This window comes from Rhinolophus hipposideros (genome assembly GCF_964194185.1).
Source record: "Rhinolophus hipposideros genome assembly, chromosome: 3".
NCBI classification, from domain to species: Eukaryota; Metazoa; Chordata; class Mammalia; order Chiroptera; family Rhinolophidae; genus Rhinolophus; species Rhinolophus hipposideros.
The window spans coordinates 73,990,333-74,112,228 of NC_138049.1; the positions used below are offsets into that span (position 1 = coordinate 73,990,333).

Consider the following 121,896-nt stretch of genomic DNA (forward strand, 5'->3'; position numbering starts at 1 on the left):
TAACTCGTGCCAGTTTCTCATCAGAACCACTTATTTCAAGGGAAAAAATGTCTCATGTTAAAAATAAAAGACTGCTTATCCAAAGTTCCCATTTAAATGACACAAATGAGATGGTGACAGGTCCTCAGTTCCTTCATTCATTTAAGAAATATTTACTAAGGGTACCACATGGTACATCCCCTGCTGGAGGCCACACATATCTATCCCAGGGGAACAGACAGGCACGCAGCCCAGTACAGAGTAAGGGTTAAGCAAGTGGCCGCCAGAATCAGACCACATTGGTTCTATCCTGAATCAGCCATAACTACCCCTGTCCTTGACCAAGTTATCTGATTCTCCAGGTTCAATTGTTTCATCCATAAAATGAGGATGCTAATAATCATACTAATCCCGTAAGGCAGTTGTAAGGAATAAGTATGTCAGTCGATGCCTGTGATGTGTATAGAACAGTGTCTGACACATAGGAAACATTTGATAAACGTGAAGCCATTATAGTGCCAGAAGGCTTGAAGAGTTATCCACTGAGGATGTCAGCATGCCTCTACAGCAATGCTCTTCGAGTTTTTGTGATGGAGCATAAATAAAATATTTAGTACACATTACCAGTGTCAACTTAAATTTACAAAGTCATACACATGAATTTTTGTAAACAAAATATTAAATATTAGAAAACCCCAATTTCTTAATTTTACTCAACAAAATTTTATAGAAGTAAAAGTTAGTGTGTTTCCTACCTATACCCTTATAAGTGGGCTTTATGCACTCTCAAATGGGTGCACACTTGCTATGAAGACCACTGCCCAAATAGGCCTCAATTAAATACCAATATGTTTTCAGAAGCAGCTAAACAATTCATCAAAATCACTTATCCTACCTAGCACAGATCACTTTATCCAATAACTGTCACCACAAGAAGCAAAGAGCAAGATTCTGAAGCAACAGGACATTGGACCAAAAGAGTTTTTGAAAAAGTGAAGAAGGAGGAACAATTAAACAAGGGCTGCAAGGTAAGGCAGGGAGCACACAGGAGGATTCAAGGGAAAGTGCCTAGAGAAAATGATGCCAGAGTCTAGGGTTGTAGGATAAGGAGAAATTAGCCCGGTGAGAAAGGAGAGGAAGAGTTTCCAGGCAGAGCAGCAGTAAATGCAAAGGAGTGGAAGTCAACGTGAGTCTCCCAAGGCAGAGAGCTGGATGGACCAGGCCAGAGGCAGGGAGAGGATAGCGGAGATGAGGACCAGGTCAGGAGAGGTGTTTTAGATATGTGAGCCCTCTCCAGGATTGCCCCAGGTTACACTGTTATCCTACTATCCTGATTTAGCATTTGTACTGGATCTTGATTTGTTTAGCAAAATATTAATATAAGACAGGTTTCATTTGCATAAGATTTAACTTTGAAATTTTGTAATTGTGCTTTGGAAATATTTCATCTTGTGCGAAGAAACTTCTACCCATTCTTATTTTTAATAGGATAGACACATTCTATGCTGAATAGAAGTGAAATTGAGAAACTCTATGATATTGCAGCAACTACACTTGGTGAAACATTCAAAAGAATCACAGAGACAATTTACTTGACAAGCATTGTCTTATAAAAATATTTGATGGGGCTGGCCTGGTGGCTCAGGCAGTTAGAGCTCCATGCTCCTAACTCCGAAGGCTGCCGGTTTGATTCCCACATGGACCAGGGGGCTCTCAACCACAAGGTTGCCAGTTCAATTCCTCGAGTCCCTCAAGGGATGGTGGGCTGCGCCCTCTGCAACTAAGATTGAACACGGCACCTTGAGCTGAGCTGCAGCGGAGCTGCCTCCCAGATGGCTCAGTAGGTTGGAACGCGGGCTCTCAACCACAAGGTTGCCGGTTCAATTCCTCAACACCCGTGAGGGATGATGGGCAGAGCCCCCTGTAACTAAAATTACGGCACCTTGAGCTGAGCTGCCGCTGAGCTCCCGGATGGCTCAGTTGGTTGGAGCGGGTCCTCTCAACCACAAGGTTGCCGGTTCGACTCCACCAAGGGATGGTGGGCTGCGCCCCCTGCAACTAGCAACGGCAACTGGACCTGGAGCTGAGCTGCACCCTCCACAACTAAGACTGAAAGGACAACAACTTGAAGCTGAACGGCACCCTCCACAACTAAGATTAAAAGGACAACTTGACTTGGAAAAAAAAAGTCCTGGAAGTACACACTGTTCCCCCAATAAAGTCCTGTTCCCCTTCCCCACCTAAAAAAAAAAAAAAAAAATTTGACAAAAAGAGGCATGGTACTCTGCAGGCAAAAAGAGAGACCCTGTGAAATATTTGGGCTGAAACGTTTAAAATTTCATTCTGAAAAAAGAATTGGAATTGAGACTATTTTCCATGTAGCAGAATTTTCTCTGATCTTACCAGATACCTGAACAATGTGGAGAAAGTGGTTCCTCAATTTAAATTATAATATTATGGTTACTATGTACCAACAATAAACAAGTGGAATTTGAATTTTAAAACAATACCATTTACCTTAGCGCCAACCCAAAAATGAAATACTTAGGTATAAGTGTAACTAAATATGTACAAAATCTATATAAGAAAAACTACAATACTCTGATAAACAAGTCAAAGGACTAAATAAATGAAGAACATATTCCATGTTCACAGATAGGAAGACTCAATATTGTCAAGTTCTCAGTTCTTCCAAACTTGATTTATAGATTCAATGAAATCCTAATTAAAATCCCAGAAAGTTATTTTGTGGATATTGACAAACTGATCCTAAAGTTGATATAGAGAGACAAAAGACCCAGAATAGCCAACTCAGTAGTGAAGGTAAAAAATAAAATTGGAAGAATGACGCTACCTGATGCAAAGACTTACTATAAAGCTCCAACAATCGAGAGTGTGGTATTGGAAAAAAACAGACAAATCGATCAGTGGAGGATAACAGAGAGCCTAGAAACAGATCGTCATAAATACAGTCAACTGATCTTTCATAAAGGTGATACAATGGAGCAAAGATAATCTCTTCAATAAATGGTCCTGGAACAACTGAATATCCACATGCAAAAAAAGGAACCTTACATCATTCACAAAAATTAACTCAAAATGGGTCATAGACATAAATGTAAACTGCAGTACTATAGAATTCCTAGAAGATAACATAGGGAGAAAACCTACATGACCTTGAATATGGTGATGCCTTTTTATATACAACACAAAAGACATGACCCATGAAGAAATAATTGATAAGCTAGACTTCATTACAGTTAAAAACTGGTCTGCAAAAGAAAATGTCAAGAGAATAAGAAGAAAATCTACAGACTGAGAGGAAATATTTGCAAAAGACACATCTGATAAAAGATTGTTATCCAAAATATACAAAGAACAGTTAAAACTCAACAATTAAAAAAAACAACTTGATTAAAAAATAAGCTAAAGATATTAACGACACCTCACCACAGGAGATATAGAAATGGCAAATAAGAATTATAAGAGATGCTCCACCTCTCAGGGAAACGCAAATTAAAACAACAATGAGATACCACTACCTACCTATTAGAATGGCCCGAATTCAAAACACTGATGATGCCAAATGCTGATCAGGATATAAAGCAATAGGAACTCTCAGACATTGCTGATGGAATGCAAAATGGTACAGCCACTTTGGAAGACAGTTTGGAAGTTTCTTACACAAATAAACATACTCTTACCATAAGATCCAGCACTCACATGCCTTGTATTTACTCAAAAAAGTTGGAAACTTATGTGCACACAAAAGTCTGCACATAGATGTTTATAGAAGCTTTACTGATAACTGCCAAAACTGGGAAGCAACCAAGATGCCCTTCAGTAGGTAAACTGTGCTACATCCAGACAATGGAATTTATTCAACATTAAAAAGAAATGAGCTATAAAGTCATTAAAAGATCTGAAGGAAACTTAAATGCATATTCCTAAGTGAAAGAAGCCAATCTGAAAAGTACATATACTGTACAATTCTAACTACATGACATTGTGGAAAAAACAAAACTATGGAGAAAGTAAAAGAATCACTGGTTGCCAGAGGGTGGCAGGAAGAGATGAACAGGCAGAGCACAGAGGATTTTTAGGGCAGTGAAAATACTCTGTATGATATTACAATAATGGGTAGATACATCATTATACATTCATCCCAACCTATAGAATGTGCACCACCAAGAGTGAACCCAAAGGACTTTGGGTAATTACAATGTACCTACATTGGTAGGTTCATCCTTGCTAAAAAAAAAAAAAAAAGACACAAAAAATCTGAAAACATTTATCCATAAAGACACGTGTGCTCCAATGTTCATTGCGGCTTTGTTTACGGTGGCCAAGACATGGAAACAACCAAAATGTCCTTTTATAGATGAATGGATATAAATGTGTGGTATATATACACAATGGAATACTATTCGGCCATAAGAAAAGATGATATAGGAACATTTGTGACAACATGGATGGATCTTGAGAGTATAATGCTAAGTGAAAAAAGTCAGACAGAAAAAGCAGAGAACCATATGATTTCACTGATATGTGGTATATAAACCAAAAACAACAAAAGAACAAGACAAACAAATGAGAAACAAAAACTCATAGACACAGACAATAGTTTAGTGGTTACCAGACGGTAAAGGGGGTGGGGAGTGGGAGATGAGGGTAAGAGGGATCAAATATATGGTGATGGAAGGAGAACTGACTCTGGGTGGTGAACACACAGTGGGATTTATAAATGATGTAAAACAGAATTGTACACCTGAAACCTATGTAAGTTTACTAACAATTGTCACCCCAATAAGTTTAAAAAAAAAAAAAAAAAGAAAAAGAAAAAAAAGTACCATTCTGGTGAGTGAGGTTGATAATGGGGGAATTTATACATATGTGGGGGCAGGGGTAATATGGAAAATCAGCAAAAAAAATAAAAGTCATATATATTAATATGACTATATATCTACATATATATATATAATGGTCAGACAACTTGAGCATTCAAATAAATAATGGATTACAAACTACTGAAAAAAACAACAGTCTATGAGTTCATATTGCTATGTAATTAAATAGATGACTAAATGAGGGAAAAGAAAAATTTCGTCTTAACCATATAATTCCAACTAATAAATATAAATGGAATTAGAAAATTTCACAACTATCATGGTAAAAAATGATTCTGCCGAAAATCATCAATCTTATGTATACAAGCTGAGTGAGTGAAACTCGTGAGAAATAATAAACCACTAAAAAATAATTAAGTCACAAAGTTTTGGGTTTGGTTCATTCACAGCAATAGATAACTGGAACACTTTTGAAATTAAAAAAAAATTAACTAGCAAACCTGTAAGCTGCACAGTTTGATACGGTAGTCTCTAGACAGAAGTAGCTCTTGAACAACTGAAATATGCTACAAGTGTAAAATACGCCCAATATTTCTAAGACTTAAAACAAAAAAAGAATGTAAACTATCTCATTAATAGTTTTTATAGTGGTTACATGTTGAACTGATAATATTTATGAATTATTGGGTTAAATAAAATATATTATTAAAATTAATTTCATCTGTGTCTTTTTGCCTCTCTAATGTGGTTATTAGAAAATGTTACAACACACAGGTTGTACCATTATACTTCTATTGACAGGGCTGATCTAAAGGAAGATGCTTAGAAGAAATAAAATGACTAACAGGTCTGCCTGCATATATATTTTTTTTAATTTGTGAATATAATAATAATAGATACTATTTAGGATGTTCTACAATAATTACATATATTAACTGGTTTAATACTCACCAGAATCCTATTAAGTATTATTATCTTTATTTTACAAATGAGAACACCGAGTCACAGACATGACTTGCCCAGGGTCACACAGACAAGAAGTAATGGAGCCAAAATTCTAACCCAGGCAGCCTGGCTCTTGGGTCCGATCTCTAAACCACTACTCTGCACTACCTGTCAGTACAAGAACGGAGTTGTACTTTTGTTCTTTTATTCACCTACTTTGATTATTGTAAAAGTTCCACAGCCTGGAGACCTTTGGTGTATGTTGATATCACCATTCCCTCAGTCACAGAGGTTCAAAATCTCAATCATCTCAGACTCCTTCCTCTCCTCAACTCTATACCAGTCATCACCAGAACCTATGGATTCTTCTTCCATAATGTTTCTCCCAACCCTTAGAGTTATACTATAAGTACTGCAGTAGTGGAGATGATTTTAAAATCATTCATGTTATGTAACAACTTCTGAAAAGGATACAAAAACTAGGAATTTTCCCAACTTTTATATCAGTTCTTCACACTACATAGTTCTGATATTTGAAGTTAATTTCAAGATCTGAAAAAGCTCTCTTCAAAAGAAAGTAAAACAATAACTACATGTATTCCAACTCTGAGATGATTCAAGAGCAAGAGGTTTTGTAGGGAGTGCTCTTGGAATCAGCACCTGGAAAAGAGAAGGGAAGGAGACTGGGAGAGGAAGAGGAAGGGGAAGGGGAAAAGGAAAAGGGAGGGGGAGAAGGATGCAATGCAGACTCAAGAGTTGTCCACAAGGGACACTCAGAAGCAGTGATGACCCTCAAGAGTTGTCTAGAGTTGGCTGAACCTCCACCCAAGGAGGGGTGGACCCCAACCCAAGAAAGGGTGCTCCTCAGGCACGGCACTCTCTTTAGCGGATGCAATCGGGCTGGCTCTGAGGGCAATCTGTGGCCACACTCCCAGAGCCTGAGGGAATGAGTCCTTCATCTGAGAAGGACTGTACCTGGGCAGTACAGTGGGGTATCCACCTCTATATCCCACATTGGAAGAAAACCAAAAAATAAAACTGCAGTGAGTTAAGCCCCAACAAACCACCAGCCTCGATTATTGAGTTACCTATTTTTCATTACTTTAGAATAAACCATGCAGATTGACAACTTTGTCAGCCTAATGACTGGAGGAAACAATATGCTTCCTTTCTATCATGGCCTGACACGCGGTCTACCTCCCATTGCTGGCAAATTTACAAAGACTAAGTGGGGGGAGGAAGGAAGGCATAATTTATGTTTAACTAAGTGACAACACGAAAGGAGAAAGTAAAAAACAGCTGTGAGTTTACAATCCAAATAAATCTAGTAGGTTGATTAACCAGAAGGCAAGCATTTTAGCAATTCAAAATCAGCTACCCAGATTTGAAGTGCAGGAGATCCTGTTTCATAGAATTTTTTTTTAATGTAGCTCTTAATAGAGTCAAACCTTTGAGGGATTTTCTCATTAGAGAGAAATTGGAAGAGGAAGTTGACTACATGCCTGGGTCCCACTGCTCTGACACGTGACCATGTCCATTCATAGACCCAGGGAAGACACAGAGCCAGAAACAAAAGCTGCACCCAAAAGCTAGAGCGTAGAGGTAGGGATGCCGCACACCCCTAATTCTTCTGGATTCAGGGAGTGAATTTCAGGCCCACTCATTGGTCTCATGCGTCCTTATTAAAAGGTCAACTTTAAGGACTGGATATTTTTTTTTTACTTCCCTTTAAATTTACAAATACAGCTTAGAATTTCCTAGGCACTTATTAAGTTTTATTTAAAAGTCTTAACATTCTAGCAATATTTTACACCACCAAAACCTAAAATTGGGGGTGGGGTGATGGGAGTGTAAATGAGGAATAGTAATCTCTTTCTCCACTGTTGCTAGGTTGAAGACAAAATAGATAGTATTTACAAGTTGTAAACATTTTTTCTCCCTTTTGGCAAGGCTCCACTCAGACACAGGAAATAGTCACCACCTCATGAACTGCATGGCACTCTTTTAAATCACTGAGTAAAGATACACTCCATTATGTAAAGTCCTTCCTAACCTATTGTAGATGACTCGGTTACACTCAGATCATTTTTGTGTATAACCAGAGAAAGTCCATCAATCTTAAAATTATCTGGTGCTTTCTCCTTCCCAATGCTGCTAAGCCACTCAAAAGGAACCTTGTTTTAAGGCTTCACGCTTGGCAACGGCCTGAGAGCTGGCCTTCTGATTTACAAATAGAGTCAAAGCTATTTTTAAATTGTATAATAAGCATACACAAAAACTAACCTTTCCTTAACTTTTTAAACACACTCTATAACACCATATGCTGCCTCTACTGACATCTGTGCTTACCAAATAGCTCTGTAGAGAATCATTGAAAGGAAAGAGCAGTATGTAATTGGAAATCCACTAGGTCCAGAAATATTCTCTACAGGAAGAAAAAAACAGATTTTCCCCAATATATATGTCTGACTTAGTATTTACTGCTTAATTATTTCTGGCAGCATTCTGCTATTCAGTAATATACCATACAGTAATAAACTTAGGTATATCACTTTTTATCTGAAAATTTTGACCTCTTTACCAAGTTACTAAATATTCTCTCATTATTCAGCAATTTCTTCAATTGTGGATGGACGAAGTAAAAAATTAGGATTTTCCACCAAAATCCATGGAAGACAAAACCTGAAAATATAATGTTTCTGCTCCACAGTTGAATGTCACTTTAAAGCTAAGTAACTCTTCAGTGAATTCAATCTATACAGGAAACACAAGCATTTCAAGCAAAACAAAACAAAACAAAAAAATCTCCTTTAGTCCCTTACATACTCCTTTCATTTTTTTTCTCTCTTGCCTCTCCTTGCTTACACACATCTCAAGAGAGTTTCATAAATAACGTTTTGTTCCATTTAGACTGCTGAGTGTAAATTAGGTCAAACGAAAACCCACTAAATGCAAAATAAATAAAATGGTACAGTATAAACTAGATGTTAGGTTCAATACAAATGCAAAACCAAGAGTCAGACAAGGTTCTGGGCTGCTAAATGCACAGGGCATTTATTATGGCAGGGGAGGCAATGTACAGCCCCTGGGCCAAATCTGGCCACTCCTTGTTTGTACAGTTCAGGAACTAAAAATGGTTTTGCATTTTTAAATAGCTGGAAAAAATAAAAAGAACAATATTGTGTGACACACGGAGGTTATATGAACTCCAAATTCAGGGTCCATAAATAAAGTCCTGATGGTACACAAGCACTCTCGTTTGTGGTACACTGTCTATGGCTGCTTTCGTGCCACAAAGGCAAAGCCCAACTAGCTGCCACAAAGACCGTAAGGCCAGCAAAATCTACAATGTTTACCATCTGCCCTTTTCCACTCTTATAATATGGTTCTCTTCTTAGGGAGACTTCCTCCTTCCTCAAGGAATAAGGTTGGAGGCCCACTCGACTCAGAATCAAACAGCCATCAACAGAGACAGCTGGCCTCATGCCACAGGCTTCTGCTCAGGAGGGAGGCATAGATGCTAATATCTTACACCAAGAACTGCTAGGTGCAACAAGCTGACATTCCCAAGTATTTACTATGTGCCAGACACTATGATAAACATTTTAAGGCAGTACACCTGAAAAAGGAAAAAAGAAATGAGTGAAGTTAATTTTAATAACATTTTATTTAACCCAACATATCCAAAATATTACCATTGAACATGTAATTGATATAAAAAAATGATTGCGTTGTGTTGCCTCTTTTGGTACTAAGTATTCAAAATCCAGGGTGTGTTTTATACTCACAGCCCATTTCAATTTGTACGAGCCACATTTCAAGTGCTCAAAAACCACATGTGGCTAATGGCTACCGCACTGGACAACGCAGTTCTAAAGCACTGTCTCATTTATATCTCACAACAATGTTCTGTGGTAGGTACTGTCTTGGCGTAGAATTAACTCCTGGTCATTCGCAGAATAAAAGAATTTACAAGACTCTAAAAGAGTAAGAAAAAAATTGTTAAAAGTCAAAGAGAGAGACAGTTCTGGCAAAGGGAAGTTTTGCCAGGACAGAGCCCGATAGGGACAGCTGCTCCAAAGAGAAGGAATGCTGGGATTTTTTATTTTTCCATGCAGTATGTAGGATGCTTGTCAGCTTGCAGGAAGACTGCCATTACAATTGTCTTCTCGTGGGAACTGTCCTGTTCCCATCTATGATGGATGTCAGTTTGTAGGGGGTTGCTGTTGCAATTGGGAACTATTCTGTTCCCATCTATGATGAGTGTTAGTTTGCAGGGGGTTGCCGTTGCAATTGGAAACTGTTCTGTTCCTACCTATGATGGATGTAAGGTGCTTGTCAGCTTGCAGGTGCAGTGCTAGCCAGGGGATTCAGAGCCAAGAGGTTAATGTTTAAACTTGTTCCTGTTAGCCCACAAGTTCGCTCCTGTTAACTCTGCCTGTCCCATCCTACCAGCTCACAAACCCGCTCCTGCTAACTCTTTACTTGTCTTATCAGGTACTATTATTATTACTTTTACAGAAATAAAGAAACTGAGACAAACTGAGATGAAATGACATGCCCCGAGGTCATATAGACAGTAAAAGTAGTGCTAAGGGTTCAATTCCAACATGTCTCCAGAGCCCCCAATCTGATCCACTGTGTCTCCCAAACTGTGTAAGACAGACCCAGCTATTCCTTCCAAAATATTAGTCCAAACAAAGTCTCATAATTCCTTCCTGTAGCTTAGTATACCCTCATGTTAGTATTTGGACACACCCACTCTTCCATCTTTTCTATCTTATCCATATTGTTATTACCTTAAGCCCCTATGTAGCCCTGTAAGCAATCATCCTTCTTCAACCTAATAGGCTCATTTGCAGACTTCATACCACATTCCCCATTCCCGTGCCCATGACAAACACAGCTAATATATCTACTCCCTATTCTAGTAAACCCAGACTTGATCTTGAAACCAAACTGCCATCAACTAAAGTTGGCACATGAAATGAAACCTACGTCGCTTCCCTACAAGGAGCATAGTGTCAAGAACTTTGTGTGGTTACCAAATATTTATGCCACCCAATATTGTGCCATATATAATTTGGTGCCTAATAAATGTTCAAGATTCTCAAAATAGTAAATGCCTCGTCCTAACTATATTCCTGAGGAGATTTAACACATATGTCAATGAAATTTAAATTTATAATACTAAATCATTTCTGCCAGCTATATTTTCATAAATGTAAATTCCTAACATTGTTCTTCCAAAAGGAAGCTACTAGGTGCTCTTAAAAGAAAGTCCTCTCCATTCATTTCCAAGCTCTTTACCACTCTGCTTTTCAGATTTTGCTTCATGAATCATTTCTTCAGAACTAAGGACCCACAGACCTCCTTACTACCTCCCTATTTGACTCACTCCATTAAATCTTTGACCGATTTCACCCTCTCCTTTGCAAGTAAAGAAAGTCAAGACATGGAATTTGCCTAGGGCAGTAAAAAGTAAAAGAGAAAAAGCAAGACCAGGACCCACCAATAATTACTTCCTTCTCAAGCTTTGTCACTGCACCTCTTGTCTGATGGTCATCTTAGCTCAGACCAAGAGATGATGAGTTACAATTCTACTTCTTACTCATAATGACAGCCATGGCAATAATAATATACCTCTACCCCATCCCCTCAAGCTTCAAGTGAGGCATACTACTGAAGGGAAGCATAATTTGCCACCCAAAATATGCCATTTGGGATATTGATTATTTTAAGCTGGTTATTTTTAAGAAACAAGACTCAGATAGAAACTTTAACCTTCCCATAAATGCCTAAAAAATTTAGATAGAGGACCTGCTCCAGAAAGGAAGCTATCATCATGGATAACTATATTTTAATATGAACTAGTGTGTGATAGACAAGGAGGAACTGAGCAAGGCCCATCTGATCAAAATTCTCTCTGCCCCATTGTTAAGATGGCCCAGCAAACATTTGTTTACCAAACATTTGCTTTTCCATCTCCACGTGAATTTCCTTCCTGCCCGTTGACAACCCTCTACCACACTTCTTAGCTCAAGATGATGTGTAAGCCTTACCCGCCCAATCTGTCCTCAGTCTGATATTCTTATGGAACCCTCATATGAACGTATGTAATAAATTTGGTTATTTTCTCCTGTTAATCTGTCTCATGTCAATTGGACTATTTGTCCAGCCAGAAGAACTTAGAAAGACAGGAAAGAAAATTATTTTTCCTCCTCCACGCTACCACCACAAACAGCCCCTTTCTCTTCTCTCTTCTCCTGTGTTCCCTTCCCATACAAGTATCAGCCTTTGCACTCCAAAATCCTACAATCCAACAGTGACCCAGGTTAGGGTACCACCAGGGAATATCTCCAATTTGTGCTTCTCTTTTAAAGTTTATTCCCACTTCCAATAAAGAGATGACCAATCTGTACAATTTAGAGGCAGGTAGATTAACTATGGCAAAGTTTTCCTAAAAGCCATATGATTATATTTTTCACCACCCATTTATTACTTAAAACTTGGCTTTTGCTCCCAACACTCAAAACCATTCACTTAAGGATCACCAATGCCTTTTTTTTGGGGGGGGGTCCTCATCTTCTCTTATCTTCTCTGACCTCCTGGCACTATTTAAGGTTGTCTGGCTTAAAAATGTGTGTTAGACTTTGGTCTCCAGTACATAAAACCTTTTCTATGTCCAAGTACTAAAGTCACTCTTAAAACTTGAATTAGCCATATTGTACAGGCCCGGTATGAACTTTTTTCCTGGCACCTTTGAACTCTTTCTTCCTTTGGTTTCTGAGATATCTCACCATCTTCAAACTATCCCTGTCTCTGGCTGCTCACTGTCTATCCATTTCATTGATTTATTGTCCTCTTCCCAAACATTTGTCATTAGTCTTGTTCTCTCTATAAGCACTGTCTCTCTTTTGTCTCTCATGCACTCCCAACAAGACTTCAAATATTGTCCGCCTCTATGAAAACAATGCCTTAAACTCTCTCCCTAGCTATAATTTCAAAGTTATCTGTGGATATCTCCACCTGGATGTCTCCCAAAATTTACATCTAAAGCAGAGTAGAGTGTAACATCTTTTCAAAAAACACACACACAAACCTTTATTTTCTTCTCGACTGCCACTCCCAGCCATCGGCTCTTTCCTCCGGCACACCCTTCCCTTTTCTAATATGTGAAGTAACTGTTCCCACTAAATGCCAAATATGTCAGCAGAGGTGGAACATTTATGAATGGACATTTGTGTAGCTCTGGATGTAAAAGGTGACAGTACCAGGAACAGGGTCACACACAAGAAGCACTATTTACAAACCACATTGAATTTTTAATACAAACAAGAAATAAAAACTCTCCAGTCTTCTGCACTTCTAATATTACATGTTATCTTTCTGATACCTCTGAACCTCCTTTAATGCCATTCTTCTTCTTATTCTTCCACCCCCTCATTCATTCATGTTTCACATATACTAGCAAACAATCAATAAATAATAAATCAATGGGAAGAATGTCATTGAGGAAACAACTAGTTTCAGCATTGCAAATTCGTTAACAACGTAAAGGATCAAACAGTAACTCAGCCCAAATTCTTAGGATCTGATGTGTTTCCACCACAACCCCTAAGTGAGTCACAGTGACTCACTCCATGTTAGAAAAGAAGCTGCAGATGTTTAACTTGGAGTTTAAAGAATCAGTATGTTCATTTTCAACTTCACTCAATCACCGATTCATAATCAAACCCCAACACATGAAAATTAACCCCAATGCTTAGGGTTAGGGGCTGCTTGAAAGGCAAACACAGAAGTCTGGGAGGAGCCTTCTCTCAGCTGCCATGAATCATCATAGACCTGAAAAGGCACGCCTCTCACTCTTAGGCTTTCCGGTACTAGCTCAAGAACAATTCCTGAGATACAGAAGGGCAGTTGTTCTCATTTTAAGGTGTCTAAGAATCACTTGTGGTGATTGCTTAAAATAAAGTTTAGATTCCCAGACTTTACCTATGTCTAGAGGCGGTGGCCATGAATCTGCATTTTTAATAATTATGACTCACACTTTGAGAAACACAGCTACAGAATTTAGTTTTAGAAACATCTATGAAGCTCCTAGCGTTCCCCCACTGCATGGAGAACCATTAGTTCATAAAGAGAAACTCCACCTTGAGCTGAAATGAGAAACTTGCACAAAAATGCAGATAAGCATTTTTAAGCTCCTTAGTTAGTTTTATTTTCTTCCATATTAAAAAAAAAAATCAACAATGGCAAATATATTCTCCATCTCATACACAGTTTTTCATGTTAGGAAAGTTTCCTATAGTACAATGGAAATAGCACAGAACTCAAACTTGGGGACCTGCAATCTGTTTCCAGCTTCCCCACCAACAAGCAGTTTCACCTTAAGGAAGTCACCAAACACGGCTCAGACTCCTCAGCCATAATTAGGTGATTGAATTTGCTTATCTCTGAGACCCTGCTCAGCTCTATGAAGCTCAAAATAAATTATGATAAAAGCTCAAAATTAGGAGGATTGCTCAAAACTCTATGAAGCTCAAAATAAATTAGGAGGAAAGCTAGCACTGCATCTTGTGATTCTTTAGATCCAGATTAGATTTCATTAGATCCAAGATTAAACTACCACCAGCAAACATGACAATGATTTTAGATGAAGATGACTGATACAACATTGTATTCATATCCCAAAGTCAAGCAAACAAAAAATATTTCATACTTTTCCAGGCAGTAGACAACCTTCAAATTCAGAACCAAATCTTGGCTATTGCGTAAAGTGCTGCAATAAACATAAAAGTGCATACTGATTTTTGAATTGGAGTTTTGATTTTTGAATTGGATTTCTCCGGGTAAATGCCTAGGAGTGGAAAAATGATGAACGCCTAAATATTACCTTGTCTTGTACACCTGAAACTAATAAATTAAAAAAAAAATCAGAACCAAAAGAAGTAACAGACCCAACTTCAAATTCAGGCTTTGCCATTTAGTGTGTTAACTCAGGAAAATTAATTGTTCTCTTAGCTCCAGTTTCCTCATCTCTAAAATGAGGATATTAGTGCCTTCTTTATAACGTCATTGAAGTTAAATATTGTGCAGGAAGTCCCTGGCACTATGGGGAAACTCAATATTTAACACATTAAGTCCCTTCCCTTCCTTCCTACTGATGTGCCTTTTATAGAGTTCCCCGTTCAAGATCATCCCAATAGGTGATTAATAATTGCCTCTGACATGATTGTTGCAATCCTCTTCCAATAACAACAGCTACCATTTTCTTGAATAATTCCTATGTATTAAGTGCTTTAAACATGTTACCTCATTTAATCCTCCCAATAACTATGTCATTGTATAGGGCAGGAGCCACCATTCTTCAGATGATAAAACTGCCTGGTGAGATCATGACTGCCCACAGCCACACAACCACTAATGGAGGGGCATTCAGGTAGCCTGGCTTCGGAGCCCAGGTATATCAGGATCACACTATAGTCCTTTAACCTCAGGCACCACCTACCTATCAATACATGTCAGACACAATAGCGAAGACACGTGAATGAAGAGTTCACTCCCTTGAAAAATAATTCTCAAGTAACTACAAGTTCCAACTGTGTTCTATTGGCAAAGCTGCCTGTGAAAACCTGCCCTAGGAGATCTGCCCAAACACTATACTCATTAATCTACTCTCATAAAAACCATGGGACTGATTTTGATCTGTGTGCCATGAAACACATGTTCAGGAGCTTTGTTTCTACCACAAAAACATCCAGACTGAATTGGATTTTTTTTAAGTTTTTCAGCTAATACCTCAAATTAAAGAAATATCAATTTCCCACCCTTACTGGATCAAGATGAAAAATAGCATAGCCCATAGTCAATGTGAGAAAGACAGAAAGACAACATAGAACAAAGAAGAATTTTTAATTCTTAGAAATAGAAGGTAAACACCCCATTAACTCTCCAAGATTTTAGGACAAAAAGAAAAGGCAAGCTATTAAAGAATATAGACACATTAATAAAGTACATCTCACCCCAATACCTTAATGGAAGATGGAGGTCGGCTTGGCACCATAAATACCCAGTGCTCCAGACCAGCAGGCACTCACCAGGAGATACCCTCTTCTTATATTTAATGGAATATAAGATTATGAACCTAATTCTATTCACTATAGAGATGATGATGGTGATAATGACAATGATGGTGATTGTGGTGGTGGTGGTGGTGGCGATAATGACAAGTACCCTGAAATGTCTGAATCTCACCACTAAAGAGGCACTAATACATCGTTAGAGAACTCCACCAAGTTTAGTAGAAACATTTTTTCTAAAGGGCTATTGTTAAAAACAAAACCATAATTGATCCCCAATAAATGTAGAATTAATTTATTTAAAAACGAATAAACTAACTATAATCAATGCTGCTAGCTTCAAGGATAAAGACGCAAACAAAATTTTCCCCATGTCTGTCAAACAAACAAATGAACTCTTCCTTCAGGCAAGCCCTACTTTTCTGCCTTTATTAAAGTATATTCTACAATTCAAATCCTTTAGCTATTACTATTTCCGACACAAATTAAGCTAGAAATTCGTTCGGTTTATAGTGAAATGCTGCCCTGCCCCGGAATTTCTAAGAAGACCAGGACTGCTAGAAACAGCCACTCAGAGACAGTAATTTAGTGGTTACCAGAGGGTAAGGGGGTGGGGGGTGGGTGATGAGGGTAAGGGGGTCAAATATATGGTGATGGAAGGAGAACTGACTCTGGGTGGTGAACACACAATGGGATTTATAGACGATGTGATACAGAATTGTACACCTGAAATCTATGTAAGTTTGCTAACAATTGTCACCCCAATAAATTTAATTAAAAAAAAAAAAAGAAACAGTCCCCTTCCTTACCTAACTCCGCTAGAAGATAAATCTTTATTAAAATCAACATTTTCTTGGAGGGCCTCATGAGAAAGTGATAAAATAATCAGACCTAAAATGTAATTATTTTTTTATGTTAATGTGGTTAAGATCAAAAATGAATTCTAGGAAGATCCAGAAGCCTCTGACTTAGAAGTCCTTTTTTATCTACATACAGTTACAACTGGAGAAGCCAGATGAAGCAAAGGATGTAAAGACGAGGAGGGAAAAATGTCTTGATCCGTAAGTCCTCACATTCCAGGAAGCATATGCTCTGAGAAATGACACACAGCCTCTGATAACAGAGTATAATTCTCCTTTGAAAGAGAGAGTGTGCTCCCAGCAATGGTATTTTCAATGAAACTATATGTCAACCAAGTCAAAAACAGCCCATGAAAGAAGTGTATTTCCTCTCTCTCTTTTCCAAAGATCTATTCTGCTCCCAGGATAGTGTTCTGGGACCCAGTCTTGAGCACTTTAGACTTCCCAGAGGTATGTGATGGACTCTCTTCCCAAGAGAAAAATCTAAGAATAAAGTTAAAAATCAAGCCACAATAAAATGCACCCCTAGTGTTGGGACTATTTGCAGGAAAAAAAAAAGGAGACTGATAAGGAAAATTGTGAAAAAGACAATGCAGGGAAAATTCTAGAATAAGAGTATGTCCAAGCAAAACCCAAATATTTATCAAAATCATCCATGTTATTCTGGACCTCTGCATTACAGTAAAACTCCCACACCTAGTGTAGAGCCAAAATAATAATTCTTAATAAACAATAACGAATGTGGAACTACCTTATTGTCTGTTGTGATTCAGTATTTCAATATTTTCTTTAGCCATTATCACAAGACCCAAATTCATTCATTTTCAGAAACAATGGTTCAATAATAAAAGCAGAGGTCCATCTCCATATAAAAAGAAAATGTTTCCTTCATCTTCTTCAGTATTATTACTATTTATAATATTAACAGCTGTTGTTTATTGAGTACTTAATAGGTTCTAGATATTGATTTTAACTTGATAACTGTCCTGGGAATTAAGTTTCATTATCCCCATATTACAGATGAGGAAACTGAGGATTAGAGCTATTAAGTTATCTGCCCAAGATCATACAAACTAGCAGTAAAACTCAATCTCAGATCTTAAGCACTAACCTACATTTCCTCTCCAGGAACACCTCCTTTTTTCCAGATATTACACCTATGAAAGATAAAGTGGCCTGGCCCCTATACACATTACCTCCTCTTGACTTCTATCCCAAACTTATGCACCCAGTCAACCAACTTCCAGTGGAGAAAGAACCATGGATGTAAATCAACTCTGATTTTATCTCATTTCATGATGGTGTTAATTTCTCTATGCTGGTAGAGTATAAACATTTATATAATGAACTGTTGTGGAATCCCATCCATCCTTCATTGCGTGCCTTTAAATGACTTTTTTTAAAGATAACTTTTAACATTATAGGAATTTGTGCCTCAACTTCTGGCCTTTAACTAAACATCTAAACATGCTTCTAGTTAACATTGTTTATACTTGGGTGGGTAGGATTATGGGTGATGTGAGTTTATTTCCTTTATTTCCAGTGTTTATGAGGTTGTAAACACTAAGCATATATTATTCTTTCAACTAGAAAAAAAGTACAATAAATGTTCATTTCAATGGAAAAAATATTTAACTATTTAAGTATTTACCAAAAAAATTACTTTTCCCTTAGTATTGTAAAAGAAAACATTCAATGACCCAATTTAACCTTGGGCCAGGTTGGAACCCAAACTTGAAACAGATATGTGGGTTTTTTTACAAATGGCTTTCACTTTTACATTATTTCTCTTTTTTTCTGTAACTTGAAATATTAAGAAATATTCCACAAAACAACATGTTAAGCGTTGTGCAGCTCTTCTTTTCCTTCTCACAGGCCTATTTAGTAAAATCTCCTGCATCCAATAAATAGTTTTGTGTCAAACTGTTAACTACACTCATTTCCTCTTGTGGGCACACAATGGCCTACATTCCCAGCCTCCTTTGCAGCAGAAGAGGAGCAGAAGTGATATGAACCACTTCTAGGTCTAACCCATAAAAAATTTTCACATGAGAAATTCTGTGCTCTTCCCCTGAAAACTTGGAAGCTATGTGTTGATGATGGTGATGGAACCAAAGAGTGGAAGGAACCTTGGTCTTTGAATCACCACCTGGAAGAGCACCTAAGAACACCATTTTGGAATTTACACGAGTAAGAATTAAAAGTTCTTTTAATTTTTTATGAAGAAGTGCTTTTAATTATTGCATAAGCCATTGCAAATGTGGGGTTTCTCTGTTACCATATGAAACACATGGCTTTATTAACATATGCCAATTATTACAGCAGAAGAGTAAAACTCTATGCTGTTTATCTTACCTCTTTCAAAGACTCCTTCTGCTTCCAGGACAGAGACAGTGAAGTTTGCTGCCATCTTGATCAACTCTGCTTTCACAGTGACCGGTGAGGGGCTATGTTCCAGGAGCTGCACCCCAATAGTCACATTTCCTCCAGGCCTGATGATTCCTGGGGCTGTCACCAGAAATCGGGGCCTAAAGAGTTCCCAACAAGGGAAAAACAAACTTTCTTATCCTCACATCTCTGTTATTTTGTGATCCTCAAATTCTATAAGTAATGAGACAGAATCCCTAAATTGTGCCAATTGCAATTGTTCCAATTAATATTGCCCCATGGCTCCATTTAACAATTGCACTGAAATGCTACTAAAATAACTCCCATAAATCAATTTTAATGCAGTAATTCATACACCACTGGAGTAGGACCTGTGTTATTACTTCCATTTTATCAACTACAAACAGGACAGGATGAGCCTCCATATAAATGGCTCACACTGGGGCAAGCAAAAGTTATTGGCAATGTACAAGCCTCTAAACTTCTCCTTTACAGATGACTTCATCCCAGTGTGATTTTTTTCTTGGCTTCAACACACACACACACACACACACGCACGCACGCACGCACGCACGCACGCTAGGATTTTGCCTGTTTCGTATTCAAATCTTTATGTTTGTGCATTTGCCGAGAAAACATCATCTAACCAATACCCTTGATTGAAATACACCATGAGAAATTAAACTAGTCAGTGATGAAATTTCCAGGTATAGCAGAACATAAAAGTCACTAAAACAGCACTTTTCTCTGCCCAAGCTAGGGGTTAGGGCTCAGCTGCAAAAACCTTTAGGATTGGGGCACTCCCCCATTATTTGGGTGCCTGGGTAGTTATCTTCCTACAATGTCTGCTCCTGAACCTACACTTCAGTCTCCTCGGCCACACTTTTGCCCATACCAAAGTGGAGACACCTTGTTTAGAAAGAATAGTATCGTATGTTCTGAGAGAAGAAGGCACATTATTTGAAAGCAAACAGTTGAGAAAAATGCAGAGGCAACGTGTACTAAAAATAAAATGACTCTCTTTAGAAAGTAGTTATGGCCAGAAAAACGCTTAAACAACTTCATCCGTGGAGAAAATAACTGTCTCATGGAGAACCAAGCTGAAGCGACACATGGTCAAAACTCCAGGCCAGTGCCGGGCTGGGGGCTGCCGCCGAGCGGCCGTTTCCCACCAGCTGCTGCACAGCCGCGGCCGCCCCCCGCAGCCCGGGCCCAGGCGGACAGCGCGGCCCCGCCTGCCTCGCGTGCCCGCCCGCCCAGCGCGCCCAGAGCGCCCCACGCGCCCCGCGCCTCGGCGCCCCTACCCGGGGGCTGCTGCCAGCGCTGCGGTCCACACGCAGACGAGGTGGGCAGCGGTCAGGAGCCGTGGGGTCCGCATCTCAGCGGCGTCTGCCTGGACGACCTTCGGCTCCTGGGGAAATTCGTGGGGTGTGGCTTTCTACCTCCTCCTTGATTTTTTTTTTTCCCCTGACTCTGGAGTTTAGCAGTCTGAAACGGGCGCGCCTAAAAGAGGAGTGAGAGATCTAAATTGAGACGGGACTTGGTGGCTCCACCCCTCCCACCCGCATCACAATGGCGCTTCTTGCTACTCTGACAAACATCGCAAATCCGGGGGGGGGGGGGGGGGTCAGCCCAACCTGGCCCCAGCATCCCTGCTACCGCGGAGAACACAGGGCTCCCACTTCCCCAGCCCACCCGGTTCCTCGGACTCTTTACCCTAGCGCTTTACCAACGATGCCCAGAGCTGAGTAAACAGGCCCATCCTCGTGAGGAGAAATTCATAGCAGCTACGTGAAGTGGAAAATAATTAATCAGTGTCCTCCAGACTGTGAGTCAGAATTTTAGAGAAGTAGCAAATACACACACACACACACACACACACACACACACACACACACACGCCAAACGGGAGTATTTATTGAGTAGTTGTTTTACTTTATATGCATGGGCACTGGAGAACTTTATTACTTTAAAACAAAAAGTCGAAGAATATTGTTTGCCTTGCCAGGAAAATGTAATTTCTCAGCTTAAAAAAGAAGAATTCTTGCGCATGCAAGAGTTAGGTGTTGTTGCTTGGAACTCTGAGAAACAATTGGGGAGATGCTTTATACTTTCGCCTGAATAACCACACTTGCTACAGAAAGTGCTCATTAGAACTGTAAAGCATGGAGCAGTTTGTATAAACACAATTAGGACTGGGGTAGCTCTCCTGTCCTAATGGTCAGTGGCCCTGGTGCCCAGCGTTACTGATCTCCAGCTCATCACAGTCCCAGCTTGTCAGCAGCTCCTTCCCCAGCTCTTTGGCACTGCCACCATCTTCAGATGACTCAGGTTTCACCATGACTACACCATAAAAGCAAGCAACTGCCAGAAACTGTTGAAAAACAGGCACATCCAGTCCCTGACAACTTAAAGTTTCTAATTCATGGAGAAAAGTCTTAGATGATGACTTTTTAACATGCGGCAAATGCAAAAGGAAAAGAGGTCGGTCAACAAAGGGATGTCTCATGACAAAGCTATGTGCTAAACGGGGAAAGTAGCACCTAGACATACTGTGGTTTGGGGAATTCAGGAGCTTTCTTTCCACCTTTTCCTGTTCCACCCTTTTTTACCCTGCTGAAGAAGTTGCAGAGGTCCCTTAGGTCCTTATGTCTCCTACAGGCAGCCTATCTTTAGTGGCTGACTTCCTGTGCAGGCAGGGCTTGGGGATGGTGAAATATATCTAAGTGGATCCTTGGGTACAGATCCTGTCCGACACAGCTGTTACTGCTAGTCTGGTCTCCTCACTTCTGCTGTTCAGAGAGGAGGAATAGGGTCAAGTGTGGGCCAAATATCCAGGTCTAAATCAATGCTTCTACCACTTTAACATGTATGACAATCACATTAAAATGCAAATGCTGATTTAGCAGGTCTGGGATTGGGACTGAGATTCTGCTTGCTCTACTTCAGTTTACAGTGGGCCACAGTGTATCTACAGGTAGAGGCAATTGGAGGCACTCTGATGAGAAAAGGAAGTTGGGAACATGGAGAAAATCCTTTTCAAGCTTCAATTCACAAGATGGATCAATAAATTCAGGTTTGCTCTAGAGGTAGGCAAACATAAGAGGTACTCCAAAGGATTCATTGATAATGTTGCATTCCAAAATGTCTTCTAGAAAGACTTAGAACCACCTCATTGTTTTGTAAAGTTAAATCTGTACAGATTTTAAATCAATGCATCCTCCCTGTTTATGCCTTCCTTCTCATAATACACACTTGTTGAAAAGCTTAACCATACAGAAATTTAGCCATGTATATTTGCACAGAGATGAAGCTATTACATGCCTGGCACAGAGTAGCTACTCAATAAAAATTTGTTAAAAGGATTAATGAAAAATGTTCATCTCAGTGTTGTTGTTTTTTAATTAAGAAAAACAAAATAGTCTGAGAGTAATAATAAGAAATTGGGTTAAATAATTATGGTATACTTACACAACAGGGTGCTGTGAAGTAATTAAAAAGTATATTCTTGAATTGGAGACTAATTAGAGATTAAAATATTCATGATATACTAGAGGGAATCTGCTTCATAAAACAGAATTTAAAGGTGATTGCATTTTTATAAAAATAAAGTATGTTTATGTGTATATATACATTATAGATATGTGCATTGAAGAAAGACTTGAAGGATATTCACCAAAATATTATCAGCATCCTGGTGATTATCTATAACTGCCAAGTTTTTTAATATATATGTATATGTATACATACATATATGTGTATGTGTGTGTGTGTGTGTTTTAAGAAAACAAAATAGTGTGATAAGAGATTGGGTTAAATAATTATGGTATACTTATGCAACAGTATGCTGTGAAGTAATTTAAAAGTATGTATATGTATATTATTTTTCTTTTAAGAAGGAAATAACAAAAATGGTATTGTTTTAATAAGTTAGTCCTTAAGAGAGCATCTTAGACTCTCTGGAATAAAATTCATGAATTTAGATATTGAAGAGATTATGTATATTCCTCCCATGAAAATTGTACAGCCTTTGGCTTAAAAATCCCACTCTGTTCCCATATCCCTTCTGATCTGGCTTTAGGGGTGTGGTTCAGTGAGAAAAGCAGAACCACTATGAAATGGATTCTATGCAATTATGGGAGCTGGTAGAGCAGTCATTGCCTCTGCATCTAGGGATGAGCCTAAGTCACTCTAAGTCAGCCAGGGGAGAAAAGCCAACCACAAACGAGAGCAAAGAAACATGAGAGAGAACTGGAACCCATGTCTCTATTACCACCTCCAGCTTTGAAGTTTTGGGTAACCTTCCAGAAAAGCTGATACCTTTCACCCAAAGCTGCGTGTACACTGGGCCCAGAACTCAGAAAAGCTCAAGGAGGAGATCCTCTGAGAACTGGAGGAGCTACGGGCCCCACTGCCACCGCATGTGGTGGGTACCAAGTCAGCTAGCAGATCAGTGACAATATTGGGCAAGCAGCCCTCCTGCCTCGTACCCTGCACTGACCTTCAGAGAGTGACAGATACAGCCCTGCTTCACTGCTGGCTTCCAAATTCACATAAAATGTCTCTTTCAGACAACACCTATTCAGAACCATATAGGGAGGGGAATTCTGAGAAATTCAGTTCCATCTTAGATAATCTGGCACTGTACAAAGCTACTAACTTGCCCTGTCAACTTGGCATCTGTATAAACCCCTTTAAGTCATACTTTACTTCGAAAAAAAGACAATAGAAAAACAATGCTTTCATTTAACATAATGCAGCTATCCCTCACACAACCAAAAACAACCTAACCCTCTCTCCAAGAGGATACAAAATCCCTTTAACCATCTTTGGATATTGTCCATGCCTCTTCTAGCTGAATCACATTTTCCTATGTTATCCTGTAACTTCAATACTGAGGTATAAAGTTAACTACTGTTAACACACGTTAGAGGGTAGAGGAATGAGAGGGAGAAGGAAAAATATTGCATAATATGTACACAAATATATCAAAACAAGAAGGAAATGCAAATAACTATTATAGTCCTTATTTCTGCTACTGGTTACGTGGTTATAGATGATATTTATAACTACCTTCTTCCACTACCTATTCCTCTGCCCTCAGTAAAGCACCTAACCTGGTCATGGTTCTTTGCACGGTGGGGTTACCAAACCTTCATTCCTGAAGGGTCTGAGCTATTAGCAGTTCTCCTGGTAGTATACTGTTGCTGCCTATTGATTTTAATCACAGGACCTGGAAGGAGTAAGAGATGCCCAGTGTATCTTCTGCATTCCAGATATACTCCTTTCTTCCTTTGCTTAGTGGTAACTCCTTGACAATCAGGATCATTCAATCACTCCAGCCAGCAGAGTAACTCTTTCTTTGGCTGCTGATTCACTAGCATGAGGAGCTGCAAGTACCAGGTGGCAATCTCAACTGCCAGTTTAAATGAACCATTGCAGTGTCCCCTAGTGGAAGAGTTCCTCTCTTGGGAACTGAGATCTCTAGACCAGCAGAGCCCAATGTTGCAGGGATGGGAAGCAAAAATTTCAGTAATGGATCACTAGAGGTAGTAGAGGAACCACACTTATTTCTACTGCATTATTCTCAGACCAGTGAAGCTGGCTTCGGGAGAAACATTAGTTTACTGAGTTATAGCACATATCACATTTTAGCTGTTGTTTGATTTTTACACATTCAGATTTTGTAACGTTTCAGAAATATTATGTATGAAATTAATATCTACTTACATTCATCATCTATTTGAGAACTATTTAGATAGATAGAATCTAACACAGAACACTCCCTGAGAATCTTTTCTACCTTACCCAAGCGCAGAGAAGGAAATCCCTGTCCACTGGAAGACAGGGAATGATACTAAAATTAACAAGGAATAATAATAATGAGGCGTGTACTTAACTTTCTATATGAGAGTTCAGAGTTTAAAATTAGAATTATCTGTCCAACCAAACTGTCAAACAAGAGAGAATATAGAATAAAAATCTTTTCAGAAATGAAATTACTCAGAAACTTTGACTTCCACAAACTTTTTTTAAAAAGTTACTTTAGAAAGACATATTTAGCAAACCAATGAAATAAGCCAAGAAAAAAGAAGATGTAAGATATATAACCCCAGAGAGCAATGAAGGGAGAAGTTCCAAAAGGAAGAAAAATTCAAGGAATAGGCTTCAGGGGGAAAAAAAGAATCTTAATAGAATAGATAAATGTTATACAGATCTGGGGGAGAAAATTGATAATGTAAAATAGTGCAATGAAAGGGAAGGGAATTTAGAAACTAGGGAAAAGAAAAAGCTGTTGGGGGGAAAGTGTAACCATAATTTATTAGCTGGCTCTACAGCGAACAATAATTACATAATTATGTTGATGTCAGAATGATTTATTGATTTCCAACTTATAGAATTAATCTCATCAAAGGGAAAAAATAAAGCTCCATCCAGACTTCCAATATAAACTGTATCACTGGTAACCAAATAGTAGACATGGGGAAATTTCACTCTGTAGAAGTTTTCCAGATAGTAAATATAAAACAATGTTAGAATTAGAATACCACTGTATCACAACCCTTAATGAATTAATAGATTTAGACCAGTATTGTCCAATAGGACTTTCTGTGATGATGGAAATATTCTATATCTGTCCTAATACAGTAAACATGAGCAACATGAGGTTATTGAGCCATATTGACATATGGCTAGTGCAACTGAGAAATGGAATTTTTAATTTTATTTAATTGGAATTAATTTAAATAGCAACGTGTGGCTAATAGCTACCATACTGCATGAAGCAGAGCTAGACAATGATTATAAATGATTGCTAGTATCACAAAATGAGATATCCAGATACTGTAAGTCTCCGATGGAAGAACAGAACACCACCTAAGTGGTCTTGTCAAAAAAAATTGAAACTGAATTTGATCAAGCCTCTAGCTTCAACTACCAATTCACAAGGAAATATAGGGGAACATACTAAATATCATGCAATTGTATTAGCAAAATCCAGACTGTGGGATACTTTATTAAATAATACAAATTTTTCAACAAATAAATTTCAAGGAAAATTAAAGAGAATTGAAAGGAACTATAGATTTAAAAAGACTTAAATGACAACAACTAAGAGCAACGTATGAATATTACTTGAATCTAGATCTAAACAGAAAACTGAAAAAAAATTATTACGTTTCTGAAATAGTTGAAATTGTGAATATTGATATTAAATAATTTTTATTAATTGTGGTTGGAGTTATATTTTTGAATGGGTCTTTATCTTTTAGAAATACATACTGAAATATTTGTGGGTGAGATGTTAGGATGTCTGGGATTTGCTTCAAAAATAATACAGGAACCAAATCAGAACCATTAGAATGACCATTACAACCCCCCCCCCCAAAAAAAAAAACAGAGGAAATACGTGTTGGAGAGAGTGTGTAGAAATTGAAACCCTTGTGCGTTGCTGATAGGTATGTTAAATAGTGCATCACTGCAAAACAGTATGGCAGTTCCTCAAGAAATTAAACATAGAATTACCATATGATCCAGCAATTCCACTTCTGGGTATATATACCCAAAAGTATTGAAATCAGGGACTCAAACTGGTATTTGTACACTCATGTTTATAGAAGCATTATTCACAATAGCCAAAAGGTAAAAACAACCCAAGAGTCCCTTAATAGATAAATGGATAAACAAAGTGTAGCATATACATACAATATTATTCAGCCTTAAAAAGGAAGGAAATTTTGACACATGCTATAACATGTTTGAACCTTGAAGACATTATGCTAAGTAAAATATGCAAGTCACAAAAGGACAAATATTGTATGATTCCATTTATATGAAGTACCTAGAGTAGTCAGATTCATAGAGGTAGAAAGTACATTCCACTGGTGGTTCCCAGGGGCTGAAGAGAAACATAAATAGAGTTAGTGTTTATGGGTAAGGAGTTTCACTTTGGGAAGATTAAAAAGTTCTAAAGATGGATGGTGATAACGGTTGCACAACAATGAGAATATATTTCATACCACAGAACTGTATATTTAAAAATAACTAAAATAGTAAATTTTATATTATGTATCTTTTACTATAAATAATAATAACACAGGAAGGGACAAGCTATGAGTTAATGATTGTTGAAGCTGGGTGATGGGTCCATGGGAATTCACTGTACTCTTCTCTCTACTTCTGTATATATTTGAAATGTTCCATAACGAAAATATTTTTGAACCAAAACAAGATATATATACAAAGATACAAGAAAACTCAGCTTAAAAGAAAAAAACTGAAACAGAAAACTCGCTAATACTACTCATCAGAAAAATGTTATCACAGAAAAGATAAAAATTGTATCCCAGATTACCACAGCCTAAGAAAGACATCTAGTTAAGACCTCAACGAAGATATAAAGACCTGATGGAAAAGATAAAATGTGAGCAAGAAATGCCAAGAAAGAAAATTCTCTGTTTAAAATGGCTTCTCCTGGAAATAGGCAATTGAAGGTAAAAGGGACTTTGGGATTTCCTTTTGGTTTTCTACTAAGTCTTGTGAATTATTTGAGTCTTTCAACCACGTTCATATGTAATGTTTTAAAACACTGAATTTAAATTTAAGATGTGTGTATTTTTTAAAGAAGACAAAGCCAACATGGTCAAGATTTTAAAACCTGGCCAACATTATACACACACCAAAAGTTAACTGTCACATTGACCTAATACATTTGCTTTGCTCTGTTACCCACATTTTAACTTCTTGGCTTCTCTTTGCTTTACATTTTCATTGTTCACTTTTGGTTTTGGGACACCTGTGGAACTACCTACTTGCCTTAGAAATGAACACCGTAGATTGGTTACCGAAAAGCTATCTACTGCCTCCCTTTGTCACATATTCTTTTGTCAGATAGGCTGGAAAGTTAAAATAAACCTTTCTAGGCTCTATCCAACAAGATGCGGTTATGTGACCTAAGTCTGCACAATGACGTGTAAAAAACAGACTGCAGGGAAAGCATTCTCTTCCTGAATAAAAAAGCAACACCTCAAGAGAGCAGGCCCATGGCTCTTCCATTTTCATCCTGCCCAGAACACAGGCATCAGACCTTGCAACTTGCAAAGGATGACAGACCTTGCACCCAAGGAGGGCACAATAAAAAGAAAGGTAGAGAGCACCTGGATCCCTGAGTGCACAGGGAAGCAGCTGTAGCAGCCCTGGACTCCTCCAAGTGACTCTTTCCCCACTAAGCCACCTCCTTGTGGGAGGGAACTCCTGAGTCAGTGCCAGATTTTCAGGCCTTTCCCACTTGGGACTCTCCCCTCAGGCAAGCTTGGCAAGCTGTGTAGTGAGCCTACTATTCCCTCAAATCTCTCCTCTGCCACTTCCCTCTCACTGCTTGTCCAAAACATGAAAGTTGATCTTTCACATCCTGTCACAACACAACACACCCTTGAGGTCAATGATTTTTCACCAAGATTAAGCCTTCTTGGCATAGAGGGCAATTTCTCCACCCATTTTCAATATTTTTACTTTTGAGTATAGCATACCCTTCCACTGTCATATTTTAATCATAAGTATCATCAATCAAGCTTCAGGAACTGTTATAAGAGTATATTTATCTCCATGGGCTAAAATGTACTTGCTTGCTGAACGTCTATCAAATCATAGATTTTTGCAAAGAGGAAATGTATAAAAAGAAAGAAAAAAACAATATATATGTGGAGAGTTCTAAGATGGGAGATTAGACAAATACTATGCATGCTTCCTTCTATGAATACATTAAAATTAACACTAAATTATAGAACAATCAACCTGGAGAACCATCTGAAGTCTAGCTGAACAGAAGTTTATAACTAAGGATATATATAAAAAGCAGCCACATCAAAAATGGTAGGACAGGTGGAGACGCAAAACAGCCTGACCCCAAACCTCCATGTCACAGTTGAGAATCAGGAGGAATATCTTGGCCATGGAGATTCACTCTGGAGGAGCGAGGGGCCCCCACCTCACATCAGACTTCCCAGCCCAAAGTACTGGTGCTGGGAAGAGAAGCACCCAAAATATCTGGCTGTTAAAACCATTGGGGATTCCGACCATCTGGGTGAAATGGAAGGCTGCAGGAAACCCAGACATCCTCTTAAATGGCCCACACACAGACTCACTCACAAGCACTCACCCTGGGCTCTGGCAGAGGGACAGTGACTTGGGCGTTGGAGGCATATGCAGGGGCAGACTGAGGTGTGTAGCTGTGAGGCTAGGGTTGGAGAACAGTCACCATTTTCCCTATGTGGGGTCTTTCTCCCATGCAGCCAGCAGGCAGACACCACCACAGCCAAATCTGAATCTGATTGGCTTTGTGAGTTCTACTGGTATCCTGCTCCAGCCAACTACCCCAATGCCAGAGGCACTTTCTCATGAGTAGCCAGCCCCATCCACATTACACTAATTCTTGGAAAACTATCAAAGTCCGTGGGCCCCAGGCAGGCGGCAACTGGCATCAGTGTGCTCTGAGACTTTTGCTGAATAGCTCCAGGCTCAGCACTGGCACCAAACCAGAGTTTACATTAACCTGTTGACCCCAACTCTTTCCACTCTAGTGACTCCCTAAGACACTGCCTCACCTAACTCACTAATGCATGAGGCTTTATAAGTGGCTGAACCTTAAGGGATCCAGTAGGTAGCAGCAGGATTGGGGTATTCTGGCTTTTTGCAGAGCTTTCCCAGGCCTGGTACTGGTGATAGCCATCCTCGGTTGGCAGTGTGCCCTCTCTTTTATCACTCCAACTTTAGTACAGGCAGCGAACAACCACGGATAGATTTATAGTTCCTACCAGGTAGTCCCCAACTGGTCACAGGCAGTGGATGACCTGGGCCTGCACCCGAGCCCCACCCAAGAGGCCCAAGAACCAACATACTTGGAAGTGGGCTTCAGATCACAGCAGAGCACTGACCAATTAGTCCTACAAGTGGTACACAAAAAGGGCAGTCTCAACAGGCACCAGAGCCCACTGGAATGAATTCCACTTAGAGTGGTAAGCCCCCCCACAACAGACTATAAGCTGTGGACATGGCCAAACCCCACAGCCAATCAGCCTGAGGTCCAATCCCACCCACTGATGTATCAATAGCAATCAAGACTCAACTATAACAGGAAGGCACACACAACCCACACAGGGGACAATCCTGGAGCACCCAGCTCAGGTTACCAGGGAGACTGTGCCACTGAGCCCCACAGGGCACCTACTACATAAGGCCACTCGGCCAAGACTGGGAGACATAGCAGCCCTACCTAATACATAGAAACAAACACAGAGAGGCAGCCCAAATGAGAAAACCAAGAAATACATCCCAAATGAAGAAGAGGAGAAAACTCCAGAAAAAGATCTAAACAAAATGGAAGTAAAGCAACTTACCAGATACAGTGTTCAAAACAACAGTTACAGGGATGCTCAAGGACTTAGTGAAAACTTCAAAAGAGAGATAGTAAGCATAAAAAAGGACATAGAAACTATAAAAAAGAACCACTCAGAAGTGGAGAATATAATAAGTAAAATGAAGAATGCACTAGAAGGAATTACCAGCAGACGAGATAAAGCAGAGAACTGAATCAGCGATGTACCCAATTGGTACATCAAAAAGAAAAAAGAATCCAAAAAAAAGAAGATTGTTAAGAGACTTCTAGTACAACAACAAGTGTAACAACATTCACATAATAGATTTACCAGAAGTAGAAGAGAGTAAACAAGGTATTAAGAACATAGTTAAAGAAATAATGACTGAAAATTTTCCTAACCTGGCAAAGGAAATAGACATAGAAGTCCAGGAAGCACAGAGAGTCCCAAATAAGATGAACCCAAACAGGCCCACACCAAGACACATCATAATTAAAATGGCAAAGTTAAAGACAAAGAGAGAATCCTAAAAGCTGCAAGAGAATAGCAGTTAGTTACCTACAAGGGAGCTCCCATAAGATTGTCAGCTGATTTCTCAACAGAAATTTTGCAGGCCAGAAGGGATTAGTATGAAATATTCAAAGTGATGAAAATGAAAAACAACCAAGACTACTCTACCAAACAAGGCTATCATTTAAAATTGAAGGACAGATAAAGTGCTTCCCAGACAAGAAAAAGCTAAAGGAGTTCATCACCACCAAACCAGTATTACAAGGAGTGTTAGAAGGACTTCTAACAAAACAAACAAAAATTCAAAATTATGAATAATTAAATGGCAATAGCTACATATCTATCAACAATTACTTTCAATGTAAATGGATTAAATGCTCCAATCAAAAGACATAGGAAGGCTGAAGGGATAAGAAAACAAAACCCTTACATATGCTGCCTACGAGAGATTCATTTCAGATTGAAAGACACAAACAAATGGAAAGTAAAGGGATGGAAAAAGTTATTTCATGAAAATGGAAACAAACAAACAAAAAAGCTGAGATAGCAATACTTACACAAAATAGACTTTAAAACAAAGGCTATAACAAGAGACAAAGAAGGACCCAGTAATCCCACCCAAAATGCTACTTCAGGGGAACTGTGCATCCATATGTTCATTTATAGCATTGTTTACGATGGCCATGATGTGGAGACAGCCTGGCATTAATGGAAGAATGGATAAAGAGGAGATAGTACATATATACAATGGAATATTGCTTGGCCATGGAAGGGAATGGATTTTTGCCATCTGTGGCAGCATGGATGGACCTAGAGGGTATTGTGCTGAGTGGCATGTCAGAGAAAGACAGATACAATGTGATTTTGCTTATTTGTGGAATCTAAAGAACAAAAAGAAAAAGAAAAAAAGAAAAACAGAAACAAATTCATAAATTCAGAAAACATTTTGATGTTTGTCAGATGGGAGAGGGCTTGTGGTTGTGGGTGAAAAAAAGAGGAAGGGATTAAGAAGTACAAATTGGTTGTTTAAAAAACTACTTATGGGGATGTAGGGTATAGCATAAGGAATACAGTCAATAATACTGTAATAACTATGTATGGTGTCAGATGGGTACTACATTTGTTGGAGTTATAGATGGGAGGGGGTGAGGAGCAGGATGAAAAAGGTGAAGGAATTAAGAAATACAAATTGGTAGTTACAGAATAGTCATGGGAATGTAAGTAAAGCATAGGGAATATAGTCAATAATATGGTAATAACTATGTATAGTGCCAGGTGGGTACTAGACTAGTCAGGGGGATCACTTCTTAAACCACACAAATGTTTAGCCACTATGCTGTACACCTGAAATTAATATAAAATAATATTGAATTTCAACTGTAACTGAAAATTTTTAAAAGTGGGGGATAGGTAAAAGGGAATAAGAGGTCCAAATTCCCAGGTATAAAACAAATAAGTCATAGAAATGTGACATACAGCACAGGGAATATAGTCTATAATATGTGATAGCATAGTACAGTGTCAGATGGTTGCAGGACTTATGGTGATCACTTCTTTAGGTATAATAATGTTGAATAACTATGGTGTGCTTCTGAAATTAACATATTGTATATTAGCTATGTTTTTAATAAAAATCTTAATAAACAAATAAACACTTTATATATAATTACATAAATCTGTACCTAATACATTTAGAATATAAACCAAATAGTCAATGAAACAGAAACAAACAAAATAGAAATAAATCATGAATACACCCATATCCCTGGGTTTGTGGTCCCCAGTTTTACTCCCTTTAGCCATCTGCCTCCAGACCTTAGACTTAATTCCGATGTCCTCCAACCACACTTGATTTATTTAGCCATCCAATCCACACCTCGAGACTCACCCTGAGCCTGTGTTCATTCATACACATTTAGCTCCTTTTGGCTTCTTCTACTCTCCCAGGATGAGCTCAGCCCACAGCCAAACAGTTGCTGTTCTCAGATCCATGCTTTCAAAAGCGCCAGATACACACTCTGATTCCCAGGAGGCCTTGTCACCCCATCACCACCACCATCACCAAACTAGTCTTGTGTGTGGTCTCTCACAGAAAGATGATGTTTTCATATTAGATATGTTAATCATATATTAATGAGGACTTCATTTCAGATGTTTCTTTTAATTACTGAAATAATTTATTATTGCATACTTCTTTTTTTTCTTTTTAATATTTTCCCCATTTTTTTTTTATTACCTAGTCATGACCCATGGATCAGGAACCACCAGATTTTTATCTGATGACCATCTTTATCAAGAATTCCAGGGCTTTACCAGAGAGAACAGCCTTCCCAAAGAGAGAGAACAAATTGACTCAGGTATCCTGTGTACAGAGTAGTGGGAGCTTATTAAAGATGTCAGAGAAAGGTCATGCTCTCCTTTTGCAAATTTAAGGAATAAGCAAGGGTCCTCTTCAAAAACAACATAGGATCCCTGTATTTCCCTTTATAGAGATATGGCAGCAAAGAGACAAGAGCCACAAGGCTTATGCACAAATGGTAGGTTACCCTCCTCAGTATGACCTTGTGAAGGGCCAGGATTAATGGAATTATCAGGGAGGGAAAGTGCTGAAACCCTCCAAATGTCCCCTCTACTCACTGCCATGCAGACAGGGACTAACGGATGGGCAGATCTCAGTGGGTCCCATCTAAATTGTGCAAATGAAGTTGAGAAAAGCCTTATTGAGAGGGCTTTGTGGTTTGGTTTTGTTCTTTTCTTCATTTTTCTTAAAGACTAGCAGCTATGTAACAAGTTAAACTCCCCTTTGTTTTCTCCTCCAATCCTATTCCTCTCCCTCACTAGATATTTGATACTGTCTGTCCAGAAGCAACCACCATTGTACTTTAGAATGCATCCTTCCACTCAATGTTTTTGCTAGTACGGTTGAGTATATTTTCATGATTTAATTGTAATTCTATTTTCACCTTCTATAAATTGCCTCACGACATCTTTTGTACAGTTTGTACTAGGTCTTTTTTTCTTATACATTTGTAGGAACTTTATATGTTCTGGTTCCAGAATGTTATCTTAACAATGTAAGTTAAAATATCTTCCTCTGTCCTTTGTTTTTGTTTATTCTGTCCTTTGTGGAACAGAAGGTTTTAGTTATGATGCAGACACATTTATCAAACTTTTGTTTAATGAGTTGTGCGTTATGTATCTTCTGTTAAAAAATCATCTCTTCATACTGCAAAGTTACAAAGATATTTTCCTATATTTTCTTCAAGTAGACTTAAAGTTTTATTTTCACATTTAGGTTTCAATCCATCTAAATTTTTTCTTTATGTTCAGTGTGAGGAACATTATCTAATTTTACTTTTCCATATGAATTTACTGTCCCAATACATGTGTTAAATAATGAATCTTTCTTCCACTGATTTGTATTACCACCTGAGCAGAATCTTCTAGTTCCTCAATATCTTTCCTCCATTTCTTTAGTGGGAAACTTGAGCATCCAGAATTAATTACATTGTCCAGCCTTAGTTGCAGCCGGGTTCTAGCCAATGAGTTGTTAGTGGAAGTAGTGTGTGCACCTTCAGGAAATGTCCCCCGAAGGGAGGAGACATGCCCTTTTCCATTCTTAACCTCTTTCCTTCTGGTGGAATACAGACATGTTGACTGAAGCTGGAGAAGCCATCTTGAGCCATTAGTAGAGTTTAGAAAAGTAGGCCATGCACAGTTGTATAAGAAGATAGAAATCTGGTCCCTGACTTCCTCTGGGTTACTAGGTGAGAGAGAAATAAATATCTATCTTGTCTGAGCCATTGCTATTCTGAGTTTTCTGTCACTCACAGAAAGAAATTCTAATATATCACATTTATATCAATGCCATAAATGCTTCAATTTACTTTTGAGCTCTCATTCCTCTTCTACTGATTTATTTGTCTATCTTAGGCCAGACACCACATACTTTAAAATAGCTTTGTATCAAGTTTTGATGTCTAATAGGTAAATTGCTTCTCCTAGCTCCATTTCAAAATTGTTTTCGGTTGTTCTTTGATTATTACTCCTCTGTATGAACTTTGGAATCTGTCTAGTTCCATGGGGGAAAACATGATGGCATTTTATTTGAGTTCCATTTAACTTATACACTAACATAGGAAGCATCAACACGTTTATGAAATTGAATGTTCCCACAGGTGGTCATGTATAGCTCTACATTTATGTTTTTATGTTCTACAATAACATTTTGTACTTTCTCCATCCATAAAGATCTGCATGTCCTTTGTCATATTTATAGTCCTTCGTGTTATTGTAAATGGTATTTTTATTGCATTACCTAATGGGTTACTGATGGTATAAAAGATACCATTTATTTTTGTATGTTGACCTTTTAGTCCACAAACCTGCTGAACTCTTACTAGTTCTAAGAGTTTTTCTGTAGAGTCTCTTGAATTTTCTATTAATTAGTTTCCATCAAGCAACCAAAGGGACATCAAAAAAGTAGAGTTGCATTGACTTGATGGTGCCAGCATCGAGAGTCTTGAAACAGAAGAACAGTATAAGCAAGAAGTTCAGGCGCTAGTAGTAGAGCCTAATCAGTAACACGATGACAGGACTAACAAGGCAGAGTGGGAATTCTGGATATAAGCTAGCACACCTCAGGGAGATATGCTAGCACTGGAGCCAGAGGTAGGGCCATGAAACCAGAGCTGGGTGGAGGCAGGGAGGGTAATGGAGAGTCTGAGAAGATTCAAGCATCAGAGACAGTACCTAAACCAGACAACATCACTACTTTGGAGATCATTTATGGCAGATCAGTTTGAGCCAAAAATACGCTTTTTCCAGTCTGAAAACACGTGGAAGCAGAAGTTATTTTATCTTAGTTGAGACACTGCACGCCACTATTGAAGTCGATACCACTGCAAAGCAGGAGAAAGTATGGTGAAGGAGAAAAGAATTGGATCCCAACCCGGGATGAAACACTAGAAGCCAACTTAGACTGAAACCTTTTAACTTCTCATAAACACTGAAAAGGGGGGTAATTTTGTTGTGCTTCAGGGTCTTTCCAAGGACTGTATTTAATAAACCTACCTTTACAATTCCCATCACCACTGCAGGTAGTTTTAAATTTTCATTGCAGGATTATATGAGTTTTCAGAAAGGACTCAAAATTTTAGACTGTGACCCCTCTGAGTTTTAGATGTCTATCTATGAGGCTCTGGAATCACATTAACATAGTGAAGAAATAGCTCTACTATCTGAGATAGGACTCTTAGTTTTTTGTGTTTGAAGGTTTAAAAGCAGAAATGAGGAGGAATGGTCATTGGGGCTGTAGGCCCATAAGATGACAGATGCTTTATTCGTCCCGCTTGCATCTGGAATCCAGGGGAAGCCTGCTATAAATCTTATCACCATGCTTTTGGCCAGACAAGAAGCCAGACATAGACCCCTGTAGTTTCCTAGAGTGCTGCCATTCTGCACCAGCCTGTCACCTAGTGGTCACAGCAATTAAAGCAGCATGTTACTGGAGTGACCACATGATCCACATGCAGTCATGTGCCCCTTAAGTAACGTTCTGAAAAGTGCTTGGGTAGGGGATTCTGTCCTTATGTGAACATCATAGAGTGCACTTACATAAATCTAGATGGCATAGCCCACTGTACACCTTGGCCATATTATATAGCCTATTGCACTTAGGCTACAAGCCTGTGTATAATAACGTTACGCTACAAAACAACATGAGATTGGATCAAGCACAAGAGAAAATGATGCAATCAAGAGACATGATAAACAGAATAGGTATGAGGCTACTGACAGCTAACATGGCATATTGTTTTACAGCAAACTTTTTTATACAAGTGGAAAACGTATACTTTATAATGCAAAGTACAATGCAGTAAATACATAAACCAGTAACACAAATATTGTCATTATCAAGAATTATGTACGATACATAACTGTATGCGCTATACTTTTATATGACTGGGCAGCGAGGTAGGTTTGTTTACACCAACATCACTACAAACACATAAGTGATACATTGTGCTACAACAATAGGACAGCTCCAACATCACTAGGTGATAGGAATTTATCAGCTCGATTATAATCTTATGAGACCACCATCTATATGTGATCCATCTTTGAGCAAAGCATCGTTAAGCAGTGCATGACTTTATAGCCTCATTTTTCGTGTGTGCTTAAGAGAGGGTGCTTAACTGGGTCAAAGCAAGGGGCTGGGGGTGGGGAGTAAATATTCCTGTGACAATGTGACAATAGCAAAAGAGTTACTCATAAAATTCTTAGAAATAGATGTTTACAATTATAGCACACACCTTTCTCATGCCAAGATTTTCAGTTAAGATTTTCCTAATTGTTTCTCTATCCATATTTACTTGGTCTGCTATACTTCTCACAGTCAGCTGATGATTTGGACACACAATTCAACAAATTTTTGCAATGTTTTCATCAGTTCTGCTCGTTATTGGCCACAGTCTGACCTCTCTTCATCAGTGACCTTGGCATTCTCTTCCCTCAGAAAAATGTTTAATCCATTTGTACTGCCATTTTCTTCATGGCATTACCCCTATAAACTTGGACTAACGTGTCCCTGATTTCACTTCCACTCTTGCCAAGTTTAACAAGAAATTTAGTGTTTGTTCATTGCTCTAATTCAAGCTCAGACATTCTCGCAATGGCACACAAAAACACGTAACAACAATAATGAACACCACTCAGCAAGACAGCACCACATGCCTACAGGAACACAGCTGTGAGACATACCAAGGTAATGATATACCAAGGTTATGAAACATTACCGAGCTGTTTGTACAGTGCTGCCAAAGTCAGTGCACCGTGGCAAGTTCACGAACTTAATTGTCAGACCTCATATACTATACAGATGATAGGCTCCACCATATAGAATGTTAGGAAGGACATGAATATGAGACCAGAGGGATGTCAGAATTACCACCCTGATCATGAATAGCCTTGTATTCATCACTGTGGACAAAAGAATTTCAACTTCCCTCAATAAAAATTGAAGATGACCTCAACTCAGCACCAAACTCAACCTTAGGACAAATGCCACCCATCCTAAAAATACCTTTCACTTGTACTTCTCCAGAACCCGAAAGTAGGGCCAAGTTACTTATTCTAAAAGAGTTTCCATTATATTTAGACACTTGCTGTCAAAAAAGGTTAATCTGGACCAGCACCACGGATTCTCAGGGTAGACATGAATGATCTCCCAACGTTAGATGTCTCCAGATGTGGCAACTCTGGAGCGCAGCAAATCAGCAAGCAGACTGCGCAGCAATATGAAGCCCCAGCTATAAATATGGAGCCTTTTACAAGCAAAGTCATCCATGGCAGATTTTACTCATGGCCCATTTATACCTTCACCTCTAATTTACATGCACTCAAAAGCTGTCAACAACCCAAAACTCCATGATGATGCTGATCTCTGATTTAGAATAAATCAGTGTTACCCTCTGATGTATTGGGGGTTTTGATAGTTTTCATTTTTTGTTTGTTTTGGTTTTAAGCCAGAAAAGATTTTTACTTTTGTTGACTGGAAATCATATATTAAGATGAGCCCACTGAAGGCTAATTCTCAGTAACAAATAGATCTACATGTTTAGGTGCAAAATCGTGGGAAGAGAGAAACATGTATGAAGAGGGCATTTCTCTTCCCCATGGCCTAAGCAGAAAGGAAAGGAAGCAAATCAACATTCATGGAACACTACTGTGCTCCAGGCATTTCGCCATCTTGTATGTTACTTAAACCTTCAGACTAACTTTTGAACTTGAGAAGATACTCTCAAGGTTCAGCGCCTTCCTCTACCACTTACCAACTGTGTCCATGAGCAAACTGCTGACCACCTCCAAGCCTCAGGGTACTTGAATGTTAAATAGAGATGATATCTTGAAAGGAGCCATGAGGATTAAATGAGATATCTGCCACAGAATAATCACATAATCATCCATAATGCTATTAAACTGAAGCCAGGTGTTAATTCCATTTTATGGATGATAAAAAATATCAGTTCTAAATTGTTTTAAACTCACTACAACTTAAAAAAAAAAAAAGGAACACTTTTTCGAAAATCTACAATTAGACTCACATATGGAAACCATGATAGCTATCATTCCATTGATTACTATAGAAAATAAATAAAATAGTAATACATTTCTAAAATCTCCTTTCAGGTGACCTAGGTTTGTCTGTTTGTCTGGTTTTGTTTTTTTATTTTTTTTTTTTTACACATACTGGGTTTATAATGAGCTACTAGGGGGAAAAAATTTCCCTTTTCTCTACCTTTCCCCTGTTCCTGTCAGAAAGTTTTTGTTGCTTTCTTTTTAAAACTTTTATTTATTTTAAGTGTGTTTTTCCAGGACCCATCAGTTCCAAGTCAAGTAGTTGTTTCAATTTAGTTGCGGAGGGCGCAGCTCACAGTGGCCCGTGTGGGGATCGAACCGGCAACCTTGCTGTTGAGAGCACCACACTCTAACCGACTGAGCTAGAAAGTTTTAAGATTCCTAAAATTTGAGGAAATAATTGCTAGTACAAAAAGAGCTAAAACTATCTTCAATTTCATTCATTCCTGTAAGGATCCAATTATAAAAATGCACGGTTTCTTTAGGCAACACAGAAGTCCCAAGTATATTTCTGTGAGATGCTTTGATACCATACCTTCATATCCCTTTTAAACTTACACAGAGTCCAAATTATTAAATTGTTAGTAAATTAACATAGATCAACCCTGGTCAGGAGACAGCAGTGAACTGCTTCCCTCATTTGCAATGGAGGGAAGAATTTATGAGACCCATTATGTGTAGGCGTCTGAACTGCAACAGCAGGTTTGCCTGCACTGAAGGACAGTTTCCATAGAAATACTAGACATCTTGATAAAAATTTGTCAATCCCAAAAAATATATACTCATATAACATGGGAAGTTTAGTAATAACAAATTATAGTCTATGGTTTTCACTAAATAAAATCTTTATTTTTTAGAGTAATTTGTTCCTTCCAAACAAATAAAATGTGTATTTTTTAAACACAGAAAGTTCACTTTTTTATTAGTTTAATGTGTACAACATAGTGATTAGACATTTACATACCTCACAAAGTAATAAGCCCAGCAAATCTATTACCTATCTGACACCGTACATTGCTATTGCAATACCAATGACTATATTCCCTATACTGTACTTTACATTCCATCACTATTTTTTTAATTATAGTTAACATTCAGTATTATTTTAGTTTCAAGTGTACATCATAGAGGTTAGGCATTTATATAATTTATGAAGTGATCCCCCCATAAGTCTAGTACTCATCTGACACTACACAGAGTTTTTACAATATGATTGACTATATTTCCCATAGTGTATTTCACATCCCCGTCACTATTTTTTAACTACCAATTTGTACTTCCTAATCCATTCACCTTTCTCACCCATCTCCCTAGATCCCTTCCCTTCTAGCACCCATCAGTTTTTCTCTGTATCCATGAGTCCATTTCTGTTTTGTTTGTTCATTTATTCTGTTCTTTAGATTCCACCTATAAGTGAGATTATATGGTATTTGTCTTTCTCAGTCTGACTTATTTAACCTAGCATGATACATACACTCTAGGTCCATCCATATAGTTGCAAATGGTAAGATTTCATTCTTTTTTATAGCAGAGTAATACTCCATTGTATATATGTACCAAAATTTCTTTATCCAATCATCTATTGATAGGCATTTCAGTTGTTTCCATATTTTGGCTATTATGAATTGCGGTGCAGTAAACATAGGGTTGCATATATGATTTCAAATTAGTGTTTTGACATTCTTTGGATAAATACCCAGAGGTGGAATTACTGGGTCATAAGGTACTTTTAATTTTTTTGAGGAACCTTCATACTGTTTTCCATAGTGGCTGCACCAATTTGCAATCCCACCAAAAGTGCACAAGGGTCCCCTTTTCTCCACATCCTTGCCAATACTTGTTTGTTGATTTATTGCTTATGGCCATTCTGACAGGTGTGAGGTGATATCTCTTGGTGGTTTTTATATGCATTTCTCTGATAATTCATGACGTTGAGCTTCTTTTTATATATCTATTGGCCATTTGTATGTCCTCTTTGAAGAAATGTCTATTCAGGTCCTCTGCCCATTTTTTAATTGGATTGTTTGGGGTTTTTCAGTATTCAGTTCTATGAGTTTTTTTATAAATTTTGGATGGTATCCCCTTATCAGATGTATCATTGTCAAATATCTTCTCCCATTCAGTAGGATGTCTTTTCATTTTGTTGATGGTTTCCTTTGCTGTGCAAAAACTTTTTAGTTTGATATAGTCCCATTTGTTTTTATTTTTCTTTTGTTTCCCTTGCCCAAGGAGACATACCAGTAAAAATATTACTAAGGGTAATGTGTGAGAATTTACTGCCTCTGTTTTTTTCTATTTTATGGTCTCGGGTCTTACATTTAAATCTTTAATCCATTTTGAATTTATTCTTGTATATGAAGTAAAAAGATGGTCCAGTTTCACTCTTTTGCATGTATCTGTCCAGTTTTCCCAGCACCATTTAGTGAATAGATTGTCTCTACCCCAATGTATAGTCTTGCTTCCTTTGTTATATATTAAATGACCATGTAGGAATGGATTTATTTCTGCGCTCTCTATTCTGTTCCATTGATCTATGGGTCTGTTTTTATGCCAATACCATGCTGTTTTTATTACTATGGCCTTGTAACATAGTTTTATATTAGATAACATGTTACCTGTCCAGCTTTGTTCTTAAGATTGCCATGGCTATTTGGGGGTCTTTTATGGCTCCATATAAATTTTAGGATTATTTGCTCTAGTTCTGTGAAAAATGCCACTGGTATTTTGATAAGAGTTGCATTGAATCTATAGATTGCTTTGGGTAGTATGGACATTTTAACTATGTTAATTCATCCTATCTATGAGCGTGGTATATGCTTCCATTTATATGTATCTTCTTATATTTCTCTCATCAATGTCTTATAATTTTCTTAGTATGGGTCGTTTACTTCTTTGGTTAAATTTATTCCTGAGTATTTGTGTGTGTGTGCAATTATAAATGGGATTGTTTTCTTAATTTTGCTTTCTGATAGCTTGTTATTGGTGTATAAAAATGCAACTGATTTCTGAATATTAATTTTGTATTCTGCTACTTTCCTAAATTCATATATCAGTTCTAACAGTTTTTTGGTGGAATCTTTGGGATTCTCTCTATATAGTATCATGTCATCTGCAAATAATGAAAGTTTTACTTCTTCCTTTCCAACTTGGATGCCTTTTATTTATTTTATTTGTTTGTTTGTTTGTTTGTTTGTTTGTTTTGGTCTGATAACTGTGGCTACGACTTCCAGTACTATGTTGAATAAAAGTAGTGAAGTGGACATCCTTTCTTGTTTCTGATCTTAAGGAGAAGGCTTTTTGCTTTTCCCCATTGAGTGTGATGTTAGCTGTGGGTTTGTCATACATGGCCTTTATTATGTTGAGATACGTTCCTTCTATTTTCACTTTGCTGAGGGTTTTTATTATAAATGGATGCTGCATTTTGTCAAACATTTTTCTGCATCAATTTATATGATCATGTGATTTTTATTATTCATTTTGTTTATATGGTGCATCATGTTAATTAATTTGCAGATATTGAACCAACCTTGCATACCAGAATATATCCCATCTGATCATGGTGTATAGTCCTTTTAATGTATTGATGAATTCGGTTTGCTAATATTTTGTTGAGGATTTTTGCATCTATGTTCATCAGGGATATTGGCCTACAATTTTCTTTCTTTGTAATATCTTTGCCTGATGTTGGAATCAGGGTAATGGTGGCCTCATGAAATGAGCTTAGGTACCTCCCCTTCTCTTGAATTTTTTGGAATAGTTTGAGAATAGCTGTTAATTCTTCTTTGAGTGTTGGTAAAATTCACCTGTGAAGCCATCTGATCCAGGATTTTTATTTGTTGGGAGCTTGTTGATTACTGATTTCATTTCATTAATAGTAATCGGTCAGATTAGATTTTACTGCTTCGTCTTGATTCAGCATTGGAAGATTGTGTGCTTCTAGGAATTTATCCATTTCTTCCAGATTGTCCAATTTGTTGGCATATAATTGCTTGTAGTATTTTCTTAAACTTGTTTGTATTTCTGTGGTATCAGTTGTCAGTTCTCCTCTTTCATTTCTTATTTATTTGGGTCCTCTCTCTTTTTTTCTTGATGAGTATGGTTGAAGGCCTATCAATTTTATCTTTTCAAAGAACCAGCTCTTGATGTCATTGATCTCTTGTATTGTTTCTCTGACCTCTACTTTATTTCCACTCTGATCTTTATTATTTCCTTCCTTCTATTCACTTTGGGCTTTGCTTGCTATTCTTTTTCCAGTTCCCTTATTTGTAAAGTTAGATTGTTTATTTGAGATTTTTCTTGTTTCTTGAGGTGGGCCTGCCTTGCTATAAATTTCCCTCTTAGGACTGCTTTCATTGTGTCCCACAGATTTTGGGTCACTGTGTTTTCATTTTCATTTATCTCAAGGTACCTTTCGATTTTTTTCTTGATCTCATTCTTAACCCATTCATCGTTTAGTAGCATATTACTTATCCTCCATGTGTTTGTGTGTTTTTCTGTTTTTGTTTTTTGTAATTGATTTCTAGTTTCATACCACTATAGTCCAAGAAGACACTTGATATGATTCCAATTTTATTAAATTTACTTGTGGCCTAACATGTGGTCTATCTTGGAAAACGTTCCATGTGCACTTGAGAAGAACATGTATTCTGCTGCTTTGGGGTGAAATGCTCTAAAAATATCAATTGAATCTATCTGATCTAGTGTCATTAAAAGCTGCTGTTTCTTTGTTGATTTTCTGTCTGGAAGATCTGTTCATTGGTGTTAATGGGGTGTTAGCGTACCCTACTGTGATTGTGTTACTGTCGACCTTTCCCTTTATGTCTGTCAATACTTGTTTTAAATATTTAGATGATCCTACATTGGCTGCATAGGTATTTACTAGTGTTATGTCCTCTTGTTGGATTGATCTTTTTATCATCATGTAATATCCTTGTCTCTTATTATAGTCTTTGTTTTAAAGTCTATTTTGTCTAATAGAGATATTGCTACTCCAGCTTTTTTCTCATTTCTATTTGTGTGAAATAATTTTTTCTATCCCTTTACTTTTAGTCTGTCTTTCACTGTGTCTTTCGATCTGAGGTTGGTCTCTGTAGACAGCATATGTACGGGTCTTATTATCTTATCCATTCAACTACCCTATGTCTTTTGATTGGAGAATTTAATCCATTCATATTTAAACTAATTGATAGGTATGTAGTTATTTCCATTTTATTATTAATATTATTGATCTTTTGTTTGTTTTTTCCCCTTCTTCTTCTTAAAGTAGTCCTTTTAATATTTCTTGTAATACTGGCTTGATGGTGATGAATTCCTTTAGCTTTTTCTTATCTGGGAAGCTCTTTATCTCTCCTTCAATTTTAAATGATAGCCTTTCTGGGTAGAGTGGTCTTGGTGGTAGGCCCTTGCTTTTCATCACTTTGAATATTTCTTGCCATTCCCTTCTCGCCTGCAAGATTTCTGTTGAGAAATCAGCTGACAGTTTTATGGGACCTCCTTTGTAGGTAACTAGTTGTCTTTCTCTTGCTGTTTCTAGGATTCTCTTTCTCTTCAACTTTTGCCATTTTAATTATAATGTGTCTTGGTGTGGGACTTTGGGACTCTCTGTACTTCCTGGGTTTGTGTGTCTATTTCCTTTACCAAGGAAGTTTTCAGTCACTATTTCTTTAAATAGGTTCTCAATTCTTTGCTCTCCCTCTTCTCCTTCTGGTACTCCTATGATGTAAGTGTTACTACATTTGATGTTGTCCCATAGGTCCTTGAAACTATCTTCATTTTTTTAAATTATTTTTTCCTTTTGTTGTTCTCATTTTGGGTGTGTTTTGCTACTTTACCTTTTAAATCACTGATTCAGTCCTCTGCTTGATCTAATCTGCTGTTGATTCCTTCTAGTGTATTCTTCATTTCAGTTATTGTAGTCTTTATTTCTGACTGATTCTTTTTTATGGTTTCTGTGTCCTTCTTTATGCTTACTACCGTTATCTCTGTTGAAGTTCTAAGTTCCTTTAGCATTCTTATAACTAGTGTTTTGAACTCTGTCTCTGGTAGTTTGCTTGCTTCCATTTCATTTAGTTCTTTTTCTGGAGTTTTCTTTTGTTCTTTTATTAGGGATGTTTCTTTGTTTCCTCATTCTGGGTGCCTCTCTGTGTTTGTTTCTATGTATTAGGTAGATCTCCTATGTCTCCTTGTCTTTACTAGGTGGCCTTATGTAGTAGGTGTCCTATGTGGTCCATGGCTCAGTTTCTCTGATCACCTATGCATGTGCTCCAGGAGCGTCCCTTGTGTGTGTTGTGAGTATTCTCCTGTTGTAGATGAGTCTTAATTGCTTTAGTTGCATCAGTAGGTGGGATTGACTCTCAGGAAGACTGGCTGTAAAAACTGGCTAAATCCACAGCATATGAGATGCTGTGTGGGGGTTGACCCCTCAGAGGAGGATTTGCCTGTGTGGTTTCTTGTGCCTGTTGTGTCTGCTGTTACCACCCTTTGGGTGTGCTGCTTATGGAGCTAATCCAGTACTGTTCTGGTGTGGTCCTAGGCTGGCCTCTGGGTATGTTGTTTCTGGTGCCTCTTGGGAGGGGCTGCCTTGCAGGCCAATTTCAGCCTTACCTGTGACTTGCCTGGGGCTACCTAGTAGGAAGTAAAAAGCTATTTGCAATTGGTTGCTGCCGGTGTTGGAGATGAAGTCATATGGGGGTGGCCTCGCTGTGAACTGAGGATGGCTGCCACCAGTTTTGGGCCTGGAGCTGCTTAGCAAAAGACCCAAAAACCTGTTGACACCTGCCAGTGGCTCATAAGGCTCAATGGCTGAAAGACCCTCCTTAGGTACACAGACCTGCCTGGTTGATCTGGTGTTGAGACTGACCCCAGCAATACCACCCAAGTTGGGCAGGACTGGTTATTCACGGAGTATGGCTGGTGGTTTTCACTAAGTTATTACAGATCCAGTTCTTCTGCCAGTGCTGAGCTGGTAGCCACTCCCCAAAATGCCCTGAGAATACCATGGTCAGCCATCATTCACCACATGCCCACAGAATCCTAGAGCCACCCCGGAAAGGCTGCAGCACAAGCTGGGGCTGACCACCCACCACCGAAAGCTTTCCAGGCTGCCACAGGCCACCTGCCTGTACAAGCCTCCAGCAGCTTGTGGGGTGGAGACTGGTCACCCAGGAGCCAAGAATGCCCTTGTCTATGCTAGCTGGGTGGAAAGGCGTCCCAGGGATTCATGGGGTATGGCCAGTGGTTTTCACAAAGTTAATGCATATTCAGTTCTTGCACCAGTGCTGAGCCTTTGGCCACTCCACAAAACACCCTGAGAACACCACAGCCAGCCACATGGGGCCCACAGATCCCCCAAGAGCTGCCCAAGAGGGCTGCAGCACACTCTAAGGCTACCACCCACTACTGAAAGTTTTCCAGGCCACTGCAGGTCATCCACTGCTAGGCATGGCATTTACCTATGCCGCCATCTTGGACCTTCTCTGGCATCATTATCTTTTAAGCCCTTACCTGAAATGTACAAAATGATGGCTGGAATTTGCTGTACAATAGCCCCGTGATGGTTGTGGGGGAAGGGAGAGCTATGGAGACACAAGTTGGTAGAAAGACAGATGAAACAAATTTGGCAAAACATTGATAATCATCAGAATCAAGTAAATAGTTAATAGAGCGTTATTATTCTATTTCCTCTACTTTTGTGCATGTTTAAAATTTTTCATAATTAAAAGTTTTTTCTAAGGCATGTGCTTTGAAATGTTTTTTAAGAATTGTGCTGATCTGTTTCCCCCATGACTAAAGAGCATAAGTAACTTGATTACAACAGTCTAGGTTTCAGTTAGGACAGCAATTCCTGGACAGTGCGAGGAGTGACTGGATTTTAACTGGGTAGTAGCTAGAATTTTTTTTTAATGTTATACTGGCAATCTCATCCAAAAGTAGGGTAATAACCGTCAACTTACTAATTCTCTTGCCTAAGAAATCAGAAAAAAACAAAAAGCCACGGATGAAAAATGATGACTCTGAGACACAACTGAAGCTATCATTGAAAGTCTCTTCCAAGCTTTACAATGGTATGATAGCTTTAATTCCCTTAGACCTACATAATAGCATTTGATTTATTCATTCCCATGCCTAAGTAATCAGAAAACGTCAACAATGAGACACAACAAAAGCTATCAGAAGTGAAGAGGGCAGCAGTCCAAACCCACACCATTTTTGGACAATCCTTGAAGTATGGACCAGGACTGAGTTTTGTTTTCCAAAATATCCTTCCTAGGTCATTTGGTAATTTTTAGAACAAAGTATCATCAAAAATTCTTTATCCTTGTTTTCTGGCATCCTGTGTTGACCTGCCTTCTAACCTCTAGGGGTCCCCATTTCCAACCCTCTGCCTGGACCTGATAGGATCTGGCCTGCTTAGTTCTATCCTTATGCACTCTCCAGCATACCAATTAGCTCTCATCCTCAGACCCTTCCCATTGACGGTGGGCTTAAATGGCAGACCAATATCTGAACCAAAGCAAATTTTAGCACCCTGTGAATAAGGAATTACACAGGTGATCTATTAGAAGGCAGCAGGGAAAGAACATGGGATTTGGAGTACTTGGAAGACAGACACACTTTCTAATCCTTGTGCTTAAGCAAGTTCCTCTCTGTGAATTCAGGTTTCCTTAGCTATATAATGAAACTAATATACCTAGACATATAGATGCTTTGAGAATTCAATAATGTGTTAGCGGTTACCATGGTGTCTGATACATAGCAGGTACTGTGTCCAATGTATCCTATTACATCGGACCAAGTGGTGGTGGGTGTATTTTTACCACAGAAGTTATAGCTTACAAGCACTGTTGGTACTGTGTTGTTTTAAAAAGTTAAAAACTTTAGATTCTGGCTTAACTTTGACCATCTTTTCTTTGGGTAAAAGTCCTCCCCACCTTGCAGCTCCCATAAAGGACAGTTTTTCCTTGTCAATTCACTGATGTTATTCTCCTTGAAATGTGCTGTATGGGGTTTGCCTCTGCTACCATCACTATAACTAAGTTTGACTGCATGAGAGACAATAATGTGACCATAAAGCAATAGACTATAGGGATTTTTTTTTTTCAAATAAACAGAAACTAACGCAAAAGACAATACAAGTTTTAACAGATTAACTATACCTTTTCTCCAATTTCTCTATCCCTCAGAATACTTTTGGAACTTTCTTCCTAAAACTCTCTTAAGAGACAATTCTTAAATCTCTTTCACATAATCTCATTATTTTATAGCCTCATCTTATAAGTTAAAACTGAGACCTAGTTTAAGTGCTTTCCTTTATATGTAAGAATGTCACTACATTCCATCATTATCTATCTTGCTGTTGGTTTATATTTGAGATTGGGCGTGGGGGTGGTGATCAATCTCATTCTGTATATTGAGTTTGTTGTTGGATTTTTGTTCTTTGATGCTTGTTTGTCTGTAGAGAAACAAAAAGGAGTCTCTTGATGGAGATTGGATTCATCTCACCAACTGATGTAACCGGTTCAGATGGAATTTTTGAAAATAGAAGGAAACAAAATTTAATATTCTGATTTATTAGCATTATAACTGATGATTTATATGTTTGCAATTTTTATTCCTGAAGAACTCAATTAGAAATATAACCTAAACATAACTGCATTTTTTCTTTTAAAATTACTGGTAGGGAAAACCAGTATAAATATACCCTATTAAAAGAATAGCTAAAAAAGAAAATTCACCTATCCCTCTACAAAAAGATTAATCATAGCTTCCCTACAAACCAGCAAACTCTCATGTGCCATCTTAAATATGGTTGGATTTATATACAAACTTTAATAATACATCTGTTGGCAAAATAAAGTGCTGATGTATTAATGGTTATCACAACGCTGTAACACTTTTTAACACCAAGATTCTATTGACTACATTGTCTTCTCTGTTAACTACAATTCGTTTCTAAGCCAGTATGTGTTTTATTAGTCAGAAAATATGAATGTATAAGTGGAAAAAAATCTGACCAAAAAGGATTATCAGGAAGGGCTGGCTCAACGGCACTGTAGCTTCACATAGTAGAATAGATTTGAACCTTAATCTTCTAATCTGCCTGAGTCATTCGATTTTGAGTTGCTTTGCATGCACTTCTAGACGATTTCTGAAGGTCATTCTGTATCTTGTGCTTCTTGTGTAATTTTCCTGTCTGATTTACTATCTGCTCCACTGATATTCACAACATTTGCAAAAATTGATTTATTTTTAACTCCCTGAAGTTGAACAGATAAAACTATGACATATCTTCTTAAATTTTTCAGTGTATTTAAATTTTACATATCAGTCTATTCTAGGCTTTTCACAGAGAAAACATTACTTATATCTTTTATTTAATGTAGCTGGTTTTTCAGCTCCCCTATAGTGAGCAAATGAAATAAAATTGACAAAGAAAATTACATATAAGTTGTACACAGCAATCGACTTCACGTATATACTTAGCATTGAAATGACTTTCAAGACTAAACAAAATTATACTCAAAAGTTTTAAGGTGCAAAGGTAACATAGAAGGTATAAAAAATAAAGGAAATTATGAAGAAGCACCATCGTAAGATTTGAATACTAGAAAAGGAAATAAATCTGAATTGTAATAGTGACTCTCACTGACCTTGGACAAATCACTTCATTCAATGGCCATCTATTAGTTTCCCTCTTTAAAATATTTATACTAATACCCATGTGTCTGTATGTTACAAGAATTATCCAACTTATAAGTTGTAAAGCACTGAAGAAATTTAAACTCTGCTATGAAAATAATTGAGTGCATGCTATCACATAGACATGACATAAAACTGTGAACATTTACCTATCGTATTTTACTTACATTTTGATCACTGTCTGAGGACATATGACAGTACAGCTTCCTGAAACAAAAAAAGGGTATGCATTTTTGAAATTCCTTCCTAAAAATATTATTGCTCTCCCCCTGTGGAATACATTAATCATACATGACTTGCTCTCTAGAAAATATAAATAAAAAAATATGTCCTCTTTCATAATTGTTAGAGAAATATTTATACTTCCATTGGACAGTAACTAAGAAACATTTCCTTAGAGCTACATTTTACTTATAAACTCCTTGAAGGCAGAAACCATGTTTATATAATTTGTATATTCCCAGAGCAACCAGGACAAGGCCCTGCACATAATCTGAGGCTCCATAAATATTTCCTAAGCTGTTCTCTGCTTAGAGCTGGGAATGGAAGATAAGTCAAGGTTCCTGCTCTCAAGGAATGACTCACACACTATTAAACTGTCTTAGATAACTGTTAACACAATGTGCTATAATAAAGGTATATACAATATACATGAGAGCACAGAAAAGGGAAAGATTGTCAAAAAATCTTTAAAGTAAAGGTGATATTTTAGTCTGAGGCCATATAAGAACTCACCATACACAAAAGAAGTGAACAGGTAGAGGGAACAATACAAAGAAAAGATGATACATGTAAGGTTCAGTGAGTAGTCCAATGTGTAAATCACACAACAGGTGGCAGGAAGTGGTGAAAGAAGAGATAGGACACTGGGGCCAGTTTGTAAGGGTTTTGTGTTTTATACCAAAGAATTTGGATTTTATCCTCTAGACACACTTGTGTCCAAAGTGGGGTGCACTCACCCAAGAGCATATGTATGAAAAATGACTCAGGGAAAAATCAGCACATCTACTTGTATTTATCTTTTCTCATCCTTTATCATTTTGAGTGTTTGCTGAGTGCAGTATTATAGAGAGATAACAATGAGGTACATGTAGATGATATTTTAACAGGAGAAAGGACAAACCTTTTTTCCAGCTTTACTGAGGTATTAATAACATGTCATGTAAGTTTAAGGTGCACATGATGATCTGATACACACATATGTTAAAAATAATTGCCATGCTAAAGTTAAACACCTCCATCCTCTCACACAATTACCTCTTTGTGTGAGTATGTGTATTGATAATATTTAAGGTTTACTGTCTTAACAACTTTCAAGTATATAATAAATAATTATATTGTGAATTATAATCACCATGCTGTACATTAGACCCCCAGAACTCATTCATCTTATATCACATATCACATTTTCTTTATCCATTTATCTTTTGGTGGACATGTAGGTTGTTTCCATATCTTGGCTATTGTGAATAATGCTGCAATTAACATGGGGGTCCAGAAATCTCTTCAAGATAGTGTTTTCATTTCCTTCAGATATACACTCAGAAGTGGGATTGCTAGGTCATGCAGCAGTTCTATTTTTAATTTTTTGAGAAACCTCCATGCTGTTTTCCAAAATAGCCGTACCAATTTGCATTCCCATCAACAGTGCACAGTCCACATCCTCACCAACACTTGTTATTCCCTTGTTTTTTGATAATTGCTATTCTAACAAGTGTGAGGCGATATCTCATTGAGGCTTTGATTCACGTTTCCCTGGTGATTAGTGATACTGAGCATCTTTTCATGTACATTTTTGGCCTTTTGTATGTTCTTTGAAAAAATGTCTACTCAAGTCTTTTGCCCATTTTTAAATCAGATTGTTTGGTTTTTTTGCTACTGAGTTGTATGGGTTCTTTATATATTTAGAATACAAACACTTCATCAGATAGATGGTTTGCAAATATTTTTTCCCATTCTGTAGGTTGATTGTTTCTCTTGCTGTATATAAGCTCTTTAGTTTGAGGTAGCCCACTTATTTTTTGTTGCTTGTACTTTGGGTATCATATCCAAAAAAATCATTGCCATGATCAATGTCAAAGAGCTTTTTCCCTGTTTTCTTTTAGGAAGTTTACAGTCTAGCTTACATTTAAGTCTTTAATCCACTTTAAGTTAATTTTTGTGAATGGTGTGAGATAGGTATCCAGTTTCCTCTTCTAGTTCCCCAACACCATTTATTGAAGAGACTACCCTTGCCCCATTGAATATTCTTGGTGCCCTTGTCAAATATCAGCTGACTATACAAGCATCGATTTACTTCTGGGGTCTCAATTCTCAATGGGTTCCACTGGTCTATGTGTCTATTCTTATGCTAGTGCCACACTGTTTTGATTATTATAGCTTTGTAATAAAGTTTGAAATCAGGAATTGTGATGCTTGAAAAGGAAAAGTATTGCAAGGAGACTACATCAGTAGAGAAAACCTCAGACTTGAAGAAAATTTTCCTATTAAACATATCTTTTTAAAATACTTTAAAACTCCTTATTTAATTACAGAAGGTCATTGTTTTAGTTGGGCTGATTTGTGTGGTACTTACTGTTTTAGTGTTTCTCCTTTGCATAAATCTATTTTCTGAGCAAATATTTTGACTAATCCTCTCTACAAGTTACAAAGATATGAGAAAAAAATAAGTAGTGGAATTTAATTGACAGAAGACAGAACTCTATGAGGAAAAGGTCTCCAAACAGTGAAATGTTTCTTAAAGAAAACAGTTAATAAATCCTAGAGATTCAAAATCACAAAATGAAAAAGAATTTATAAATTAACTTAAAGTAATCAACTCTCAGATGATTAACTGTCAAATCGGCAAAAAACAAATTTAAACATTGAATAAAATACCTCAATAACCATTACATCTCAATAATCATTTTAATTGGGATTATAATTATTTTAGAGGAAAAGGTGGAATAAAGACAAGATTATTTTATAGTGTCACGTTGTTCATCAAAAAATTCCTTTACCAGTTTTACTATTTCTAAATTTAGTGGTTCAAATAATCATCCCTCCATTCAATTTTTTACTCTCTCTATATATTCCTGTCTATTTGAAATTCTCACCTTAGTAGTCTACTCAAGGCCAACATGATAAGACACTGTGAAACATGTTAAGCACAGTGAAAGAGCCAATGTTAGGAATGGCTCAGCTTGCGAAGGTAAATAAGACTTGGTACCAGCTCCTAGGAAACATACAGTCGCAAAAAGGGGAACTACAACAGTTACACAGCCAACTACTAACTACATAAGTTCAGATAGAATGTGATATATGTTTTAAAATATAGGTATAGTGAACATCAAAAGAGAGTTCCTAATATGGGTAAGCTCATTTTGGAAAACAAACTTAGCAATAAAAATTATAATAGTTAATGTATATAGAGACTTACTGCCCATCATGTAGTGTGATTTACATGCATTATTTTATTTAATCCTTACAACAACTCTATGAGATTGTTTCTATTATTATCTTCATGTTACAGAAAAGGAAAACAGCTAGAATCTTTTGAACTAGGCACTCAGCTCAGAAGACATTCTTTTCCCATTAAAGACAGGAGGATTTGATGGGAGAAATAAACCCTGTCCAATCTGGGAGCCCAAGAGCACTTGAAATGTGGCTGGTTCTAATGAAGATATGTTGTAAGTGTAAAATACACACTAGGTTTCAAAGATTTAGTACCAAAAAAAAGAATGTAACATATCTCATTAAGAGTTTTATATTGATTACTTATTGAATTAATAAAATGTTTGATATATTGGGTTTAATAATGTGTATTATAAAATTCAGTTCACCTTCTTGGGGTTATTTTTGATTTTTAAATTTTGTATGTGATACTAGAAAATGTTAAATTACATATGTGTCTTGCATTGTATTTCTATTGCACAATACTAGTTTAGAATGTTGGTAGAGGAAGGAATTGTCAACCAAAAAATAAGTAACATCAACAACAATCTTCTATGGCTATGAGAAGTCAGGAAGTAAATGCCAGATATAAGGAAGAAAATGGTGTCATTATATACTTTTTTAAAAATCCTCTTGGGAAGACTATAAAATGAAATGAAAAACAAAAGTACCTCTTTTGAGAGGTACTTTTGGGCCTAGAATCAATGACAACTCAGTAGCAAGAAGTACACCAGCGCTCATCTTGGTTTCTAATATCATTCACTTTGAAGAAATGGCAGGAGCAGAGACTATACAGGACGAATATGGAACATCTTATTATACCATAAAGTAAGGTAGTGGTCAAAAAACACTACAGGGGCATGCAAAAGGGTCAGAGGAGCTAACTGAAAGAGCTCCTAATTACCAGAGCTAGAGCAATTTGGACAAGAAAACAAGTAACATAGTGTTGGATTATAACTCAAAGTATAAAATAAGTAACCATGAGCCCATACCAATACTAATAAATGAATGAATAAATAAACAATAAATAAATAAATGGGGGAAAACAGACAAAACTCACATATAAAAGAATTTTGCCCCTCAAAGAAGTGGAACATAATTCCCTATGCCTTAAGTAGAGGCTGCACATACTGACTTCCTTCCAAAAAGAAAAGTATAGATAGGGAGGGGGGAAAAAGAGTAACTTTATGGGGGGAAACCTGACAAACACTATCTCGGCATGTGAGCAAGTTTAATGTGACCAGTGATAATCATTTGTGATCAAAGTATATGGACTGCACATTGCCTTGCAGTTACATGAGAATGACACTTTACCTCTGTGGTTTTCTTCCCAAAAAACCATAACCCCAGCCTTATTATCAGAAAAACATCAAGCAAACCCAAATTGAGACTTTCTATAAAACTTACCAGTACTCTACAAAATGGTCAAGGTCAGCAAAAATAAGGGATGTCTGAGAAACTGTCACAGTCGAGAGTAGCCGAAGGAGACACAACGACTAAATGTAATGTGGTATCCTGGATAGGATCCTACAACAGGAAAAAAAACTTAAGTGAAAATTTTAAAAACTGAAGAAAATATGAACTTCAGTTAATAACAGTCTATCAATAGGCTAATTAGGTGTGACCCATGTATCATACTAATGTAAGATCTTAACCTCTGGTCAGACTAGGCAAAGGGTATGGAGAACTCTCTATACTATCTCTGCAACTTTTCTGTAAACCAAAAACTTCTAAAATAAAAAGTGTATTTTTTTTTTTTTTTAGTTCTCCTCCAGATCTTATCACAAACGGAACATCTATAACCCATCAAAGGACTCTCTGCTGATCATGCAGAACAGCTAAGAGACTCGGGCAAGGATTACTTGAAGGGCCCAGCTTAAGAAGCACAAGATTCAACATACACAGAGGCCAACTCCATACCAAACCAGAGTACTACCGGGTTTGACCTACAAGTCACACACCCAGAGGGAATTCTCTACAGGCAAAAGAGCCCATAGAGTCCAAACCACATTTAAGTGGTCAACCCTCACGCAGCAGAACACCCTGTGATGGGCAGAGCCAAGTCTCACAGTTAGTCAGCCTAGGAGTTAACACCACCTACTCACAAGCAAAAAGCAATTAAAGATCTTCTTTAACAGGACAATATACACAAGAGTCACCTTTGGAGCACACACAGAGGAGAAGAATGAAGTAGTACAAGTCAAATATAAAGGACACATACTACATAAGATAACCCAGCAAGAACTAAGAACTCTAGGGGATCTACCTAATACATCGACACAAACACAGAGAGTCAGTCAGAATGGGGAAACAAAGAAACATGTCCCAAATAAAAGAACAGAAGAAACCTCCAGAAATGGAACCAAATAAAACAGAGGTAACCAACCTATCAGAGACAGAGTTCAGATAGGTTCAGACACTGTTGATAAGAATGTTTAAGGAGCTTAGAGACAACATAAAGAAGGATATAGAACTCATAATGAAAAACCAGTTAGAACTAAAGAACACAATTACCGAAATAAAGAACTCACTTGAAGGAATTAACAGCAGGTTAGATGAAGCAGAGGATCGACTCAGCGACTTAGAAGACAAGTTAGCAGAGATCACCCAAAAAGAACAACAGTAAGAAAAAAGAATAAAAAACAATGAAGATGGTTTAAGAGACCTCTGGAATAACATCAAGCGCAACAACATGCGCATCATAGGAATACCAGAAGGTGAAGAGAGGAAGCAAGTGATTGAGAACATACTTGAAGTAATAATGTCTGAAAACTTCCCTAACCTGATGAAGGAAACCAACATACAAGCCCTGGAAGTGCAGAGAGTTCCAACCAGGATAAACCCAAACAGGTCCACACCAAGACACATTATAGTTAAAATGGCAAAGGTGAAAGAAAAGAGAGAATCCTAAAAGCAGCAAGAGAAAGACAGAGGGTTACCTACAAGGGAACTCCCATAAGACTATCAAATGACTTTTCTACAGAAACACTGAAGGAGATACAGGCAGGAGATACTCAAATTGATAGAAAACAAAGGCCTACAACTTTACCCAGCAAGGCTATCATTTAAAGTTGATGGAGAGATAAAGAGCTTCCCAATAAAGAATAAGCTAAAGGAATTTATTACCACCAAGCCAGCATTGCAAGAAATACTAAAAGGACTTCTGTAAATAGAAGAAAGACGAAAACAATCTAACTACAAATTTAAAAATGGCAATAACTATGTACCTATCAATAATCACTTTAAATGAAAATGTATTAAATGCTCCAATCAAGAGACATAGGGTGGCTGAGTGGATAAGAAAGCAAGACTCTTGTATATGCTGTATACAAGAGACTCACCTCAGATCAAAAGACACACAGAGGCTGAAAGTCAAGGGTTGGAGTAAGATATTTCATGCAAATGGAAATGAAAAAAACAGTTGGAGTTGCAATACTTATATCTGATAAAATAGACTTTAAAATGAAGAACACATTAAAACACAAAGATGGGCACTAAATAACAATAAAGGGATCGATCCAACAAGAGGACATAACCCTAGTAAACATCTATGCACCCAACATAGGAACAACTAAATATATAAAACAGACATTGACTGACATAAAGAAAGATCAACAGTAACACTATCATAGTAGGGGACTTCAACACACATCTGACAACAAGGGACAGGTCTTCCAGACAGAAAATTAATATGGAAACAACAGCCTTAAATGACACATTGGACCACTTGGATTTAATCGATATTTTCAGAGCATTTCACCCCAAACCTGCAGAATACATGTTCTTCTCAAGTGCACATGGAACATTTTCCAAGATAGACCATATGTTAGCCCAACAAACAAGTCTTGATAAATTTAAGAAAATTGAAATCATACCAATTGTCTTCTCTGACCACAGTGCTATGAAATTACAAATGAACTACAAGAAAAGAACTGGAAGACACACCAATTCATGGAGGCTGAATAACATGTTACTAAATAATGAATGGGTCAACCAGGAGATCAAGGAAGAAATCAAAGATATCTTGAGACAAACGAAACGAAAACACAATGACCCAAAATCTATAGGATGCAGCAAAAGCAGTCCTAAGAGGGAAATTTATAGCATTGCAGGCCAGCTAAAGAAACAAGAAACATCACTAATCAACAGTTTATCTTCACACTTAAAGGATCTGGAAAAAGAACAGCAAAATAAGCCCAAAGGCAATACAAGGAAAGAGATAATAAAGATCATAGCGGAAATAAATGAAATAGAAACCAGAAAAACAATACAAAGGATCAATGAATCCAAGAGTTGGTTCTTAGAGAAGATAAACAAAATTGACAAACCTTTAGCCAGACTCATTAAAAAAAAAGAGAGAGGGGACCCAAATTAACAAAATCAGAAATGAAAGAGGAGAAGTGACAACAGACACTGCAGAAATACAAAAAGTTTTAAGAAATTACTATGAGCAACTATATGCCAAAAAATTTGACAATCTGGAAGAAATGGACAGTTTTCTAGAGGCGCACAACCTTCCAAGAGTAACTCAAGAAGAAACAGAAAGCCTGAACAGTCTGATTACCACCAGGGAAATTGAATCAGTAATCAACAATCTCCCAACAAACAAAAGCCCTGGACCAGATGGCTTTAAAGGTGAATTTTACAAAACGTTCAAAAAAGAATTATCACCTATTCTCCTCAAGCTCTTCCAAAAAATCCAGAAGGAGGGAAGACTCCCAAACACTTTTTACGAAGCCACTATCACCCTGATCCCAAAATCAGACAAAGACACCACAAAAAAAAGAAAACTACAGGCTGATATCTCTAATGAATATAGATGCAAAAATCCTCAACAAAATATTAGCGAACAGAATTCAGCACTACATTAAAAAGATCATACACCACGATCAAGTGGGATTCATCCCTTGTATGCAAAGGTGGTTCAACATCCACAAATCAATTAATGTGATACACCACATTAACAAAAGGAAAAATAAAAATCACATGATCATATCAATAGATGCAGAAAAAGCATTTGATAAAATCCAGCAGCCATTTATGATAAAAACCCTTAAGAAAGTGGGAATAGAGGGATCATATTTCAGCATAATAAAGGCCATATATGATAAAACCACAGCTAACATCATAATCAATGGGGAAAAGCTAAAACCATTCCCCTTAAGATCAGGAACAAGGCAAGGTTGCCCACTTTCTCCACCTCTATTCAACATAGTGCTGGAAGTTCTAGCCACAGCAATTAGACAAGAAAAAGAAATAAAAGGCATCCAAATCGGTAAGGAGGAAGTAAAATTGTCATTATATGCAGATGGCATGATACTATATATAGAGAACCCTAAAGACTCCACCAAGAAACTATTAGAGCTGATAGATGAATTTAGTAAAGTAGCAGAATACAAAATTAATATTCAGAAATCAGTTGCATTTGTATATACCAATAATAAAACATCAGAAGGAGAAATTTAAAAAGTAATCCCATTTACAATTGCTCCAAAGACTATAAAATACCTGGGAACAATTTAACCAAAGAAGTAAAAGATGTGTACTCATAAAATTATAAGACACTGAAGAAAGAAATGAAAGAAGATACAAATATACAGAAACACATACCATGTTCATGGATAGGAAGAATTAATATAGTTGAAATGTCCATACTGCCTAAGGCAATATACGTATTCAATGCAATTCCTATCAAACTACCAACGACGTTTTTCACAGAAATAGAACATATAATCCTAAAATTTATATGGGACCATAAAAGACCCCGGATAGCCTCAGCAAGCTTGAGAAATAAGAACAAAGTGGGAAGTATAACAATACCTGACATCAAATTATACTACAAAGCTACAGTAATCAAAACAGCATGGTACTGGCATAAAAACAGACACACAGATCAATGGAACAGAATAGAGAGTCCAGAAATAAATCCATGCCTATGTGGCCATTTAATCTACGACAATGGAAGAAAGAATTTACGGTGGGGTAAAGACAGTCTATTCAATAAATGGTGCTGGGAAACCTGGACAGACACATGCAAAATAATGAAGCTGGACCACCTCCTTACACCACATACAAAAATAAATTCAAAATGGCTTAAAGACTTAAATGTAAGATCTGAAACCATAAAATTCCTAGAAGAAAATACAGGAAGAAACTTCACAGACATTACCTGGAGTAAGATTTTTACTGATATATCCTTCACGCGAGGGAAGAGAAAAAATAAACATGTGGGATTACATCAAACTAAAAAGATTTTTCACAGCAAAGGAAACCATCAATAAAACAAAAAAGGGATCCTACTGAATGGGAAAAGATATTTGCCAATGATATATCTGATAAGGGGTTAAAAAAGTGTATTTTTTTAAGAAAAGGACCTCCTCTGGTGTGAAATCTTTCGAATCTGTTGGAATATTTATTCCCTGGTCCAAGTTCTCTATAACCTAACTATTCAAAGTGTGGCCATTTGTGAGTTTCTTGGTGACAGCAGCCCTGAGCTGTCACCCAGCTGATGACACATGAGCACAATACATTACTAGAGTGAGAACTTTCTTTTTTCTTTTTAAGGAGGGCACAGCTCACAGTGCCCCGTGCGGGGATTGAACCTGCAACCTTGGTGTTATCATCACCATGCTCTAACCAACTGAGCTAACCAGCTGCCCCTACCCTGTGAGTTTCTTAGCAATTCAGAAGCACAGGTCCACCCCAGATGTATCAGTCAGAGTTTCCAGAGAACCAGAAGTAACAAGACGTGGGTGTGTAAAAAATTATTATAAGGAAGTAGCTCATATAATTATGAAGGCTGGCAAGTCCAAATCTGCAACGTGGGCAAGCAGCGTGGAAACTCCGGAAAGCCCGTAGTGCAGATGAAGTCTGAAAGCAGTCTTCTAGAGAATAACCCCTTGCTCAGGGAGTTGGCCTTTTAGTTCTATTCGAGACTTTGATTGAATAAGATCTACCTACATTATGGAGAGCAAACTGCTATACCCAGAATTCACCAATTTAAATGGTAAAACACCATTTAAAAACACCCTCATCCAAAAACACCCTCCAAGTTGACATAAAATTGTCACACCAGACCTGATAAATCTGAATCTGCATTTTAAAAGGATCTGCCAGGTAATTTCATGCATATTCAAGTTGAGTGGCATTGTTTTACAAGCTCCTAAAAAAAAAAGCTGGAATCCACCCCCTCAGAGAATTTATAATCTACATGGTATTTCAGTAAAACTCAGAAACAAGGCTTGGTTTGTTGTTTTAATTCGATAACTTTCCTAGCATTTACTGATCACAAGGTTAGGGATACCTTCAGAAATCCCCACCCTCCTTACAGGGCAAGGTTGACCCTCCCATTTGTTCCCACATGGACTTCACCAATCTTCGGACTTGGTTTATTAAATTATTGTCTTGTGAGTCTTCTCTGGCTACAATGAAGTCCCCAAGGACATCTACCACATATTTTTCCTTTAATCTCCAGATCTTTATTACCCACAGTAACTGATAAACTGAAACCTGTGGTCAGAACAGAGGCCCAAGATTTATCCCACTTCCACCTCCCCCTGCCCCCAACGCAGGCTGGTCCATTTCCCTAGTTTCTCTTTCTCAGTCAGCAAAGACCAGGATAAGCTGTTTCAAACATTAAAGCTATGAAGACATTAACATACATATATGAAAGGAACTATAGGTTGTATCATATGAAACTGCCAGTATTGGGTTATTTCGACCTAGAATATTGGCAATTTGTTAGGACTCAGCAATATTTCTACTTACTGTTTTTCCTTCTCAAAAGCTATTTTAGGGACAATATGCTGTCACAGGTTAATAATACCAGAGTTGCTAATATTCATGGCAATTTACTACTGATAACTGAACATCAAGTACACACCATCCACTTCCCAAGTTCGATCCAAACCTTTCAATTAATTATGCATGATTCAATTTCCCACGCTTGGCCTCCAAGTTCCCCCTCATCAGTGATCTCAGAGGCGCTCTTGTGCTTTACAAGTGAGCTCAAGAGGTCGGTGGGTGCATTGTTGTAATGCAGGGACTCAGCTCCTGCTCCCTGCATAAGAACACGGGATATGGTGAGGCCAAAAAGGAACGGAGCCATAGACAGGGGAGTCATACCACTACGTTCTTGATGGCAGCTGGTTGGGACACAAAAGAAGGATCAACACAATCCACAACCCGCTTGCTAACCTCACTTGCTAGACACAATCCACACCTGCTACCATAGCCAAGCAGTTATATCAGTGGCTAATGGCTAACTGGTTATAGCTGATGGCCACCTACCACACAAGCCAGTACCTTTCCACAGGAGGTCCAGAGCCTAAGAACTGCTCTCTAGGACTCCATCCCTACACTTGTTCAGCAGAGCACACTTACAAACAAGCCTAGAACCCGCTTGGAGGATAACTAAACATGGACCACGCCCCACCAGGCCAGAACTCCCAGAATTCTGCTTTCCACTCCAGAGTTGCCCAAAGCTAAGATGGTGGCAGGGGCGGGGTCAGCGCGGCGGCCTCAGGGCGGGGCCGCGGTGACAAGACGTGGCCGAGGGGCGGTGCCTGGCCGGGGGCGGTACTAGCGCCGCAGCTTTGCGGGGCCGTCGCTCCCTGGGGGCTTTGTCGGTCCGGCCCTTGCGTTCGTTTGGGCCGTTAGGTCGCACACCGGCGTGTCGGAGGCGTCATGAGGTCCCCGGTGCGGGGCAGGTCCCCGGTGCGGGGCGTGTCCCAGGTCGATGGCGAGGAGGTCGCGGACAACACACCCCTCCTGCAGGGCGCCCCGCAGGCGGAAGCCGGTGAGCTGCGGAGCGGTCCAGGGGCTTCGGGCGGCGGCGGTCCCGCAGAGAGTGTGGCCAGAGCACACGCGCCCTGAGCCGATGGGGCCAGAGCTGCTTAGGCCCAGGGGCCCCGGGGCTGCGGGATTGGGAAGTCAGGGCGCCGGGGGACTCGAGAAAGGGGAAAGTATTCAGGGCCCCACATACATCGCACCTGCCCCCGGTGCCCAGAAGCCGCCCCGGGTCCCCGAGGCGGGCGGTGGGAGGCTCGGGTGGGACCTCGGTAAGTGCAGCCCCGTGGGGCCTGGACTGGAGCAGCTGGGCGCCGCCAGCGCTGGGCTCCTGGCGATTTTCGGTGGTGTGGAGCGTGGGACCCTATGCAAGAACGGACGGGGCCAGAATCTGCAAGTCAGTGGGCAAAGAGCCGGGTGGAGCACCGGCTGTAAGAGTGAACTGGGGAGAAACCTGCAAATCGATGGGCAGAGGGCTGGACAGAGCCTCTGGCTCTCCCTGCGTGTCACTGCCAGGTTTCCTCAGCTTCCTGTCCGCCAGCATGTGACCTGGTAGCAACTTGGGTGAGGATGGGACACAGAAAAGGACTGAGGTTGACACTTATGAGTATGCAGAGGACATTATTGCATTACCAGCGAATATCTTGAAATTGTGCAGTAAGAGATTAAAAGTGCTGTACGCTGTCTTCTATGTCGTGCGATTTAAGTCAGGAAATCGTTTGGTTATCCTCAAGATATGGTATGTGTTAAACTCTAAGGTAACTTAGCCAAGGTCTTACAACAAATAGAAAAGGAGGTACTTCACAATGCATCCTCCCTGAATTTGGGGAAATTAAAATATTTTGCCCTTTGATACTTTTGTAATATTAATACTTATTTAAAAATAATTAAAAGTAAACAAATCAGTTTTCATGCATCCTATAGTTTCAAAGATGTGTGCGTGAGAAACAGAGTTGAATTAGAAATTTGACTTTTCCTGACCGAGAACAGCATAGTCCTGTAGTATCTTTTTTATTTAACATTACTAGATGGCAGCAGTAGAGGTGGCAACATTATATTAGGTTGGTGCAAAAGTAATTGCGGTTTTTGCAATTATTTTTAACCTTTTAAACAGCAGTTACTTTTACACCAACCTAATAGCTCCATCTGGCAGCTGGGAGATTATTTTAGTGGAAGGTCATGTAAATACGGTACCGCAGTACAGTTTTACCTGGAAGTTAGACTTAGTTCCATAAACTGATCTTTTTCTGTGGCATATAGTGTTAGATTTCTATAGTCTTCTTCTGTAAAATAATCTAGTATGGAAATATAGAAATAAATGTTATACTATAGAGACTACTATATTCTGTTGCAATTTGGGGGAGTTATCCGAGTATACATGTATAAATGTAGCGCAAATGTTTAACATACAGTTGTCAAGAAAATGCAGATTAAAATCACAATGAGTCATTATACACCCACTATAAGGGCTAAAATTTAAAAGGCTGAAGATACCAAGTGTTGACAAAGATATGGAATAACTAGAACTCTCCTATTTTGCTTATAAGAGTGTAAAATGGTACAACTACTTTGGAAACTGGTTATTTTAAAGTCAAACATACATTAACATAATACAGCAGCTTTATTTATAATAGTAAAAACCTGGAAACAACCTAGCTACCCATCAACAGGTGAATGGATAAACAAATTGTGGTATGTTCATACAATGTGATATTACTTAGTAATAAAAAGAAAATACTGATACACATGTTAAACAATAACCTTTATGGCCAAAAGTTTTTCTGAAAGAGTTTATTGAGCCCTATGCTAGCCAGGAGAAGGACCAGATCCTGGGACATACAGTCTAAACCATCAGTAGCAGGGCTAGACAGAGAGGACAGACATATTTCCGTCCTGGCATTAACAGGGCTCTCTTACACAATGAGTTTGGAGAAGAAAGATATAAGTTGTTTTGAAAGAATTTACATTGGCTATAGATGGGGAAGGATGGAGAAGTGACACAGAGCTAATTTTGGGATAGGCGCATCGTCCATAAGGAAGAAGTGTTTGCTGCTTTTGGATTGGTTGTGAGCAACGGTCGGAAAAGTTCAAGCATAAGCAGGATGAGGTGCCATCTGGTGGTGTGCTACCCCTTTCTAGATAAGAGATGAAATAGCCACCTGGATGTTGGTTCACAGTTTCAACATACATTCAGGACTGTGAGCAGTCTTTTGTTGGGTTCTGCCCGCAGTTGTTCTAACTGATTAACCTCCCTTGTCTCCTCTGGCCTGCTGTAATTTAATTTAGAATTTTCCTCAGACTTTTTCTTTTGTCACATAACACAATTTGGATAAATCTCAAAACCACTGAGCAAAAGAAGCCACAATATTAATGTATGATTCCATCAGTATGAAGTTCTAGAAAAGCAAAACTAACCTGTAATAACAGAAAGCAGATCAATGGTTGCCTGGAAGCTACAGATAGAAAGGAATTGACTGCAGAGAGGCACTAGGGTATTTCTTGGGGTGGTGGAAAAATTCTACATCTTGATTAGAGTGTACAGATGTATACATTTACCAAAATTCAACAAACTGTGCATTTGAAATGGATGCATTTTATTGTATGTAAATTATACTTCAATAAAGTCGATGGAAGAAGAAAAAATTTACTCATAGCATTGCCTTTAAAAAACAATCCCAGCTTGATGCAGGGGTTCAGTGTATAGATCTTAGGCCTGTCCCTCCTGAGTTGAGGTGACTGTCTTCAGTATAGCCCTTCCTCTCTTATTGTTACTCTTGACATACCTACTAGAGAGCAAAAGTGAAGTAAAAATAGCAGCAACACATTTTTTTTTATATTTAAAATATGATAAAGGTTTTAGAGAAGAGGAACCTATGATCATAGGGCATTACATTAGTCAACAGTATTTTAAATTAAGCTGTGTGTGTGGAATGCTGTGAGCAGGAGGACAAGCGAAGAGCATTAGGAGAGAAGAGATGGTAAAGATGGGCATACCTTTATAGGAGGCGCCAGGGGCCTCCTTTTACTCTCTCATGGGTGCGCCCTGTCCTAACTTTAGTAATAATATCTGCCATGTACAATCTAGTAGGAGACATAAGATAACCCTTAGCTATATTTTTAATTAGATTATGTTCTTGTATTCACTTTGCACGTTCAAGAAAGTGTCAGTGTTTAAAAAAAACTTCCCATCCACGTGAGTACATTCAGACCCAGGGAAAGTTCCCAGGACTGAAAATCTACCTCCCTAAGCACAGGACAGGGAAAGATAGAAAATGAGGTTGGCCACTCCAGTCTGGTAATTAATAGAATTTGTTAAGGTAAACTTAAATATGAGGCACGTTTTGGGCGGCTGCAAAACAAAATAGACCCCATGCTGCTTGGCAGATGCCAAAGAATTATATAGAACAAGGCAGGATAGTCACAGTTCCTGGTAAGTGACCAGTCCCAGGTATAAATGTTTCACACATTTAACTGGGTCAGGACAATGGCCTGTTCCAGGAACCAGCATGTAGCAGGAGGCAGAGGAAGGCTGCCGGTTTATATCAACATGAACATCAATTACATCAGACGGTCTGGGGGGTGGGGGAACAAGGGGTACAGTAAGCAATCTCCATTCTGGCCCAGGTCCAGAACCAGCATCCGGCATTGATCATATCGTGGAAGAGTCACTCTGCCACAATCCAGATTTTTTTTTTTTCAAGCTTTGATGCCTAAAGGAGCAAATCTTTAGCAGTCCTTAAAATTTCTCTTTCCATATATACACATATATATATATATATACATATATATATGTATATATACATTTTATTTATCATTTATGTTTGTTTCTGGAACAAACTGATATGAAATTAGCTGTACCTTATCTATGCCTAAATATATAGTTTTGTTTTTCAGGATAAAAAGGCTGATAAAATATGAGTCATAAAATTTTACAGCACTTAAAAGACCTTAGACACTAACTACTATCTGTTGGCACATCATTTTATACACAAATATAAAGGGCCAAAGAAGTTAAGTTCCCAAAGATTGCCTGTAGCCGTATTAAAGACTAACCTCAGAGATCTCCTGGATTTTAGTCCCATCCTCTGTCCTTGGCACAACACTGCCACATTAGTGTTATATTTGAGAAATGCTGTTTGCAAAATGCTTAATCATTTTTACTTGATCCTTCACAAATTTGAAAGTTCCCCACTCCACCATGAATAAGAGGACATGGTTTTAAATTATGCATAGTGTTTCTTTATTGAGAAAGCTATAGTTTCTTTAATGTTGAGAATTAATACCTCTCAGGTTGATACAAGTATAATGGCAGAGTTCTCAGTAACCCTACTATGATTTGCCTCTAAAGCACTCGCTTTTAGTACTTAGCGAGTTGGATTTCAGAGATGCACACCAAATGATGGGGAAAGGTGGCTCCATGCTGATAAACAGTAGGAAGTCTAGAAATTTTCATGCTTTATTTAAGTAGAAAGAAGGGAGGAAATTAAAGAAGAAAGGGCAAAGCTTCCCGTCCCACACATAGAAATTCTTTATTCCTCACACTTTCCACCAGTTGAAGGTTTACTTTTGTATGAATGTGTCTTGTATTCTGTTAAGTGGATTTTCAAAATACTACTTACTGCACTAAACGTGCTCATTCATGTTGGAGAAATCACTGTTAGGGATTCTAAGACGTTTCTTTGCGTTTAAAGGCAGCGTGCCTAATTGCCAATCCCTGCTCCACTAACTAATTAGCTGTGTAAGTTTAGCAATTACCTGATCTCTCATGCCTTCGTTATCTATAAATCAAGGAAGATAATATATCCCATTCATAGGGTTATTGCGAGGATTAAATGAGCTAATAGAAAGTGCTTAGAATAGAGTTTGGCACATTACATCATATGTGTTAGTTACTAATGTTATCATTATATCATCATCATCATCATCACCACCATCAGTGAAGACCCTTTGAATTTTGTATTCCTCAGAGAAGCTGGGCACCACAAAATCAGGGCCCCATTTTTCACTGTCACACCTATAGGAACTTGTGATTGTCTAGCTTAAAATAGTGCACCCTGAGCTTTGTTTTCATTGATTTTGGTTTGGGGTTTGAAGGGGGGGGGATGCCTCTATTATTCTGTTAGGGGTGGTTTACATTCCAGCTTCAGTTACACAAGCATTGAGTTTCACAAATATGCTTTGTGTGTGAAGATAGTCTTAAATATAAGGTATGGTGTGCTGGTAGAGAGTAACCATATTATAGAACACAGGGAAATGGCCTTGGTCATGTTGTGATAACCAATATTAATATTAAAGTAACTGATTCCATTTTAATGGAATTTGGTGTTTTCTGATAAATGGGTATTAATTTGGGAGCTAGGAATCCATAAGGATTTATCAGGAATTAATTACCCATAAGGTAGCGTAAGACCAGTTGAATATTACCCTTTTTAAAAGCAAAACGTATTGGATCCATTTTATATAGGAAGTCTTCCAGTGCAATTCCCTGCCCAAGGAGGTGCGCATGGTCTAGGCCCCACACTCCTCTAGAGGAAGTCGTCATCTTTGCTTAGGTCAGGGCCCCTAGCCGTGGGGTTTTCACCTCAGTCTCAGCGCCTCACGGTTTAGTATTTACTTGCTCCTCACCCAGGCCCACACCTCCCCTCTGGCAAACCCTTCCATCGTGAATAAATGCCCCAGACCCTCAGGTTGTCACCAGTCTTGCCTCACCACCTGCACCTCCTTGCTTTAACAGAAACCTGGCCTTCTGGGCATACCACTTTCACTCCCCACTGCTCTCTTTAGGGGAGATAATTTTCTCTTGCCTTGTATTAATTGATGGGATGCTTCCAGACAATTACCCCTCCACCCTCAATGCCTTGGGCTAAACCACTTTTCTCCTGCATTGTTGTGTCTGTCATCTACCCACTTCCTGGCTCTTTGCTTCATTCATCAAAGGCTTTGCCATCTGACACACCTCCATGTTCTACACACTAATTCCTGCCATTATCTTGAGTGACTTCTCATCTAACACCATGTCCCCTCAGCTCTCTGAACTCCTACATGTCTAATGACTTCTTTCCTTCCCGCCCTCACAGAGCTTTTATATTCTAGTGTCCATTTTCCTAAACCACTAGCCCACTCCATACTTTCTTCTTGGGTCAGAATCACAGTCAAACACTTTATTTTCTTGCCAGTACTCTAACGTTCCTTGCCCTATGCTTTGTCACTACCTCCGTCTCAGTGCGCTATCTCCTTTCCCAGTGCCTACCTCTGAGCACAGGTGTGCAATTCTTCCAGGTCACACACTAGGGTAGATTGCTCCTACCAGTTTTGTATGGGTGTCTACTCACTTGGCAACCCTGTATGTTTCGGAACTTCACACCCCCTCTCTTCAACAACTTCTGATCTTCTTTTCCCAATCTTTAATTTCTCATGAGACATAACCTCAACTCCTAACAAATAACTTCAATTCCTACTATCCAGAAAAAGCAATAATGATAATAATAATAATAATAATAATAATAATAATAATAGGTTGGTGCAAAAGTAATTGTGGTTTAAAAGGTTTAAAACAATTGTGAAAACTGCAATTACTTTTGCACCAACCTAATAAATAACTCACAGTTATTAAAGGCTTATTATGTACTAAGCACTGTTCTAAGCATTTTACATATGCGGACTCAGTTAATCTTTCTAATAACCCTTATATAGACAAAAACACTTCGATTGTTGCCAAGTACATAGTAAGTGCTCAATAAACATTAGCTGTTCCATTTTGTTGTCAAACTTAATACCCACTGTCCCGCTCATAGTTACTAGAGTACAATACGTAGTCCAGCCACGTCAGATCACGTGGAGGTTCCTGCTCTCCCTGTGCTTGCCTATCTCATTTCTATATTTCTGTGCGTACTGCTGTCTTTGCTTGCATTGCTCTTCCTCCTCTAACCTGCTTGGTGACTTTCTGCTCATTGGTGAAGAGTCAGTGCACATGCACTTTCTCCCAGAGGACTTCCCTCCCTCACACACACATACACACACACACTATTTTGACTCTTTTGTCCCTTGTTACATACATATACTATAGCACCTTATCTTATTGGTGTAACTTTCTCCAGAGTCAAAAGGAAAAGAACTTGCTTTTACTGAGTGTCTACTGTACTGCCCTACAGTATCTCATTTAATCCACACAAAATCTAGTGAGGTAGATTATGGTCACCCCATTTTAAAGCTGAGAAACCTGAGAATGAAAACTATTAAGTAACTTCCCCAAAGACACAGCCAGTGAAAATCAGAACTGAGTTTCATTCCCAGGTCTGCTTCACTCTAAAATAGCCTGTGTTCTTTCAGCTACACCCATTCTACATTTCCTAAGTTTAAACCATATTTGAGAAGCTGATGTTTGTTTTCATGGGTGCTCTGTTCGTTATGCAAGCATGATTTTGCTTTGAACTTGATTTCAATGCGGCAGATGCTCAGTGGATATTGTCTTCATCATACAAGCATGCTTTCGTTGGATCAATTCCAAACATTATCCAAATTCACAGGCACATTTTGGTCTATCACCATACGTTTTTAAAATAAAATTTTTCTGACAGATTTGTAATCAACCATTTTTTAAAAGATCGTAACCACTTATTTTTAATATTTCTTAAAACTTAATATTCATATACTTTTCAACATCTATGTTGGTTTTTTATTTTCTGATTATTGACTGTGCCCCAAAAAGTTAAAGTTGCTTGATCCATAACTTTCAAGTAATATCACTAATAATTAGAAATCATTTTACTTACCTTTCTTTCACTTCCCAAGCTTCTATCCCCACATCTTATTCACATGGTGAGATAGATCATAGTCCAAATCAAGCAACATATGGGAGAAACTAATAACATACAATAAAGTAACTGCAAATCAGGATAGAATGGAGTAATAACATTATAAATCAGAGCAGCATAAAATAGTTATTTAGAGGAAAAGAATTACTAATAACCTCATTCTTCCCCCACAGCTAATAAATATGTAGGCAAGGCCTGTCAATTCTGCCTTTAAATTTATCTCAAATCTGCCCATTTCTCTCCACTGTCTCTGCTTTATTTTAGTTTAAGCCACCTTCATCTCTTACCTGGAAAACTGAAATAGTTCCTTAAGTAGTCTCCCTGAGTCTGCACCCCCATCACTATTCACACTTCTCCCCTTTGTAATCTCCACACAGCAACCACAGAAGCTCTTTAAACCATAAATCATTATCTTGTCACACCTCTGCTGAAGTAGACAATGAACTTCCTAAATGTACTTTGGCAAAGCAAACATACATAAATCTGGGTTTTTCTTTCTCCATATTACTCAAAGTAGCACATTCTAATAGCCCAAATTTGGCAAGATCATGAATCCTCATCCTGATTTATGTGTATTAGTCTGACAAAAAGTGCTGATTAAAAAAAAAAAATGTGCTCTCCTATAAAACATGCCTAGCAGTACCCAAATTGTCCCTAACTAGACCACTGCCCATTTGGTTGGAGCAGAAAGCAAATGTGTCTAGATTCAGTTAACAGAGACACTGTGAATGGAGCCTTAGAAATGTAATTCTCACAGGTCTGGATCTAACCATGTCTGTGGTGACGTAATTGTAATAGCTGTACTCCTGATAAAGGATACTAATGAAAAGTTCTCTGTTAAAAGATGTAAATCTTGTCCAGAGGAAAAATGATAGCAGCTGTTTAAGTTTGTTAGGATTTATGGAAAAGTGAGTTGGTTCATAGTATATTAATATGTACCTAAGAATAATTCTGCCCTATTCATTAATACTTCATTGTCAATCAGTCAGTCTGAATCAGTACCAAAACCTTTGTACCAAAATGTATTCTTGGTCAGTGAAAACACCATGATTCCTGAATAGGGGAAAACACACACACACACACACACACACACACACGCACACACAGACACCCCACACCACACCACACCACACACACACACACGTGTAACTTGTCATTACCAAATGAAATAGATACTTATATTTTTCACAGATATTTATCAAACACTCAGTGTTTACCAAACTTAAAGGTGTAAGACCCTGGATTAGTTAATATCTCTTTGTCACTTACCCTTCCTGAATTCCCATTTTCTCACCCATTATGCAACTCAGTAAAAGAAAAAAAGAGAAAGTATGTGCATAAGCCTATGGTGAGAGTTAAAAATAAGCCAAACTCCTCCTCTTGCATGATCCTTCTTTCATTGGTTCCTCCAACCTACTCTGCCTTCCTTTTTTTTTTGTCACTGTGGTACATTCAATTATTTCCCTTTCTGCTATGGGCCCTTTAAGCATGATCAACTGAGCAACTGTCACAGATGCTGCTACTGTCATAGATTCTGCAAATTTCCTTCTGGATTCTTAAATACATTTAGTTTAGAAGAGCCTTAAGTATTAATCATGGCTTCTGACTCAAACCCAGTCTCCAAGGATACTTTTCAAGGTAAGAAATTTATCAAGACTGGGTTCATGCCCTATCCTTGGCAGTAAATTTTTTGTGCTGTGCTACATTTACAATGAGATGGCTACTAATCTGTAGTCAGTAGTATACATGCTATGCTGTAGTGAGTACTCAAGTATATTGTCCATGTTTTATTTTAGTTTTTTAGAAATAGTGATGTCATTAAACTCCCTTACCTACCTTTCTCATATCTTTGCCAGCTGACAGGGATTAGGGATTCCAGTATTGACTCTGGAATGGAAAGCTTTCTAAGCAAAGTTGATAAAGCTATTGCTTTTATGTTTTAAGAAACTGTCATACAGTTGCAGGCTCTCATGTGTGAAATGTTTATCAAAACTACAGATACTGGGAATAAATTCTTTCTGACAAGTGTTTTTAGATATGCTTAATCTGAGAATATTCTCTGGAAGATATTCATGATTCATTCCTTTGTGCACTTCTAAAAAGTAACCTTTTTAGTAATTTAGACAATACCATCTAAGTTAGTCTTTGTAATGAAAGTTTCCCCCCAATCTTTATTTCAGCTCCAGTGTGCTGTTCTGCTCGTTATAACTTAGCGGTGTTGGCCTTTTTTGGTTTCTTCGTTCTCTATGCATTACGTGTGAATCTGAGTGTTGCATTAGTGGATATGGTAGATTCAAATACAACTTTAGCAGATAATAGAACATCCAAGGAGTGTGCAGAGCATTCTGCTTCCAATAAAACTCTTCACAATCAAATGGTAAGTTCTATTTTTAAGCAAACAACTTAATCCTAAAATACATCCAAGTAAAAATATTAAAAGGTCTTTCATCATCCTATAGAAACCACAGACATTTCTTAATGTAAACTCTGAATCACTTTCTTTTGTGTTTTCCCAGGAACTGGCTGGACAGTAACTTATAACTATAGTTATTGCTGCTGTGCTGTAATATGTGTAGTATATGTAATACACTTTGATCTATTTAAAAAGTTATTTGTCAGTTTTGTCTATAAACATTTCATCCTTGAAGAAAATTTGGAAAAACCTGTTTGGCATACCAGTGCAGGGAGTAAGAACAGGCCTCCCAGGTTGTGCCACGTTGTCATGTGAATTATTTTGAGCTGAAGGCAATCAAGATCTGCAGACTCACAAGAAACTCTTACTTCTCCCTTAAAGAATTTAAATTAAGGGTCTTTCCCATAATAAGAGTTATCACCAGAAGTAACTTTTTATAACCTATCTGTAGAGGAAGGCAAATTTCTAATTACTGAACATCTACTCTTCTTACCGCCCTGCAATGACCTCCCTGTCCTCTGAAGCCCAAAGGTGTCTTACCTCATCCTTATCTCAGAGTGCCATACGTACCTCATTTGAAGTTTCTGTCTCTGAACCTGTCTTGTATGTGGGGTTTTCATGTGTATGTGTGTAATTAAATTTGGTTATTTCTCTTGTTAATCTGTCTCATGTAGATTTAATTATTAGACCAGCCAAAAGAACTTTGAGGGTAGAGGAAATTTCTTCCTCCCACACAGTTAGCACTGTGAGCAGGATATCTCACCGGCTGGGCACTGTTCACCCCGAAGCTACTGCAGTAGAAAGATCTTGGGACCTCTAACAGGAGCCAGCAAAAGAAGGTGAGAATTCTTGCCAAGTCAGACTCCCGGATCTCTACCTGCAGAGTTCAGTGGAAGCAAAGTGCTGAGAGTCCTTCTTTTTCCTATTCTAAATTGAGATTAGGAGGAGAAGATACTTGTGAAACTAGTGTCTTGGGCTTAGTGACTCTTGGTTATTTGGTGTGAGTACTCATGGAAAAGGACTGAATGGGTACAGATGAATGAAGATAAGAGGCAATCTGAAGAAAACGAACTATTTTACACACACACACACACACACACACACACACACACAAGAGAGAGACATTTTACAGAAACCTAATGGTAACCACAAAACAAAAATCCAGAGCTGAGACATGAAACAAAAAAAATTGGAAACAGAGAAAAAAAAAATCACAGAAAACCACCAAACTAAAATAGACAGAATCACAAGGCAAAAGAAACAACGGAGAAACAGAACAACCAGAAAACAAAAGATGAAATGGCTGTAGTAAGTCCTCCTATATCAATAATGACTCTAACTGTAAATGGATTTAACTTACTTTTTTTAATCGAAAGGCACAGAGTAATGGGATGAATTAAAAAATAATATCCAGCTACATGTTGCCTATAGTTCTAAAAACTCATAGTTCTAAAAATAAACATAGGCTCAAAGTGAAAGGGTGGAAGATGATACTTCAAGCAAGTGGCATTCAGAGAAAATCAGGTATAGTAGTACTTATATGAGACAAAATATATTTCAAGATAAAAAAGGTAACAAGAGACAAAGATGGACATTTTATAATGTTAAAAGGGACAATTCATCAAGAAGACATAATACTTGCCAACATATATGCACCCAACGTGAAAGTACCAAAATATATAAAGCAATTACTAACAGACCTAAAGGGAAAAACTAACAAAAATACAGTTATAGTAGGGGACCTGAATATCCCATTGACAGCAATGGATAAATCATCTAGATAGAAAGTCAAGGAAATATCGGCTTTAAATGACACGTTAGAGTGAAATGAACTTAACCACTCTTTATAGAACTTTCCATCCCAAAAAAACATGGTTCCAATAAATTTAAGATGATTGAAATCATACCAAGCATATTGTCCAACTGCAATGGTATGAAACTATATTAACTACAAGAAGATAGCTGGAATAACTATAATTATGTGGAGATTAAACAATACGCTGCTGAACAACTGTTTGGTCAAAGAAGAAATAAAAGAGATCAAAAGATACATAGAGACAAATGAAAATGACAACACGACATACCAAAATTTGTGGGATGCAGCAAAAGTGGTGCTAAAAGGGAAGCATTACAGGACTACCTCAAGAAACAAGAAAAATCTCAAACAATCTAACGTTACACCTTAAAGAACTAGAAAGGAAGAACAGACGAAGCCCAGTCAGTAGAAAGAAGGAAATAATAAAAATAGAGCATAATTAAATGAAATAGAAAACAAAAAGATTGAAATATTTATTGTAAAAAGAGCTGGTTCTTTGAAAATTCATAAACCTCTGGCTAGACTCACTAAGGAAAAAAGACTCAAATAAAATCAGAAAGAAGAGAACGTACAACAAGACACCACAGAAGTACAAAGGGTTATACAAAAATATTATGAAAGCCTAAACCTAAAAGAAATGGAAGTCCAAGACCAGATAGCTTCCCTACTTGATCCCTTCAGAATTTGGAAACTGCTAGTGAGTATCCTCATTTTCATGGCAATATTATTATTTGCATAAGTTCAATAGGAATCTATTCTTGTGACAGGACACAATTGGAAACTGGTCATATTACCAAGGCTTTGTCTAGAATGTCATATTTAAGAGAGACATGCATAGACTCAGATATGACCAGACAGCTTTAAGGAATTAAGATTGACTTATGGAAGCCAACATTTCCAATAAAAACCCTTGGAAATATAGGCCTGGTTCCTTGCTTACAGGGTTCCCAACAGCCTTACCAGGTAAGTAAAGAAGGTCACTTCCTGCAGATGTAAGAACCTCAAAATATTTTGGGGACTTCGAGAAGAGAGGAACTTACCCAAATCTATAAGTATTGCAGGCGACTTCTGATGGCAAGTCCTTGCCGTGGCTTCTCTGACCTCGAGAGGCCTTTTAAAGTTAAATCTGTAGATTCCTTATGAAAAAATCCAGCAACACAGATTTAAAAGAGCCTATATGGTTAATTACTATTCTTGCTGAATTTATACAAATAATCAGGCGAACTTTATTGAAACAAGACTATTTTGCAAATAAATCAGTCTTAATTTGGCTATCTTTGGTAAAAATGGCGGTGATTAGAGAGAGAAAAATTTTGTTTCAGTAATACACCTTTGAGGATATTACATTCTAGTGCCATGCATTGTCTTTTGAGGTTTTGTTCAAAAGACAAACTGGACTGGATCCTGAATTTTTTTCAGTTTTTCTCCAATATCTAGTTATGACTCCCCAAACTAACATTTTCAATTTTTCTTCTATCCTGTGACTCAGAACGATTGAGAACTAAAATTTCCCTTTTCCCAAAGCCATGCAAACTAAAGTGGGAGAACTTGATATAAACTTCAGGACAATCATCACAACGACTCATATGTGGACAATCTTCATGCCTGTTGCAGAAAGATCACCAGAGATATTCAAACTACAGACCAGGAAAATCCATCAAATTGTTACTACCTGCCATCACTCCATCTGAATATGCTTCAAGCCAGACATTTAGAATCCTTGACCGCCTGCTTTCAGAACTAAGAAAGTGGAATTATAGTCCCCTCAAATCATTAACCATTGTTTTTCTTTTGTTTCTATAGGGATAGCTCTTATTACTAAATACTTGATTGTTTGCACCATAGTCCTAACTTTGGGAACCCACCTGCATCACCAGCTCCTGAAATGAGATAAAAACTGTTTAACTGAACTGACCTATTTTCAATACTGAGACTGGTTTAATGAGATATGGAATAATCTATCAACCCAACTTGTGGAATGTGAAACTTATCAGGAAGTTTCAAAGGCAGGGCTGAAGGGGTTCAGAGCAGGCCTCCGCAAGATATGCCATATGGGCATGTGAATTATTTTGAGCTGCAGCTTCATGAGAAATTTTTACCTCTCTCTTAATGAATTTAAATTAGGGGCCTTGCCCATAATAAGAGTTATTACCAGAAATAACTTTATGACCTATCTAGGGCAAGGTAAACTTCTAATTACTGAACATCTACTCTTCTTATTATCCTGCAGTGACCTTCCTCCCCTCTGAAGCCCCAAGGTACTTTACCTTTTCCTTAGCAGAAGGTCCTGTATTTCTCATGTATATACCTCATGTTCCCTTCCTGTCTGATTCTCTCGTGTATGTGGAGTTCCCATACACACCTATGTAATTAAATTTGGTTATTTTTATCTCTTTAAATCTGTCTCATGTAGATTTAATTATTTAGACCAGCTGAAAGAACCTAGGTGAGTAGAAGAAAGTTTCTTCCTCCCCCACACCAGAAAATTTGATTGTTTTAGATGCTGCTAAATACTCTTTATGGGACTATTATTTAATAGCTGTTTTCTTATGAGGCTACTGTTCCGGGAGAGCTTAGATAATCTCCACTGCAGGATGAAAAATGAGATCAGGTCAATTTCTTAGGACATTCTTTTCCAAAATTTATACATGCCTAACCTAAGTTATTTAAGTCATTTTGCCTGCCTTGTATTGTAGCGGAATTGATAAGTGTGTGTTTATCATTTGTTCAGAATTGAGTTTTACACACTTTAAATACAATCACATGCCACTTAATGATGGGGATTTGTTCTGAGAAATGCATCATTAGGTGATTTTCTCATTGTGTGAACATCATAAAGAGCACTTACACAAATCTAGATGGTGTAGCCTGCTACCCACCTAGGCTATATGGTATTGCTCTGTAGGGGAGAAAAAATAATTTTCCCTCTACCTTTCTGGGTTCTTGGCTAGACATCCTTGTTATAAAATATAGATTAACAAGAGAAAAACAAAAGAAATTTTAATAATTTTATTTTAATATTTTAATAATTTATAATAATATTATAATAAATGTATAATTGTTATTAATAATTATATAATTAATAATTATTATAATATTTTAATAATTTTAAACTTCTTATATACATGGGAAAGACCCACGGAAACAGTAATTTGCCAAAATGGCTGAAGCCAACACCTTAAATACCATCTTCAGCTGAAGACAAAAGATGTTGGGAGTCAGGGAAGTCAGTTATTTTTCCATTCACTTCTAGAAACTGCCTGTCTGTGTCATGGTGACTCACCTACCTTGTGGAAAGTTTTTGTTTTTGCCAGTCTGAAAGGGAAAGCCCAGTACAGAGGGGTATGGTTGTTATGGAGAGTAAACAAGGGCAAGGTTGTGACCGAGATTTAAGTCGCTGTCTTCTGCATTAATTAGTTTCTAGCGATAAAGTCATCCCCCCTTCCAGGTATAGAGACGGAGATACTGTTACAAAAGGAGACATCCCTTACAAATCTGAATGTGTTTTACAAAGGGTAACTTCTACTTTGTTTTCAGAACTTCTGCCATGTCTACTGTTTCTTAAAATTAACCAGACTGAAATAATGCTTATGCCAAGTAGACATATTTTAGGATGACAAATTCCATTCCCTTGCAGCTCCTACACTACAAACCTGTACAGCATGTTACTATACTAAATACGTTAGGCAATTATAACACAATGTTAAGTGTTTGTATAATGTTTTGCACTACAATGTCCCTAGGCAATAGGAATTTTCAGCTCCTTTATAATTTTATAGGACCACTGTCCTATATGTGGTCCAGTATTGACTGAAATGGCATTATGTGTCCCGTGACTATATTTTATTTTGCTTATCACACAAGGAGACAGTACAGGGAGCAAAGCCTGGTGTCTTTTTATATGAGTATATGTATTTTCATCCATTTTCAGTGCTCACAAAGAAGCCAGATCACACTTGAGCGAGTCTGCTCTGCTATTTACAAACGAGCATTTAAGCAGGGAAGAGGTTTTCTGCCCAAGTAAGCACATGTGCAAAATAATGACTTATCAAAAAATCTTTACATTTGACTTGACTAATGTTGTTAAATACATATTTGGGTACACATCACCCACTTTCCCCACTGCAACCTACTTGTATGACATATAACTGCTAGACAGTTCATAAAGTCCTAGAAGTCTACAGCTAAGCTACAAATTGGTGCCAGAAACAAGGATAATTCAGAGTTTGCTTTACATCTTTCCCATTGGGAAGTGCTTTTGTTGAGCAAGCTACTTATTTTCATCTGCCTTACTAAAAAGAAATGCTGGAATGGTTCTTGACACATTGGCTCAGTTATACAGCTATGTGTATTAAAAATGTCAGATATTCAAATCAATCACTAATTCTTCATTATTACCTTACTATGTGCTCCTACTAATTAAAAGACATTTCCTGTTCACATGAAGTTTGTGGCTTGGTTTAAATTCTTACTCTTTTTTATTGTTCTATATGCTTGTTCAAGTGCTGGTGTGAAATGAGAAGATATTAATGATCTATATTTATGCATACTAATACCCACCTTTAAATGAACACTTAATGTGTGTCGTCAGGACTTATTTTATGTGCCTTTTTCATTAATCTTCCCAGATGATAAATCCAGTAAGGAATAGACCTAGCCTTGAACTCAGGCCTCGCTCTAAAGCCTAGCTCAGCCATTACAGTATCCTAGTTAATATCTTTCTGGATTAAGTCTGTGCCTCTTTTTTGAGCCTTCTTGCTCAGGGTCATTACAAAGTCTCTGCAACTAGTTCTGTAGTCTAGTTTCATAAAATAGCAAGCTTCTTGAAGTTTATGACTTTCAATGATTTCCCTTTCACTTCTAGAAACTACATGTCTGTATCCTGGTGACTTGGAAAGTTTGTGTGTTCTTCAGTCTAAAACAGTGGTTCAAAATGATATTTATTTGTACTTACATGCCAATAAGATACAGGAGCTGTTTAATCAAGGTCTTAAAAGGTTGGTGTTTTTTTTTTTTTCCCCTCCTATTCTTTATAGGGCAAAAGGTACCAATGGGATGCAGAAACTCAAGGATGGATTCTCGGTTCTTTTTTTTATGGCTACATCATCACCCAAATTCCTGGAGGATACATTGCCAGCAAAGTCGGGGGTAAACTGCTGCTAGGTTTTGGGATCCTTGGCACCTCTATCTTCACCCTGTTTACTCCCATTGCTGCAGATTTCGGAGTGGGAGCTCTCATTGTACTCAGAGCGCTGGAAGGACTAGGAGAGGTAACTTTTTCCTCTTTTCTGTTTTTCTTCAAAGATTGACATTGGAAGATAATATGGATTTTTTAATGAGAAAAATGATTAACTAGAAAATAACCTGAGTAGATTCTGTCTGTGGTCAATAAGGTCTTGAGTAGGAGCACCCTGAAATTGAAAGCGTTACCCAAAGAGCAGACAAAACATTTTTTAGGGGACACAGTACAGCTCCCCCTACTCTCTTTTACTTTAGTTGATAAGAAATTAAACCATTATTAAAACAATGAAGATGGACCATCCGTACCTCCTGAACTTTGCCACAGTTTATCTCTGTTGCATCATTGATGGTACAGATCTAAAAGACATTTTACACAATAGACTGATGAATTACCTATTTTTACTTTTAAATTTGTTGCTATTCATAGATCTTCCTCTTTATCATTTGTTCTTTTTCTGGTCCTCTAGAGACAAATTATTTATTATTTTATATAACTATCTTTCTTTGGTTCTATGATTCTTCTGGCCTTTCTGTTGCTTTTAGAATTGTTGTTAATTTTTATGTCTTTTTCCCCCCTCTCCTCCTAAGATTTTTATCACTTTTGAAATTTTTAATTCCTTATCTTTCCTTTCCACTTCTCTTTTGCATTTCATCACATGTACCTCCATCTTTAAGTAATGATCTCTTTTCGTTTCTAACTTTGAACTTCTACCCATGAAACCGAGGCATAGACTTAGTTTGCTCTCTCTTCACATTTCTTTAACCCAGCAAGATAGTAGCCTCCAGGTTTGGTGTGGAGCATGAAGATTATTTTAGGTAGCAGTGTATTACGGTATCGTGGAAACACACTAACTGAGTCATAAAAGCAGAGTTTGAATAATAGCTTCACTGTATCTAACGGTGAAACCTCAAGTAAGTCCTAATCTCTAGGCCTCAATTCCATCATTTTTTAAAATTGGGACTAAAATAGCTGCCCCATCCTCAGTCACAGCTCAAATTGGATAATGATTGCTAGAATACTTTGGAAATCGCCAAGTGCTATTTAAATTGAAGCTCCGATCATTCATCTGAACATTCTTATTTTGTCCTTATCAAATAGAGGCGTACTAAATAAACCCCTCTTGACTACAAAATAAAAATTACCCCTGTATTATCTGGTTTCTCTTCTCCTTACCTAAGTAAATTATATTTAATTGTAGCATATTTTCTCTGATCCAGATATTGAATCTTCTTCCTGAATGTATTCCCGTATCTTAAGTTCCTGTCTATGCCATTAATTTAGCATTATAGTATATCAATTGTATTATTACTGCTAGCTCATGTGATTGTTTTATTTCTAAATAGAATTTAAGCTGTGTTTATTCTTAGGATCTTTTTCTTTATTCCTTCAATATGTACATTTGTTCTTTTCTGGTCCTCTAGAGACAAATGTACATTGCCTCGTCCATAAACTCAGGTCAGCATCTTTCATCCCTACCATGTTTCCCTCAAAATAAGACCTAGCCAGACTAATGCGTCTTTTGGAGCAAAAATTAATATAAGACCCAGTATTATATTATATTATGTTATATTATATTATATTATATTATATTATATTATATTATATTATATTATATTATTATATTATATTAAAGACCAGGTCTTATAGTAAAATAAGACCAGGTCTTATATTAATTTTTGCTCCAAAAGACACGTTAGAGCTGATTGTCCGATTAGGTCTTATTTTCGGGGAACACTGTAGCACCTGATTCACCATAAATATACCTACATTATCCCTAGGGTTTTATAGTAAAGTTTCCCATAACATAATCACTGTGGATGTTTTCGAACGCCTTGAGCTTTATTTTATAATGACTCCCCCTATGGATGCTCCATGATACAGATTCTTACTGATTTAGAATGCTGCCTAAATCATTTTTATCTTCTACTGGTATTTCTTTCTTTCTTCTTTTTTGTTTTGAAAGTATTAGCAGAAAAGTAAAAAGTATTAAAGCATGTATTCTTCTCTCCATTAATAATAGCACTAGTTACCATTTGTCTTTACAACAAACATGACAAATAGGGAGTATTATCTTTGTTTTACAGATAAATAAACTGAAATTCAGTGAGATTAATGGGTCTTTCTGAGGCTACGCAGTTAGTGAGTGGCCTGGTAGAGCTGTGAATCCACTCCTCTCAATCTTCCAAAACCTATTCCCTCCACTCTCCAGCCTCCATTGTTCCATTGCCTCTAATATCAGTAATTGGCATGGACGAGGCTAGTTATCACAAGGAAAAAAAAACAACTATAAACACTGGAATTCATCTCTTTTTTTGTTGGACCATGTTTCCTGTCGATTAAGGTTATTTATTTTGTTCCATTATCCCAAAGTATTATTAGCTTAGTATTTTTTAAAGTTATATATTGGTAACATTCCCATTTCATTCAGGCCACTAATAACGTGAATGAGTAAAATTAACTTTGGGAGAGATCCCTTTATGTCATAATTCAGTATATTCTTTTAGATTTATTATAACCCTTACCTTGTAGTCCTCAAACCAGTTGACAGAATCCACAAATCTTTGTTCAGAATTTGAAAGTACTTCATTATAAGGTGTTTTTACTTAACACTGTAAAGACATCTCACTTCATGGAATGTGATTATAGTTTGATTCTTATCCAGAAATTTCTCTTGCAACAAAATACTCGACTGAATTTAAAACATTAACAAAACTACTTTATATTTCATTAGAAATATCCTTTTCCCCTCTTTAGGGTGTTACGTTTCCAGCCATGCATGCCATGTGGTCTTCATGGGCACCCCCTCTTGAAAGAAGCAAGCTTCTTAGCATTTCATATGCAGGTAAGATAACTATTTTTATTAAAAATTTTGCTATAATTTGTTATGTACATATCAACCTTGGAGAAAAAGTGTCAGCACACCAGAATCATGCAATGTCAGATAACTGCTTTGGGGAAAATTAAGTTTTGGGGTTATAACTTTATTATTAATTGTTTTCTTTGGCTCACTGTATATAGCAGTGTGATTTAATTGACTAATGTCATTTTCTTCATCTGTCATCATTTGTTTTAAAACATTGCCTTTTCAGATGTTGGTATTGAGAATGCTGTGTTTTTTTTAAAAAGTCCAGTGGCTGGAAAATTGAACACGTCCCTAAACTGTGATTTCTAATTTTATCATCTAATGCCCATATCATGACTCTCAACCCATTTCTTTATATATCTTTTTTCTATGCATTGATTTGCCATCATTTTGATCTATAGGTGAAATAGTGTGAGCTTTATATGAGTTATAATTTTACCAGATCACCTTTTGACCTGACTACTTTGAAATACAGTGGTTGAGAAAGACCTCTCTGTGGTGACTTTTAAGCTAAACTCTGAAGGATAAGAATGGACCAGTCATGCAAACAGCAGAAAGAAGAGCATCCCAGCCAATCAGAATAGCATGTACAAGAGCAGCATGTCTCAGGCAGGAAATACTTCCGGGTTCAAAGAAATGAAAAACCACTGTGGTTGGCTAGGACGTAATGAAAAAGGGGGATAATGGCCAGATTATATCAGGTTTTACAGACCACAGGAAGGAATGGGGATTTTTTTTTTTTTCTCAAAATGTAATAGGAAGACATCACAGGTTTTTAATCAAGAGAGAGACATGACCCAATTTATATTTTAAGAAGATGATTCTTGCAGCTGTGTACAGATTGACTCGAGAAATCTGATAAGTTCAAGAACAAGTACTATCTATCTGTGGTTCCCCTTTACCAGTTAAATAAAGTCTAAATTTTAACTAGTAGTCAGCATTCTTCACTATTTGATTCAGCTAGCCTAGTCCCTGGCACATACTACCTGGCATGGGGTAGATATTCAGTTACTATTCAACTTATATTTCAGCCTTTATCTCCTATTCCTTTCCTGCACCCAAATGAAGTTCCCAAACCCACTCTCTGTTTTTCTAGTTCCACTCCTTTGTTCATCCTGTTACAGCTCCCTCTGTTATCTTCATTCTTACCTTGTTTCAATGGAACTAAATCTTACCCATCTTTTCAAAGTCTGTTGCTGCTTCTTACATCTTTTCCTGACAATCAGACAGAGATAATCTGTCCCATATTGTTCTGTGACATTTAACACTTTCTAACATGTAATAATTCTTTTTTTATATTTATCCTATATAAGACAAAAACTTGAGGCAAGAAACAATGTCTGATTATTTTGGCACCCACTGTACCTACTAAGATGTCTTACGTTTGGTGGTTAAAATAGATTTTATTATTTATTTACAATTATTTGTAATATATTTTGGGCAAATTATATTATGAGAAGCTTCATTCTTATTTCATCAAATATGCTGCAGTAGGTCCTATTTATCAGCCTCAGACACCACCTTTGCACCTTTCCCCAGATACCTGGTTTCTAACATATGTGGCATTTACTATCTCATATCATAATAGGACTTACATTGACTGATGCCCTAGCTCATCAATAGTACATAGATGTAACTAATGTAACTATGTATTAACATATATATAATATGCACATTTTATATATTGTGGGTTTTCTAACAAATGATTCCTTAAGAGAATGGATTATTTATATTCATAGGTGACTAATTCAGCTCCTGTAGGATTTGAATGGTTCTTTCTCTTCTCCATTATCTGTTACCTATCTTCTTGAAGCAGTAGACCTGTCGCCTCTTTGTTCATCTCTCTCCAGAGTTTACAAAGTCTTTGTTGTTGTTCTAGGAGCACAGCTTGGGACAGTAATTTCTCTTCCTCTATCTGGAATAATTTGCTTCTATATGAATTGGACTTATGTCTTCTACCTTTTTGGTAAGTTTATTGAAAAATTTAACCTAAATTATAATGTAACAAATCCAAAATGTAATAGTAGTCTCATAATTGGTTAAAATATATATTCCAACTCACGAAAGTAATCATTTCCTAAACCACAAAACTCTAAAACACTTACTGATAACCTTTTTCCAAGTTGATATGGTTAAATAATCTAGCTGTTATTTGGAATATTTCTCAATAGAAACTGCTGTTGAATCCAGGACTTAAATGCTATATTTACTATCAAAACTTACTCTGTTGGACATGATAAAAATTTATATTTTGAACATTTTCTCCTCAAATAAAGTAGGACAGATACTTTCACTGGTAGTTTTAATCTTTTATTTTTTATTTTTGTTTAGTCCCAGGGCCTTTCATTTCTCAATCTCATTAGCTTGATGATACATGTTTTTAATAAATTAGATTGCCATGAAAACATATCATGCACGAAATCTATCCACAATCAAAACAAAAAAACAAATCAATAAACAATAACAGATGCCTGTGGAAATACTAGATTGTGAAAACTTATACTTTAAAAGGTTTGTCTGATATACCCTGATAGGCAGCCATATGGCTAAATGTTGTTCTCTTCAAAATTTATAGGAAATAATACAGATAGCAATTATCCCATTAAAGAATTATGAGAGGAATTTGAAATGAAAACTAAACTGAAAGCAATTTTACATTGAGTTTAGAGTTACATAATATTTTCAAGACATATAAAAATTGTTGTTGGTGGAGTCTAATTTTATTTAACTGTGTTATTTTTCTATTTTAAGGTATAGTTGGAATCATTTGGTTTGCTTTATGGATCTGGTTAGTTAGTGATTCACCAGAAACTCATAAGTCAATCTCCCAGAGTGAAAAGGAATACATTCTTTCATCATTAAAAAATCAGGTATGGACTTTGGCATATTTTAAACATAATTTCAGAAACTTTTTTTCTTCAGAATTAAGATACCAATTTTTAATAGCTATTTGTATTGTGTATGCTCTAGGCAAAGTAGACCAGGCAAATGAAATAAATGTGCAAAGTATTGGTTTGTTTTATCTGAGAAATTCTCTTTCTAGATTAAATCTGTGAAAATTACTTTTTTAAGTCGTTTTAAACCTTCTAGAGTAATGATTATCAAGTGAGTCTTAAGTTTGTCTTTCCTTCTTACTTAGTAGAAAATAAAATGTGCTATTTATGAAAGGAATCTCATAGCTACATTCTGAATGTTAGTTAGAAAACTACCATGTTTCATCAAAAATAAGACCTCGCCAAACAATCAGCTCTAATGTGTCTTTTGAGCAAAAATTAATATAAGACCCAGTATTATATTATATTATACCTGGTCTTATAGTAAAATAAGACCGGGTCTTATATTAATTTTTGCTCCAAAAGATGCATTAGAGCTGATTGTCCAGATAGGTCTTATTTTCGGGGAAACATGGTAGTGTGTTTTCATCTGTAATTTAAATGACATGATTTAATAAGGACAGCATATCTATTATGATACACAGTAACATAATATCACATATACTTGTTTGCTCATCTACAGTAGATCTTGCGAAACACATTTATATCTTATTAAAGCTAGATTTGTATCACTTTATCAAGCACAATAGCAAGTCAGAAATAAAAGTCCATCATAATTTAATATAGTAAATTCTCAAGCCAAACAAAATATTTGCCAGGGGGTGGGAAGGGGTAAGAGAAGAATATGAAAACATTAGGAAACATTAAAATATATACAGTCTTTTCTTTAGCATTCTTAATGGCTTTGTAGTCACTTTATTAATTTAAGAACATAAAATATTTCATTGAATACTTTTTCTGCCCATTAGGTTATTATTATTGATATTTTTAATTTGTATAGGTAGTATAGCCAAGCAGTACTGAAACATTTATTCATTCACATTTCTTTTAAGTTTTTAAATTTTGCTCCAAATGTCTTTACAAACTGCTGAACTTTAAGAAGTATGGCATCTCTTGATCTTTGCCAAAAATCAGCAAAAACTTTTACGAAATCAGCAGTGTAATAAAGAAAGTTACTTTGCGATCTTAGTGTCCTCCACGTGTTAACCAAATGAATCACCTACCTTTTCCCCTTAAAGAACGGATAAAAAGAATTTACTGCATTGAAAATTATTCTCTGAAAACATGTCTTGCTACATAAAACTTGCTATGTTTTGTTATTTTTCTCAGCGTTGATGGTCAACAGCTAGCTTCTTCCAATACTTTATTTTTATTATTGTTTTTACGGACTTAAGAAACTTTTTAGTTTGTCTAGATTTTTTTAGAGCTTTCTCTTCCTTTATGTATGTCTAAATCTGTCCATTATCTAAACCTAAGATTAATTTGTTTTTTAATATACTTCAGCAAGTAGAATATTCAGAAGCAAAAAGAGTTAGGAGGATTAAGTTTCATAGAGTCCCAAACTGCATTCTTAAATCAGATGATGTTATAGTTGAAAATGTCATAATAATGATGTTACATGAAGCCCCACCTTTAAATCTTAGATCCAAGAGATATGTGTCATCTGTTGTACTTCATTCATGTTTAAACATTTTTAAGAACTTACTATGTCCCAGATTATCAAAACTTCAATTGATATTTATAGGCTGTGAAAATACTCCAATACACCTAAATTTGCTTCATTTTTGCTTCATTTGTACAAACAAGATTATGCCTGAATACTGGCAAAAAGCTACAAAAGCTATTATCAGAGCCATACATTCTTCTAAAACACCACTGTCAATAAATGTAAGTACATATAGCAGGAATCATAAAATTATTACATATTTCATGCTAAAGCTTTTATTTCCAGGAAGGGGGGATACATTATTCAGAATATACTTAGCTTTCAGAGATCAGGTACAGTTAAGCTCATGCCTTTCAACACAGAAGTGTGATTTTTACTTCCTTGTTGGTTTCAAAGCCATATAAAAGGAGCTATGTTGCAAATCTCTTTAAACTCTAAAATCTCTAAATTAGTCTTGTCCTTCCTCTTTGCTCTGAGCTTTTCAAGCAATGGGGGTAGATGGGGCGGTTGCAGACTTCTTTAATTTCTACAGTAGTGGGTCCTTGATTTTGAAATCCCCTGGGTATCTTTTTAAAATACTGTCCCCTACCTTGTATTCACTCTCGACCTGGTTTAGTTGGTGTGAGGGGTGACCTAGGCCTCAGGGTTTTTTAAGCTCCCCAAGTAATTCTAAACATACAGCGAAGTTTGGGAACGATTGCTCTATATAATCACCAGTGAAGCCTTTTAAAATATACGACTCGGTCTTACACACTCGGAGGTTTTTGTTATTGATTCAGTAGATCTAGGGTACAGGACAGCCATCTGTAATTTTTGAGTGGCAAAGATGATTCTGAAGCATAGCCAGAATTAAGAACCATTGCTGTATAAGAATAAGTGTTTCCTCTCCTTCTCTTCCCCTGTATCTTCTACATCTTTAATACACAGTGGAGAGCACAAGAGTATAGCTACCAAGTCAAATAAAATATACCTGAAAAAAGTCTGCAAGAAGGTTAATACTGGTTCTTCCTCTTTTTGAAATAACAGTGTACCCAGGAAACAGAAACATAGATTATTCTAGCTTTTGAGATAAAAACTGCAGAGCCTCAGTATATAAGAAATGTAATAATGTGATCCCAAGATCCATGGTCTCCAAGTTTTCTTGATCATGCGTTTATAAAATGGTGGGATGCTATTTGAATATATATGTATTTATTTAGTCATAGGTTATCTACATGTACTAGTGTACTTTTGTACTCATGAAAGATAAAAATAGACTTTTCAGACGGTGAATAAGATGAAATAAACAGTACATATATAAATTTAAATTTTTAATAGGAAAAACCTTTTTATCACTTAAAAATTAGTAATAATAATGTTATTTATGGGAGCAATGTGTTGGAATATGTTGCATTGATGAGCCTGCCATTATTTTGCTTGCTGAGGTGGCTGACAACTTATATGAGGAAAATGTCAGCTCTACTATTTTCTTAGTGTTCGCTTCTGCTTACATTATTAGAATTCTCTTCTATTGACTCTCTATAAGAATCTTTTGAATACACTGTCAGTTTGTCTTCATTAAAACTGGCTAATAAAATCCATAAATTCTACTTTAAAAGGCAGGTATAAACTGTAATATGCTGTAATACACTGAGGGCAAACAACAAGTGAGGACTCCATTAACCCCTTTGAATTGGGGAGATCATATGATATGTGATTATCTGTGTCAATCAATTTTAACCAAGAGCTGCAAGGCAAATAAAAGCTTTCTTTGGGGGTCTTTTTAGTAATTACCAATCTAGGAGACAGATTTGTGTAGAAACCCAACTGTGTTTCAAGGGGGAAAGAAAGGGACAGAAGTTATAAAGACAGAAAAAGGGGACTTCCATACGGGTTATATATGTTGCTTTTAAAGAGCAGTGATTGGTGCTGGCAAGCAGATTTACTCTATGCTATATGTGATTAATTGCTTATATCTGTTGCTAAAATTGTGAAAATTTTATATTTTAATAGAGAGTTTAGTGATGCAGTCAGTTCTAGTTGCTGTATTAGAATGTAGCTGTTTGGCTTAGCTCAGTTCACAAGTAGTCTCACGTGGAGGTGATGTATTATTATTAACTTACCCTCCAAGCTCCATTTTAGATTGCTCTTCTGGCAGTATCAGCCCATTTTGCTGTTTTTCTTTTACATCTAACATACTCCAGGACCAACTTATTTATTAAATATTAATAGAGTTTAATTTCTTTTGTTAGAATAAAAGTGAGTATAGATAGAAGTTCTAATATGTCTCTCCACACCACATTGGATCATCTTACATACTCCTGGGGTGCTTACCCCCTACTTTGAAGACCGTTACTCTAGATAGCTCCATAAAAAAATCCTTTTATGCACATTTCTTATAAATCATTGTAATTAAATAAAGGTTGAATAACAAAATATGAATTCTAATAGGACTTCCGGTCTCTTTCCTTTGCCCTTATGCCAATGTCTGAATTTAATTATGAAACTATTCTCTATTTTATAGATGGAGAAATCAATACTGCATGTGACTTCTGACATTCATCAGGAGTGTCTGAGGTTGATATTATAGCTCTCAGATTACTTTTCTATTTTTCTTCCAGTCTGAACATGGACTCTCTATTGCTGTTTAATATTTTAAAAGAGTTGGTTTAAAAATGTGGAATTTACTAATCAAGGCTGATAATGTGTTCTAAATGAATTGTGGCTGATAAGGTACAGCTAAACATAGCTATAGTTTATCCTAATTGTGCTTGTTTTTTTCAGCTTTCTTCACAGAAGACAGTGCCATGGATACCCATGCTAAAATCCCTGCCACTTTGGGCTATTGTCGTTGCACACTTTTCTTACAACTGGAGTTTTTATACTTTATTGACTTTATTGCCTACTTATATGAAGGAGATCCTAAGGTTCAATGTTCAAGAGGTAAGAAAATATAATCCTATGCTTCTTATATAAAGTACGTATTTTTAATTACACACAGAATTTGCTTTTATCTATATGAAATTCATTTATTTGTATCTTCCATTTACTCTGATATACTAAATTCTAAAGACTTCTTACTTTGCTTCACAAGTGTCCTTTCTTTTCTCAGTGTGTGTTACTCTTGATTCAAGAGTTCGGCTGGTACCCCCTTAACCATAAAGTCCTACTAATGCCTAATAACATGCCAGGATATCAGATGGCAAACTCAAGTGGTACCAATATTCGCTTTGTAAATGAATGGGAGTGGGACTGTGCTAGCAGCGGAGAGGGGAGTCGGGAGGTGCCGGGGTCCTGCCCCAAGGCTGCTGTGCATTGTCGCTGAGGCACTGGAAGAGCTGTAGCTGTAAAGCTGTGGAAGGAGGGCCTTCCTGAAACTGCCAGTTCCTTTTGAACTCATCAAATTGAGACAGTTCCTATTATCTCTATGTTGATGGATATTGTCTTTAAAGAGATTGAGGAAAAGCCTAAAGTGAAAGAGGCACAGTTTGTAAGGGAAATTGATGGTATTTTTGCTTTCAGAATGAAGGTTAGATCAAAGACCTAATAAGAGCTAAAACAATTGTACACTAGAAAGTATACATCCTTGTGACCTGGGACTAGGCAACAGTCTCTTACGTGTAACACCAAATGCACAAGTAACCAAAGAAAAAATAGATAAACCGGACTTCATCAAAATTAAAACCTTTTGTGCATCAAAGGACACTATCAAGAATGAAAACTCACTGAGTGGGAGAAAATATTTGCAAATAATATATCTGATAAGGGCCTAGTACCCACAATATATAAAGAATTCTTAGAACTCAATAATGAAAAGCCAAATAACCCTATTTTTTAAATGAGCAAAGGATTTGAATAGATACTTCTCCAAAAGATACACGAACGGCCAATAAGCCCATGGAAAGATGCTCAACATCCTTTGTCATTAGGGAAATGTAAATCAAACCCGTAACAAGATACCGCTTCACACCTATTAGAATTTTTTAAAAAAAGAAAATAACAAGTGTGGTTGAGGATATAGAGGAAATGAAACCCTCAGACATTAATGGTGGGAATCTAAAATGGTGCAGCCACTGTGGAAAAAAGTTTGTCAATTCCTCAAAAAGTTAAACATAAAGTTATCTCATGACCCAGAAATTCCATTCCTAAGTCTATACCCAAGAGAATTGAAAACATAGTTCCACAGAAATACATGTACACAAATGTCCATAACAGCATTACTCATTATAACCAAAAAGTATAAACAACCTAAATGTCCGTCAGCTAGTGAATAGATAAAAGACAGTATGTTAATACAATGGACTATTAACCTGCCACAAAGTGAAAGATAGCCCTTGTTGGGGCCCAGGGAAGGCCACCCAAAGATACCCTACAATGGCATAGTGATTATTTCTAACTAAAATCATGTGAAAAGTAGCTGGGGTGGGACAGCTAACTCTCCTGCTATTCTAAATTTAGAAAAAGAGAATAAAAGTCTCATCATCTTTTGTTTCCACTGGACCTGCAAACGGAGATTCTAGAAGGCTGACAAGGTAAGAAAAATCTTACCTGTTTGCCATCTCATTGTCAGGTTTTCCAAGATCTCTTTGCTGCTGCAGTCCCAGGAAAAGGCAGTTTTTCCCAGACGTGAGGTCTCCTGGCTGACTAGCCAAAACTATCGGGGAGAGGGAAGAATTTCCCCTCTTCTATACCTCTTTAATTCTTATGACTGGATTAGTAATAAAATAATAAAATTGACACGAGGCTAGATTAACAAAAGAAAAACCAATTTAATATATGCCCACGGGAAAATCACAATATGATGCTCAGATCATAAAATGATACTCAAAGAAATGACCAAACCAGGCACCTTTTTATACCTTTTAAACAAACAAAAAAACAATAACTTTTTGAAAAATTGACAGGACAAATCAAGTTAGTGCTCACTAGTAAGGAATCAAAGCAAGGTTTGGAGTTTGGTAGTGAATTGGTAAAAGCCTTTCAAGGTTTGCTTATACAGGATTTTCAACTCTGGATTTTTTAACTCTTGTGATAAGGATGTCTCTCAGCTCTCAGAAACAGGAGGAGATTTATTTCCTGCTTTTAGAGAGACAGAGAAGAATCAGTGAGCTCCTCCCACTCCTGCTGCTTCTAAGGTGATTTTAGTTTGAAATTATCAATATGCCATTGTGGGATATGTTGGGGTGGCCTGTCCTGGGCCCTGACACCCTAAAAGTAAAGAAGCAGCCTGGATGATGAATGTAAAGATAGCAAGGCTGAACACACAACTGCACTGGCTACATGGACAGCTTTAAATGCTATTAAAGTGAATCTTTTGTCACCCATCTTTCAAAGCATACTGAAAACATAGGCCACATGGGCCAAAGCTTGAACTTCATTCAGGCAGATACGCTGTGAAGAAATTCTCTGCCTATTGGTAAAAAACAGGATCACTTATTCCTAAATATATCCACGAATGGCATTGACAGACGTTAAACTGGAACAAGGCTTTGGCAATAGTATGGGATGGATTTGTTGTGAGCAACATTATTTTTCCTAAATTCTGTGTTAGTAGAGCCTGATTATAATCTACTACTGCAGTGATGAATTGCATGCAAATTTAAAGATTATTCCACTGAGAGATTTTAAGTTCTATAATGAGAGACTTTAAAACAAGAATCTTTTGTGTTGCATTTTCATACAAATAAGAAAGACATTTACTTTTTGAATCAAAATTAAAAGAAACATGACTAGAGTTTGAAAATAATTCTCTAGTTGTATGGAAGCCCTTTTTTGTTATTGAGGTAACATTGGTTGATAACATTTTATAAGTTTCAGGTATCCAACATTATAATTTGATATCTGCATATGCTATAGAGTATTCACCATCAAAAGTCTAGTTACGATCCATCATCATATATTTGACCCCCTAGAAACCTCTTTTGAACATGAATTTTTTTCTTGAAAATCAATATATTACCTTTATGAAATGGCCTTTGCTTAAGCTAAAGCTTGCTTTGAGAAGCATTGTATTTAAAATTATAATCTCTCAATTGAAAATCACCTGAAGTCTAGCTGAACCGAAGCCCCACAACTAAGGACATACAGAAGAAGCCACCTCAAGACTGGTGGGGGCAGAGATGCAGAACAGGTTGACCCCACACCCTCATATGACCATAAAAAATTGGGAGGGATATCTCAGCTGTGGAGGTCCACCCCCACCCTGGAGGAGTGAGGGATCCCAGACCCACACCAGGTTCTCCAGCCCAGGGTTCCAATGCCAGAGAGAGAAGTCCCTATAACTTCTGGCTGGTGAAAACCAGTGGAGACTGTGGCTGAATGAGATACTGGAGTCCTAGGCACTCCTCTTAAAGGGTCTGCACATAGACTTGCTCAATGATGGACTCACTCACTCTGAGCTACAGCAGCTTAGAAGGCACCAGGGACATACAGGGAGGAACTAAGTTGTCTGGCCTCAGAACGATGGCTAGAGGAGCAGCTTTCTTCTGGAGGGAGGAGCTTGTTTCTTTGTTGAGCCCTCCCCCGCCCTGTACATAGACTCAGGCAGATGCCATATCTTAGTGTCCATCAACCTGGATAAGGCCTTTCATTCGCCCTGTCCTGGTGATTCCCTAAGACCCTGCCACACCCAGCTTTCAGACACACCCAAGCTGCTTCCAGTGGCTTTTCTATACAAATGGCTTGTCTTGGCTCATGCTGCAGGCTTTCCTAAAATCTCTGAAAAGTTCACAAAATCTAACAAGCAGCAGACTGAAAATAAAGGGATGGGGAAAAGATATTTCATGAAAATGAAAAAAAAAAAAAAAAAGCTGGATTAGCAATACTTATTCCAGACAAAATAGACTTTAAAACAAGAAACAAAGAAGGACCCACTACATTAATCCCTCTTCTGGGTATTTATCTGAAGAAACCCAAACGCTTCTTCAAGGGGACGTGTGCATCCGTATGGTCATGGCAGCATTGTTATTAATGGCCAAGATGTGGAGGCAGCCTGGGTGTCTATCGATGGATGAATGGATAAAGAGGAGATGGTACATTTATACAATGGAACATTGCTTGGCCAGGAATGGGAATGGGTTCTAGCCATCTGCAATGGCATGGATGGACCTAGAGGGTATTGTGCTGAGTGGAGTGTTAGATAGAGAAAGACAGATGCAATGTGATTTCCCTTATGTGTGGAATCTAAAGAACAAAATAAACAAAACAGAAACAGACTCATAGATACAGAGAACATTTTGATGGTTGCCAGATGAAAGGGGGTTTGGAGAGTAGGTGAAAAAGGGGGAGGGATTAAGAAGTACAAATTGGTTGTTACACAGTAGTTATGGGGATGCAGGGTACAGCATAAGAAATATAGTCAATAATATTATAATAACTATGTATGGTGTCAGATGGGTACTAGATTTATAAGGGTGATAGATGGGAAGGGAGTTGGAAGCACGGTGAAAAATGTGAAGAAATTAAGTACAAATTTGGTAGTTACAAAATATTCATAGGGATGTAAAGTAAAGCATAGGGAATATAGTCAATAATATGGTAATAACTATGTATAGTGCCAGGTGGATACTAAACTAGTCAGGGGGTTCACTTCTTAAATTATATAAATGTCTAACCACTATGCTGTATACCTGAAACTAACATAAAATAATATTGAATGTCAACTATAATTGAAAAATTTTAAAGGGGGGAAGGCATAGGGGAATAAGAGGTCCAAATTTCCAGGTATAAAATAAATGTCATGGGGATGTAATGTACAGCATAGGGAATATAGTCAATAATATTGTGATAGAATGGTGTCAGATGGTGGCTGGACTTATCATGGTGATCTCTTCTTTAGGTGTATAAATGTTGAATAATTGTGGTGTACACCTAAAACTAATATAATATTATATGTTATCTATATTTTAATAACAGTCTTAAAAAATAATAGAGCAAATAGTTCAAGAGAAAATAAAATTATAATCTTTCATTAATTAAAAATTTTAAAGCTCTTAATCATCTGTTATAAGCTTGCTTTTTCATGTAAGTTTAGTTTCATTAGTTATCCTCACTTTTCTTTTCTCCTAGTTTTTTCCAATTCTAGCAGTCCTGTTTTATTACAACTCAGTGATTACAACTCAGTTTATTACAACTCACTGGAAGTTGGGGCAATATCTATTACCTTATTTTGCATATTAATATTTTGGAATGTATTTTTTAAATAAATGAATATAAGGAATCATATCCTTGAACAGAAAGCTTAACTGTGGAAGATGCCCATGGAAAGAATAAATGTTGAAGATTTTAGTAGTTTTAGGTTATTGGGGAGTTTTTTTTATTGGGGGAGTTTTTAACATTGGAACTTTAAATGGAAAAAAATCAGTAACTCTGATGAATTATCAGTCTTTTTCCACCCGGGAACAAGACCAAGATCCAAAAATTCATTTCTTCATTTGCTACAGTTCACTCATGTGTAGGATTCTGCCACAAGTAACAACAGATGTGATTCCACTATGCAGAAGTCTAAATAGAATAAAATTTAAAGAGGAAATTACACAGCTGAGTACCAGAAAGAAACAAAAATCTTCAGCTACAGAAGTAGAAATGGAAGCATACACCATCTGAATATAGAGGAGCACAAACCATGATGAAAAAAATTAAATATTTTCTTAAGCACACTTAAATTTAAAATATTAACACATTTTTTCTGGTCTGCACCATGAATGATATTTAAATGGAATTATTATTGCAAGATTTAAATATCACTAATAAAATAAATATCTTTCTGCCTGTTTCGTGTTTATAAACACTAACAAGTGTACCCATCTCTCTTAGACTGTAAAAACATTTGTATTTATCAGAATTAGGCAATTTAGCACAAACCTGAGGTAAAATGAACAGAAGAAAGAAAGTTCTCTTTTTTTTTCCGAGTATGTGTTCTTCATTTTACAGAACTTGTGATTTCCTAAAAAACTGCCAAATCATTTCCTACAAAGCAAATGACCCATTTCCATGATAAATTCTGTATCATATCTCCTGGTGTTTTCATTTTATTTAGGTGGTAACTTAAAGAAAAAGAGAGGGAAAACAGAGGTCTCCCTATCACCTCACTGCCTTTGTCCTCTGCTCAAAGCGTGGCCCGGGCCACTGGGCTCCTGCCCCAGATGGTGCTCACTTTAGAATAATTCATCAGGCTACACATGTGATTTATGTGGTTTTCTGTATCTGTGTTTTATTTTATAGTAAAATATATTTTAAAAATAACTAAATACGTGAAAATTGAAGATGGAAACTGTTCAGTAGGGAAATCCATAGGCCAATAGGAAGACTTGCCTCACTCACTGAAGCTACAGTCCAAGTCCCACAATAACAGTCAAGATTACCTTGAGCAGACCGGACTGTGCTGAGCTCTGGTTCCCTCTGAGACAGCATCTTCGAGCCTGCATGACCTGAATCCCTAAATCCTTCTAAAAACCAAACTTATACACTATAACAAATAAAAAGTAACAGTATACTGCTTTGTATTTCCTTTGTTTTCAAGTGGTAGAAGATGTGTGTGTTGTTTTGATTCTTCCTTCCACCATAATTAACCCTGTATCTTTTTCCTTCCAGAACGGGATTTTATCTGCAGTGCCTTATTTTGGCTGTTGGTTATGTATGATCCTATCTGGTCAAGCCGCTGACCATTTAAGGGCAAAATGGAATTTTTCAACTATATGTGTTCGAAGAATTTTTAGCCTAATAGGTAAGTGAAGTGAATCAGATATTGTTTGGCTTGCAGTTATTTACTACTGTGTTTACAGTGCAAGACAAAGTAAAAATTATACTAGTCATTATTTTGTTCACATATTAAAACAGTATGTTTTAATGCATGTAGTACATTTCTGTGTAAGATGTTTTTTTTTGAACTATGCATTTTGAGGATTAAGTTTTATTATCTCTACCATAGTCTTAAAACTATAAAAAAAATCTTGCTTTGCTGAATACCATCCTAGAATTTTATAAGTCACTTTGTTTTCAGCTCTGAGTTTGCAATGAAGATAATATTTTAAGCTTCCACTGCTTTTCTAAGTGAATACATTTTAAATTTAAATCCAAAAATATCTACTAACGTCATTATATCAAATGAGGAGCTATAAATCAAAGAACTCAAAGGAACTTAAAATACCATGTGTTTCAGACTCTGCTTTCAGAAAAGTAAATTTTAAAACTATCTAGGATAACTATTCAATTTCTTTAAAGAGTAAGTAGAGACCCTGGAAGTTGCTAATGGCAATACTTCAGTAATTACATTGTAAAAGGACCCTATTCAGAATAATTTTACAAACACTTCCCGAGCTGGTACCACTGAAGGGTGCTGTCCTGTTCCACGGCTTACTTACTTGACTCTCAAGAAATTTTTCCACATCTGCAAGTGAAGTAAATCCCTATAGATTCAAAAAAAGGCCTTTGTCTTTTTTGGCTTCCCGTAGACCTGCTTTGTCCAGTGTGGTGGCAACTAGCCGTACGTTGCTATTTAAATTTAAATGAAATTTAATAATAAGGTCCTTGGTTGCAGTTACAGTCCATACAAATACAACACTGCTATCATAACGAAGAGTTATTGGATAGCTCTACTGTAGACAAAGAAAAAATGGCAGCCTGTTCATGAGGTCACTTCCTGTGTTACTTGTATTTTATGCTTAACTGCCTGTAATAAACTACGCATATTGTTTTCAGTTGTTAAAACCTAGATGGAGTGTTTTAATGACTTTATCCAACAAAGTTTATTATGTAGTTTATCTTCTTTGGTTATATGAATTTTAAATCACACTGTCGACTGTTGCCTCTCTCTGGGATCATATTTTTCAGTCATTCTCTTCTTGCTCTTTTCTCTAACATTGAAGAACTTTAGCTGAGTCCTGGTCACATGTAGATTTAATAACATTGCATAATGAGGTTTTCCTTTTCCTTTTATATTAGTTGCATTATGCCTATATGTTTTCCAGAAGTTTTTTCACGAAACTACATCATTTAAATTTAGACTCTTCTAGGCAGTACAATGTTTCCACAGTAGGTGGCAGTAATATCCAATCTCAGATTTATACCATATTAAGGTAGAGGAAGCAAATATTAATGCTGGGACTTCTTTTTCTTTTTATAACTTTTTAACTTCAGGAATGATTGGACCTGCAGTGTTCCTCGTCGCCGCGGGATTTATAGGTTGTGATTATTCTTTGGCTGTTGCATTCCTAACCATATCGACAACACTGGGAGGCTTTTGCTCTTCTGGATTTAGCATCAATCATCTGGATATTGCTCCTTCGTAAGTACTAGTCTAAAGACTGGCTGTGGTTAACTTTAAATTATTTTTTTAGTTGTGTTAAAATCTACATAACCTAATATTTACCATTTTAATCATTTTTAAGTGTACAGTTCTGTGGCATTAAGTGCATTCACATCATTGTGAAACCATCATCACCATCCGTCTCCAGAACTTTATCTTCCCAAACTGAAAGTCACTACCCATTAAACACTAACTCGGCACTGCCCCTTCCTCCATCTCCCCAACCCCTGGTGACCACCATTCTATCCTTAAAGGCTTTATCCTTAGAGCATTCTTATAAGTATTCTTGAGTTATTTTATGACAAAGGAAACTCAGATTCAGAGAAGTTAAGTGATATGTCTTACACTACAGCTAATAAATAATAGAGCCAAAATTCAACCTAAGATTCTTACCGTTAAGCCCAGAATTCTTTCTACAGCTATTTCTCTGGAAATATTCTTTGAGCTACATATACTTCTAGAATTTGTTTTGTGCCAGTTGACAAGGTAGAGGAAGGGAGTGTAAATAATTTAACCCAGAACATTTGGTACACTTAATTTTGTTTTAAATAATGGATATGAATTAATTTTTGGAGAAGACAGGTGGGCCCTTACCATCTTTCCTCTACCCCAAATCCTTCGTACCTGGACTACCTCAGCATCTTCTGATTCCTATGACTCCTCAGTCTCCTATCCTTCCAGTAAGTACTTCAGGATAAGTTCCACTAAGCTGACCCTCATAGAACTCAAACAGACCTTTGAAATGCTAATCCAATCTCTTATTTTATATAAGAAGTCCAAGAAGTTTCCAGAGAGTTAGTCTTAGTGTGCCCACCTCCTGTCTGCCAATCTGTAGTGCCTTTTACTAAGGCTCATTCTCGGCTCCCTGTGGCCATGCCTTTTCCTGTCCATCCATCTGAATCCTTCCCAGTTCTTTATGAAGCCTTTCCTGCCCATTACTGTCTACCTTTATCTCTTCCTTTTCTCAGTGCATTCCATTTATAATTTTATGCTAAATGCATCTGTATTCACTGCCTTACTTTGATTTGTAAATATTTCTAAATGTAACTCTTATCTCCCAATTTGGATGTAAGCTCCCTCAGACTGAAACATCTTATATATCCGTATTACAGCTTCTTCAAAAGGAGATGCACACCCAGTCCATACTTGTTGAGTAGTTGATTTATATCATCATACCAAGAAAGTAGGAGCTTCAGTTCTACATATACCCTTAACAGTGGGGAACCAAGGAAAGGAAACCAGTAAGTTAGGCACTGGACCAAGAAACTATTTGAAATACAAGGTAACCTAAGCAAAAGCTCTGGGACTATAAGCTCTGAATGTGTAGGGGCCAAATCTATGTTAATTACCACAGCAGTACCAGCACCTGGGCCTGTGCTGGCCCACGGTCAGTGTCCAGTCAATTGCATGAATAGAAGCATGAAAATAGACTTTCATACTCAGCACCATGTTAAAATTATTTCTGAAAAACTGTTTGTGTATTAACCTTACTGTTTGTCAACACTTTGCTTTAAAGCTGTTTCTTTTCTATTTATGAATGATCAAATCAATTTTTATATTCTCTATTAAATTTAAATACAGAATTCTCAGCCAACATGCAAAATCCTCCACACTCTGGCCTCAGCCTATCTTTATAATTTTATTCCTCCCTCTCTCACCTCACCTTCTAATTATTCTTTGCCCTACCTGAACTAAACTACTCTTTATTTTCCAAAAATACACACATACACTCACACTTTCAGAACTAGAAATAGAATCGATTAATTATTAAACCCATTAGTTACCATCTTTGTAGTGTTTAAATTTTGAATTTCAGATTTATCCTTTGTACACTTTTATGTGATTTTTATTTTTAAACTAGAAGTTTACATTAATCCTGGTTAAATATAAAACATTCTGTATTTCTAATATGACTACAGTGGCTGAATTACATTTTTAAATGCATAAGGATCTGATAATCAGAATAATAATAAAACTGTTACACTATGTGGGAAGTCTATTGTGATCAAAAAACTCTTTGAATATATCTCTTATCCAATCTAGCAACGTAATCATGTTTTCACATCCCAAGATTGGTCACGCATGGACGTTTTATTATAGTGCCTGTCACGTAGGGTGTGCTCAGTGAATACCTGTTGAATGAATGAATCCCTAGTTTTAATCACACGACTAAATGTCTAATATTGGAAGTATTTATAATACAGCAGAGACTTTTGTCAAAAAGAAAAACAAATTGAAATAGAGGGAAGAATTTTGTGAACCTTACAAGCTAGGAAATGTTTATTGAGAATACATATTGGTGAGTGAAGAACTAAAAGAGTTTAACATGATGAAAGAAAAGAATACTTGAAAAGCAAATTAACTTCAAGAAAACTTGGTTAAACTTAGTGATAAGTTGAAAGATCTGACACACACATAACTGAAATAATAAAAAACCCCTTGAAGTTGAAGGAGTAAAGGCCTAAGAAGTCATTTCCATGGAAGAGAGGATAGGAAGGAGCCTACTTACCTAAACAAATTGCTGCAGTGACTCGAAGCATGTATTTGAGGTTTATAAAGTAGAAACTAAGTCTGATTACTAAAAAAAGGATTCAACGAAATAGCAAATTATTAAAGGGCTGAAATATGTTCCTTTATGCTACTGAGTAGAAAAGGAATCTAGGAAGGATTTCATTTGAAGTAAGTTAAATAAATGACAATGTTCAATTACATGGTATATAGAATCATAGAAAGTTAGAAGTAGGAAGGAAAGTTAGAACTAGGAAGGGATGAGAATAATTTCATCCCTTACTACTCACACTGTGGTCCATGGACCAGTGACATCAGCATGATGTGGAAGCCCATGAGCAATGCAGAATCTCAGGCATCACCCCAGACTTCCTGAACTATTAATTAAATCCGCATTTTAAGATTCTCGTGTGATTCTCATGCACATTCAAATGTGAAGCCCTGGTCTAGTCCAGTCCTCTCATACAACAAACATCTATAGAGTCCTTACTATACATTTAGTACTTTTACATGACTCTACAAAAGATAAAACCTACTCCTACTTGCAAGGAGATTAATCTACTTGAGTCAATAAACAATAGAAAACAAAGAATTGTAATACGTTGTGATAATCCATTCTTATCAAATGCCTGCCTGCCACGTGCCAGCCATAACACAGTCCTGGCCTGTGGAGCTTTTAGTCTAGCGTGGTAGGCATGAAGAATCACACAAATTAAAACCAGCTTTTTGAAGAAAAAGTGAAAGAATAAAATAGGGGGATACAATATAGTTCAGGGAGTCAGGGAAGTCTCTCTGAGGAAGTGATATTTAAGCTAAAACCTGAGAATCAGTAAGAAGTTAGCTAGGCAAAAATGGAGTGATATCCCTGACAGAAGAATTTACATAAGAGGAAAAAAGAAATTGTGCGTGTCTTAGTCTAGCTGGGCTGCCATCACATAATACCATAGACTGTGTGGCTTAAACAACAGAAATTTATTTTCTCACAGATCTAGAGGTTATTAGTCCAAGATCAAGGTGCCAACATGGTTTTGGTTTCTGGTGAGAGCTCTCTTCCTGATTTGCAGGTCTGCCTTATTGCTTTGTGCTCACATGGCCTTTCCTAGATGTGTGCATGCAGGCATGTATGTGTGCAGAGAGGGAGAGAGCTCTGGTATCTCTTACTCTTCTTATAAGGCCATAGCAGAATATTTCAGTTAACCGAGAGAAGACCATTTGTGGCTGAGAGGCCGAGAAGAAAGCCACTGAGAAGTAAGCAGGAGCTTATAGTAAGAATTGTATATTTTATCCAGAGCAAGTAGGACATAACATTCTCTGTATTTTAAGATCACTTGTGTGTGGACAAGAGTACAATTAGAAGAAACCAATTAGGAACCTATTGCAGTAACCCAGATGAGAGACGGTAGGGTATAATAGGAGATATAAAGAAGTAGATAGATTTGAGATGTTTTGTAAATACAATAGATGGGACTTGACATCTACTAGAACTGAGGAGTAAGGAAGATATCAAGGATGATGATTTCCAGATATTTTACTTGGGCAACTGGGTAGATAAATGTGCCATTTACGGAATTGGGATGTCTAAAAGAGGAAGAGTCTTGGGGAAGATAAAAATTTCAGACATGTTAACATTTAGATATTTGTTTCTTAAAAATCTAGGAAATAGTAGTAGTACTAGTGAAACTCAGAAAAGCAGTCTGACTGGAAATGAAAATTAGGGACTAATAATCCACATATCAGAGTATTTGAAGACAAGGATTGCCTGGGGAGAGAGGGTAGAATGACAAGTAATCCCAGGACTGGATTTTGACCTTTGAAGATCAGAGAGGAAATAACCGGAAAAGGAAAATAAAAAAGGAGCAATCAGAGAGATAGAAGGAAAATCAAGACTGTGGTGTCAAGGAAGCCAAGAATATCCAGTCTTCAATTCAAGAATGAAATCTAAACGAGAGATAAAGATTTAGGAGTCCTCAACATATGAGTAGTATATGAAGCCCTGAAATTGGATAAAACTACTCAGCAAACTGTGATGAGAACCTTGGGGTTCCATTAAGAGAAAGAAGAGCCTGATGCAAAGATAATTGATAAGAAGCGCCTGATGCAAAGATAATTGATAAGAAGCAACAGTAGGAAGATAAGGAACATAAGTAGAGTCTGGGGTTCCCCAAAGGGAGGGTTTTGATCAATAGTGTCAGATGCAGCAGTAGATTGAACACTCTTAACTGTTCGTCTTTGATTTCTCTGTGACATACAAATCACTAAGAAAGAAGACAGGCAAAGTAAAAGACTTGAGAATGATAAAGGTTTGAAATAGCTACTGAAAAAAATAGTCACTAAGAACTCATAGATGGGATTTTTGTCATTGATAAGGATCCGCTGAAGTTGGAGATTAATTTTGCACTCTCACTATCGTACTAAGTTGTTATTTCTTTCTGTGGCATTCAGCAGTCCATGTGTAGGATGGAAATGTGCTGTTGGATTGATCTAGGCTTGAGATTTTAACAAGCTTAGGGTTGATGAACAGTCAAAGTGGTATGGAAATTGAGAGTTTGGGCACAAAAGAGGTCTAGGCTGTGTTATCTCTTAGATGAAATAATATCTATCTTTTAGTTGAAATAGAAATCCTAATTTAAGATGGCTAAAGAGCATCGATTCATAATCTATCTGGACTTTACTAAAGTCCAGAAGCAACAGGCAAGAGTTGATATCCAGCTGTCTACTAATATTACCACAGACTTGTTTCTTTTCTACTCTCTACTCTACCTTTCATCACACTAATTTTATACTAGGGCTGGATCTGCTTATAAAATCACGCGACCAGAATTACATACTTCTTCACTTACATCAAGCAAGAAAGAAAAGGATCGTTTTTCTCTCCATGGAAATAAGTCCTGGGTTTCATTTTGATTGCATCAAACTGAGTCACGTATCCACCCCTGAACCGATCCCTATGACCCAGGGAATACCATTTGACCTTAGGGCAATCAGCACCCACCCCTAAAGTTAGAAGCAAAGGAGTCAGTGCCCCTGAAACCTCACGGGAATGGGCGCTGAGGAGGCCATCGGTAACATCAATTACAACACATGAAGATGTGAACACAAAGGACTCATTTTGAAGATGAAGAAACTCAGGCACAGAGAAGTTATGTGATGTCCAAAATCACTGCTTGTAAATGGCAGACCTAACACTTGAATCCAGGTCTTCCAGCTCCATGGTCCAGGGGTCTTTCTGCTACATTAAGTTGCCTCTCAAATACTTACTTGGAAGATCTTAAAAATTGGTCATCGTAGAGAAACTAGAAGTTATTTTTGAGAACTCAGGGAAAAGAACTCAATGCAGAGAACAGATACATACTCTGGTTGCCTCAGTTAATGTGAGTTTATTATAAAACAAAGTAAGTGAATATGAGAGGTAAAAATGATAGGAGACATAAAATTGGCTTAGCAACCACCCAGCCAGAAGGAAGGTAGTAAGCCACCCACTCCATTTCATGGAGCTGAAAGGTCGTTCAGTATTCATCAGGTGCCTGAAGTCTGTCAGGAGCTCTGGAATCTGTCAAGGGTCCTGCTTTGCTCCTTCAATTGGCAATGAAGGGCAATTGGATCGTGAAATAGAAGCTGCAGCTATTGTTAAAAGAAGATGAAAGTGGATGCTGGAGAAGAAAAGAATACGCATGGTACCCACCTCCAAAGAGTGTTGTAAGGATTAAATAGAACACACAGACACAAAACATTCAGCATATATGTACTAAATGCATTTGCACACAATTCAGTTATTATTTTCTGGCGAACTTTGAGTCAGGGGCCATGACCAGGGTCACAAATCAATCCAAGTATAACAATAAAGGGATGAAAAAAAAAAAAAAAAACAATAAAGGGATGGATGATTGGTGAATTCTTAGAAAAGAAAATATTGATTACTTAAGGAGCTACCATTAGATCATTAAGAGCCAAAATGGCAAAACAGTCAAATTTCTCAATGTCATTTTTAGCTTCATACATAGAGGAAACACAGTATATTTGTTCTATCAGGATTTCAAGAAGATCTCCCATAATATCTTTTTGGACAGGGTGGGAAAAAAAGTGCAATTAGGTAGATATGCAATTACCAAATTTCATTGTCATAGCAAGCTGATTAACAGATCCGGTCATTTAACACACACTGTGCCAGGCACTGTAGCGAATGTTGAAGACACAAACATGAAAGTAACGTGGTCCCTGCTTGCATCTATATAAGCATGTGCTGGCATGGATGGTGGTAAGGTCATGTCCTGAAGCACATACAGGACAACTTGGAGGTGGCGTCCTGGGCTTCAAGTACCTACATCTTAGAGACCCTGATCCAGCCCTGACATTCTGTGAGACTCATACGTCAGAAAAGACATTTATCTAGATATGGTATGGAGCTAAACCACTGAGTAACATAAATGATACTGGCAAGTAGCTGTAGAAGTCAGGAGAATGGTGAGTGTCTATGTGCCTCGGGTAATGAACAGTGCTGTACTTGCTCGAAGCTGACCGAGGCACCAGATGGATGGATTTGACCAACACATGTATGTAGGTGAACAACACATGAAATTTTTAAAATTATACAACTATATAAATGTAAGATATGATCTCATCAAAGTCAAAATTATTTCTCTCCCTTATATTTTAATTCAACCCTACATATGAGCTTTCATTTATTTTCCAAGTGGAATTTCTTGTTTCAAAGCATACTAGTCGTTTCTAGTTCCATGTGTCTTAGTTAACTGGGGGTTTACATAGCTTATGACCATACTATTGCTTAGTTGCTATTCATCTTTGGTAACAGCTGAGTGCCCATGCAGTGGATAACACTCTGCTATTTAGAACAAGAACACCTAAGGACCACAGACCTTAAAGCATTCAGCACTGGGGTTTGTGGTGAAAAATTAGGCATAAGAAAATTGATCTTTGCTACAGACTGAATTAAGTGATAACCATGTTTTTAACAAGGCAGTGTTATATAACATTATAATATTAAGTACCAGAATCAGACAAATTGAGTAACACTTTATGGTCTTTATTTTTTCATCTGTAGAATGAAGATAATTTTCCCTACCTCATGGTGTTAGGATTAAAATGGGATTTTAACATATGTTAAAATATAAGCATTTTAATATATATATTAAATATATGGAAATATATATATATATGTATATATGATACTTAGAACCATGCCTGACATAAGATATTTCAATAAACAGTATTTCTTTTAACATATAAATGTGCAGATAGTATTTGCTAAACCTTTTCTTTTATCGACTGAAATAGAGGTTATCTATGGAAAATTTTGTTGCCCAGCTTCAAGGGAATTAGATAAATTTTTAACTGTTAATCCCACAGAAGTCAAGTACTCCAATAGCACCGAATCCAGACTGAGTCCTTACAACATGTTTTTTCCAAGCAGTCATCAATCTTTCATGGCCCTTCCTGGCCAAGTGTAACATAAATACTTGAATGAGCTTCTTGGTGCTGACATTTAGAATTTCACAACATTCATCTGCACTTAATATCTGTCACTGAAATGGCCTGGCAACATTGCCCGTCACTTCCTCCTAGTGCCAAGGTGTTAATGGTTTAAAAAAAAAAAAAAGACAGGTTCTGCCAAGCTTGGTTAATTTAAGATACACTCCCTAAGGGGCATAAGCCAAAAAGATCTGTACCACATGGTTTTGTTATTGTATCCTGTATGCATGAGTTTTGAACATAAAAGTTTGTGATATTTGTAGATAATTAGGTTCAATGGGATTTTTTATTCAGGCATTGTACGTATTAGTCAACTCAAGCTGCCATACAAAATGCCATAGGCTGAGTAGAGTAAAAAACAGAAATGTATTTTCTCCCACTTCTGGAGGCTGGAAGTCCAAGATCATGGTGCCAGCATGATCGGTTTCTGGTGAGGACTCTTCCTCACCTTCTCCCTGTGTCTTCACATGCCCTTTGCTTGATATTTGCTCACAGAGATCAAGAAAGATCTCTCTCTCCATCTTCTTATAAGTCCACCGATCCTATTGGCTTAGGACCCATGCTTATCTCGTTTAACCTTAATTTACCTCCTAAAGCCCTGTCTCCAAATACAGTCACATTAGGACTTCAACATATGGATTCTGAGAGGGCACAATTCAGACCATAACAGGCATTCTTTCTTATCTAAAACAGGGAGAGGAATTTTAGCTCAGTAGTCTGCAGCCTAGGTATTGAGGATCCTAAGCCTTAGAGAAATAGTATTACCCCACAGAAAGATGATACAGACTAGTCAACATCAAGCTCTATTCATTTTGACTGGAATTTTGTGACAACACTGATCATCTCATGAAAAATTGAAAGCTCTAATTGGACTTTTTCTATGTATAGATGATTTTATGAACATTAATAAATGCCATTTACTTGGTTAACTAATTTTTAACTGTACCACGACGTTTAAGTTTTCTTACTAAAGGCATCAAACCTAAATCTAATGAACCCTCTAGGATCCAGAGTCTATATATACCAGTGTACAGTGTACAGGAAGTACAGGGCACATGAAACTCTGTTAAATGGTACCTCAGGGAAGCAATCTACAAAAATCTAGAAAGTCGGACTATCTACAGGATAAAATCCCAGTTTCTTCAATCAAAGAGAAAGAAAACAATATATGAAAAAAGGAACAAACCATTGCTACACACAACAACTTGGAATGATGCTCAGCAACCTTAGTACGCAATTCAAAGGTTACATACTATATATTCCATTTATGTGAAATTTCTGATCAGGAATCGGCACCCTCTGAGCCAATGCCCACGAGTTGTGCTAGTCTCCATGGGACACAGCTCCAGCAATCAGTGCAGCCAGAGCCCCATGGATCCATGCATGGAGCCTCGAACAACTGTGGGTCATGTGCCACTTCTCTGGTCAGCATGTACTGAGTAAACATAAATGTTGTAGTGGCTGGTGGAAAAAATGAAGGAGAAAACACCATGAGTTTGCAGGGGACTGCGGAGTCAGAATTAGCAAACAAATTAGAATTAGAGAACAATTACTTCTTAAAACACATAGTATTCGCTTTAAGGACAGTAAAGATTCTGAGAAGACAGCTCAATATGAGCTGAACGAGACAGAGAAAGTTTCATGGAAGAAGCTGATGCCAAGCAAGTGGTTTGGATGAAAGAGTATGGATTTCAGATAGTGAATATAGTATAAAGATAAGTAGCAGGAATGAGCATGGCCGATGGGAACAGCTGGAATGAGAGCTGTCTGGATCTGAAGCTGTATGTTGTGCAGTACTAGGAAATAAGGCTGGGTAGATGGAGCAGGCCAGGCCACTGCAAATCAGGCAGTAGATTACAATCTTCTTACAGTAAGCATTAAACCATCCCTGTAGGTTTTTGAGTAAGAAAGGGGTGACCCGACAAAATTATAATCATTCAAATTAAAGTTTATACAGTCTGAGAGGCAGTTCAACCACATATAAAATGTCTGAAAATGCTTATACCTGTAGGTTCTGTTTCTTGATCAGGTGCTAGTGACATGGTTGTCTTCACTTTGTGTAAATTCATCAAGTTGTACACCTATGGTTTTTACACATTTCCATATATATGTTATACTCAAAACTTTTTTTATATACATTGTGGGATGTGGGGAGCTCAGCTGGGACACCAGATATTTTACATGTATATATCTGTGAACCCATGAATGATAAGGGAAATAATCTATCACTAACTTGTCCAAGTCACGCAGATGGTTAATGGTGGAGCTAGGTTGGATTCTTTAGGTCTCCTGAGATTACCAGAGTATAATGACTTCTTTACAGAAAATGATAAGCATTTCATTCTTTGTAAAATGGCACCTAAGATCTTGACTATAGTAGCCTTCCTTAGTCTATATACATTCCTTATGTATTGGAGCAATCAACAGATCATGAGTATTCCCAAATACAGGCAGGGATTCTTTCTTTAAAGATTTGTTTCTAAACATAGATAAAAATATCCCACTCACCGAAGATTTACCCTTAAAATAATCAGAACTTTTTCTGAGCTTATTAAAATGCATTTTTTTTGTCACACACACACACACACACACACACACACACACACACTGTATACCCAACTTGTCTATTTCTGGGACAGTGTGCAAAGATTTAGCTAGAAGCAGATATGTAATAAATAGAGCAAATAAGTTGGGAAAATGATGTTCAATATGATCTCATTTCTATAATAATATATAAGGAATATATAAATAGAAAAATAATTAAGATAGTTACCAAAATGTTAATGTTGATTATCTATATATGGAAGGATTGTAGAGAATTTTATTTTCTTGTTAATGGTTCTCTTTTTCTTTTAAGTTTTCAACACTGAAATAAATTTTGCAATAAATTCTTTCTTTTTAACTTAAATAATATTAAGACACATCAATCTTCCTATCTGGACACATTCATGTCTGAAAGTCATAGCTCAGCACTTTTCTATAGCACTATAATAGGGATTATTTCAATGGCCATGTTTCTTTCTATAATTAGAATGCTAAATATTGAAATGCAAGTTTTTCACCAGCTAAATATTCAGTCCTATTTCAGTAAGACATTACATTTAAACATAAAATTTCACATAAAATTTCAAGAATAAAACATGGGAGTGGTATCTGTTGAAAAAAGCAACTTAAATGTGTAAAACAATAATAAACTTCTACAAAAATGTTTCTGCAGGTATGCTGGTATCCTCCTGGGCATCACAAATACTTTTGCCACTATTCCAGGGATGGTTGGGCCCGTCATTGCTAAAAGTCTGACCCCTGAGGTAAGTAGATAATGAACTTGTAAACTGAAAAAGTCTAAACAGTTCACTTGAAGCTGCACATCTGCGTCAAAGTTGAGTATATTTTAATTAAGGATAAAATTCTGAATGTTTATTCTTAAGCAGTTCCTTATAGCAACAAAAAGAAAATACCTTAATGGGTAGGAAAACATATTTTCAAACAACACTCTTTGGATTTTAGACAGAACAATAGAACTAAGTTAAATGAAGATCTTGTAGTTGAATCCACATAGTACTTAGAAGTTGTGATATTACACCAGATAATATTTGTATCATTTGTTTGAATGAGTAAAATTGGCGATGTAAAATTATTCAAGAAGTGGATCCCCAACAGTAAGGTGTCAAGAAATCATGTGAGAATGAATAAGGAACAGCTGAAATAATTGAGAATGTTTAGGGGAGCAGAAGACTTGGGAAGACATGATAGGTGGCTTCACATATTTGAAGGACTCCAATACAAAAGATGGTGACATACTCAATCATGTCAGCACCACAAAGACAGATGGAGAGAACTTATGAGGAGACAATAGGAAAGTTATTTGTTCAAAGCTGTATGTAATGGGCTGCCTTATGAGTTAATGAGCCCTGAAATAGTCAAACTTGTATTCAACAGGAATTTCTTGGGCACTTATTAATATGCCTGATACTGAGGATTCAAAGGCAAAATGACAAGCTTCCGCACTTGAGAAACTCATTATTTAGAGATCATATGGCATCAAATAGTTAAAAGACAGCGTGATGAATGCTGTAGAAAACAATGTGTACAGAGTGCTATGGGCACAGAAGCGAGAACAGCCAGTCTGTGGAGAAGGAGTGCTACAGGGGTGAGCGAGGGGTGGGGGAGGCTGGCGCTCCGGCCTCAAAAGCAGGGTGGGCCCAGGTTGGTGCCGCCCCGAAGCTGGCAGCATGGGGCCAGATCGGTAAGCAGAGACTGCAGTATAAAAGGTTGCCTACATTGTGTAAGAAATCAAAATAAATGACATCAAAGGCCCTTTCCTTCTCCTGTTTGCTACTGTTTAAAAAAATCTGAAGGACTGGCAAGATACATACTTCAAGCAGCTGACTTAAACCTCTAAAAGAGACTTAATTTTCTCTTTGTTTTGTCTCTGTAATTAACACTATCTAACGCTTAATATGCTTACAAATTTTCTTATTACCAAATGTAGTCATTTCAGACATATATGTGTTCACCACAGATAATGTTATTTCTTCTCTGTTCCCACCGTTTCTAATTCCCTACTTAAATGAATCAGTACCTCCTTGTTACTATTTTCTCTCACTTAATAAAAAGGTATGTTGGGAAAGTTATTTGAGGTGTTTTATTCTGTATATCACACAGAGAAGCTTTGTCTTAGGAATCCTAAGAAGCTGTCTTAAACATTTCTTTTTGGTATATGATGTAATTATTGACTGACTCCTCCTCTAGGATGGTGACATTGTTATTGTAGCATATCTAACTAGCCACTAAAATTTAACATGGATTTCCAAGATTTATTTCTTTTCACTAAAAGACATTCATCTCAGATAACTTAACCACAGAGTGCTTCTTTCTTCATGTTTTTCCTTTGTTTCTTAAATAAATGACCTTATACTAGCTTCCTACTGCCTTTTCTTTTTCTTTCTCAGTGCCAGTTCTATTGGGTTGTTTGTTAAATGATGGTTAGACTGAAATTGTAAAAATACAAAAAATGATTGTTAGACACATGACCCAGAAATTTAGATAACTGCCTGATGTTTTTATAGCACTGGATTGTACACTGAACATTTGTATTTTGTTGATCTCTTCTTGACAAATCCCATGCATGTCCTGTTTTATGTGCCATTTGAGAGCCATGCCGAATCTTTCAGGTCAGGCCTCAAACTTGAACTTCAAAGTCCATCTTAACTCATCCTTACTTAATCTGCCCCTAACACTTCCCACCTAAGAACTTGGGAGATGACGTGCAGGCGTGATACTTTCCTAGTAATGCATGATTCACGGACATACCTCACGTTTTATTTTTACTAAACTATTTATTCAAGTATGGCATGTATTTTTTAAATGCACAAATCCTAAGTATACTGCTGGATGAATTTTCAAAATTTAATACATCCATGTAACCAGCGCCCAATCAAGAAACAGATTGCAAAAGGTACCTCCCTAGCAAAGCACCCAATCAAGAAACAGATTGCAAGGGTACCCCCCTTGCAAAGCACCCAGGTACCCCTTCCCACCATTCCTTTTTTATCCCCACCAAGAGGAACCACTACCTGATTTTTAACACCATAAATTAGTTTTGTCTGATTTTTGAGCTTTATATAAATGGAATAGTTTAGTATGTATACTCTGTTCTATCTGGCTTCTTTTGCTTAATATTTTATTTGTGAGATGTGTCTATGTTGTTGTAGCTCATTCATGCTCATTGCTATATAGTATTCCATTGAACAAATATACCACAATCTCACTGTTGATGGACACTGGGGTTGCTTCTTTGATGAATAATGTTACTATTGTAACTGTCTTGTGACACCACCTTTTTGTAAAGTGGACTCCAATCCAAAAATTTTATATGCATTTGTTTCCTTTCTCTACAGAACAGTATTAGAGAATGGCAAACTGTTTTCTGTATCGCTGCTGCTATTAATGTATTTGGTGCCATTTTCTTCGCGCTGTTTGCCAAAGGTGAAGTGCAAAATTGGGCCCTCAGTGACCATCATGGACACAGAAACTGAAGGAACCAATAAATAATCCTGTTTCTATTAATGTATGTTTATCATGTAACCTAAAAGTGCCTTTGATATTTTAATGTGTAAGCATTCTGTATACAAGAAAAATTGTACTTGTATCAAATTTTGAAGGCTTATAATCATGAAATGTCACTAGTTGCCAGTTTAGTAAAATTAACTATTTTTAATTATTAATAACTGTATGATGGAACTTAAACCTTAGGATCACCTACCTGGCTGCAAGTCAGGCAATATAAAGTAAGGGGATTCTACTTATTTTTCAGGGCTATACTTAAAGGAATGAGCTGAAATGGACCCCTCTATATCTTTGCTTAATTAAACTAGATAATAATTCTCAGGTCTTGGTAAACACGTTTTTATCCACTTTCCTCATAAGAATTATTTGTCATCAGCAATCCCTGACACTTAGGTCTCAAACTTTAGCATCTCCGTGGAGCTGCCAACCATTCTATAATTGCACCTGGCAACCGGGCCAAGGGACACATGCCCAGGCAGCTGCCAAGTATTCCCTTTCTGGCTTCCGGGATGGTGCCCAGCATTTACCAGAGGCAGCATCCAAGAGCAGGGTCAGCGCCAGGTCTGAACCGTGTTCTTCCCCTGGGGGCTGATCATGTGTAGATCCAGCGCTGAGAGGTCAGGAGCATGGAGACCCCAACCCTGGTCCCCCTGCACCCTCCACTTTCCCCTCCCAGAGATGTTGATTGGCGTGTGACCCACACAAGAAAAGTGTCATGCTCTGCTAAGCGCATCAATGGCGTCCTTGATTAAAACTACCTTGGCGTGGATCAGAGCATAAATTCCAAGCCCGATGTTCTATGAGCTACACCAGAATTTTAACACTTTGTCTCTTCTGTTTGTCCACATGCAAGATTCTGGTTGCAGGTTAAAGGTCACCTCACCTGAGACCAGTTGTAATGTAACGGTGTACTTATCTTTCCACTGATTCCTGAAATCATATTTTTCCAGTTTTTTCCTGGACCATCTTCCAGGGGTTTTTGAACATGCTTTGAGGGCATTTATGTGATTTAGAAGTTCGGTTATGTTTTGTTTTGTTTGTTCAACACTACCTGTAACATTTTAATAACTGGTTAATGTAATATGATGTGAATACATTTCTGTAAATTTATTTTTAAATGTGTAAATAGCTTTAAGTTGCTATAGTAGTATTTCTTTTATAAATCATCAAAATAAACCTTTTGGGACTGATTTTTGGATCTGACAGTTTAATGATATTTTCTGGTGTGCACAGTGGCTATTTTACGTCTCTTCTGCCATCCTCCTCAAGCCACCAACCTACTTCTACATGTATCCCTGCCATCCCAGACTGAGCACACCTGGGCGAGCTAAGTGACGAGCAGCAGAAATCTCTATTGCCACCTTCCAGCCCTTCCTCATCCAGAAAAGGTCCGCTCTTCTTGCTAAAGCGTAAACCTACATCACTGATTCTATCTGTCCTGCCTCCTCTTAGAGGAGGTAGTTCAATAATTCCTCTTTACTTTGCTCCTTCAATCTTCTTGTTCTTTTCCTTCTGTCTCAAAAACACAAAAGTCTTCTCTAGCCTTTGAAAAATGAAAATACAAAACTTTCCTGGGGACATAAAAACATATATATTACATATATATATATATATATATATATATATATATGTATGTATACACACACACACACACACACACAGAGAATAGCTCAAAAATGACACTCAAGAAACTGGAATAATTGGCAAAAACAGGCAACCAGAGGTAGGAAGGAAAATTAATTTCCACTTGACCAAATGTGGCAGTATAACCTATTTTAATAAATACAGCAGTTAAAACACACACACACACACACACACACACACACATTTGTTGCTCAAGCTACTGTAAAATCACCACCAAGTTTCCAACTGCCTGATGGACATCCCCAACTGACTATCTTCCTTGTACCTAAGGCTTGTTTATGTCCATCCTCACTCTCTCACCCCATCCCCAAAAAAAGTGGCTGTTCCTGCCACTTTCCTCATTTCTGTTAAAAGTTTCACTTCCCCAGTTACTTAGACTTGGACCTGGAGTCATTTTTTATTCTTCCTCCTCCCTCCTCTCCCAGCCCCAACGCTGTGTCTAATTAACTACCTGTCTTTTCCGTTCCAGTTTTTCAAGTCTCCGGTATTTGTTTCTATTCCCTCTGCTACCCCCTACATAAGAGTCTTGTGACTTTTGCTTCCACCTGGAATGGCAAAGTTAAGTGGTCTCACTGTAGTCCGGTCCTCCTCTGTCCCACTTCCCACCAGCACAGGGGGAGTGTTCCCGACACTCCGCATCTCCCTGATCAGGACGCGCTCCTGGGGTGACCTGCCCTGGCTTCCCCTCACCATCGACCCAATCAACTCTACCAGGCCAGGCAGCCTACTCTGCCCTCATCTCCCACTGCGCCGTGTTGCAGCTATATGGCTACTTTACCCCAGCATCTTTCCAGTTTCCCTTCCCCTTCCATACCTTTACTAATTTCATTCCTTGGACGAGAAGTTTGCTCTTCATGACCTCTGATTTCTTCCACCCTCCCTGATATCGATGTGGTCTCTGCCTTTGAAACACCACTTTATTTATTTATTTATGTTGAGGGGTTTTTCCCTTCTTTATTTTAAACTCAAGGACTCAGGCTCAGTGATGAGGGTGAGAGAATCTCTTCATCCAGGCATGCATACACTCATTCATTTGCCAAATATGGATATCTTCTCTTTGTCAGGCCAGGAGGATATAGCCAAGCATCTGACACAGTCATTTCCCTCCCTGAAGGCCTCCCTGGACCTTAGGCTACTCGATCCCCTTTCTCCTCCAAGGCCTTCTCTTTATAATGTATAAGAGCCCGTGCTTGTGTCTGTCTCCACTAGATTCATCTCAGCATGGTCTTCCTCATAACATATGCTTTGTCTTATACTTCAGTTGCTTAATAAATATTTAGAAAATAACCTTTTAGTTAAATGGACTATAAATTGAATCTCTTATCTCATATATATTTTACTCAATGTTGTTTTCTTCTCAAAAAATAGTAAAATACATGTGCCAACACCTTTTAGTGAAGAAATAATATCCTAACTTCAAAATGTTATAAGTGGCAGTCATTGGTAAGTGGTTTTGAAAGAATTTGAGAGCAGCTTAGTTCTATATAGGCAAAAGACTTCTCCTCCCAGTTATGCACTAAATATTTATTGAGCACTCATTATGAGCCAGGCTTTGTTCTTTGCACCTGGGATACAGCAGTGAAAAAAACACCAGTCCCTTTTCTCATGGAGATCACATTCTAATGTATCAAACCTTTTTCTTCATAGGTTCCAGCCTTTGAAACCTTCCATGTAAAATGTCATTATCCACTAAGCAATCAAATCCAGTGGGAATGAGCATGCCAACTGACCTTGAGAGTCAGAGTTATGAAAGAAATTGAGACAGACACTGAAGTCAGCAGTTTGTATTAACCATTGTAATGTCTTTCTTACTTCAGCCTTTGTCTCATTTTCAAGAATCAGAAATAGAGATGTTTGAATTTAGACCCTGTTGCAAAGTTAAAAATGTCTACTCTTCTCTCTGAGTGAGGCTTCTCACTGCTGTTCAAAATAAAATTCCCCCCAACAGAAAAATATTGATAAGAGTACTTAAAATTGATAGCAGGAAGACCGCTATCAGAAATGGCCTGGTTCCTCTCAGGGAAAGCACAAGCCTGTAACTAACTGCCTCAGATGAATAGACATGAGGTAAATAAATGTCTCATTTCAGCTAAAGAATAAATTATCTTTCCCATAGAAATGTAAATTAAGATGGATCACAAAGCCTTTTCAGATGCCTCTGCCTTTTAGAGTAACCATAAGCAGAAAAGCCAATTATAAAAGTTTGTGCTCTGCGAGGGTTATATAGAAAATACTATCTAGGAGCTCTGCTATGGAAAGCTGAGTACAGGCAATACTGAAAAGAAATGAGTTACAACAAACTTTCTGCCACCCTTTTTCATGTGCCTGGATGAGGAAGAACACCAGTAATTTTCCAAGCGCCTGTTTACTTTCACTTTATCTTAACGGCGTGGAGGAGGAAACTTAGAAATTCCACGTCACTGTGCCTGTCAGGAAGAAGCCATTATTGCACAACTGAACTGAAAAGGCATTTAAAGGACCCGTTTCCCCTCACACACTGTCCTGCCATGACGGGCTGTACTTTGGGGCAGCGGAAGCCTCCTTTCTAAATATTGTATTAAATCTTTTCACAAAGTGCTCTTTTTGGCAGAAACAACTGAGATATGCCAGCATTTCCAACAGCCATCACCTCCCAGGATCAAGGGTGCACACTGGCCCCAGTCTTTCTTTAGAGCAGCACAAATAGCCACCCCCCCCACCCCCAGTTTTAAGCATTTTACAACTTCACAGTCACTCCACAATCTGAAACTTGAGCTTCCCACAGAAGTTTGGTTGAGATCAAAAGCTCTCTGGCTGGGATACGTATGTAGTCTGGTCTCTTTAATGCTGAAGAACCGTTGTGTGTGAAGTGCTAGAATGCTGTTAAAGGAAATTCAAGTGTGTATGTTGTATAAATTACCTATATCTATTATAATGTTCCCTGACCCTTTTTTTTAACACCAAGAAAACACTTCAGATGTCTGCAGTGCTTTCAGTTGTTCTATCATCGGTGGCAGAAAGATTACCCTGGGGCATTCACGAGATTCTCTTTTTTACCGTCACCAGCTACAGAGAAGCCATATGATAGATAACAGCATCTGTGTAGCACTGTCATATATATTACCTGACTTAATCCTCACAATAACCCTGAATATGCGGGGAGCAAGACCTGGGTCAGCGATATATTCTCTGACTGTTTATAGAGGGTTTTGGGCCCCACCCAGTAACCTTGGCTCTCAATGCCAAGAACTTCAACCCAGTAAGCCCACTGGCTCAAACCATTATATTAGACCAAAGAAATTCCTTAACGATATCTGTCCCTAGCATGGAATCAAATGGTTATTTAAAAGAAAATTGTTTCTTATTAATTTTTTTAAAATCCTCCAAGAAGACTTGTGCATAAAGGCACACTGGAGATTTTTACCTTCTCCCAGAATAAGTTGTAAAATTCACCCTGGTCCCCAAAGCAATTTGTTGGGCATTTGTTGTAACATTATCTTAGCTTCATGTATGATATTGGGGAGTATTTAATTGTTCTACGTTTATTCTGTAGTGTTGTGAGTTTTTTTCAGTGTTTTCTGTAAACCTAGGCATGCCAGTACACTATGTAGTTGCTTCTGTGAAAAAATTTAACTCATTATTTCTACTAACACACCAGTTTGAAAATTCCAAAGATTAGGAGACTTTGATCCGGTGCCAAAGACCAACCCTCCCACTCTACACTGTTACGGAAAAATGAACTCCCTCCAGAAGAGCTGTTGACATTCCATTCTCGGTTGCATGAACCTTGTTATTTCAAATTACGGATAGAAAACAAGGCTTTGAGGGGAAGAACCTGTTGCCATTGGGAAGTGTAAGTTCAGAATGCAGGAGAAAAGTCTAGAAACCTCAGCCTGTGTTTTCTATGCCTCCCCCCCAACATCGTCCTCACTTCCTGCCTCTGTGACAGGCTTCCCTCACAGATGAACCATCACCTCTTTTTAATCTTCACTGTTAGCAGGAATGTTAGCTGCAGAGTCATTACCAGGGCCCCTGGCTTCTCCATTCTTTCTGGGAGTTTTCCTCAGACACCAGCCCTTCTTCCTACCCTTACTCTTTAGCCCACACAGTGAAACACAATCTAAGAAGGCTAAGGAACAATGGTGAGCTTCTCTCCAGGTTTAGAATGGCCTGAGGGGTGTACATTATAAAATATTCTGAGTCCTTGTTCTTCCACTGTAAGTCTGAACAGGTTGAAAAGAAGAGGAAGAGGGTGGAATGGACTGAACCAGGACTATCTGAGACTGTCAACTGAATAAAAACTAAAATAAATGAGGAAATAGTGAAGACATGTTCAAAATTCGAATTAGTGGTATCTACTATTGTAATATTATAAATAACAATATTTGTAAATTTCTCAGAGTAGAGAATCGGTGCCAGGTATTATATGAGGGCTCTTCATTTAATGTTCAATTTCATTCTCCCCACAGCCCTATCATGTAGGTTTCAGCACCACCATTTTTTGATGAGGAAACTGAGAAAGTCACATAGCTAAGTTGCAGCGACAAGATTAAAATCAGGTCTCTCCGATGTTAGAGCAGAATTTCTTTAGTCCTATGTTATGCTCTCTCTATTAAAAATCATTTTGGTGAGGGAAGGGTGAAGATGGTAAAGAGAGTCAAAAATATGTTAATAAAGGAAATTAGAGTTCAAGTGGGGAGCATGCAATAAAGTACATAGATGTCGAATTATAATCTTACATACCTCAAAATTACATAATGATTATTTACCGATGGTTACCCCAATAAAGTTAATTTTTTTTTAAAGTAAAGGAATAAGCCTCATTGCAATAGGAAAAAAATCATGTTTGTACATTGTTGATGAGCACAAAAATTATTACAACATTTTTTGGAGAGTAATTTGGCAGTACATCAACATTAAATAAACATTTTCATTGAACCAACAATTCTACCTATAGCAATCTAGCCTAAAAAATACTTAAACAAGCACCAAACATTTTTTGTAATATTGTCAATTTCTCATCAATAAGGAAATTGTTAAATAAGTTCTGGTACATTCATAGTAGAGAATACTACGCAGCCCTTAAAATGAATGAGAAAGAGCTGAGATAGAGGTGTAAGAGACCAACAAAATGGCCTAACATTTTGTTGAATGATGAAAAAGAGTTACGCAGCAATATACAATTGTTTTATACTATTTTTGTTAACAAAAAAGCAAATTATATAGATTAGATATAGATATAGATATAGATAGATATAAAGATATGTACATAGAAAAAGATCTGTTAGCAGTAGTAAGTGATATTAGAAAGTGACTAGAAAGAACAAATGTTGGAGAATATCTTTACAGCGTTGGAATGGGAAGAGGAATAGATGGATTTCACTACATTAAGTATTTCTGTTCATCAAAATATGCCAGACAAAGTTAATGAATGACATGAACGACAGACTGCAGGAGAGATTATAACATCTTGTCACTATAAGAGGTTAATATCTAAAATATTCAAAGAGCTCTTGCAGATCAACAAGAAAAAGGCAGAAAACCCAAAAAGAAAAATGAGCAAGCAATGAAGAGACAATTCACTTGACAGAAGGCCTGATGTCAAACAAGTATATGAGGAGATGATCAAACTCCTAGTAATTATGGAAACAAAAAGAAATGCAAACTAAAACTATCACGAGATATTACTTTAGATAGCATTGGCATAAATTAGAAAGTTTGATGCTACCCAGTATTGGTAAAGGATGTGGAAAGGTGAAAATTCTTGTCTACAAGAAGAAAGGAGAGACTATAAATTGGCATATCCATTCCAGAAAGCAAAATATTTGTATTTAAATTAAATAAGAATACACATTTTGATTCTGTATAATGCCCCACAGCTGGGTATATGTCACAGTGATTCTCACTCAAGTCCTTCAGGGAGCATATATAACACACTGTTTATTGTAACAGAGTTGGAGGCAACCAAGATGTCCCTCACTAGGGAAATAAATGAGTTAAATGTGGTGAATGTTTACTATGGAATAATATCACCACTCAGGAACATGCAGAGACCTCAAAAAGTATTGAGTGAAAAGAACACTTATAGCACAATACCACTTCTGAAATTTAAAAACCCATACAAAAAATATGATATTTTCCAAAGATATTTGCATAATTTAGAACACATAATAAACACATTAGAATGAGTGGCAGTGCAGGGGAGGAGAATGAGTAGAGGTGGGGGAGGGGGAAACTAAAAACAAGACAGTGGGTTTGCACTAAACATAAGATTCTATAAACAGAAGGGTATGAGATAAAAATAATTTTTAAGCAGTATTCTGCAGGTGTTGAAGTTGGGCAGAGGAAAAATACTTCACTTTCTCATTTTTAGCCTTCTGCATTATTTAAATTTTTTTACAATGAATGTGCATTACTTTGATAATTAAAATGCTACAGAAGAGTAGTTTTGGAGACTATTAGAGAAATGTTCATAATATATTACTAGGTATAGTGCGATTACATTTTTTAATAACAGCTTTATTGAGATATAATTCATATACTATAGAATCCACCTTTTTAAAAATGTACAATTCAGTAGTTTTTAGTACATTCACAGAGTTGTGCAACTATCACATAATCTAATTCCAGAACATTTCATCACTCCAAAAAGAAACTTCTATGCACTAGCAATCACTCCCCATCCCCCCACCCCAGCCCCCGAGGCCATTCCACAGCAAATCTACTTTCCATCTCTATAGATTTGCCTATTCTGGACATTTCATACAAATGAAATCATATAGCATGTGGTCTGTGTGTGTCTGGCTTCTTTCTCTTGGCACAACATTTTCAAAGTTCACCTATGTTGTAACATGTATCATACATTGCCAAATAATGTTCTACTGAATGAATGTGCCACTTTTTGTTTATCCATTCATCAGTTTATGGACATATTTGGGTTGTTTCCTTTTTGGCAGTTATGAATACTGCGGTTATGAACATTCACTTACAGGTGTTTTTGTGTGGGCATATGTTTACATTTCTCTTGAGTACAGTGATTCCATTTTTGTTTAAATAAAATATGCGTAGGTTAAAAAAAAAACTAAATATATACACCAAAGTTAACAGAGATTACGTTTGGATAGTAGGATAACAGGTACTTAAAAATGTTTTCTCCTTTGTGCTTTCTTATTTTTTAAAATTTTCAAAAGCAAAAATTATTTCTTTTAATCAGGAAAAAATACATTGTTTAAAAAAACTACAAAAACTCAGGGTCAGCCCCAGAACTGATTGTTCCCCTGGCTTTTGAACCCCAAACCCTAGGCAGGAATTCCCCACCCTCCAGCGTCATCTCCCTATAAACTTTACACCTCAGGCTGGGCTAGAGTGGCTTCTTCGGCCTACAAAGTGGCCCTTGTTGATATTCAGGTCAGCCCACAGGCCATGTCAAATGACTTACGTTTACTTGCCAAAAAAGCCAGACACCGTCGGCGAATGCCATTCAGTTGTTACTTTCTCTACTCCCTTATCCCAGTATAATGTCCACCATATATTCACTGTAAAGATTTTATATTTTTGAAAACTACTTTTAAAGAACTAATTATTAAAGCATTCTCTCTCTCTCTCTCTCTCTCTCTCTCTCTCTCTCTCTCTCTCTCTCTCTCTCTCTCTCTCCCCTCCCTCCCTCCCTCCCTCCCTCTCCCTCTCCCCCTCCCTCCCTCTCCCCCTCCCTCCCTCTCCCCTTTCTTCAGAAGCTTGGAATATACTGCAGTTTCACTGCCCTAGAAACCACTCACAGCGCGCGGATCATTTTACGCTGGACACCACAGCCGTCCTCCAGATTTGAGCCACTTGGTGGCGAAACATGAACTACGGACACTTCCCATCAGGGTGGGGTGGAGCAGATATTTACAGATCTCGGGAAACTTGAATTCGACTCATATTTTAGCTGACTCGTGACTCAGAACTATCAAAGACTAGATTTCCTTTCTCGGAGGAGAGATGATTATTAGAGCAACCATCTCAGCGCGCTCGCCGGGAGGAAACACAAAGAGAAGAATTGAGAATGACTCAGCCGGGCCGGCGGGGCGGGCACCCGCCTCCGGAACAATGGAAAGTCACCGCGGGGCCTCGGAACCGGCCGCCGGCGGCACCTACACCCGCCGGAGGAGGGGGGGGCTGCCCGCAGCTCGCGGCGGCAGGGACGCTAACAAACAGTGCCCATTTCTTAGTTTTTAACCTAAAATGCAGAACTAGCTC

General features: G+C 37.4%; 2 protein-coding genes across 7 annotated transcripts in view; one reads left to right on the forward strand and one right to left on the reverse strand.

The window, feature by feature from the left end:
- CD109 (CD109 molecule) overlaps positions 1-20,604 on the reverse strand; it is a 114,213-nt gene extending 93,609 nt beyond the window's left edge. The window contains exons 1-2 of the mRNA XM_081044993.1: positions 20,406-20,604; positions 19,069-19,241 (exon numbers count right to left, since the gene is read on the reverse strand). Coding sequence (XP_080901119.1) covers positions 19,069-19,241; positions 20,406-20,479 — 247 coding nt within the window. The 5' untranslated portion in view covers positions 20,480-20,604. The remainder of the gene's footprint in view (positions 1-19,068; positions 19,242-20,405) is intronic.
- A 41,186-nt stretch (positions 20,605-61,790) lies between these two features.
- Positions 61,791-121,597, forward strand: SLC17A5 (solute carrier family 17 member 5). 6 transcript variants are annotated; one of them, XM_081044995.1, is made up of 12 exons: positions 61,799-62,049; positions 72,034-72,230; positions 79,119-79,352; positions 82,079-82,166; positions 84,067-84,153; positions 84,939-85,057; positions 89,451-89,609; positions 96,258-96,390; positions 97,803-97,950; positions 109,184-109,274; positions 111,867-112,036; positions 121,389-121,491. In XM_081044995.1, exons 1-11 carry the CDS (start codon positions 61,938-61,940, stop codon positions 112,002-112,004), a joined length of 1,506 nt encoding a protein of 501 aa, XP_080901121.1. In that variant the 5' UTR covers positions 61,799-61,937; the 3' UTR covers positions 112,005-112,036; positions 121,389-121,491. The 6 variants fall into 6 exon arrangements, with proteins under 6 accessions (XP_080901125.1, XP_080901121.1, XP_080901122.1 ...); XM_081044996.1 differs by lacking the exon at positions 111,867-112,036 and having other exon boundaries at positions 121,389-121,597; XM_081044997.1 differs by lacking the exon at positions 111,867-112,036 and having other exon boundaries at positions 121,392-121,597.
- The last annotated feature ends 299 nt before the right edge of the window (positions 121,598-121,896 follow it).

Excerpts from the sequence above, each read along its gene's own strand:
- SLC17A5 (XM_081044995.1), top strand. The coding sequence starts at position 61,938 with ATGAGGTCCCCGGTGCGGGGCAGGTCCCCGGTGCGGGGCGTGTCCCAG. Across the intron at positions 72,231-79,118 it reads AAACTCTTCACAATCAAATG|GGCAAAAGGTACCAATGGGA; the intron begins GTAAGTTCTATT and ends TATTCTTTATAG. Across the intron at positions 85,058-89,450 it reads TTTCATCATTAAAAAATCAG|CTTTCTTCACAGAAGACAGT; the intron begins GTATGGACTTTG and ends TGTTTTTTTCAG.